Here is a 144,179-nt window from a genome sequence, read left to right as displayed (position 1 = left end):
TACCTTGATATACTCAAGGCTTTATCTAGGAAGGCAAGAAACAATTAAATTTGATGTCAACACATATTATCAGCAAAAATCTATAGTTTCTGGTAAAATTTCAAAATAATAATCCAATGAAATTATAATCGTTTTGTTCAGTATAACGATTCAAAGGTTTAAAAATAAGAAAATATTAGAATTTCCTTTTTAAGTCATGATACTTCAGAAACCAACTCTGATAAAGAGCACAAAGGTAAGAAACTTATTTTTGAGCAGAAGATATTTTTACATTTTACTAAATTAATACCATTTATGTAATTTTGATAAGGAATATGGCAGGCATTTTTCTATATATACTAATGCATCATTTACCTAACGTTTTTTTGGCCAAACCCGACATCCACTCTGAAGTCCAGAACCTAGGATTGTTTTAAAAGTGTCCAAAAGAAAAAAAGAGAAGAGAAAGGACAAAATCCTTGTACTAAGATAATACCTCTTTCAATCAGTAGAAAGCGTCTCTGAAATTTTACGTAGAGTTGACTGTTTGCTGAATTGGTAAACAATTACAATACATCAGGTCCTATGACTTTCCCAGACCACTCAAAACAGAGGGTCATCAAATGAGAAAGAGAATGGGAGATGGTTAGAGAATAAGCACAATCAACAACAGAAATGACACCTAACATTTCAAGAAAGGGCAAAAAGTTCTTCCCAGACCTGAGTCATCCCCTGTGGAATTACAGTTCAATAAAATCCAGGCGGGGCCCCATTTTAATACCACAGAAAGACACATTTTCTTGAGCCCTAAAACATATTTTCCCTTTCAAAAGATTTAAATGATGATCAGGTGCTAAGGTCAGCCCAAAAAATGTGCTAAGACATTAGAATATCATTACAGTATCAAAAGCCAGCCATAATAATGTTGTTATAGGAAAATGCATCTATGGAGAGCAAACAGAAAATCATAGGTGTTCCTTTAACTTCACATAATGCTCAGGAACCAGTGAGCTTCCCTGTCCCCTGTCCCCCAACCCCACAGGCAGGGGCAAGTGGGAGGAGGGATAGGCTCACCAATTGCTTAATATTTATGTTTCTTCTGAAAGGAAGGGTTTAAAAATTGTAGTTTTTCTGTTGCAAATATATTATCTTGCTCACAGAGTTCTTTACTAAGAAGATTAGAGTATTTTACAAAGTTAACTTCCATGTCAAACATTTTTGTGTTCAAATTAGTAACCTAAAGGAAACAAATAAAAAATCTGGACTCCTGGATCCTGATCGAGCTTGTAAGGAGCTTGGAAGTTTTCACTCCCATCTACGTAACAAGAAAAAAGCTGAAGAAACTGAAAGTCAAAAACTCTTTGTAGATCTGTCAGAGAACTGATGTCACAGGGGCAACTGTTGCCTGCAGAATTAGGGAAAGAGACTGGCTGGTGTGGTGATTATAATCACCACTTGTTGGACCAGAAGCTGAAGGTCATAAATCTCTGTAGGAACCAGAACAACACAGTAGGAAAATTAAACTGAATTGATAAATTCTTGGAAGCCCAGTGTCAATAGAAACTTGCAACACAGAAATACAAAGAAAAAAATTAAAAATACAGCACATAAAATTCAAGACCAGTGGGACAATTACAAAAGGTGTAACATACATATAAATGGGAATATCAGTAGAAGAAAGGAAAGGAGGAAATATGTGAAGTGATAATGAGTGAGAATTTTCGAAAATTAATGATAGCCACCAAAACACAGGACCAGGAAGCTCAAGGAATTCCAAGCAGAGTAAATACAAAAAGAAAATCTACACCTAGACACATACTATTTAAACTACAGAAAAACAAAGACAAAAAATTTTGGAAGAAGCCAGGGGCAGAGCGGGGGTGTATAACACCTTACCCATAGAGCAGCAAAGGTAAGAAACACACCAGACTTCTCTTCAGAAACTGTGCAATCAACAAGAAAGTAGAATGAAATATTTAAAGTGTTGAAAGAAAAGAACCATCAACCTAGAATTCTGTAGCCAGTGAAATTACTCTTCAAAACAACATTGCAGAGTAAGGGAAACTATTCAGGGATAATGAAAGGTGTTACTCTAATGGTAAAGGGGTCAATTCTCCAAGAAGACATAAAATCCCTAATGTGTATGTATTAACAACAGAGTGTCAAGTACATGAGGCAAAAAATAGAATTTATAGGAGAAGTAGATGAATCCATTATTATAACTGGAGACTTCAAGACCGTCTGTCAGTCATTGACAGATCCAACATGCCGAAGTTCAATAAGAATACAGTTTAAGTGAACAGCATCTTCAATTGACTGGATCTATTGATGTCTGTAGAAGACTTCTTCTAAAAACAGAATACTCATTCTTCTCAAGCTCACATAGAACATTCACTCAGATACACCATATTCAGGGCCACAAAATACATCTTAACAAATTTAACATAATAGAAATAATAGAAACTATGTTCTCAGACCACAATGGATTTGAACTAGAAATCAGTAACAGAAAGATAGCTGGAAAACTATAGAAAATTTAGAGACTAAACAACACACTTTTAAGGAACACATGGACAAAGAAGACGTCTCAACAGAAATTTAAAAATAATTCAATCTAATTGATAATGAAATAGGACCTATTAAAATTTGTGGGATTCAGCAAAGCAGTGCTTATAGAGAAATTTATAGTACTGAATGCAAATAAAAGATCCCGTGACTATCAAAATTCCTACTTATTTCTGATTAAAAGTATATCCATACTTTAGTAAACTCACAGCAAGGATAGTTCTCCAGAGGAAAATGAAAAATGCAAAAATTCCCAAGGTGACAGTAATAATGATCAACTTCTACAGAATTCCAAAAACATCAATCCCAAGATGGAAATGGTCAGATAGAATAAAGACTAACTGTAATAATATTGGAGATAATGAAGAACGTTAAAGACATTTACAATATTTCTGTCACAAAGAGTCATCTTTAGAAACCCTAAACCAGCCTCCAGGAGGGAACCACACCTCTCAAATATCTCCTCTTGGAGGAGAGGGAGGACAGATGGTTTAAAAAAGAGCAAGAGGAAACTTTGGGGAGTGATGAGTGTGTTTACTATCTTAATGTGGTGATGGTTTCATTGCTGCATACGTATGTCAAATATCAACAAATTGCATTCATTAAAATCTGCTATTATTATACATAAATTATACCACACTTAAGCTGTGTGTGATACACAACTTTTAGAGTTTTCTTTTGCTGACAAACACATTGAAAATATTTTTTAAATAGTTAAAAGAACTTATGAATTTATAAGCCAATTTATAATTGAAAAATAAGTAAAATCAATCTTATAGTGGATTGGAAGCCTAGGTCTTCTATTGTATATTTATGAAGTACTTGGATAAAATTCTTTGGAACATCTTTGAAAAGATGCCCAAATATATGGAAGAATGGGCAAAAATAAGTCAAAAATGTTTGTTAAAGATACAAATGAGAATAATATAGAGAGAGAGGTTTATAGATAGGGACGTAACTGAGAGAGATGGGCAGCTGCTGTTATAGTAATACTGGGACTATTATTCCAACAAAAGTTAAGTATAGATTATTGTTTCATCCAAGTTTCTAAAACCATTGAGGTTTTCTTTCAATATTCTCTTTGATTCTGAACCAGAGCACAGTTTCAGATTCCTGAAGTACATAAAGATTTGCATAATAGTGTGACCTTCTATGATTAAAACTACGAGAACTGAAGTTGGTTAAAAACACAATTCCACATAGCTAATAAAAAGAATTCACATTCATATTTCATAGTATTGCACTTAAATCAATCAATAGCAAACATGAAATTAACTTGTAAGAGAATACAAAATTTCTGGAATGTATGTTCACCAAAACAAATGGCAACATAAAAAGGCAAACATTGTTTTACAAAAGCTAGATGTACAAGGATTTTAGGAGAAAACAAACGTACAATGTAATTCATGCTAATCCACATACCAAACTTCAGTTTTGTGCAAATAAAACTTCTCTAGAAAGTGGCCTCTGAAATCTATAACGTTTTCATCTTCAGCCCTCACAGCTGGGGTCAGTAAAATGTGTGCCCATGGGAAACATGCACTGTCTTTTTTGAATCACCACTGACTGAGAGAGCAGTAGCTCAGCACAACGGTTAAACATGTGGATCAAATGCACATAAAAGGCAAAGACCGTCTGGTCACTACCTGGTAAAACATCCCCAGTCATGGGCACTCTTGTTACATCTGTCAGCTGTCGGGAGCTGATATCAGTAGTTCACTCCCACCTAGATTCGATCCAATGGGGCCAATAAAGCTGAGGTTCTGATACTCAATGACCACGAGCAAGGGTGGATGTGGGAAATGCAAGACAAGTGAGTTTATCCAGGTGCTCAAAGATGAGGTAGGAAAGAGAGCTTAACTCCTCTATGAGAATGCAGCCTAAGTACAAGGGGAGAAGTTCCAATAAAGACTATCAAGAAATTTCCTCCTTCATAGATACAAAAGAAAGTGAATAGATTCTTCTTTGATTGGAAATATTCATGTGGGGTGATTCTGCCTCAATGCAAGGGTTGTTCCTGACCACTAGACCTTTCCAGATCCCTCTCTAAGAATCTGGTGCCTGCCAATCAAAACAAATCTAGTTAACTCTATGGGGTATTTTCAGTCTCTCTCTCTCTCTCTCTCTCTCTCTCTCTCTCTCTCTCTCTCTCTCTCTCTCTGTCTGTCTCTTTCTCTCTCCTGGAGGTAGAGGTGTTTTTAATGAGAGAGTGAAACCTTTCACAGTAGGAATCTGGAATTTCTTTATATTTGGACAGTCCTGAGGACATTAAGGACCCTTTTTGCCTTGAGTAGATCAACACTCTGGACATGAACACTTTACTGAAGAAAGGACAACTCATTCACCTCCTGGGCATGTCACTCCTAATGATTTCCCCATTATAAACATCCCAGCAGGATGCAGCCGCTTATTTTCTGACGGACTTCTCAGGGCTCCTATCAACCTGGTTGGACACAGAGTCCCTGGGGGCAGCTTCCAAGAGCAGAAAGGAAGGGACGACTCAGAAGTTGCTAAAAGTCAACAAGCCAGAAAGCACAGAGCACAAGTGACATTCCACTTTTTAACAGACTAGCACCAACACCAATGCTTAGACACCACTGTTCCCAGGGCTGCCAACCTTCACATATATGAATCATATACTTATAAGAAATAAAACTACACGTGAGATGGACTCGACACTTACATAACTTGAAGCAGGATCTTGACCAGGCTTCCAGGAGCCAGTCTAACTCCCATGACTCCTATTAAATAAGAGTTCATGTTTTTAAAAATGATTTTATTGAGATATGATTCACACATCATACAATTCTCACATTGAAGGCATACAACTCAATGACTTTCAGTATATTCACAAATCCTTCCTTCTAGACACTATAAAGTTACTATTTTCAGGTTTCCGTCCTGTCAGTCCTGCTATGTTTGGTCCAAGCAATGCTGACAGGACCCAGAACTTGATGTGGACAGCTGTGGCCAGAACCCATTCAGGCTGGTCAAGAAACCTGCCTTGAGGTCTTCAGTCTTCAGGAATGTCTGAGTTCCCAACAAGGATTCCATGAAAAAGCTGTTATTTAACCACCATGAAAAACAGCCCAATAAAAAGGAAGCTATCACTGATGTCTGATATTTATTCACATTTACATTAGGATAACTAGGAGACCCGAGCAGGAGGAGCCAGTAGACCATCCTCCGCACCCCCATGCCCTGGTTCTCTCAAGGGCCCTGAGGTTGCCAGGAAGGCGATTGGGAGGCAGGAATGTGGAGGGGGTCAGTAGAGGGGTGGGGAGAGGGTCCAGGGAGGAGTTGGAATTTGGGATGGATTATGGAGTGGATGTGTCAGGAAGAGGGATGTTTGGCACCTGGGAGGAGAAGAAGGGGGTCAAGGAAAGTACTGGGTCAGGTCAAGTCCTAGAAGGGAGGAAGGAGGGTTCAGACAGGTCAGTAGGTCAGTAGGTCAGCAGGACACAAGAAGCAGGTGAAGTGAACTCTCAGGAGCAGTTGGAGGGGATGAGGACTTCGTCTTCCTCTGAGGCTTCTCCTGTGTGGGTGCTGCCTTAGCAATCCCTATGCTTTGCACTCCCTTTTGACCAATCCCCTGCCTTCACCCCTGGGTCATCACAGTGCACACCTTGCATGACCTCATTTTTAGAATGCCCCTCTCCCAGCTGGTGCCTCATGAGGAGCCATCCCAATGACAGGTCCTCTCTGGAACCTTCGCAGACCATCTGGTTTCTGGTCCTTCCCAACCCAAGTCCCCTGTCCCCTACTTCTGGGTGCTCCCTCCTTCCTTTCCAACCTCCCAAGATTTCCCATGGGCATTTGCTTAAAAACATGTAAAGCAAATGATGACAGAAGTGAAAGAAGAGTCAAATACACAAGTAGAGTGGGAGGTTCTCAGCAACTCTTACAAGAAGGAGACAGAACATCTGTAAGAGGCAAAAGATCTTAATAGCAAATTGTCCTAATCATATAGATGTATCCATATATCTAACTATACTCATATAACAACTGTTGAGGACACATTAAATTTTATTTATTTATTTTTTCTTTTTCTGAGGAAGATTGGCCCTGAACTAACATCTGTGCCAATCTTCCTCTATTTTTGTATGTGGGTCGCCACCACAGCATGGCCACCAAAAAGTGGTGTAGGTCTGTGCTTGGGAATCGAACTTGGGCCACCAAAGCAGAGCATGCTGAACTTAACCACTAGGCCACGGGGCCACCCTGAGGAGACATTAATTTTTAGCACATATGATACATTTACAAAATTAACCCTATTTATTTCGGCTATAAAGCAAATTTCAATATGTTTTGGAGGAATGAAATCACATGGAGCATGTTTCTACTAATGTAATTGTGCTACAAGTCATTGATAGAAGCTAACAAGATATTTCCATGTGCTTGGAAATTTTATAATATTTATAAATATGATAAATAAAATATGACTGTAGGAAGAAATCCCAAAGGAAAAGAGGCTATATTTGAACTGAATGATATGATTATGATTAAGTGGTAATAAAATATGTCTCCGTATGGTCTGGATATTCCACTTTGTGCGACAAGATCATACGGTCTCAAAATCATTCGTAATTAACCAGATATTTTATCACCCAAAACAGCAGTGGATATGTCTCTTATCTATGTCACCCTGCTACCTGTTAGCATGAGCTTTACATTATGAACCTCACTGGGGAAAATCCAAGCTGACTCTCTCATGATTGATTTCCCAGGATCTCCAGGAAAGTGAGCATTTTAAGAGAGAAAGTTCATCATCATCTCTCCTGGGCCACATGGGGACAACACCAAGAGAGCTTGGCAACACCAGGCGTGATGGGCGGGGAGAGTCAAGCAGGTGGGCAGGGGCCCAGGGACCCAGGTGACTGGGACAAACCCCACTGGTGATCATCTCTCCTGGGCCCTGTCCTGAGCTTCCCAACGTGCTGTTCTGCATGACTGCACACAGTGTTTCCCCAACTCATTCAGGCCCACGGCAGCTTAAAGTCATTGCTTTAAACCCCACCATTTTTTATTATTACATTTAGTAAATTTACATGTATAGTAAACAGGAAACATTCCATCACTGTTATAGAGGAAAATCAGTGTCTTTTACCATAAATATAGGGAAACTGTAAAAACCAAGCAAAACAAAAACAAAACAAGGACAACAAAACAATGGTGCATATTAAATTCTGTTTAGATGCTGTTGCCTGCCTAAAACTCCCCAGAGGGGATCTGTCCTGGTTATACAAGGAGAGACCAGTACAGGAGGGGTGGAAGTCAGACTAGCCCAGCAGTGAATGGGAGAGAGGCCCAGCCTGTCAGGGACTGGAGACTTCCATGAAGGGTGCCAGGGTCACCCAGATCATAGCTCCAGCAGGGAGGAGGGAAAGAAGGAGAAGTGACAGAGGTTAGGTGCCTGGAACAGGTGAGATCTTTCCTTCAGCCAAGAAACCAATTGTTCCCCAAAGCCAAAGCCTCCCATGCAGGGGAGCCCTTTATGACCCCTGGAGGCCAGGCCAGGAGCTTTGGGCTTGAGACCCAACTATGCTGCTTACCAGCGGTGTGACTCTGAGCAAGTTTCCTTCATTAAAATGGGAGTGTCCATGCCAGCGTCCAAAGACTGTCATAAGGACAAGAAGCATCCAAGTGCTGAGCCCCTCTGCACATTAGCATCATCATCTCCCAGGGGCATCTGTCCTCCTAGAACTGGTGCCTTAGAAGGTACGCAGCCATTAAAGGCAATAATGATACAATCAAAGGCCCCTCCTGTTACGGGCCTGTGCTAAGCATTGCACTGTGCAGGCATCATCTCACGGCATCCCGAGGTCGGTACCATCTCTATCCCCCTTGCACAGATGGGGAATCAGGTTCAGAGTGGTCAGGAAGAGGGCTGTACCCAGGCTGAGAAAAAGGTCAGAGGTGACGGGTCTGGGAGGGGATTTTAGGGGAGGGGGAGGCTGAGGCGTGGAGACTCCAGAGGGAGAAGGGGCTAGAGAGAAGCTTTGCCCAGGGCCCAACTTTGCTTGGGGTCTGCCCTGCTCAGAAGATGAGGACAATCCAGCCAGCCATGGTCACACCCCAGCTCCTCAACCTGGGACTGATGGTCAGTCATTGCTGTGGTGATGATATTATTCTCATATAATAGTCCTGATGATGGCATTATTGTTATTGTTGTCATTGTGGGAGAGGGTGAAGCCCACTCTGACACATGGCAGGGTCCTGGGGATGCTCACCTCTCTCTCTCTCTTGACCTCGGGATCTGCTAAGCGGGCCAGGATCCCTACTCTGGGCCCCTGTCCCCAGAGCCACCCTTCACTGGTCACTCTCTGGTACCTCAGGACCCAGACACAGGCTTCCAGAAGGCCCTGGCATGGGGCAGATGCCTAGCATTCAATTTGGAACCAGGGAAACACCCACTTCCGTGACAGCTTAGGTGGGGCGGGTCATGCCAGGGTCTATTCATCCCGTCTGCCTGCGGTGGCCTCCACTGATTGCCAGTGTTACTGAACCAAAGTGAGTTCACTTCCTGGAGAGTTAAAAATCAGACTCTCCACCAGAAGTAGTTGTCTCACAGACTATGGTATATTAGCAGGAAATAGGAGACCATGCAGAGTCATTTCCAAAGTCATGGCTCTCCCTGAACAAAGAGAAGCAGGTCCTTTTATTTCAGGTGGGGAGTGAATATTTAAAAGGGAAGTTGTGTCATCACATGTAGAGGTGGGTAATTGCGGGTGCAGGTGCAGTCTGAAAACATGTTCTCCCAGACATCGTGTGGTATGCCAATAAAGCCTAGGCCCCTCCCAGGGCGGAGATTCTAGTATTAAGATGAGGAAAAGGGCATTTTCTGGTCATCTTCAGGTCGTCTGTGCTGGCGCTGCCCTTGCAGTGGGGCTCAACCTGGTTCGGGCCAGTTGACGCTGGTATCTCTTCCTGACAGTTCTGAAAAACAACCTCAAGGGAGTGTTAAGCACCTTTCAACTTCCTTCAAGCTGCTTAGAGAAGGAACTGTGACAAAAATCCCTCCTCTAGTTTTTTTATCCTGCTTCTCAGTCTTGAGGGGCGTGGGCTGGAGATCCATCTTTTGTAACTGCTTCCTGCTGGGTATGCGCCTTGTCGTTGTAGGGACGAGTAGAGGAGCTGAATTTTTGCCTACCTAATCTAAGATGTGTTTGTGGGTCCCCAGGCATTGCCCTGAGCTGCTCATATCCCTGCGTAACCAGCATTTGTCATTTTATTTTTTTAATGCTCTTTATCACAAACTGCACCAGACAATTAGGTATACGAGGTCCAAAGAGCAAGAGAAGAAGCGTAGCTGTTAGGGGGCCCAAAAGTGGGAGGAACCAAGCTAAGCTGGGGAGGGTTTGTTTGACCCCACTCCAGATTTGTTCTGTGAGATCTGGTTGACTCTTTTCTGTTAGCCAAGTAGCTGTTTCCAGCCACCTGGTTGCACTTTCTTCTGTGGTTCCACTAGCATTAACATAGAAACAGCAAGACATGTCTGCTAAGGCACAGACTCCTCCTGGTCTGCCAAAAGATAATCTAAGGAATTCTACGATCAAGAACCATTTTGGCTAAAGAGTCAATGGACTTTTGTAACATCTTAAAGTCTAGGCCTGATTCGCTGGCCTCCATGGCCACTGTGGCAGTGACTTCCTTAGTAGTGACTGCATTATAAATGGTACCTCCCACCAATGCCACCAGTGGCCCAATTAGGGCAATTACTCCTGCCACCACTAGGCCACAACTCGTTTTGTATGTCTATGGTGAGTTTCTTGTGTGTGTGTTTTATTTGTGAGAACTTTAATCTCATCTGTAGGTGGAGTTACATACCCTATCGTCCATGTACCTCTCATTTGGGTGGTATCTAGACATCTGACCTCCCATCCCTGGCTTGTTTGGCCCCCAAGGAACATGAGTCCCAAGGGTGAACAGACAAGGCTGAGTTCAGGAGGGGTAGTCTTATTTGGTAAGAGAGTTACAGTGGACTGTAACCACTCTTTGAGACCAGGCATCCTGAGTGGATCACACCTAGAGTAATGACTTTGGAGTTTGGGGCTAATCTCACCATCACCTTTAATCCTGTTTACCCACGTACTCTGTTTGGTCCCCGTATTTTGGCACTCCGGTGGCCAGCTTACAGTCACCCATTTTCCCCCTACCCTGGCATCTATGACGGAGTCGTTGCAAGTGTCAGAGATTCTAGTCCCATTTAAATAGGTTACTTGAAATCGCTCTGGGATTATATACAGTCAAAGGCTTTGTTTTGGTGTGTTCCCCACTCGGTTGCATATGTTATGCTTGGGTCCCCCGAACATTTAGGTTTTCTTGTAAGATTGAAATTAGGGTCGATGTTAGTCCATGTTAGAATCACTGATGGAATACACCAAGGTGTATGGGAACCCACAGGTGGTTTAGGATTTATCCAGATTATTGGTTTGAGGTATGATAGATTCTCTTGAGTAGGTTTTTGCCTACAAATATTCCTGGGAGAGACCAGTATCCCTTGCAAGAGAGGATGGGCCCCATCTACTGTGCGCTGGTGGTGACAGAGCCAACAGTCAGAAAGGTCATTTCCTTGAAGGATATCTCGTGTTAGCCTGACCAGAGAGTATTGTTTTCCCATCTCCATCCTAAAACCAAGGGGGTCCCCAAAGTCAGGGTTACTATTATTGGCCAATAAGAGAAATTCCTTTTTGGGGTTAGGGATGCATTCTATTGACAAAGCCTAAGCTCTCGGTTATAGGTGTCCCAGGCGGAGCACAGGTAAGTGTGAGGGTTAAAGCTATTAGCATAAATATAGCAAATGTAATCCCTAGTACTTCTGCCAACGTAATTTGGCAGGCCCTTGGGATTTACTTACCTTTTTGATGTCCTGGAAGAAGAGTTTCAAATCAGAGAGCAGTTTGCAGGAAAACTCAGAGTCATCAGTTGTCTGCAACAACCTCTATTGATATTTTAGGCGTGGGCACCCTTTTTACTTGTGTGTGATGAACCCAAAGGGTGACTCCTTCTAATTTTAGGGGAGAGTGTATGGTTAGTAACACCAAGCAAGCCCTACCCAAATAGGATTTAACTGATCTTGGGGTGAACCACTTCTCCAAGTTTTAAGATAGACCCAATCTCCAGGTCTATAAGGGTGGAGTTTGACCTCTGTGGGCTTGGGAGGACAGAAGTTTCCATATTTATTGAGGGCACCTACCACCTGTTTCAGATTGATTATGTGTTTGATTGCCATGGAAACCTCTGGGTCTGGGTTTATGAGTGAATCTGAGTCCTTAGGGAACGGCCTCCTATAGGTCATTTCAAAGGGGCTGAGCTTCAGCTTGCCTTTTGGAGATGCCCTAATTCGAGTGAGGGCTATGCAGTAGTTTTAGCCAATTTTCCCATGTCTCTTGGCACAGTTTAGCCAAGGTTTTCTTCAGAGTTTGATTGGCCTGCTCAGTTTTTCCAGACGATTGTGGTCTCCAGGCAGCATGTAGCCTCCATTTAATTCTTAAAACTCTAGCCTCTTCAGAGGTTATCTTTGACATAAGGGCTGGCCCACTGTCACTCTGAATTGATCTGGGCAACCCAAGATAGGGAATTATCTCTTTTAACAACAACTTTGTTACCTCATTGCCCCTTTCTGATCTACAAAGAAATCCACCCAGTAAATGTATCCATAAACACTAAAAAGTATTTATATCCCGAGGGCCATGGGCATAACAGTAAAATCAACTTGCCAATCTTACCCTGATAAAGTTCCCTGGATCTGAGTTGCTCTGGGCAGTGTGGGTACGGGAGGTCTAGTGTGCACATTGCTTTTTTGGCAATGAACACATTGGTCAGTTATTTTGTCAATAAGTTCCTTCATACCTGGAGTGCTTATGACTTGCATTAGCCACAGGTATAAGGTCTCTTTTCTGTAATGTGTAGAATCATGAGCACTCTTAAGGAGCCCCCAAGTTGTTTGTGGACCCAAATCTTCCCTTGTTGGTTTATCATCCAGCCTTTGATTATTCGGGACCATTGGTAACCCTTTGTGGTGGTTTCCCTCGCTTCATCAGAGGAATACACTGGCATAAACTCATAGAAGGGTAGAGTGGGAATAAATGGGAACTAGAGAAGCTCTCCGGATATGACCACTTTTCTCACAGCTGCATCTCCCAAGTTATTTCCTCCTATGGCCTCTGATTCTCCTTTTTGGTGGCCTTTGCAGTGGACCACAGCTACTATCTCTGGGCCCTGTACTGCTTCTAGCAGTATAAGGATCTTTGGCCTGTGTTTAATTTCTTTACTGCTGTTGTTAGGAAGTCCTCTTTCTTTCTAAATGGTCCTGTGGGCGTGAATTATAGAAAAAGAATATTTAGAGCCTATATATTTCTTTATTATTTTTCCTCTTCCCAATTCCAAGGTTCTAGTTGATGCAATTATTTCTGCTTTTTGAACCAAGGTGCTTGGTGTTAGCCCCGTGGCTCCTATGGTTGCATGCAGGGACACTACTGCATAACCTGCTCTTCTTTGTCCATTATGCAGGAAGCTGCTCTCATCTACAAACCATCCTTTCTCTGCATTAGGCAATGGTTCACTCTGGAGATCTTTGCAGTTAGAGTAAACCTGGGCAGGCATGGGTAATAGGCCCATTGGAATCAGGGAGTAGGGTAGCTGGGTTTCGGTTTTAAAGAAATCTGAGGAGAATATAGCAGCATAGCCTAATACTGTAGTACTCTATTTTGAGATAGCCAAAGATGTCCCCTAGTCTCTAGTGGGCTAGAGACTTTATGGGGGATCCACACCATTGTAGCTTGGCCCATCATCAATTTTTCTGCCTCCTTGATTAATAGGCGGGTGGCAGCTACAGCTCTCAAATATAGGGGCCATCCTTTTACCACAGTGTCTAGTTGTTTTGAGAAATAGGATACCACTCTTTTCAAAGGTCCCAACATTTGGGTTAACAATTCTATAGCTATTCCCTGTCTTTCATGAACATATAGGTTGAATGTCTTGCTCAGGTCTGGTAAGGCCAGTGCAGACACTTCCATTAGCAAGTTTTTATGTTTATTGAAAGCTTGGTCACACAACTTGTCCCATTCAAAGGGGTCCATTTCTGGCCCCTGTAGTTTATCATAGAGAGGCTTAGCAATCAAAGTTAGGGATCCAAATGTGTCAAAAGCCAGCCATCCCTATGAATCCTCATAGCTGTCTATGAGTCTTTGGTGGAGCAAGTTGACATATTACCATTTTTCTCTCTTGAGAAAGGCTACGTTTCCCCCTTGAAAGGGTAAAGCCCGAATGCTTTACACTTTCCTTAAAGATTTGTGCCTTCCCTTTAGACGCTTTATATCCCTTACTGGCTAAGAAGTTTAACATTGCTACAGAGTTTTCATCAAAGATTTCCCTAGTAGGGCAGGCTATTAGGATATCATCTACATACTGCAACACAGTACTCTGTTTTAATTTTAATTCCCTTAAATCTCAGCCCAGAATTTCCCCAAAGATAGTAGGTGAGGCTTTAAACCCTTGGGGTAAGACAGTCCAGCAGTACTGTTGCTTTTGGTGGGAGTCTGGGTCCTCCCATGCAAAGGCAAATATTTCCTGGGACTCAGGATCCAATGGAATACAGAGAAAAGCATCCAGCACTGTGTAGAATCTGCTATTCCCAGGGATATTAGCTAGCAGGGTGTAAGGATTAGGTACTATAGCATTTACGTCTCAGACTGCTTCATTGATAGCCCTAAGGTCTTGAGCAAATCTATATTCTCCTTTTCCTGGCTTTTTAATGGGTAAAATGGGAGTGTTCCAGGGGGATCTCCATGACCTGATAAATCCTTGTTCTAAGAGTCCGTTAATTACAGGAAGGATTCTTCTTATGGCCTTGGGTAAGTACCCATATTTCCGAGTCAACTCAGCTTAAAACATTTAGGAGAATTTCTTCCTTCTCAGGTGCTGGTGTATCTTGCAACAGGGCCATGAGCTCAACTCCCAGACTTTCAGGGACTTGGATCTCTATTCTACCTTGTTCCCAGCTTATTGAGGCCTCTAGCTTGGATAATATGTCCCTCTCTAAAAGGGGAACAGGGCATTCTGGTATGTATAGAAAAGAATGCTTTAACATCTTAGGTCCTATTTCACAGGTCTAAGGCTCCAGAAACCTTTTCGTTTCTCCTCTTCCTGACACTCCTTTTATATCACACTTTTTCTTGGAAAGGTTTCCCTTCTGGGTGTTCAACACTGCGAATATGGCTCCAGTGTCTAGCAAGAATTCAACTCGTTCTGCTCCCACTGCTGAGGTTACCTGGGGCTCCTCAGGAGAGATAAGGATTTGGTTGCCTGGAACAAACCGGGGAGCCCCACAGCCCTCTCACATCTCGTCTGTAGTCAAGGGAAGTTGGCATAACTCAGTCCTGTTCAATCCCCTCCCTCTCTGGGGATGGTTCTGACAGTCCCACTGCCAATGCCCTTCCTGCCAGCAGTATGCACATTGATTAGCCCCCAACTTGGTTGGTAGCCTTCTGGTCCCTCAGTGGGGGCTGAGGTTGCTCACAAACAGTGTCTTCTTCCTCCCTCTAGGGCTCAAGGTAACCTGAGGGCTACCGTGAGTAAAGCTGCCTGTCTCTGCATCTTTTTATCATCCTTTCTTTCCTCACCTTCATCCTAGTTGTTGAACACCCTGAAATCAGCCTCTACTAGATGTGCAGGATTAGTATCAGGACCCATAGCCAATTTTTGGAGCTTCCTGCAGATATCTGGAGCACTATGAGATATAACACAGGTATTAAGAACCACTGGATTGCCTTGGGCCTCGGGGTCCCAATTGGTATACTGCCGGAGGCAGTCCTGCAGCCTCTGTAGAAAGGCGGAGGGGTTTCCTCAGGACCTTGCTGGATCTCCCTCAGCTTAGACCAGTTAACGGGTGGCTGACTCACCATTCTCACAGCTCTCAAAAGCAGACCCTGAAAATGCTCTAGGTTTTCCTGGTCATCTGGGTCATTGGGATTCCATCCAGGGTCCATCCCTGGTAGTGCCTGTTAATTAGGGATATCTGACCCTGGGTCATATTTATTGTATGCTTGCTCCCTTGCCTTTAACAGAACAGCTGACTTTTCTTCAGCCATGAGGAGTATAGTTAACAGGCTTTGGATGTCCGCCCACCATTGGATTATGGGTGGAGAAGATTCCCTTTGTCAAGTTGATGAATTCCTCTGGGTCTGCCCTCAATCCTTTAGTGTGTGCCTTCCAATTATACAAATCAGAGATGGGAAAGGGGATGTGCCCATTAATAAGTCCCCCATCACCGTTAGGCACCTGTCTTAGGGGGTAGATCCCAGGCTTGTAACTAGTTCCCAATCTAGTTGTACTATCTGGAAGAGGAGGGTAAAGAGTCTTGCATTACTGGAGAGTCAGATTCCCTGTAGGGGAATTACCCAGCAGGGACAATAACGGATTTGGTCCCGAATCCACAGAGGTGAGGGACTTTGGGGTTACAACTTCTGGATGGAGCAGAAGTGAGCTCTGAGTATCAGGAGAATATGGTGGAGGCCTCACTGGGGGCCCCAGTGAACCTGATGATGGGGCTGAAGCTGGGGTCAGAGAGCGAGGTGGACTCTGAGGTGGGCTTTCCTTGACCCCAAGTTTCCTGACTTGGAGGAGAAAGTCCTCTCCATCAGAAGGATCCTGTAATATGGGCAATATTTTTGAAGCTGTTGGTTCAACCTTTAATTTGTAAATTTTACATTTTTGGGTAACCCTTCATTTTGATAAAGTGCCATAAAGCACTGGACATAGGGGATTGCTTCCCATTTCTTGGTTCTTTTGCAAAATAGATCTAATTATAGTATGGTGTTGAAATTTAGGATTCCATTTTCGGGCCACTTTTCCTCATCTTCCAGTGAATATCGTGGCCAGGCCGTATTGTAGAAAAAGATTAACTGCTTTCAGGTCAATGAGGAATGCCTGAAAACCTTCCAGTTCTGGAGGATGGAGCCTAGTGGGCTCTCCTCTGGGGTAGAGTTTGCCCCTGCCCCATATTCTGGAGTCTTTTCTTATGGTCTGTTTCCAACTTCCTAGGGGCAGTCTATAGTAATTAGTGGTGACACAGATGCCTCAAGATCTTGCCCAGATGATATGTTGGACTCTGTTGGCCTGGAACCAAACACACACTGACCAAGGGTGACAATCTGGGTGCCCGAGTGGGTCTGGACAATTTAGTTGGGGGTGCTGAGTAGGCAGGGTACTGTAGGATTCACTAATCCCTTCAAAGGCTAGACAGTCCCACAGGAGGTGGCTGGCTAGGGGCTCTAGATAGCCCCAGCTGAGGTGTAGAAGTTCAGATTGAATTTCCTATTTTAAGAAAAAAAAGAAGATTAATAGCAAGAAACACCTGCGGGTTGGTCAGAGCGTCCAAAAGAAGGTCCTCTGTGTTGGTGATCAAATCACACAACAGGATGATACGACAGACCAGTTCACCCCACTGAGATCTAAGGATGTGGTCTGGGAGGGAAAGGGAGACCTGCAGGAATTCCTTAGCAGAGAAAAAAAGAGAAAGCAGACAGGTTGGACACTGGGTCGTCCCTAGACATCATTGACAGAGGAGACGGGAAAAGAAAAAGGGATTTTGGAGTCCAGAATGTCAGAAAGGCAGAGGAAGTAAGATCAGTGCTGGGCGTCCCCGGTCACACAAACACAGACACAACACAAACACACAAGAGGCTCAAATTCAGTGACCTCTGGAGGGAACTCCAACCCACACCTTATCAGCTCTGATACAACTAGGCAACAGAAGGATGGCTCCCATGCCCTGGGCCTTGCAATCCCGGACCTGACTAGTCAACAGACTTCGAGAGACAACTTAAAGAAATAGCTCTTATAGCTATGCCATGGGCTTGGTGCTACTTGCCTCTGTTGGGAGATCCTCCGAGCAAGGCACTCTGCGTGGCTGCTGGGTCTCCCGATGGGGCAGCAACAGCAAGCCTGCGGCACAAGCGCCAGGAAGGGAGCCCCCTAGTGAGGCCCAATCCCCGTCCCCCAGTAGCGTGAACGGGTTAGTGGGGGTGAGCTGCCACTGCCCACTGCTCCATCCATTGGAGACCAGGGTGGCTGGAGGACCAAGACCTCAGAGGGACAGGGGTCCCCTCTGGGTTGCCAGGTTTGTTACTGAACTAAAATGAGTTCATTTCCTGGTGAGTTAAAATCAGACTCTCAACCAGAAGTAGTTGTCTCACAAAGTAAAGTATATTCGCAGCAAATAGGAGACCACGCAGAATCATTTCCAAAGTCGTGGCGCTCCCCGAACAAAGGGAAGCAGGTCCTTTTATTTCAGGTGGGGAATGCACATCTAAAAGGGAAGTTTTGTCATCATATGTAGAGGTGGGTATTAGCTGGGGGAGGCGTTATCTGAAAACCTGCTCTCCCAGACATCGCGTGGTATGCTAATAAGGCCTAGGCCCCTCCCAGGGCGGAGATTCTAGTATTAAGATGAGGAAAAGGGCATTTTCTGGTCATTTTCAGGTCGTCTGTGCTGGCGCTGCCCTTGCAGTGGGGCTCACTCTGGTTCAGGCTGGTTGACGCTGGTATCTCTTCCGGATGTAACTCTGAAAAACAGCCTTAAGGGAGCGTTAAGCACCTTTAAACTTCCTTCGAGCTGCTTAGGGAATGCACTGGTGATACCAGGGCTGTCTGTTAGTCTTGTGGGATGGGGTGGGGAGTGAGGGTCTGAGAGTGTGTGTGTGTGTGTGTGTGTGTGTGTGTGTTTGGGTGTGTAAATCTGCATTATGGACCTGAGGGTCTGAGTTTCTGTGGGTGAGTATATTGATTGTGGATGTGAGTTTTCCACCATATGGCACTCTCTGTAGGCATTTGTGTGTGTGTGTCCGTATCTCTAAATGCGTGGATGTTGGTTGTGCAGATCTCTGTGTGTGTCTCTGGGCACGTGTGTCCCTGCTGGAGCATGTGCATGTGTCTGTGTTTTATATCTCTGTGTATGTTGGTTGTGTGTGTGAATTCCCTGCCCCTTTGTGTGTTCCTGATTGTATCTGTGCATGTGTGTGTGTCTGTGTTCTCTGTGTGTTCTCAGGGGTCGCTGCCTGTGTCTGCAGTGTGGGTCTGTGTGTGAGCCTGTCCATGAGCCCTATGCCTGAGTTCCCAGGTGAGGATGGGGGTCTTTTTGTGCCTGTGTTTCTTTGTGCTTGTGGTGTCTTATTTCCCTGTGAGTGTGTGTGTCTGTGCACCCAGAAATGGGCAGCTGCAGAAGGGATCTCTCCAAGGCTGACCCTAATGGTGGGTGAGAAAGAGAGAATATGTGCTTCTCCCACCCCTAGGCTCAGCCCCTCTGCCCCTGCTCCTCCCAGCCTCTGGTTTTCCCCACAGTGGTCCCATCTCAGGCCAAGGATAGATGGAGTAAAGGATCAGTTCACAGGACCCCAGACCAGGTGGTCCGGAGGGCTCCAGATAGCAGGAGCAGATTATAAAGTGTGGGGGAGGGGTGTGTGGGGAGGACACTAGACCCCTGGGAAAGGGCTGGGGGAGTCTTGGGCCCTGGGAAGAGATGAGCGGGTGGGAGCATATGGGGGAAAGCTGAGGTGTGAAAGCCCCTGGGTATGAATGAGGGACTGGGTACCTCTGGAGAGGTCTGGAAGAGTCCTACGGGACTCCTGGGTTCCCAGAGAGCATGTCCTTCACTAACCCATGCGGACCTAGGCTGGGACCTAGGAGAAGCTAGTGCTTGGGGCTGCTCAGAGCATCTCTCCTGGACCTCTGTGTCCTGGCCATCTACTGGGTGCATAGGGCCACCCAGGAAGTTGAGGCCAGCAGAGAGAATCAGGCCCCAGGCTCTCTCCGATGGAGATTGGGGAGAATTACAGAGGGACTGCACTTAGCACAGGTTCATCCACAGAATTAATGCACAACACAGGCACACCATTGATGTTCATATTCATATTTTATGACCTCCAGCCTCAATCTGTGTGCTCATCTGGGCAATCCAGAAGGAACAGGAGACTTGGAGGAAGAAGACTGACTGATATTAATTTGAAAGAAATAAAAATGCTGAAATTTTGGCATTCCTGATATTCTTCCAAATCAACTCGCTCAACTCCCCCATCCTCACCCTCACCATATGGGGAAACTGAGATGGCCAGGGATTTGCCCAAAGTCACACAGTGGTTTCTGAGTTTATTGACAATCACAGCCGACCCAACTCCTTTTTCCGAAGTTCACTCCTTTTACTCTTGCCAGTGACGGTTTTGGGCAGCTCTGGGACAAACTCCACCTGGTTGAGCAGAAAGCAAATCCATCCTGACTTAGTCCCCCCGTCACTTCCTACCAGTCCCCCTCCCCTCCTTTGCCCCTGCACAGTCCCCCAGACAGGCTGGCACCATGTGGTGGCCTTAAGGGGGCCCACCAAGGATGCCAGGTTCTCCTCCTGACCCCCTGTAGTTGGGTGCAGCCCTGGGACAGGCTTTGACCAGTGAAATGTGAGTGGGAGTGAAGCGTGCCACCTCTAACAGAAGAGCTGGGAACCAGTGAGCCTGGCCGCCAGCTCTGTCCATCTCTTATAGCACCTGGCAGATACCTGTATGGTGGCTGCTCCGTTATCCTGGTCCCGAGATGAGGGGGTGTGGAGCAGAGGCCCCAGGAGAGCCTGGACATGGTGAACATGTAACATGAGCAAGGAAGATACCTTCCTTGTTATAAGCCACTAAGACTTTGGGGGGTCTTTGTTACCCACAGTAACATCTAGCCCATCCTGCCTGCTACGTGCCCTCTGTTCCCCTCTCTGTGAGGCCGCAGAGCCTGATGTTAGAAGCAGGAACTCTGTTGTCAGATACACACGTGTTTGAGTTCCAGCTCTGCTTTTTATTAACTCTAATCTCAGGCAATTTACTGTGAGTCTCTGAGCTTGAGTTTCCTCTCTGTGAAGCAGAATGGTGAGACCATCTCAGGCTGTGGGGACGATGAAATGAAATAGTAACGCGTGTGCTGCACTGAGTCCAGGGCCCGGCCCACATGGTGCATGTTCACTAGACGTGAGCTCTACAGCTTTCTATCTGCACTCAGAGAATGGAGCAAAGTACTATCAAAAAGAAGGAAATGGGGACTATCGGCACATGTATCCATTCAAACTCTGCATTTAAACTAGTAGGGTAATATCACGTATATTCTCTCATTGCCTGCTTTTTTCTCTTAATAATACATTATTGCAATTTTTGTGTGTGTCTGTGTGAGGGAGATCAGCCCTGAGCTAACATCCATGCCAATCCTCCTCTTTTTTTTTTCCCTTTTTCTCCCCAAAGCCCCAGTAGATAGTTGTATGTTATAGTTGCACATCCTGCTAGTTGCTGTATGTGGGACACTGCCTCAGCATGACTCAATAAGTGGTGGGTAGATGCGCGCCCGGGATCCGAACCCGAGCCACCAGTAGCAGAACGCGCGCCCTTAACCGCTAAGCCACGGGGCCGGCCCCTGCAATATTTTAGTGTTAAAAATAAAAGTCCTGCAATATCATTTTAAGTTACAGGATAATATTAAATTTCATGAATAACAATCATTTCTCTATTTTTGGACAGTTATGTAGTTTGCACACAGCATTGAAAACAGATGAAGTAGTAGTAAAAAATATCACAATGTATTGCATGTTGTAAGGATAAATATCATTCTATTAATTTTTGTTCGTTATGCATGTGTATATATTGAGTTGCAATATAGAATGTATTTCTTAGCATGACTTATGTTTAAAAAGTTTGGAAGCTGCTGATTTGGATTTCTTTCTCAACTTTTGAAAGATTTTAAATACCCTTCTTGGATATCTTTGGGCACGTGTCTGATTTTTTTTCTTTAGGTTAACATGCCAGCAATGGATTCCTTTTGGGTTTCTGCCACAGGTTCCTTCTGAGTAAGTTGGCTCCACCCCACCCCTACGCCAGTTGTTTCTTCCGAAGAGAAAAGTGCTAATTCTACTGGCTGTTGAAGCTTCAGCCCAGCCACCCCAGGAGACTCGGGCAGCGGAGCGCCAGGACGGCTCAGGGGGACCAGCCCCGTCCACCCGCCTCACTCACCTTCCTCGGGTACTTGTACGGGGCCGTCACTGACTTCACGTGCTGCTGCAGCTCCTTGGTGAGCTGGTCCCTGTCCCGGGACAGGAACTGTGGGGCCAGGACAATAAAGGCCTTCACCACCTGCCGTGCAGAACCAGAGCGGAGGATCAGGGTGAGCGCCAGTGAATTGTCTAGTTTACAAAGTGAATATGTATTTAATGAGCGAAAAAAAACAAGCTTGACACTTGAGCTTTTGGAAAAGGACAGACCAGGTTCTAGTCCCAATACTCCAGTCTCCACTCTATGATTGGAAAGTTACTCAACCTCTCTCACCCTCAATTTCCTTCCCTGCGAAATGGGGACAGTACGGGTTCATTCCTCACTGGGTTTATGTCAAGATTGCATGAGATAATAGATGTAAAACACGAAGTTAGTTTAAGTTTATTATTTTTTCTATCAGTATTATCATCCTCATCATTTTTACTATTGTTGTATGTATACTTTGTGCCGAGAACTTTGTGGGTATTTAATAATTGTTGGTAATTTATTATTCTTAGGTTATTATTTATGTCCCCACTTAATTGCACAGGGCCTTGCACATAGTAGGTGCCCAGTAAACACCTGTTGAATCAATGAATGTACGTTCTGGAGCCAGATTGCTTAGATTCCCGTTCTGGCTCCCCCACTGTGTCATCTGGGCAACTTAATAACTTCTTTAGGCCCATGTTTCCTTATCTATAAAAGGGTATAATGAGAGTCCTGAACTCTTTAGGTTACTGGGGGGATAAATGAGCAGGCACATAATAAGAGCTCATTAAATGTTAGATGTCAGCAGCAGCATTTTCAGTCACAGAAGAGGCCACAGTGCCCCCTGGTGACCACATAGTGTAAGTGCACACACACACCAACTGCGCCCTCTCTCCACGCTAGGTCCTGGGTAGACATGGCCTGGAAGTTTCCCCTGCACCTGCCTCCCCAGTGCCCACACACAGACACGATGACCCCCGTGTTCTCTTCCTCACCTCCCCTCGAATCGGGTCCGGGCTGCTCACCACAGCTGACTCAGCCACTGCTGGATGCTCGGCCAGGGCATTCTCCATCTCTGTCGGCCCGATGCGATACCTGCAGGATCAAAGTTCCTTCTCTGATTCTGAGCAGATGCCAGGGCTGGGGTGACCAAGCCCTCAGATCTCATGTTCTGGAGGATCGTATCTTCCCTTGGCACAGAGGGAAACTGTCACAGGGGGTCAGAGGCCTGTGACAGGCTGTGTAGTGGGACCACTGCAGGAAGACCTGGATGCTCCATGCTAAGAAATACAAGGCACAGATGCTCTCTTCTCACTCACTGCCTCTGGTAGGAGGAGAGGGAGAGCTCCGTCCTCCCAGAGCTCTGCGGCCTGGCTTCAGGAGCTTCCTCCAGCATGGAACCTCTTGGAAGCCTCAAACTTGATTTTAAACATTCATGAAAATTCTCCACCCTCTTCCCCACTATGTCAGCATTTGTTTTAGAAATTACAAAATAAAACAAACTCAATTTCTCCAAAATAACCAAGAGAACTTGTTACTTGTGTCATTTTTTCCCTTAAATCATGTAAGAGTTAGAGACAACAGATTGGGAGCCAGACCACATTGGTTCGAATCTGGGCTGCAACCTGTATTGTCTTTGAAACTTTAGGAAACTTACTTCACTGGTCAGTGACTCAGTTTTCTCCTGTGTAAAATGGGCATGATGATAACATTTACTGGGTTATAGAAAACACTGAGGAGAGTGCTTTCACCTAGTAAGCACTCCATAAAGGTTAGCTATTATCATTATTATTATTATTATTTTCTGTGACATGTTGTGCCCCATCAGAGGAGCACAGAGAATAATTTCCTCCCACCAATAGGGGTCAAAGCAAGGTCTCCCTTCCCATCCCATCCCTCCTCTTAAAATGGTGTCTTATTATGGTTGTTCTTCCAGACCTTCCTGAACTTCATTTTGACTATTTCTTCCGGATGCAGGGGTTGGGGGAGGTGCACAGACATCCCCGGGCCAGGGCCCTGTAGACATGGCTCTGTTCAGAATTAGGCTGAGGGTCCCATGACCAATACATGGAGGAACGTCTGGGCCAGCTAGATCCCACCAGGCGTGTGAGGGTGACACCTCCTGGCTCAGGGTCAGCCACACCTACCCAGAGGCATTGATGACATCATCGCCCCTCCCCAGGAACCAGATGTGGCCCTCTGCATCCATGGTTGCTCTGTCCCCAGTGCTGTAAAATTCCCCACGCTCCACTTCGGCTGTCCTCACCAGGTCATCCTGTAAAGAGAACAGCACCCCTCTGTGGAGAAGGCAGCGAGTCTAGAGACGAAGAGCCACAACCTGGGGCTCGGATCTGGGTCTGAATCCTCCTTGTCACTCCAGCTGGCACCTGGGCAAGTTTTGTCATCTCGCAGAGTCTATTTTCTTTACATGCAAACACTCAATGCACTCTACTGCTGAGTTAGTGGGCAATGTTACGCCAATTTTAAGGATAATTTTTTAAAATAACACCTCGCTTTTGTGTGGCTCTCCAGCAGAATACGATTTCCTAGACCACGAACTCCGTGTATTTGATTCACTGTGAGAAGCTCAGCGTTCACACAGTAACTGGACAGACGGGAGGTGTCAATCAACATTTGCTGAATGAATTTTCTTCCCCAAACACTACCTCACTTGATCCTCACAGAAAGCCTGTGAGGCTGGTATTACTTTAATTACACTTTGATTTTAGGATAATGGTAGATTTGCATGCAAGTTGTAAGAAATGATACAGAGAGATCCCGTGTGCCCTTTACCCAGTTTCTCCCGATGGTAACATCTCATCTTCCAACACTGCGTAGTTCAACATCACAACCAGGATACTGACATTGATGCAATCCACCAATCTTACTCAGATTTCCCCAGTTTTTCACTTGTACTCATTTGTGTGTGTGTGTGTGTGTGTGAGTGCATTTAGTACAGTGCAATTTTATCACACGTGTAGGTTTGTGTATCCACCGCCACAGTCAAGAGACAGAACAGTCCCGTCATCACCAGGAGCTCTCATGTTGCTTTTATACCCACGTCCACCTCCCTCCTCCTCCTTCTCCGCCTCCCTCTCCATCCCTAACCCCTTGGCAATGCCTAATCTATTCTCCATTTTTATAATTTTGCCATTTTAAGAAAGTTACATAAGTGAAATCATATAGTATGTAACCTTTGGGAATGGCTCTTTTTTATTATCTCATTCAGTGTACCTCTCTGGAGATTCATCCAGGTTGGTGTGTTCATCAATAGTTCAATGCTGTTATTGCTGAACAGTATTTCATGTTATGAATGAACCACAGTTTGTTTACCCATTCACCCAGTGAAGGGCATCTGGGTTGTTTCCAGTTTTTAGAGATTATGAATAAAGCCACTATGAACATTTGTGTACAGGTTTTATGTGAGGCTGGCATTTTTTATAGCCCATGTTACAGAAGAAGAAACTGATGCTCAGAGAGGCACAAGAGGCACAATCACTTGCTCGAAGTCACTCAGCTGGTCAGTGGAAGCACTGGTATTTGAATTTAATTCTTGCTCTACAGCCTATGCACTTGACCGCTTACCAATGTGTTGGGATCTTCCCTGTTGTGGGACTTGACATAATTTTAAGAGGTTCCAGAAAAAAAACATATAAAAAATGTTGAATCACATCCCTTTTTAGACTCTCTTCCAATTGTTCTGATTTGGCTCCGACATGTTTTAAAAAGCTCTGGAACTACCGGTAAGTTTCAAGATCAGAGCATTTAGCAGGAACAGGATGAAGTTAAAATTTGAGCAAATGTTTTGTTTGTATTATAGTTATGGTTATAATTGCCTTCTGCTTTTGGCAAGTGATACGGTTTTCCACTTGTGATACCAGATCAACTTTTTTGTGTGTGTGTGTGAGGAGATCAGCCCTGAGCTAACATCCGCCAATTCTCCTCTTTTTTTTGCTGAGGAAGACGGCCCTGGCTAACATCTGTGCCTATCTTCCTCCACTTTATATGGGACGCCGCCACAGCATGGCCTACCAAGCAGTGCGTCGGTGCGCGCCCGGGATCCGAACCAGCGAACCCCGGGCCGCCGCAGCGGAGCGCGCGCACTTAACCGCTTGCGCCACCGGGCCGGCCCCCCAGATCAACTTTTTTTTTTAAACAAATGTTTTAAAGTAAAATAATAAGTGAATTTAGAGAGAAAAATTAAGTAAGTGATAATATAGATGGTGCACAGATAAGGTAAAAAATAGTGGATGTGGACACAGATGACTGAAATTTAGGAAACACTGCGCAAGGGGTACAGCAAAGTCACACCCCCATTCATGCACCACTTGAACTGCTGTCCAGTTCAGTGTGCTGGGTGTTGATACAGTTGGCCTGACACACCCCTGTGGACACAACTTCCAGGAGGAAATGAACTTTCTTGATGCCAATCATCTGAGGTAGGGTCAGAGACTGGAGCCTGGACGATGGGACTCACACATCCAGGGAAGGAATCATGCTCCCAGGGCCAAAGAAAAGCTCCTGAATGGTAGGGGCACAGTATCCCATCTACCACACAGACGTGGGAGAGTCCACACAGAAAGCCAAGTGGGTCCTTAACCTTGGCTGCTTTTAAAAACTGCTATGGGGGTTCTGGCCCTGTGGCATAGTGGTTAAGTTCGCATGCTCCACTTCGGCGGCCCAGGTTCCTGGGTTCGGATCCTGAGCACGGACCTACACCACTCCTAAAGCCATGCTGTGGTGGTGACCCACATACAAATTAGAGGAATACTGGCACAGATGTTAGCTCAGGGCCAATCTTCTTCACCAAAGAAAAAAAAAGCTATTGGGGAGTGATGTAAAGAAAACGGCCTACTAGGAAGCTGTGAGCTCTTGTTCCCCTACAAAACATCAAAAACAATCAAGCAAGCAAACAAACTACCAGGAGCTGTCTGAACTGTCTTTGTAGGAGCTCTGGAAGAGTCAAAGGTTTGCAACAACCTTGGAAATACCCAATCAAGAAAAGCCACCTTCAAAATGGTAGGGAAGTTTCATGCCATTTTCACTCACCCTTGCCCCACCTTTCCCCAGCATGGCAGATTTGGTCTTGAGTAGACAGCAGCCAGGTTCCCAGTGCCCCTGCTCCCACCAGAGGGAGCAGAGCAGATCTTATTTGCAAATTATTGTGTAATCTGTTCTAAGCTGTCTGGGGACACCTGAAGGGCTGATGCAAGACCCTCATTTCACACGACTCAGAATGCAGACGGGAAGAGCAGCAGGCACTGCTCATAAAAGCTACACGGTGGACTACAACTAAAGACGCCTGAGATGAGAGACTGTGGGGGAGATATACAGTAGACCATCAAGGTCTGGGGGAGAAGCTAGGGTAGACTTTCCAGGAAATTGAGATATTCAAGACAGCTGTGAACATGCGGGATTTAGAAAGCCATCACACGCCCAGGCAAGACGCATGCTCAGAACGTCCTGAGAAGACCTGAAGCTTCCACCTCAGGCTGATCCCCAGGCTCAGAGCAAGGCTGGCCAAGTTGTGGGGAGTTCCTCACACACAGCCGGTCTGCACAGTGGTCATTCTCGTTGTTGTTGATGTTTGTGCTTGTTTGTTTGAGCTCCTGGCACTCAAGGAAATCTCTGTCAAAAGATTAGCTGAAGGCATTGCTGGGAAGATGGCAGCATAGGAAGGCTCTGAACTCACCTCGTCCCACCGATGCAACAAATTTACAACTACCTGTGGAACCTCTGAGAGAGAACTGGAAACTGGATAAAAAGAACCCCCACAACAAGGGACAACACTGACAGAGGTGGAAGAGGCAGAAATACCTTTCTGCTGAGGAAAAAACCCTATTCTAGCTGCAGCACTTCACGGCTGGGAACAATCTTAAGGTATGAAGCTTTTCCTGGAGGAACAGTAGGTCTGAGCAGGAGAGCTATGCCACAATAACCAGCCTTTGAATTCAGCACAACAGAGATGATTGTCATAATACCTGGCTTTGCTTGCTATTAAAACCCATGGGGAATACCTCCAGAAGAGGTATGGAACATAAGAGAAAGAAAAGCTTTCTCTTAAAGGCCCCACGCACAAATTCACCATTCCAGAAACCAACAAAAAATCACCAGAAAGAAAGGTGCATAGTTCTTTGGTAACAGAGACTCACTTGATAAGCTCTGAGTATGTCTAAGAGAGGCAGAAGGCAGCTGGGCCACATCCCCAGGGACTAAGTCACTGGTGGCAGCCATCGCTGTGACCTACTACAGGCATGCCGACACAGATGCTGGCAGATGCCATTGGAGTTCTTCCCCTGGTGTGTTAGCCCAAGGGTTTGCCCTGCCCACTAGAGCACTGATTTAATCCAGCTAAGCCAGGGTAGGCAGCCTGCCCTAGGGACTGGCCCCACCCGCCAGCAAGCCCAGGGAACTTGTGGACCTGCATAGGCGGCGTGTGTGGGACCTCTGCAGTGGGGTGAATGGGTCTACCTCTGCAGGGCAGGGCATCCATGAGGAGTGGGCCTTCATTTGTGGAGTGTGTGGGACCTCTTCAGTGGGGTGAGTGTGTCTGCTTCAGTGGGGTAGGGTGTATGCACAGGGCAGGACTGCACTGGCTGGGTGTGTGGGCCTGCAAGTGGTGGGGCTTGTCAGCTGCAGCAGACTTGTGCCACTGGCCTCCTTAAACAGCCACCCAGGAAATCTGTCCCACTTTCCAATGCCTGAAATGATTGTGTGTTGCCATGCCTAGGGCCAGCCCCACCCAGCTGCACTCCTGAGAGAGCTGACAACAGCATCACGTCCTAGAGGCCTGTGGCAATTGTGAGCCCCAGAGCCTAGCAACCAGCCACCCTGGGGGCTCACTTAACAGCAAAACAGCAGCAGATGTGTGCTATTAGACCTTGCAGCCAGTTGTGCTGGGGTTCTCCTTCCCCATAAAGTGACTAAAGTGACTGTAGCAGCTGCATACAGCTGAGCCTTACAACCAGCTGGCCTTGGGGTCAGCCTAGCCTACCCATGCACCTGCAGCAAGAGCAACCCCACCACAACAGAAAGGCACATGTAGCCCATGCAGGGGACACTCCTGGAACACTTGGAACTGGTGAGGAGAGGGAAGCACATTGCTGGGCCCCATAAGGTACCCTTATATAAGGCCACATCTCCAAGATTGGGAGATATAGCTAATCTACCTAATACTTAGATATAAGCATAAAGAAGTAGGCAAAATGAGGAGACAAAGGAAGAGGTTCCAATTAAGGGAACAGGACAAATCCTCAGAAAAAGAACTAAACAAAACAGAGATAAATAATCTACCTGAAAAAGAGTTCAAACAAAATGTCATAAGGATGCTCACTGATCTTGGAAGAAGAATAGATGAACACAGTGAGAACTTCAACAGAGAATTGGAAAATATAAAAAAAAAATCAGAACTGAAGAATACAATAATAGAAATGAGAAAATCACTAGAGGGAATCAAGAGCAGAGTAGATGACACAGAAAAATGGATCAGTGTGCTGGAGGAAAGAGTAGAGGAAATCACCCAAGCTGAACAGAAAAAAGAATTAAAAACAGTGAGGACAGTCTAAGGGACATCTGGGACAACATCAAGCATACTCACATCCATATTATAGGTGTCCCAGATGGAGAAGAGAGAGACAAAAGGGCAGAGAACTCTTTTGAAGAAATGGTAGCTGAAAACTTCCCTAACCTAAGGAAGGAAACAGACATCCAGGTACAGGAAGCACAGAGACCACCAAACAAGATAACCCAAAGAGGCCCACACCAAGACACATTTTAATTAAAATGTCAAGAATTAAAGATAAAGAGAGAATCCTAAAAGCTGCAAGAGAAAGGAAACAAGTTACATACAAGGAAACCCTATAAGGCTATCAGCTGACTTCTCAGCAGAAACCTTACAGGCTAGAAGGGAGTGGCACGACATATTCAAAGTGCTGAAAGGGAAAAACCTACAGCCAAGAATACTCTACGCAGTAAGGTTATCATTCAGAATGGAAGGAGAGATAAAGAGTTTTCCAGACAAGAAAAACTGAAGTAGTTTATCACCAATAAACTGGCCTTACAAGAATGTTAAAGGGGCTTATTTAAGTGGAACAGAAAAGACCACAAATAAGAATAAAATAATTATCAAAGAAAAACAATCACCGGTAAAGACAAATATACAGTAAATGTATCAGATCATACAAAGCTAATATGAAGGTCAAAAGACAAAAGTACTACAATTATCTATTTCCATGATAAGAGGTTAAGAGATAGACACACGCAAAAAAGAGGTTAAATATGATATCAAAAACATAAAATGTGGGGGAGGGAGTAAAAGTGTAGGGCTTTTAGTAAGAAGTCAAATTTAAGAGACCATCAACTTAATATAGATTGCTGTTTACATAGGTTATGATACATGAATGCCATGGTAATCACAAAAGAGAAACCTATAATAAACACACAAAAAATTAAGAGAAAGAAACCCAAACATAACACTAAAGAGAGCCAACAAATCACAAGGGAAGAGAGCAACAGAAGAAAGGAACAGAGAAAAACACCCAGAAAAAAGTAACAAAACAGCAATAAGTACATACTTATCAACAACGACTTTAAATGTCAATGAACTAAATGCTCCAATCAAAAGACAGAGGGTGGCTGAATGGATAAAAAAACAAGACCCATATATATGCTGCATATAAGAGACACACTTCAGACCTACAGACACTCACAAACTGAAAGTGAAGGGATGGGAAGAGATGTTCCATGCAAATGGCAATGAAGAGAAAGTTGGGGTAGCATACTTATATCAGAAAAAATAGACTTTAAAACAAAAACTGTAACAAGAGACAAAGAAGGGCACTACGTAGTAATAAAGGAAACAATCCAACAAGAGGATATAACACCTGTAAATATCCATGCACTCAACATAGGAGCACCTAAATATATAAAGCAATTATTAACAGACATAAAAGGAGAAATAGACAGTAGCACAATAATAGTAGGGGACTTTAACATTCAACTCACATCAATGAATAGATCATCCAAACAGAAGATCAATAAGGAAACAGTGGCCTTAAATGACACATCAGACCAGATGGACTTAGTAGATACATACAGAACATTCCATCCAAAAACCAGAGAATACACGTTCTTTTGAAATGCACATGGAACATTCTCCAGGATAGATCACATATTAGGCCACAAAACCAGTCTCAACAAATTTAACAAGACTGAAATTATACCAAGCATCTTTTCTGACCACAATGATATGAAACTAGAAATCAACTACAAGAAGAAACTAGAAAAGCCACAAACATGCGGATATTAAACAAAATGCTACTGAACAACAATTGGGTCAATGAAGAAATCAAAGGAGAAATCAAAAAACACCTGGAGAGAAATGAAATGAAAATATGACATACCAAAATTTATGGGATATGGCAAAAGCAGTACTAAGAGGGAAGTTTATAGCAATACAGGCCTACCTCAAAAAACAAGCAAAATCTCAAATAAACAATCTAACAGTGCACCTAAAGGACTAGAAAAAGAAGAAGAAACAAGGCCCAAAATCAGTAGGAGGAAGGAAATAATAAAAATCAGAGTGGAAATAAATGAAATAGAGACAAAAAATAGAAAAAATCAATGAAACTAAGAGCTGGTTCTTGGAAAAGATAAACAAAATTGACAAACCTTTAGCTAGACTCATCAAGAAAAAAAGAGAGAAGGCTGAAATAAAATCAGAAATGAAAGAGGAGAAATTACAGCAGACATCTCAGAAATATAAAGGATTATAAGAGAATACTATGAAAAGCTGTACGCCAACAAATTGGATAATCTAGAAGAAATGGATGAATTCTTAGAATCATACAACCTACCAAAACTGAACCAAGAAGAAATAGAATTTGAACAGACCAATCATCAGTAAGGAGATCGAAACAGCAATCAAAAACCTCCCAAAAGATAAAAGCCCAGGACCAGAGGGCTTCTCTGGTGAAATCTACCAAATATTCAGAGAATACTTAATACATATCCTTCTCAAACTCTTTCAAAAAATTGAAGAAGAGGGAAAGTTTCCTAACTCACTCTATGAGGCCAACGTTACCCTAATACCAAAAGCAGACAAGGACAACACAAAAAAAAGAAAATTACAGGCCAATATCGCTGATGAACATAGATGCAAAAATCCTCAACAAAATACTAGCATATCAAATGCAACAATACATTAAAAAGATCATACACTATTATGAAGTGGGATTTATTCCAGGGATGCAGGGATGGTTCAACGTCCACAAATCAATCGACATGATACATCACATTAACAAAATGAAGAATAAAAATCACCATGAGCTCTCAATAGATGCAGAGAAAGCATTTGACGAGATCCAGCATCCATTTATGATAAAAACTCTGAATAAAATGAGTATAGAAGGAAAGCACCTCAACATAATAAAAGCCATGTATGACAAACCCACAACTAATATCATCCTCAATGGTGAAAAACTGAAAGCTATCCCTCTAAGAACAGGAACCAGACAAGGATGCCCACTTTCACCACTCCTGTTTAACATAGTATTGGAAGTTCTTACCAGAGCAATCAGAAATAAAAATCAGAAAGAAAAAGAAATAAAAGGGATTCAAATTGGAAAGGAAGAGGTAAAACTGTCCCTATTTGCAGGTGACATGATTTTATATATAGAAAACCCTAAAGGATCCACCAAAAAACTATTAGAAACAATAAATGAATACAGTCAAGTTGCAGGATACAAAATCAACATAGAAAAATCAGTTGCATTTCTACACACTAACAACAAAATAGCAGAAATAGAAATTAAGAACACAATCCCATTTACAATCACAGCAAAAAGAATAAAATAACTGGGAACAAATTTAACCGAAGAGGTGAAAGACCTATACACTGAAAACTAGAAAACATTGTTGAAAGAAATCAAAGACACTATGAAACGGAAAGCTATTCCTTGTTCTTGGATTGGAAGAATTAAAATAGTTAAAATGTCCATACTTCCTAAAGCATTCTACAGACTCAATGCAACCCCTATCAAAGTCCCAATGACATTTTTCACAGAAATAGAACAAAGAATCCTAAAATTTATATGGAACAATAAAAGACTCCATGAAACCAAAGGAATCCTGAGAAAAAGGACAAAGCTGGAGGCATCACACTCCTTGATTTCAAAATATACTACAAAAGTATGGTAATCAAAGCAGCATGGTACTGGCACAAAATCAAACACACAGAACAGTGGAACAGAATCAAGAGCCCAGGAATAAACCCACACATCTATGGGCAGATAATTTTCTATGAAGGAGCCAAAAACATACAATGGAGAAAGGAAAGTCTCTTCAATAAATGGTGTTGAGTAAACTGGGCAGTCACATGCAAAAGAATGAAAGTAGACCATTGTCTTAAACCACACAAAAATTAACTTACAATGGATGAAAGACTTGAATGCAAGACCTCTGAAACCATAAAACTTCTAGAAGAAAACATAAGCAGTACGCTCTTCAACATTGATCTTAGCAGCATCTTTTCAAATACCATGTCTACTCAGGCAAGGGAAACAATAGAAAAAATAAACAAATGGGACTACATCAGACTAAAAAGCTTCTGCATAGCAAAGGAAATCATCAACAAAATGAAAAGACAACATAACAATTGGGAGAAGATATTTGCAAACCATACATCTGATGAGGGGTAATATCCAAAATATATAAAGAACTCATACATCTCAACAACAAAGAAACAAACAACCCAATTAAAAAATGGGCAAAAGATCTGAACAGACATTTTTCCAAAGAAGATATATAGACGGCCAATAGGCATACAAAAAGATGTTCAACATCACTAATTATTAGGGAAATGGAAATCAAAACTACAATGAGATATCACCTCTTGCATGTCAGAATGGCTATAATTAACAAGACAAGGAATAACAAGTGTTGGAGAGGATGTGAGGAAAAGGGAACATTCAGACACTGCTGGTGGGAATGTAAACTGGTGCAGCCACTATGGAAAACACTATGGAGATGCCTCAAAAAATAAGAATAGAACTACCATATGATCCAGATATTCCACTTCTGGGTATTTATCCAAAGAACATGAAAACACAAATGCGTAAAGACATATGCACCACTATGTTAATTGCAGCATTATTCGCAATAGCCAAGAATTGGAAACAACCTAAGTGCCCATCAACAGATGAATGGCTAAAGAAGATGTGGTACATATACATAGCAGAATACTACCCAGCTATAAAAAAAGTGAAATCTTACCATTTGTGGCAACATGCATGGACCTTGAGGGTATTATGCTAAGTGAAATAAGTCATATGGAAAAGTCAAATACCATATGATTTTATTCATAAGTAGAAGATAAACACAATAACAACAACAACAAAAAAACACATAGATACAGAGATTAAATTGGTGTTTACCAGAGGGGAGGCGGGGAGGAGGAGGGCAAATGGAGTGGTAGATCACATGTGTATGATGATGGATGGTAGTTAGTCTTTGGGTGGTGAACAGGATGTAGTCTACACAGAAACTGAAATATAATGATGTACACCTGAAATTTATGTAATGTTATAAGCCAGTGTTACCTCAATAAAAAAAAACGAAATAAAGTGAATAGATATGAAGAAAAAAGAAGCTACTTTGAGCATTGCTTTGAGCAGTGTTCTTTTTTTGAATGCCAGCGATAACCATCTTATAATACATGTAGTGTAGTGTTTACCAAGACTGGTAATAGCAATGTTTCTAACAAGCTACTTAAGAGCTGCATTCAGGAAAGTGTTCTTTCAGTGAATGAAAGTGCTACCCATTCTGTACTGCACATAGGGAAGGGTTTAACAAGACTTCTACTAAAGACGTTTCTAACAAAGGTGTACTTGCAAACTGAGTACAGGACACTTTTTTCCATAAATGGAGATGATACCGATTCTTGTAATGCATGTAGTGAAGTGATTAAGACTTGTAATAAAGATGTTTCTAAAAAACTGAAAACAAAACAAAAAACAGAAAAAACATTAGCTGGATATGACCTAAAGGAACAGAAACTTCAGTGATCACACATGACAAACAATAGTCTTTGCAAAAAGAACCTAGAAAAATCTCAAAACAAAGAACTACTATAGGCTTCAACAGTCAGAAAAAAAAATCAGCTACTTCAACCCCTGGAGAAGTGGGGGAATCTGATTTCCAGAGTTACCACATTATAATGGTGAAAGGCTCAATTTTCAACTAAAAAATCACGAGGTGTACAAAGAAAGAGGAAATGCAGCTCATTCAAAAGAATGAAATTGATTGACAGAAACCATTCCTGAGAAAGCCCAGACATCAGACCTAGCAGGCAAATAATTTAAATCAAATGTAAATATGCTCAAATAGCTCATAAAAAAAATGGACAAAACTAAAGGAAGTAAGGAAAATGATATATGGACAAGATGAGAATATCAACAAAGAGAAAGAAATTATAAAAAGGAACCAAATAAAAATTCTGGAGCTGAAAAGTACAATAACTGAAATAAAAAATTCACTAGTGGGTTGCAACAACATATTTGTACTGGTATGAGAAAGAATCAGAGAGTTGAAGATAGAACAATTTGTTTCTTTCCTGTTAATCTGTCTCATGTCAATTTAATTCTTAGACCAGCCAGAAGAACCTACAGTACTTACACAAACCTAGATGGTATAGCCTACTATACCAGATGGTATAGCCTACAATACCTAGGCTATAAGGTATTCATCATATGGGACCAGTGCCGTGTATGTGGTCCATCGTTGACCAAAATGTCATCATGTGGTGCGTGACTGTAAAGAGCTCCTATAACTCAACAACAAAAAAACCCAACAATCCAATTAAAAAATGAGCAAAAAACCTGAATAGACAATTCTCCAGAGAAGATATACAAATGGCCAACAAGAACATGAGAAAGATGCTCAACATCACTAGCTATTAGGGAAACGCAAATTAAAGCCACATTGAAATACCACTTCACACCCATTAGGATGGCTATTAACAAAAAATCAGAAAATCACAAGTCTTGGCAAGGATATGGAGAAATTGGAACCCTTGTCCACTGCTGATGGGAACATAAAATGGTGCAGCCCCTGTGGCAAATGGTTCCTCAAAAAGTTAAACATAGAATTACCATATGATCATAAACAGTAGAAATAACCCAAATGTCCATCAAGAGATTACTGAATATACCAAATGTGCTATATACATACAATGTAATATTATTCAGCCTTAAAAAAGAATGACATTTTGTTACATGTTACAACATGGATGAAACTTGAAAACATTGTGCTAAGTGAAATAAGCCAGACACAAAAGGACAAATATTGTTTGATTCCTCTTATATGGGGTACATAAAATAGGCAAATTCACAAAGACAAAAAGTAGATTAAAGGTTTCCAGGTGCTGGAGAGAGAAGGAGAGGGAAATTATTGTTTAATGGGATCAGAGTTTCTGGTTGGGAGGGTGAAAATTTTATGCACATGCATAGTGCTGATGCTTGCACAATATTGTGAATTTACTCAACGCCACTGAATTGTATGCTCAAAACGGTGAAAATGGTAAATTTTATGTTATATACATTTTACCTCAAAAAAAAGAAAACAAAAAGCAAACAAATCTCAATGGAAGAGTGACAGCGTCTCATTGTCATGAGAGCATGCGAAATGGGAGACATAGATGTGGGCATATGTGAGGACATCTTTGCAAAATAAAATATGTCACGTCCAATTAAAAAAAAAATGTCATTGCTCTGGACCACCCCGTTCAATTTAACCAGCATCTCTGTGGTTGGAGCCAAGCACTAATATATTTTTTAAAAATCTCCTCAAGTGATTCTAACATGCAGGTATGGTTGGGAACCACTGATCTAGCCACATGTAACTCTGCGTTTATTTTCTCTTTTATCCAAACTTAAAGTTGTGCTGCTGAGAATTAAGGCTAGGGCCTGCATGCTTCCTTTTGAGCAATAGTATCACAAGAGGCCCCACGGAAGCCATCGTGTGAGGACAACAGTAGCACCAAGAGACCTCCAGTGTCTGTGACTTTGCAGAAAGGAGATGGAGTCTGAGATGAATTTCAGGGTCTCTCCACCCTTCCATGGCCAATCTTGGGAGCTAAGAATTTCCTCTTACTGGCTACTACTAACCTGGGAAGGCTAGGGTTTGTCAAATTAAGAGTTTCAGCAGGTTACCTTATAGCCTATCACAGTTTTCTATAACCCCTCATTTCTCATTTAGAGTTTGGGGCCAAAACCCCTATTCATTGGTTTGAATCTTAGACCTGCCATATTGACATGGGGAAGACACCTCTTCCAATCTGTAGTTTCTTTCTCTGTAAAGTGGGGATAATGGTGCCTCCTGGAGGCTCAGCAAGGTTAACAGATTTGTTCTCACCCTGTTGGTAAGTGGGATGACAGGATTTGAACCCAGTCAAAGCCTGCATCCTTAACCACAGGAGATCACTGGACCACAAGTCTGGTGGTTCTGAAGCCAGGCTTCTTTCTATCCCATCAGTCAGCCCATAAGTGCCAGATGGGTTAGGACAGGAAGGAATGTGAGAACACACAGTGAGCTTGAGACTAATTAGAATAGGTTTCACTGAGCTGGAGGGAATAAAGAGATGTGAAGTCTCAGGGTGCAGAGTTGAGCCCACTCCCTTATCACCTCCACAGCCCCCTGCAGGGACTCTTGGGGCCTGGCTGAGGGCAGACGGGGTGCCCTTACCTGGTAGTACATGAAGAGGCCTATGGGCCTGGTGGGCTTGATCCTGATGCCAATGTTTCCTTCAGTGTTGGGCGGTAGGACACTGCCCTTGTCATCAATGATCTAGAGCAAAAGCCCTGTGAATACCGAGCTACAGGGCTCCCCCAACACTCCTGCCCCGTCCCAGCACTGCTAGCGTATTCATGTGACACCAGCGGGGATACCTGGGGGAGGAGCCCTGTCAGAAAATAGAATAAAGTGTCAAAAGTCTTTGAAATCAGCAAATGGTGAAACCCAAGTCACGGGTCTATTTGTTTCATGGATATATAGACATGGCAAACGTGCCTTCAGGTTAGAAAACATGGGTCAGGAGAATCTGAAAGCACCAGCTGGTGGAGAGAGCTGCCAGGGCTACCTCCAGGGCCTCTTTTCCCATCCACTCTGGGGGCCTCTAGCTGTCAGGGTGAACTGCATCCATGCTCGGAATACTACAGTTCTCAAATGAAACCTCCACAGGAAACTGGAGGAAAAACGGGAGGAGAGGAGGAAGGACAACTGGTGGGCACCGCTGGTGTCACACAATGGTCCACACTGAGTCCTAACTGCTCCCTGCCACTGCCTTTAGGATCAGACCTGGATGTCGAAGGGTGGGATGGCCTTCCCCATGGAACCCGGCTTGATCGTCACTCCCCGGAGGTTGCCACAAGTTATTCCCTGTTCAAAAAAGAAAGAGAATTGGGGCTGACCAAAGAATCCAGGCTGATCACAGAGTAGCAAGAATCACACACAGCATCCCTGCTCATGATGTCATTTGATGATGCTCAAAGAGCCCTTGTGGGGAAGCTAGAAGGTCTGGATGCTAGGCTCAAGGCAATGACCCAACTCTATTCAGCAGACATTCACTGCGCCTGTCATGGACTGGGCCCGTGTCAGCTGCTGGGGCTGCAGGGTCCAGTGGGGGAGGCCGAGAGAGAAGCAAAGGGGTGTGCCTGGGGCTGTGGGCATGTGATGTGGGGTCTGGAAGGCATGCTGTTTGCCAGGCATGTGTCCACTTGCCAGGGGAAGGCCATGAGTCTGCTTAACAAACATTTCCTCAGGGCTGTTGAACAGCGATAGGAACGTTGCCTCAACTACTTCTCAGAGCTGTGTTGAGATTATTCAGATTGGTCATGGTGTCCCCTCTGCCACCACTGCCCCACCCCCATTTATCCTCCTGATGAACCTTACTCCTCCTTTATGGTTCTCTGAAATATTCTTTCTAAAGCTAACTGCTTTACAATCAGGCCAGGGCTTGAATTTTGACTCCTCTACTCACTAGCTGTGTGCCAATCAATCCCCCTGGATCTCCTCCTCTGTAATTATCACAGGGGGTAATTATCACACTGACCTCTCAGAGTCCATGTGAGTGTATGGGAAACCCCTTCACACAGTACTGGGCACACACCAAGTTAGCTCAATAAACGACTACTACTAGCTATTACTCAGGCCCCAGAAAAGTCATGGGGAGATTCTCCTTCTGTAGTATTTTCTGCCACGCATCTATTGTAGCCAACCGGGCATTACAGTTACTCTTGCTTGTCTGTTCCCTCAGTGGATAGCGAGCATTCTGAGACTAGAGATTGCCCCGTTCATCTCTGCACTCCCAGCATCTAGCACAGCACCTACCTACAAACAGCAAGGAAAACAGTAGCTGCAATGTGAACACGTCTGGGGTTGGACAGTGGCCAGCACTTTATATACTTCCTTTCAGTGACTTGATCACAGCCCGGCAAGACAGGCATTGCGGTTTCCATTTTGGAGATGGGGAGGCTGGGACTCTGGAAAGTTCAATGATATGCTAAGTCTTGAAGCCTGTAATTGGCAAGGCTGAGACTTGAACTGGGGTCTGAGCTCCTGGGAGAGGAAGCTCTTGCCCCTCTGCTGTGTCGCTGCTCAACTACAGGCACATGGAAAATGTTGCACAGATGAGTGAGTAGGTGTGACAGTGCTTGGAGAAATAAAACATGAGCCAGGTGTAAGGGAGTATTCTGTTGTTGCAAATAGTTAATGCAAAGGGACTGGGGCCATGAGTGTCGTGTCGTTCATGGGTGAGTGCAGTTCTCACCTCACCCTCCTCCTTGTCCAAATATAAACTGAGCCATGCAAGGACAGCCAGAGTCTTAATATTTCTCAGGCCTGGAAGCAGAACAATTAACTCATTATTTAAAATTATTTTGCAAAAAATTTACAGACAAGTATGTGAATTGAGACCAGAACGCCATTTTGCTACAGGTCCTGAGATGGCAGTCATCCTTCCGTCAGCCACAGGGATGATGGAGAGTGGGGGGAGGGGCTCTGTCCAGCCTCAGAAGTGGGTGGAGAATGTGTTGGAAGAGAGATACCCGCCCACACTGTCACTGATAAAGTCCTTGAGGTTCAAGACGGGCATGATTCTCTGGACGCACTGCCCACCTGGCTGCTGCTCAGTGATGCCCTGTGGGATCACACTCGGTGTGTGTGTTTGCACACATGCACACACAGAAGGTCTCTGCTCCCTCCTCCACTCCTGCTAGTGTCCCACAATCAAACCTGTGTGCTGTCCTCATAAACACCCAGAAATGAGCTTCTGGGGCCAGCTCTGCCTTCCCCTGTGGTTGCTGCCTTAGGATGGGATGGTGAAGAGGGCAGGACATGTGGGTGGTGGCTTCCACGTTACTGGAGAGACCCTCCTATCCTCTAGCCCCTCCTGGACTCCCCTGAGCTAATAATCACAGGGACAGTGGCACCACGTCCCTAGACCCCTTTTTAAGTTTTTGTCCAATAGTTTTCAGCACACCGGTCTCTTGACAAATCAAGGAGCTGTGAATTGTCTTTCTGCAAATCAACTTGAGGTAAATTAGCCTAGAACCTGGAGCCTCCCATTGGCTTCCATCAACGCTGGGGGGCCTCCACACACACTCATGGCATAATTCAGCTCATCTGCTGGGCTCAGTGGCTGAGCACATCCTGCCTGGCCCAGAAGGGACCATCCACCTACCGTCTCTGACTGTCCGTAGACCTGGTGGAGCAGAACCCCTGTCTGTCTTCTCCACTGCTCTTGCTCTTCGGGCAGCAGGGCCTCCCCCCCAGCACAGCTGTGCTCCAGGGTGGGGAACCTGAGACTTAGGGGAAGGCAAGGTGTCAACAGAGCCTCGGGTCAGGCCTTGGACCCTTTGCCCCACGCCCAGGGCGTTAAGAGCTCACAGCGTTGTCATCCGGATCCTTCACCCTCCTGCTTCCTCACTTTCTTACTTGCCTTCTGGGCAACTTACTGATGGTCAAGGCCATCAGGTGAGTGGAAGTCACTCACTTCCTGTCAGTCCCTGTTAACTCTTCTGGCAGAGGGTGGGTGGTGGTGATGAGGCTAATTGGTTAAATAAGGGAGGTTAGGATTAAATTTTGATATTGATGTAACAAGAGGGTGAAAAATGTGTTTATCAGACCTTGTCTTAAGAAGCATTCTATGCGGCTAAGAGGGATATTTTCATAAACCATAAAGAGGTGAGGGATAAGGCCCCAGGGACATGCTAGGATGGCAATAGAACTGTACTGCCCTCTATGGAGAGTGGGGTTATGTGAACTGAAGGGCTTTTGTGTTCCTGAGGGGAGAATGCAAGTTAGGGGTTGGAAATGAATTGCTCAGGACATCAAGGAAGGTTGGGCTGAGTGTAGGAAGAGGGAGGAGGAGGGACATAGGTAACAGCCCTGAGGGAAGGAATTTCAGAGAGAACAGAAGAGTCTGCTGTGAACATTTGTAGCAGTTTGCTAGGTACCTTATGTGATGTAAATCCTCTCCTGCGTTTTCCCATGAAATTTTCTATAAATAACACAAAAACAATCACAAAATAATGATGGAGTCCCTGAAGGAAATGAGAGAAGTGATTGAGGTCTGACTAGTGCTGGCACGGGGCTGAGCCATGCCAGCTCTTGGGGATGAAGGAGGTGGCAGACATCTGGTTCACCTTTCCACCCTTGTCACCCTCTCCTGGTACATAGAGTCAGGAGTGACGGACAGGAGGGCTGGTCTCATTGAGGGTGTCTTCCTCATTCTTCTGGATCTTTATCTAAGCAGATAAAGTGGGCAGAGTCTCCAATGGAGTCGTTAGTTATGCCCTGGGTGGATTTTTACTGGGTTTGGACAAAGGTCATCATCTGAGGAATGTTGCAAAAAGTAACTGTAATATGAGCTTTGAAATACAGATGGAAACAGAATCCAGCCAGAATGAGGCTTCATGAATAAAATCAAGCTGTCTTTCAGAGTTAGCTTTGTAAGGGTAGTCATTGAACTCCTTAGTATTTTAACTCTTATGTCTAAAACATGCTAGGTCTGATTTTTGAAGTAGCCATTTCAATTTCACAGTCTCTAAAAGATGCATAAATGCCCATAAGTTTCAAAGAGCAGATTTCAGTTTAGCTAAAAATTAATCTACAAACGCAGTGAAATGCAAAAATAAAACTACACATCCATCAGATTGGCAAAAATTAAAAACTCTGACAATAACAAATATTGCCAAGGATGTGGAACAATGGCCATTTTCCTACCCTGCTGGTGGGAGCATAAATTGGTTCAATACTTTGGAAAATAGGGTGGTAGGGTGCGGTGTCAGTGTGACCCAGCAATTCCTCTCCCGGAAAAGCCCTACAGAAATGTGTGCTTAGATGCCCCAGGGTGCACGTGCAAGAATTCAGTGCAGCATCAATCACCGATAGTCCAAACTGTAAACTACCCAGATGTCCATTAATGGTAGAACTGATAAAAAATGGGGAATATTCATAAAATGGAATATTATACAGCAATGGAAATTAATTACAGCAATATGCAGCAACATGGACACATCTTAGAAACAGAATGTTGAAAAAAGAAGCCAGGTGTTACAGAATGATGTGATTACATAAAATTCAAAAGCAAGTAAAATAGAATAATTTGTTTAGGGTTAGTTCCTTACGAAGTTAACTATAAGGGAGGGGAAGGAAGGAAACACCATAAAAACCAAGACATTGGATTCCTTTAGGGAAGATGGAGAGGTGAGAGGAGGTCTTTGGGATCCTGGCAATGCTCTATTTTTATGATGTGGGTGATTGTTTATACAGGTGTTTTATTTTCAATACTTAATTATTCTGTAAATTTATGTCATGTGTTTGTTTTTTCACAATAAAAATGTTTAAAAAAGAATAAACCCACAATGATGCAAACCTCACTGAATGTTTCACTTACATATCTGAGTCCTGATTTAATGAACTAATTAGACTGATAATCCTGATAATTATAAACACCACTTACCACATGCACACACACACATGTGCACACACGCCCCCACACACACTACCCTCAAAGAATCAGAGTTAAAAACAGTCAGATCATGGTGCATTGGATTCCTTAAAATCCTACCCAAAGATGGTTATTACCAGCCACAGCCATTTCTGCCATACCTGGTTAAATTCTGCTGCAGAATCATTCGAAATACAGATGTGCAGCAAGGCACTGGGTGATGGGGTATTTGAAGAGCGTCTAGAAAGTGAAGAGAGAAGGAATTTTATTTTTATAGTTAATATTAAAAATATCAGCCAATTATTAGCATTTTAATTCTGATCCCTCCTCTTCGGAAGCCCATTTATTCATTTGTTAAGTCTTTCAATATACATACATTAAGCATGAATTTTGTACGTGGCATTTGTCAGGTACTGTTGGGGAACACAAGAAGAGTAAGATAAAGTCCAAATCTGGTGGAGAGTGGGTACTAATAGAGGAGATGAAACAGGACTCAAACGATAAGGCAGAAGTTGGGAGATGTCATAAGAGAGATTTGAAGAAAGTTCTGAGAGAACATAGCAGAGGGAAACATTCCTTCTGAAGAGCTGGTCCAGGAGCATCAATGGAACAGGTGGCATTTAGTTGGGGCATTTAAAAAATGGATACAGTGTCTACAGGCAAGGAATGGGGGAGGGTCTTGAAGATAGAAGGAATAGTTTCAGGAGCTGAAGAAACATTGAAGCAAAGTTAAATAATATGATTTATTTAGACATATGGGAGAGGAAAAAGAAGTAAATTTAAGAAGACTGGGATTAGTTGGAGCCAGATTATTTAGGGTCTAAAATGTCTGTTTTTCAACATTGTTTAGCTAGAGGTGGGAGTCCTTCAGAATTTTGGATCTGGGTGGAGATATGCTGGGAGAGCCAGGAACACTAAAGGGAAGAGAATGTGGGTTTGGGGGCCTGCCTGGCCTGAATTCAAATCCTGTTACTTCACTTCTCCTCAACTCTGTTTCCTCATCTGTAAAGTGGGAATATCCATATCTTCCGTATAGAACCACAATGGGCACTTAGGGGAGGTCTGCCTCCACCCTCTGTCCCTCTCGTTCTGAGTCTAAATCTCTGGCTTTTACTTCTGCAACATCTCACATTCATATTCTCTTTGAAAAAATTTTTTTAGTTCTATTATTACTTCCCAGTCTCACTAAAGAATACCTCTCCATGCCCTGGTTCTACCCCACTCCAGCCACGTTGGTGTCTGTAACCCCGACCCAGGCATAGAGCATTGGATCTGTGACCTGGTGACAGACAACTGACTTAAACTGGGCCACTCAGCTTCTAGTTGGTCTGCCCTGGTCATCTGGAAAGGGAGAATATCAACCTGGGAAAGCTGTGGCCGCCATGTTTGGTTCAGCGCATGTCCAGAAGCAAAAGTATGTCAGCAGATAGAAAGAAGGGAGCAGATAGAGAAAAGCAGGGAGGAGACGCAGAAGCTGCCTCGATTCCCGGTGTCTTTCTGGTTCCTGTTCCAGACCCTTGTCAGGCTCAGCCTCTACTCCTCTCTTCCAGCATCATGGCATGTCCCAATGTCCTCCCTCCATATGTTCCTTTTGCCATTAAGCTACTTTGAAGTGAGTTTCTGGTACTTGCACCCATGGGAGTGTTGCTTCGTACATAAGGATCAGAGATAGTGGGTGTTAGGGGTCTTGCCCAGCGCCTGGTGCTTACTAAGTCCTCACCAAAACTTGGCTCTGGTTGTTATTGTCTAAGTTGTAATTTATAACTCATCTTGGTGCTTTGCAGCTTTTGGTAGGGGTGTGGAATGGGGAACAGGGGCTCTTGCAACAGATGTGGCAAGAAAGTCCAAGTTGAGGGGCTGGGCAGAGAGAAAATACAGGAGAAGTTTTGTTTTGTGAATTTAAATAGTAAATTTTTAATTTAACGTTTTTTGTTTTAGTCAATATTTCCCATCTTTCATAAGAGGGACTCAGTAAATTAAAGTTAATTTAAACTAAATCAAAATTTTATTATTAAAAATTCACAAAAGTAATAAGTGGAAATAAATCAAAATAACTAAACTTTCAAACACTAGGGGTTTTTTTGGTCAGTTTGTAGAATTAACACTTTGAAATAATTTAAGATTAAAACACACTAGCACTTCTGGGACACCCCGTGTAGTGGAGGGAGAATTAGACCTGGAAGGGTGGGAGGCAGGGAGGTGGGTTCAGTGTTGTTTGTGCAGCTTTAAGCCTCAGGGACTGGCAGAATGTGGGCAGTAAATAATGACGGAGAGGCAGGTATTGATATGGGGGCAGGAAGGAGAAATTGGAAGTGCAGTTTGAGGTGCTGCAGGGACGATCAGATGGACTCGACCCACCAGATCAACATGGGAGAATTTGCGTGGAGAGAGAAGACTAGACCCAAGGTGCCGTTTTGAGAGCCACCTGAATTGATGTGCTTGCTGGAGAAATGGACGTGGAGGAGATTGCTTAGAAGGGAGAGGAATGGTGAAGGCAGACCCTCAGAGGACTGCAATGTTTTGGAGTAAGCTGGGTGAAGAGGAAGTGGCTGCAGCAAATGGAGAATGTTCTATGGAGAAGTTGAATATTAAGGGAGAAAAGATGGGTTGGTCCCACATGTACCAGGGTGAAGGGAAGGTATTTTTAGGATGGGAAACTTTGAACATGTTTATGGACTGAGGGAGTAGAGTTAATGGAAAGTGAGAGATTAAAAATATAGGAGAAAAGATTTAATAGATTAAAGACTAATAGAGAGGGCCTCCTAACAGAAGGGCAGGGAAAAGAACAGAGTCCCCAGTGGTTGTGGGGAGGGGGGTGGACTTTGAGAGGTGGAGGGGCATGTCTGCCTCTAAGCAAGGGCGCGAGTGGAGAGGCAAAGAGAATTTTCAGGTGAAGGGAAGTACATTGAAAAAGTTCATGCAGGTGACCTCAAATATCATCACGGCGTTTGCACAGCAATAACAGCGACTGCTACTGCTTATTGAGTGTTTTCTATGTGCCAGCCTCAGGACTAAGCACTTTATACACTTTGCCTGTATCATCTCATTAATATTCCCAACAATTTTATGAGGTAGTAACTATTAACCAAAACTCCCATTTTACAGATAAGGAAACTGAAGCTCAGAGTGACAAGTAAACCACTAATCAATGTCAAACATGGGATAAGAAACTAGATTGTGATATTCCAAGGGCTCTGTTCTTAAACACTTCATTAAATTGAGTAACTACACACACACACACACACACACAGACCCACACCCACACACACACACACACCAGCTACCTGGCTCTGGTGGAGCCAGGATCCAAGATCCAGGAGACCTGAGCTGGTTCTGGTTGCTTTAATTTCTCAAAATGCATATTCTGGGTCCCAAGTCCACAACATTTGATCCACAGGTCTGGGGAAGGACTAGGAAATGTGTGTTTTCTTTATGGTTACATCCTGATGTGATTCTGATACAATGATTGATTCAGTGCTTCACACTTTGAGAAACCCAGAACCAGGGTTATATTATGCTCATTGGCTTCTTTGCTAAATAAAATATTTCTCAGCAAGGTCTAGCTTTTGAGCTTGAAACTGAGTTTCTTCTGGGAATTTGTTGATTCTGGACGATTTGTCTTCTTACCTGGACAATGACGTTGGGGTCAAACTGAGGCAGATGATGGACAAAGACTGTAGACCCTGCTGTCCGTGGTTCAAGCAGGGACCCCAAGATAGCCGTAATCCAGCCTGGGTCCGACAGGCACCAGAAGACATCAGACATCTTCAGCTGCTGCAATTTCCTGCTAACTCCAAAATACAGTTGCCTCAGCTATGTGATCATGGGGGGATGTGATCAAGGGATGGGGACTCTGGTTTTCAGGGGCAACCCATCTGTGTCTCTCAGACACCTCCCCCTGAGCTGATCCTAATCTCTCCTGCCCCCCTTGGACTAATTCTCTCTCCTCCAGTGTTTTCTGTATCTCAGTGAATGTCATTACTGTCCATGAAACTGTCTAAGCTCAAAATCTGGGAATCAACCTTGACTTCCTACCTCTTATCTCCCACATCTAGTGAAAAGATCCTGTCTATTCTATCTCCTAAGTCTCAAATGTATTAACTTCTTTCATGTCTCTGGCACCTTGTCCAAGCCACTGCCATCCTGGATTATTCGAAGACCCTCTTACTGGTCTTTCTAACTCCATTTTAACTTTTTCCAATCCATTCTCCATCTTGCAGGCACAGTGAATCTTCTCAAAATACAGATCTGATCAGGTCTCTCACTTACTAAAAGTCTTTCAATACCTCCCCCTTGTTTTCCTAATAAACTCCAAACTCTACACCAAGGCCCACAAGACCCTGCGTGATCCAGGCCCCGCTCACTTTCCCAAATCCTTCCACCTGTCCCTCACCCGACACCCTGAGCACCAGCTATTCCCAAGTCTCTGTGGTTCCATGAATGCTACTTTTTGTATCTTTGTGCCTTTGCGCTTATTTCTCAGGTTGCACAGAATACTCCCCTTCTTTCCACCCCCATTCCTCCAGGGTTTTGCTACTCAATTGTTATCATTAGTGCAGATACCTAATGTCCACAAGAAGCCTTCTCTGCCCCTGGTCTGGTTAATAAGTTAGCAAATATATAGAACTTGGTTTAGTCTAATTATTACTAGCTGGGGGAGGGGCAGGGCAGAGAAGATGTTTGGTTTAAAATTAATTAAATGATTAACCCAAGGCTACAGCTTCAGCCTCTATGATTGTTTGTTCTAGGTTAGGGGCAGGGGCTTGGTGTGGCTTGGTTCCAGGTGGGATTTTCCCTAAGAGCTCATGATTGAAAAACTCCAAGTCTGATTTGTCCATAATGGGAGAAAAGAGAGGACCCATCACCTCAGGTCACATTGCTAGAACATTCTGTCTTTTCCCACCAAACCCTGGAACCACTGACAGGGACACAATGGCTTGTCATTTGTGTGGTTTGCAGAGTGCCTGCTGCCTCCACCCTCATTTCCTCCACACCTCCTGTGAAGGTACTCAGGCAGGACCCAAATGTGCCTCATGTGTCATCCAGAGGCCTCTGTCAGCAAACACTTAGGATTCCCAGCCTTCACCCTGTAGGCCCTCGGGGGTCTGAACCGAAGAGAGTAGAAGGGAGAAACAGGATGGAGTCAATTCTACTCAGAGCTCCTTTCCCAACACGCACACACACAGACACTCACACCACCCCAGATCTGTGGCCCAGCCTCTAAGTCGGTGCCCTCTTTCCTACCATGCAGGGAAGCAGGATCGTAAGGCAAGTCCATGACTGTGTTTTGCCATCTTGGGCAAGCCCGTGGTCCCACTGGTGAAGAAGACGACCATTGGGTCCATTGTCTTTGACTTAATACAGGTGTGATCTGGGGATGCTGATCTGCAAAGGGATTCAAAAAAACAGAGAGAAGTCATGTTTCCTGCATCCTCTAGGGAAGCAAAAGTAACAATATGAGGCTTGAGGTTGAAAACCAGGGGTTTGTAACACTAGAAGAAAGACTGGTTCTCCCAGTATAAGGCATCAAACGGAGTTTATGAGTGCCGTGGAAAAGAGGACTGACATTTCCTCATTTAAAAAATGGGGACAATAGAGTGGATTATTTTTTAACTGAACGAACACTGAAATGCCACTGACTATTTTTCAGACAATGCTCTAAATGATTTACAAATAAGAGCCCATTCAGTCTTCAGAGCAACCCTGAGAGAGGAGTACTCCTCTTATCAAGCCCATTTTGCTGATGAGGAAATGGAGGCTCAGAGAGGGTAGGTAACTTACCTGAAGACATACAGCCAGCAAGTGGCACAGCCAGGGTTCAAACCCAGATAGTCTGATCGATGGACTGTGCTCTTTATCACACCACTAAGCTTGTTTTTCATACAAGCTAGCTTTATAGGAATTTAACTCCATAACTGGTGATGAGGGGTGGGGAAGAGAAAGTCAGGGAGAGTGAGAGTGAAAGAAACACATTCGTGCATCTGCCCTGGCGTGAGCTTGAGATGTCAGATAGAACCTGAACTTCCCTCAGTCAGCCTGGAGTCCTGGGTGCTTCTCTTAGACCGGGAGTCTCTTGGGGCGTCTATGATGGTAAACGCCAGCTTTCTATGGTGTTCAGTCAAAGAACTGCAAATCATCCCAGTACTGGAGGAAACAACAGCTCCACTATTCTTGCTGACAAATGGTACCATACTGACTCTGGGCAATTTAAGGGATTTTTAAAAAGTATTCTTTATTTAACTATTTCATTTAATTCTCTGAGTTCAGACTCTGGAATACGATGTGAATTCACCATCATGTTTGCCTTTTGGGGTTGAAGTAAAGAGCTTTAAAAACTGAAGGGTTGCCTCAAGAAAGCAGACCGAGTGTGGTTTGTGTGTGTGATATGAGAAGTGCCTGAAGGCTCACAGATTCAGAGTTTTGGTCTCGGAAGTGGTCTTCCTAACCTCCAACACTTCCCTAACTTGTCCTGCAATGTCCCTAAGGGCACCCAGCCCCAGGGAGATGGAAAGTGTTTGCTCACAAAGCTTCCTGCCAGCCACTGCCTCAATTTTCCTTGCAGTTTCCAGTTTCACCTTAAAAATTCATTTTAATCTTTCATCCAACTCCTTCATATATTTACCTCTTATATAAAAATAATATTTTAGATTTCCCACCTACAAGGAAGATGTAACACAATAACCATCCGACCTTAGACATCTCCTTTGCACAGTCCCAGGGTGATGATACTTTAGTGAGAGAAGCACAGAAGTTCAATTTCCTTATATTACAGATACAGCAACCACAGGCAAGAGAGGAGAAGGAACCAGCCCAGGGTCACACAGCAAGGCAGTGGCATAGCCGGGAAGAGAAGTTTTCTGGCCTTAGACCTGGTGAGCTTCCTACCACTGGCTGCTCGTCTACCAGCACTTGGGAGTGGAGGGCCTTCTCCCGCCATTCCTCAGAAAGCACATTCATCAGACCAGAAACTCACTCAATCGGTGATCGGAAGTCCAGCCACCCTTTACGGCTGTGGTCAGACACCAGCAACTTGATTTTCAGGGTGGGACACTCAGAAGCCACAGAGTCCACCTCTGGGTCAAGGGTATCAGTGGTTACGATGCCCTTGGCTTTAGACACTTGTAGTCGGTAGAGAATGTCCTTGGCCTTCAGTAGGGTGGTCCCTGGCATGAAGACAATCCCTGGGGATGAGAAAGGAACAGTTTGTTTCAGTTTCTCTTTCACAACCATGGTTCAGGCCTGGCTTATCTGCATAGAAATCCCCTAACCACTTGCTTGCAAAGTATGGTCTGCAGACCAGCAGCATCAGCACCAACCGATACACAGAATCTCACACCCCACCTCAAACCTACTGAATCAGAATCTGCATTTTAACAAGATGCCCAAGTGATTCCCATGCACGTTAAAGTGTGAAAATGCTGCCCTCACCTTTCCTACACTAGATGGATCCAGCTGGTAGACAGATGGACCCTACTTTACACAATTTCACATGGGATCTGGGAATACAGGTGCAAGTAGGACAGTGTCCCTGACATCAGGACTAGCACATCCCTACCCCCGTCTTTCTCCTCTCACTTCCCTCTCTGTCATTTCCCTGTTGTCATCTTGAATCTCTTCTCTTTCCTTCATTCCTCATATCCAGATTTAACCTCATTGGCCTTTGAACTTTCCTCCCTTCCTTTCCATCTTCCATCACCAACAATTAGGTCAAGCCTTTGTGTGCTTCTATTGGACTCCAATCTCTCCACCAGAGGCCCTGCCCTGAATCTTCCAGCCACCCATCTTTCATATTATTACCTGCTTAAGTTCCACGGAGCACTGACTTTTCCCCACCACACTTCTCTGCACTAACACCTGTGCCCTCTCTCCAGGAAAGCACCACACTCTCCATCCTGACATTGAAGGTGCTGCCCACTCTCCACCTTTCTCTCCCACAACTCTAATCTCTATTTCAAAATGGCCATTCTCACCTAGGCTACGCCTGACTCTAAGGCTTTGCATGTGCCATGTCCATTCATGGAATTCCCTGCCTTTGCTTCTACTCCTCTGGAATTCTGCTCATCCCAGGGGGCTCTGCTCATGTCTTGGATTTCCCATGGGCCTCCTCTTAGATCTACAGATGACACAGTTTCTCTATGCTCCCTCTGTTGTTGCTGTTAGTTCTTGATTCCACATGACCTTGATAGATGAACCAACTATTTATTTGTGAGAGAATATGAGTGAGACAGAGAGAGAGAGAGAGAAGTATAAGCAGGAGTATGATGGATTGTTATATAAGCATGCATAGAAGAACTGAAGTGATTTTAAAAATCCATGAGTCCCAGACTGATTCTAAATTATATAGCTAAATAGATAGGTATTTAAAAGGGGTAGGGAAATCTCTGCAGAAAAATACTAACTAACAAATGTAGAGGGAATGATATAAATAGAAAATCTTCACATAAAACCACCATAATAATAGTCAATTCAGTCAAGAGTCATCAAATGGATACTCAAACCATAGGGTGAAGGACTGTTGGGGAAAAAGATATTCACACAGTCTCATAAATATTACACCACAGATTACTTATTAATTACAAGGGGAAAAGGTGCCTTTACAAAGGTGGATACCACCTCACTAGAGCGATAAAACAATATCACTGGTGATGGGAGAAATCAACTTATATGCCCCCTGATGTGATGCACTGAGAAAGACACAACATCGCTGGTCTACTACTCCTGCTAAAAATGTTTAACCTGAATATAATCATAAATCAAGAGTCAGAAGCACAAATTCTGAGAGACACTCTGTAAAACAACTAGCTTCTGTAAAAGAAAAACAAAAACGTCATTGTCATTCAGAAAAGGCTAGGAAATCATTCTAGATTATAGACTGAGGAGACATGATAACTAAATGCAGTGCATGATCCTTGATTAGATTTCAGATTTAAAGAAAAAAAAAGGCTATAAAGGACATTATTGGGACAACTGAGGAATTTTGACTATGGATGTATGTCAGGTAACTATATTGTATCAATGTTAGACTTCTTGTGTGGTAACTCTATTGTGGTTCTGTGAGGGGAATGTCTTGGATCTTAGCAGATGAATACTCCAGTATTGATGGGTATTTATCTTGTATTTATGGGTGTCACAATGTCTGTAACTGATTCTCAAATGACTCAGTGGGGCAGGGGCCTTAAATATGGTAAAATGCTAACAATTGATGAATCTTTACAAAAAGTAATAGCGTCTGGACTGTGCAAGTGTGTGTGTGTGTGAATGGGAGAGAATTACGATATTGTGTTTGAGAGTGGATGAGTGTGAGGGAGAGAATGAGTGACAAAGGATAAAAGAATACATGAGGGAGTCTGAGCAAGAGAAAGACTGTGAAGAAGAAAGAAGGTAGGGGAAGAGAAAGCACCTAATATTGCAGGACCAATTGACTCTAGGCCACCCCTAAGGTCTATTGGGGTCTCTCTGAGTCACTGACCTGTTCGGATGCAGCCCACAGTCACCAGCCACCACTCAGGAACTCGAGGCAGAATCAAGGCTAGACGGTCTCCCTGCTGCAGGCCACAGGTCTGCGTGAAGACGTTGGCTGCACGGCGCGTTAAGTTGTCATCTCTCTGAAACTCCACTTCAGTTCATCCCCTTGGTTATTCACCCACCACAGGGCTGGGTTTGGACTTCTCTTGCCCTCCTGGTCAAGATCATACACCATGTGTTACTTCCTGCTTCAAAGGAAGAGGGCACTTATTTGGCCAATCCACTGCCATAGTCATATTCCAGTGTGAGCAGAGCTCAGGCACTGAGACACCATGTTAAAGCAATTAAAGAGCCAAGAGAAGTTAGCAGTGGGTGTGATGCAGCCGAGTTCTTCTGGCCTACCGTAGCCACCTCCTCTCAAGTCACATAAAACCATGAATAGCCTTCATGTCTCCTATTGAAGACTTAAAGCTCCATTCCCCCATGTGTCTGTCTTAGTTCCATATAGACAGTGGATTCCCCTCTATGCCTCAGTTTTCTCATCTATGAAATCGCAACACTAACACCGCCTAGAAGGTAGTGAAGTTTAAATGAGTTATTTAAATTAATAAAGTGTATATAACAGTGCCTGGCCCAAGTAGGTGCTCAATGAATATTACTACTGTTATTATTGCTACACAATGAAATAAAAGAGCCTAATTTAGTTCCTGAATATTTGGGGGGAATTTATTTTTAAATAAATTACTTCTAGAGGTGAAATCAGCAAGAAGGCAGACTAGGAAGCTCCAGGCCCTTGTTCCTTCAGAGAAACACCCAGTAAACAAGAGACCAAAATGGTTTTGTGGGAGCTCTTGAAATAGTCAAGGATCTGCAGCAACCCACAAACGCCCAAACAATAAAAACCATACTCAAAATGGTAGGACATTTTGTGATGTTTTTGCTCACTCTTGCACCACCCCCTCTGTGATGTGGTGTAGCACGGTCAGGAGGAAGCCACCCAATTCCCAGCCCATCCTTGGGACAGAAGGAAAAGAGTGGAACTTGTTTACGACATTCTGGCTTGTCTGGGGGCTGCCTGAGGGACTGGTTTCTGTCTCGTCTGACTTGGTGCTCAGATGGGAAGGGTGGCATGGTTTGAACATCAGGTTGAAAGTCTCTGAAAGCAGTGGCAGATGCCAGGGTGTGTGAAGACTGTAGACCTGTAGCCACTTAGAGCCAAGAAACTACAGACAGAGGAATACAGTAGAACATCTAAGGCCCCAAGAAGAAGCAAAGATGATACTTTTATGGAAATTAAGGTATATAAGATCAGCCATGTGCATGGGAAAATTGGAAAAAAGAACATGCACAGGCCCAGGAAAGAAACATGCCAAAAAAGACCTGAGAAGGCCTTAAGTTTTGACACTGAGAAAATTACTGAAGGTCTTCCCCTGCATGGAGCCAATCTGCACAGACTGAGAGAGGTGGCTGCTGTTTTCAAATGTCCAGTTTTCAACAAAAGATCACAAGGCCTATATAGAAATAGGAAAATATAGCCCATTCGAAGGAGCAGAATAAATCTCTAGAAATTGACCCTAAAGACACCTAGGCTCCAGTTACTAGACAAAGACTTTTAAATGACTGTCTTAAATATGCTGAAAGACCTAAAGGGAAACACGAAAAAAGAACTAAAGCAGATCAGGAAACTGATATATGAACAAAATGAGATGATGAACAAAGAGATGGAATTTACAAAAAAGAACCAAATAGAAATTCTGGAGCTGAAAAATACAATAACTAAATTTAAAACCTTACTAGAGGGGTTCTATATCTGACTCAAATAGGCAGAAGAATCAGTAAACTTGAAAACAAGTCATTTGAAATTATTGAGTCTGAGGGGCAGAAAGAAAAAAAAATGAATAAAAGTGAATAGAGCCTAAGGGACTTACAGAATAATACCAAGTAGAAAAATATACATGTTTTGGGAGTCCTAGAAGAAGAGAGAGAAAAAAAGGGACATAGAGATTATTTGAAGAAATAATGGCTGAAAACTTCCCACATTCCAGTAGAGACATGGATATACACATACAAGAGGCTCAATGAACTCTAAACAGGAAAACCCAAAGAGAGCCACACAGAGACACATTATAATCAAACAACAAAAGCTAAAGACAAAGAGAGACTCCTGAAAGCAGAAATAGAAAAGTGACTCATCATGTATAAGAAATGCTTAATAAGGTTATTAGTGGATTGCAGGCCATAAGGTGGTGGGATGATATATTTAAAGTGCTGAGGGGGGGGAAAACTGTTAACGAAGAATTCTACATCCAGCAAAATTATCCTTCAAAAATGAGGGAAAAATTAGGATATTCCCAGACAAACAAGTTGAGGGAGTTCACTTCCACTAGACTTTCCCTATAAGAAATGCTAATAGGAGTCCTCAGGTTGAAATGAAAGGACAATATAGAGTAACTCAAATATGAAAATATGATGAAAGGAAATGAGAAGAGCATTAAAACATATCACTACAAAAAAATCAACCAAGCACACAGGAAGGCAGTCAAAGAGGGAATAAGGGACAAAAAAAAAGCTATGACATCAAGAAAACAATTAACAATATGGCAATAGTAAATCCTTCCTTATCAGTAACTACTTTAAATGTATGTGGACTAAATTTCCCAATCAGAAGACAAATATTGGCAGAATAGATAAAAACAACAGGATCAAACTGTGTGCTGTCTACAAAATGATAGAATATGATAAAAGCAATAAAAAAACTCTCAGAGGTTTTCTTGCAATAAAAAGCTCACAATATAATATCAATTTTAAAAAGCGAAACCATACTTACTTTGTAATCCAAATTTATGTTAGTGATATTAATTAATTCATTCAATATTACCTAATTCTCATTATTTCTAAGGCTAAATGTTTTTAGATGCCATTATGTTCTTAGACCAAAAAGATACAACGGTGAACAAGACACACATATAGAAACATACGTAAACAGTTTTAAATATTTATGGCCAATTTTTGTTTTCTTGTTTAAATCAACTTTCTTATTTTCCCCACATTTTCTATAATGAGCATGCTTTTTTTAAAGATTTCATTTTTTTATTCCCGAAACAAAACATGTTCAGAGTAAAAAATCAGGCAATGCAGAAGCTTATGAACAGAAAAGTTTCTTATAAACAGAAAAATGTCTTCAAATTTCTAAATCACATATTCACTCCCTGAATGTTAACACTGATAATTTTTGGTGTATATTCTTCCAGGGATTTTTTTCCATATATGTGCAAACATGATCCTACTACCTTTGACTCAGATGATTGGAACAAAAGAGTGTGTTTCATGTATTCATATCTGTGAAAAAATCAGTGCTATGAAAAAATCTTTGCCCAACAGATTAAAGAATCTTAACAAGTGTACATGACTGGTGTGCACTGCCCATATAAGGGGAACAGAGCATGGAATGTTCCTGCAGGAGTTTAAAAAATGATGGAAGAGCCGGCGTATCAAGGTAGAAAACAAGTGTTGTTGCTCAGAATTCAGACAGTATTTTAGCCCTTAACTTTCACAGCTCGAAGAAGATATTGCTTAAGCAGTTATGCATTTTTGTGCTAAGGATTAATCTGATAACATGATATTAAGAGAAGGGTGGAAGAAAAAATACAACCCTTAAATGGGATTTGGATTTTAAAGTTTTATGCAGCGAGGTTTGAAATTGAGGGAAATTGAGAAATCATTTTAAAAGATAAAATGTTGAGTAAGCAACTCAGCAATAAAAAGAAACAACCAACTAATACACAAAGCAACATGGATGAATCTCAAAAACATCATGCTGAGTTGCTGAGTAAAAGAAACCAGACACAAAAGGCTGTATCCCGTATTATTTCATTTCCGTGAAACACTAGGAGAAAGAAATATAATTTCTAGTGACAGCAGATCAGTGGTTGCCTGGGGCTCAGGGTGGAGATGGGTGAGCATTGACTGGGAAAGGACAAAAGGAAACTTTTGAGGTGATATAAATGTTCTAAAACTCATTAAACTTTACATTTAAAATGTGTGCATTTTATTCTATGTAAGTTATACATCAATATAGTTGATTTAAATAAACAAAAACCTACATAGCTACTCCCTGCTAATCTCTAACTAAAATATACTTTGAAGAAGGAAAATTGGAAAGGCTTATCCAATCACTTAGGTGATTCATGAGTGAGAAGATTCTTTCTGAATATTAAAACACATAAGAATTTTTTGCCTATAGAAAGGGTTTGCCTTAATATTAATTAAAATGAAATGCAAGTTGAAATTTAGTGATTTCTGTAAATTAATGATAGAATATGATAGACTGAGAGAATTTAAATCCTAATTGACATAGATAAAACACTTTCCTCACAGTGATATAATTCACATTATTTTCCATTGCATTTGGAACACTTACCAACCTCAAGAAATTGCAAAAGTTTAAAATAGAGTATATTTTCTGACCCTAATGGAATTAAGCTTGAAATCAGTAACAACAAGACGATGAGAAACCCACCCAACCCACCCCAACTATCTGGAAACTAATCAATACACTTCTATGTAATCTATGGGTCAGAGAAGACTCAAAAAGGCAAATAGAAAATATGTTGAACTGAATGATAATAAAATATGACATATCAAAATTTGTGTAATGCACTTAACAGGAGTGTTTAGTGGGAAATTTACATTTTTAAATGCATGTACTAGAAAAGAAGGAAGGCTGAAGGGTAAGCATGTAAGCTTCCATCTCCTGACGCTCAAAAAAGGCCAGCAAATCAAATCAAAGGAAAGTGGAAGAAAAGAAATAGTAAAGATAGGAGCATGCATCAATGAAATGGAAAACAAATACCAATAGAGAACATCAGTAAAGCAAAGCTTGTTTTGAAAAGATAATAAAATTGGTAAACTCTTAGATAGACTTATCAAGAAAAAAAGAGGAAGTAAACATATTAACAATATCAGGAACAAAAAGCGTACATTATTACAATTCTTACAGACATTAAAACAGCAATACGAGAAAATTATAAGTAACTTTTTGTCAATAAATCTGACAATTTGGATGAAATGGACAAATCGCTAGAGAAAAAAAAAATACAGCTTGCCAAAGCTGATAGAATCATAATCTTAATAACCTTGTATCCGTTAAAGAAATTAAGCTTTCCTACAATGAAAACATACTAGTATGTTAAGAGTTTGACTTGAAAAACTGATGCTTTTTGTTTTTTTCTAAGAAAATAGTGATAGTTATATGTCAATTACATCTCAATAAAACAACAACAACAAAAGAAAATAGTAATAAACTTTTAAATTCTATCTGAAATGTTTCAGAAGAGCACCTAGAACATTGTAAATGTTCAGTAAATATTTGTTGAATGAATAAATAAAAACAACTCTGGGATATAAATAATGAATGATAAGGACCTTCAGGGTTAAATTAAATCTAAAGATGGGATCAGGCTTTTATTTCTCTGGACAAAGGGAATGATTTGTTTTTCTAAATTGGGCAGTGATCAAATTTTCTGGATGTAGATTATTACCCAAGTTTCATTTTAAATATGGCTACATATAAGAATGATTGTAATTTAACTTACAAAGAAAGTGGTCTAAATGTAATTTAAAATGATAAATGGCATGCTATTTCTTTGTAGATTGTCATTGATGAAAAATGGATGAACTCCTTACAGTCTCACCAAATGACCAATATGTAGTCTGGTATGTCAAACTGAGGCACAGTCATAGAGAATCAATTCACATGGATGAACCAGTAATTGATGGACACCCAGACTTTAAAACAATTTACCAAGGAAGATTACGCTAAAGGTATGGAAGTCAAAATTTTTTGCATTATGTTTAATTGGGAAATAATATGTATTATGCCATTAATATTTAGATAAGTTGGGATAATCTTGTTTTTATACCAGAGGTTGCAAACTCAGAGCCTACAGGGACCAGGAAAGTAAGCCGGGTTACTGGGGCAAGGTTGTGAGAGAGAAGCCTGCCAGGTTCCTCCGGGGCAAACTGGAGAGCCATGCACGTCCCAACGGGGCAGCAACCATTTAGCTCCACCGATTGCTGCCACATGGGAATGAATGTTTAGTTATTTTGAGATGTGATTTCTACATAAGAAGCCCCAAAGCCCAATTCTGGTTCCTGAACTCTATTGCCTTCTCTGCATGAGGGCTGCCTGTGCCAAAGCTTCCCGTATTTCTCTGTGCATGTTTATAATACATCTGTGAGAAAGTAAACAGCCCTTTGCTAAAATAGAACCAAGTCACAGCCAGGCACCAATGTTGTTTATCTTGTGCTGGTTGTGTTGCTGTTCAGGGTGCTGCATGCATTTAGATTCATTCAACAAATAGTTAATGTGCCAGGCATGTTCTACACTCTGGGGATATAACAGTGAACAAAACAGGAAAAAATTCCACAGCCTCATGCAACTTGGATTCCAGTGCCAATGACACTACGTGTGTAAGAATTACAAAAGATTTAGACTCTCTGTGAATACCACGGAGGAGTCTTTTATGGGATGCTGGGACAAAGTCTAATAGTTTCAGAGGAACATGAAGACCCTTTTAAATTGTATAGGTCCTAGGACCGTTACTAATTATTTATGTAAAATTATGGAATTAAATTCAGGAGCCACAAAACACATCCACTGGCTCAAAGAATCCCAGGCAGACCTGACTACTGGATATTAAGGAATTTGGAATGTTTGGCAGCATATAAATTAATTTCCTTCAGCAAACATTATGGGACAAAGAGCCAGACATTATGTATCAATGATATTCAGCTGGGAGTTTTTTTAAATCTTTGTGGTTAATATATTTTTGACTATATTTCTTGAGCAATGTTTAATGTTAAATTGCATCGAGATTGGTAGGAAGAATTTGCTCATGTCATGATTTTTTGGCAAAACTAACAGAAGTTAACATCCCAAATGCTGTACTCAGCTCTTCTAAGACATAAAGTGGGGAATCACATCATCTAAAGAGGAAAAATGAAGAGTTGTATGTTTTGTTTACTTTTCTATTTCTATTATCTAGAATAATGTTTGGCATATGTGAGGTGCTCACCAAGTCTTAGCTGAATGAATGCAGTATTAAGGAGACAGAATGAATGAATTTGGACATGAATGTGACCTCTCCTGTACAGATTTGGGAGGTTGCTCCAGGAATCAATTGAAGTTGAGTGTAATATCCTAGGAGCCTAGAGTAACATAGGGTTTAATTTCCAAGGACAGTCAGGGGTTATAAGTTGGTGGCCTGAACAAGCAACTGTATTCCACCCATGGACCTATATTGTCTAGCTTATAAGGCATTTTCTTTTGTTTTATAATGAATTCTTTGTCAACACTAAAAAAATAATCAGAAGAGTTCACATAAAATGGTTGGATTTCTAACTTACATTTTATAGGTAAAATGTGTTGAAAAGTGAGTCAAAATAAATTCTGTCAATCTGTTAAGTTTTGGGCTGTGTTGTTGGTTAGCCATGGATCAGCTTCTGGGTGATGCTTGTTAAGTTGTAACGGGAGGTCCAGGAAGCCAGAGTGGACTGTGGTGGCATGCCCTCTGGAGGGTCTTTCATAGCAGCAGCAATAAAACCTGTGGTGCTTATAATGCAAGTTTCAAAATTAATTTATTCCACAAATGTTTATCAAAGGACTGCTAGGTGTCAGGCACCATGCATCACCAGAAAGACACTGACCATCATCAAGGCAATTGGAAAAGTGGAAACAGACAAATCAGAAGTGTTGTAAGAATGAAAATTAATGGGATGGGGATTCTGGGGTAGGAGAAATTTGGATATATGGAGGAATTGACCATGACTGATAACAATGACACAAAACGCAACAAAGACTGGCATTCTTTGGGGGAATTTACTTGGTGGTTATCTCCATGGGTTGATGCATGAACTAACTAATAAGGACTTTATGAAGAGACATGAGGGAAAAGTGATTGCATCACTTCCTCCTCTCTACCTGCTCCCTCTCCAGCCCATCTCATGATTCAAAAGGTCTTAACCAGATTTCTGGTCTAGACAGTGATGAAAGTCAGTTTATAGTTTGAAGGCAGAGATGTTTTTGCATCATCAGATTGTGAGATGTACATTCATGCATTGCTTAACCATGAGTATACTGTTCTGAGTTCTGAGAAATGCATCGTTTGGTGATTTCATCATTGTGCAAACATCGTAGAGTATACTTAAACAAGCCTAGATGGTATAGCCTACTATACCCTTGGCTATATGGTACTAGTCTTATGGGACCACTGTCGTATATGCGGTCTGTCATTGACCAAAACATCAGTATGTGGTGCACGACAGTAACGGATTATAGAATCAGACAGCCTGGACCGAAGTTCTGCTCTTTCACTTATTAGGTATGTGATTTTCATAAGTTATTTGAACTCTGGAATCTCAGTTTCCTCATGTGGAAACTGAGGATAATAAAAGTGCTCATCTAATCAGAGTAGTAGATGTAAAGTGTTGACATGGCACATAAAAAATGCTCTCCATAACTGAGGGCTCTATTTTCCTTGGGGTCATCATGGAAATTCAGAGGAAGGAAAAAGGAAAAAGTGAGGGGGAAGCCCCCATGAAAGGCTTATAAATGTTGAATACTAACATATGAATACATGTTCATAGGAAACTTAAAAATTATATCAACTCTGTGACTCATCTCAGGTGAATCCTCTCTTCTGTACAGAGAGAATGTTGGGTGAGTTTTCACACTGTGCACATCACCAGCTGGAACTTAGTACCCGGAACGCCACCCATCGTCTACCCCAAGTCCTAGTGTCACCACTGCTGCTCTCCCAGTCTGTCTCTGGGGCAAAGGCAAACCAAGACCTTGGGTTTTTCTGCAGAGATATGTAACCTCTAGAGGCCACAGGGACTGGTTTCTCTGGCCATACCCCAAAGCTATGTTCCCATAGGTAGTTGATAGGGAGGATGCCAGTTGGACATGCCATCCTCATAGGAAGATGGATGACATGACTTACCTACATGTGTCAGATGCTCATGTGCACAATGAGGTGGTCTGTCCCCTCCCTCTGAGTGTAGCCTGAAGTTAAGCCCAAGTTTGATGAGATGAATTCCAGTTAGACTCACAATCCCATTCGTTGAAGACTAAGAGACTCAGACTAACATTAACTTGTGCGCTTTGTGATTAGAACTTTGTACTTGTTCACGGTTATGGAACACTGACTGTGTACCTGCCGTCTTTTTTCTTAAATGAGATTATCCTCATTTCACAGATGAAACCACTGAGGTTCAGAGACGTGAGACAGTGGCTAGGCTGATAATTGAACCCCAAAACATAAGTTTTTTCCATGACACTGGTAAGCTGAGGCAGAAGCTGTTCTTGGTTCTGTGCCCTTCAGCTACTAGGAGCAAGACAAGGCCAGTGAGGTCACTCCTGTTCTCACCCCCTCATCACAGATGCCTCCTCACCTTCTCCATTTGAGTCCAGTAGTCCAGTATATCGCTTGCAAAGTTAAATTCCTCGGGTGTATCATGGTCATTCCATCTCGGGGCTTCAGCTCCTGATAAAGGCAGGGAGTGCAGGTGCTAAGGGGCCGGGAGGAAGCCATGGCAGGATTTGCGGACACCCCAGAGGACCCGGAACCTCATCAGCCACTGCATGGTGGGCAGTCCTCAGGAAGCAGCCACAGAATTCTCCAGTCACCACCTGCCTTGGGAAGAGATGGCTAATAGATTGGTCATGGAGCAGGAATTTCCTCCACAAAATGGAGGCACGTTCCTGGTTAATTGCTATAGTTATAGCTTTGTTTCAGCTCACTGGAATTTGGAAGGCACAACTTATTGATTTAGATGTGGATGTCTCTTCCCAGCTGAGGAATGACGGGGCAGAAAATGACAGGGAGTAACTCAAGATACTAGATGAGGTTGGTACCTGTTTCTAAGGGTCTTCTCCTTCTCCTTTACCCCCTGAGATTTAAGCTCAGGGTGGCAGCCATGTGGACATCCCCTTTGTGGTAGAAACTCACAAATTCCTTGATATCCTTCCTCTGGAGACCTGTCTTCCCACTGAGTCCAAATGTATGGTTCTCATGGAAGCTGTCATATTTTTAGATGATTCCACCTCCTGTCTAAAGTTGATTGGTCCAGGGTTGAGCAGTCATTCGCCATGATATTTAAATCCAAACTGGGCTAATCATAATCCCTCTCCAAAATTTTTGTGTATGTGCTTGTTACCAAAGAATATATAAGGCAGTATCTCTCTGGTGGAAGCCATAAAATGCACATTTTGGGAAGTGACTGTGGTTATTATTTCTGTCATGTGGAGGTATCCGCTCTACATGACAGAAGACAACTGATGTGCAGTGACGTGGAGATGGGGGGCAGAGAGTATCTCAGAGGAGTTCAAGTCACTGGTTCATATTGTTCCTGAGGCCCATCTACATCTCTACTCCTCTCTTGTTAATATCCTGTCCTGAATTCTATGAGCCAACCATTTTTCCTGCTTGATATTAGGTTTCGGTCTCTTGAGACTATAAGGATGTTGACAAATATATACCACCACGCTCAGGAATGCCAGGTTAATATCACAGCACTTCTCTACTGGACTGGGATCTGGCTTCAGGGTCTTCCCCAGGACAGCTTCCGGGCAGCTATTACCAACCATTAGAGTTGACACATGAGATGAAACTTCTGTGCCACTCCAGATCCCAACAAATGCCCCTAACATGGGAACAGAACCCTCATTTATTAGGGTGCTTTTTGAAGTTTGATTGCGAAAATTGGCTTAAGCTAGAACCATCTTTCCATGAGAATGTCGCCTGAAGAAAGCCACTTGGCAAACAGCTTTGACATTCAAGCACTTTATCACCGCAAACAATTAAGCCCCCTCCTCCTCAGTTTCAGCAACAAGATAATCCTGTTTGACAATAGACCCATAGAATGGGTCAACAAAACTCGACTCAATTTATTTTTAGGCTGTAAAGACCCATAATAACCTAACCCTAATTAGTTTGGATGCTGTCCCCAGAACTCCACTACGTATTTCTAGTGGAGGAGGCAATGCTAAACATGCAATTGGGTTACTGTCTGCAGAAAAGAGGATAGATCTATGAAACGTTCATCCCTTAGAGTTTGCTTGTCAGCCTGGATCCTTGGGCCACATGAACTGAGGTATGCCCTCTTCTCTTTTAGTGCCTGTCAATCAATCAACAGTACCATCTTCGGTTTTGTCAGCACTTTGGGGCAAGAAGACCCTAAGATATCACCTGGCCCTTGGACGTATTCCTTTTGACCCTCAGTCTTTGGAAATAAAACTTGAACTGCCAACATTTAAAATTTGGGAGATTTCATTTAAAAGTCTTGAATGAAGGTTTCTCTTGTAAACTTAGGAGGTCTAGCAACACAGCGCATTTATTTCAAGCTAGCACCAACTGGTTGGTGCTAAAATTAATTAATACTTTATTAGGGGGTGAATTACATACCGTCAAAATTCATATGTTGAAGTCCTAACTCCCCATTACCTTGGAATGTGACTGTATTTGGAGATAGGATCTTTAAAGAGGTATTTAAGTTAAAGTGAGATCATTAGATGGATCCTAATCCAATTTAACAGATGTCCTTAAAAGAGAAGATTAGGACACAGACACACCCAGAGGGAGAATGCCATGTTAACATGAAGACAGCTATCCACAAGCCAAGGAGCGAGGCCTCAGAAGAAACCAGCCCTGCTGACACCTTGATCTCAGACTTCTCACCTACAGAACTGTGAGAAAATAAATTTCTGTTGTTTAAGCCTCTCAGTCTGTGGCATTTTGTTACAGCAGCCCTAGCAATACACCCCTCTTTTTTTAAATTTATTTTGTTGAGATCACGTTGGTTTAATCAAATAAAAAAGAAATGACTTTGACATCATCTTACAAACATGTTTGCAATTCTAATTTAATCTTCATCACATGAGAGGGCCAAACACAGTGCCCCGCTGAGCACTGTGGTAGCTGAGAGCCTGCCCTTGGGAGTCACACAGCACAGGTCCCAGTTCCAGCCCCTTCACTCACCACCTACGTAACTTTGGGCAATTTTCTTAACATCTTTCTGAAATATGAACATACTGGCAGCACCTATTTCCTAGAGCTGTGGTGATGAATGAATGACATCCTGTATAAAGCATTTGGCACAGACAGCACAGATAAGTGCTCCAGAAATGGGAGCCACTGTCAGTTAGCACTCTCTCTGAGGAAACTGCCATTGAACAACTAGGCCTCACAAAAAGAAATGGCTGCTTAACCCTTGGAATTAGAGTTTAAAGAGAAGGATCAGGGATAAATTCCCAAACATGGACACTGCAGGATCCAGCTTCTGCACTAATAAGTAAGAACCTAATCTCACAGTGTGTTAAGAGGACTAAAAGTCAGAGATATCTATGTCTATATGTCTATCCTATAGGTACATCTATCTATAGAACTATATCTATTTCTATATCTATATCTATAATTATGCCAATATCTATAGCTATATCAATACCTGTCACTATCTAATCTATAACTACATCTACATCTATATTTGTGTTTATATTTATAACTATACCAATATCTGTATGTCTATCACTGTATATAACTATATTGATATTTATAACTACGTCTGTATCTATATCTATATCTATTCCACACAATACCTGACACATGATAGGTACTCAACCAAATGTTAGATTCTTCCATTTTTGTTGTAATTCAGAAAATGAGAAGATGAAAGTTGGGGAGAGAAAAGCCAGTGTGCCTGCAGAATGTGAGAATTATAGAAAAATATATTTTTCATTTATCAGCTATTTATTGAGGATCTGGTATACAGCATGTATGGTTTTAGATAATCAGAGATTAATTAGACTACAAGAGTTTCTACCCTTTTGGAGTTTATAGTTTAAGGACACCCTATGAAATAGTTTTAAAGAACAATCTTTTGAAGTGCTTTAAGGTGCATTTTGTAATCAATTTGGCATTGTGGCTTTGAGAGGTGGCTAGGTTCACCACTCTATGCCCAGGTACACAGCGGCTTTAAGAATTCCTGCAACAGAGCTTTGATTTCACAAGAATTCGCACTGAAAAGAACATTTGTTTTATGAGGCAACATACCTAGTGTGCTTTGGAGGATCTGAGAGTTACAGAGCGAGGTTAGGCTCCACTGCCTACCAGCTCGGTGATCTTGGCCACTGTTTATGTCCCTGAACCTGAGGGCACAGGAATAATACCCACCACCCAGCTTTCCACAAGGATTAGTGAGATAATCTACATAAACCACTTTGCTGGCCCTGTGTCTAATCCACAGTAAGGGCTCAATAACTGTTGAGGTGCTCTCTACTCCCGGAAAATTCTGAAGCCAAATCCCCCAGTGAGATATTAAAAAAAAATTTTTTTTTAATGAAAGACATTCACTTTATATAATGTGAACCAACTTCTGCATAATGGAGTTTCTTTCACCTTCTGGGTCTCTTTTGCTCCCCGCTGTACCCTCCTCCCACAGCCCACCACATTCAGAGTTGCCTAAAATGAAATCAGTCATCTTCTATGTGCCAGCCACTGTCCTGGGCATATCACATATATATTCACATTTGCCCCTCTCCCTCATTATCACCATCCTCACTTTGCTATTGAGGAAATGAAGTGTCAGAGAAGTTAAGAGACTTGCCAAATGTCAGCCAACCTGTAAGCAGCATTGCCAGAACTTGAAACAGGGTCTTCAGATTTTAAGTTCAGCACTCTTTACTGCCCTGTGGCAGATACACATGCATACACACACACCTACACACACACCTCAAAGAAGCTGTCACTTACCTCCCTCTTACCTGGTAGTTCTAGGAAACTGTTGGGTTAGGTCTTGGATTGGTCTAGAAAAGGGGATTTTGCATGTCAGTTCTCTCTGATCAGAAGTTCCCAGGAATGTGCACACAACAGAACTTGTCTCCTGGCACCAGCTGGGGTGGAGAACTTGGCAGGAAGTGGATGATCCAGAAGGGGGAGGAAACACTCAAGTACGAGAGGGCAGAAAGCAATCACAGGCCTCCATGAAGAGACAACTGGTTAGAAAAAACTACATGAAGTCACCTCCAATTCTTGTCGGATGACTTACAGTGTGAAGGAACAAAGTCAAATGTAGCACTTTCACTAGTTCCCTGTGGCTAATCTGCTCACTTTTCCCAGCCCTGTATCTCCAATGTTTTCATTTAAATGACAGCCAAGTGGCAGTGTGGCTTAGTAGTTAGAGCCTGTGCTCTAGAGGCAGAAAGATTTGGGTTTAAGCCTCAGGTCTGCCACTTACCATCTCTTTGACCTTCATTGACCTCCTTTCTCTATGCTTCAGTTTCTTTATTTGCAAAATGAGAATGATAATAGCGACACCTATATCCTTGGCTATTTTGCTGTTGTTGTTGTTGCTGTTAGGATTAGATGAAACAATTCATGAAAAGCATATAGCATAGTGCTTGGCACAATCAATGTTGGCTGTTTATTAATTGGGATTCTAAGAGAAACATTTTGGCGTACTAGCAAAATGCAGGGTCTTTGGAATCCTAAAGTCTTGAGTTTATCCTGGCTCAGCCACTTACAAGATGGCCCAAGGGCAAGCCATTTACCTCTTCTAACCTTGGTCTCCTCATCTGAAAAATGGAGGAGTGGGGGGTTGTTAATAAGATTTGTCCCATGGGATCTTTGAAAGGATTGCATAATATAAAGTCTGTAAAGTACCTGGTCCAGGCATGTAGACGCTGGTTGATATTGATGTTGCATTGGATAAGCCCAGATTGTCATAGATAGTGGCTTCTACTGGTAGTTTTCCCCTAGAGCCATTATGGGCGTATTTGTTGGGTGATGTGGAATCTCTAATGTGCTGGCCCAACTTTCCCAGCACTTTTTCCCTCCCAACCTCCACAGAACCAGGGAGAAAAATACCTCTGCTCAAAGTCACCACCAGACATTGCTGGAGATACATAGAACATCCCTGTCAGGACCGAGGGACAAGCCTGGCTTCTGAGAAGTGGGTCTTGCTCTTCCTGGCCGATTCATTCGTGATAAACTTTCAGCTCAGGATAGGCTTTAATATTATGGAACGGAGTGAGTGAGGGCTAGTTGGCTGGCCTCAGTAAGCTAAAGATTAAACACCAAAAGTCTCAAAGTACAAACCCCTCTCCTTTTTTTTTTTTGTGAGGAAGATTAGCCCTGAGCTAACATCTGTTGCCAATCCCCCTCTTTTTGCTGAGGAAGATTGGCCCTGGGCTAACATCCGTGCCCATCTTCCTCTACTTTATATGGGATGCCGCCACAGGATGGCTTGACAAGCAGTGTGTCGGTGCACGCCCGGGATTTGAACCTGTAAACCCTGGGCCGCTGCAGCAGAGCGTGAACGCTTAACCACGACGCCACGGGGCTGGCCCCAAAAACTCTTTTACTCAAACAGAAGAGGCAGTCACTTTGAGATGAGAATAGGGACAGGAGGAAGAGTCCACGAGACACTCTCTGGATCTCAGTAGATCTCTTGCGTGAAGCTGTACAACCAGTGTTGTGGTCAAGAAGATAGGCTCTGAGGCCGGGCAGCCTGGGTTCAGTCTAGCTTTCACCAGGTACCAGCTCTGTGACATTGAGCAGGTTTCTTATCCCATTGTGCCTCAGTGTTCTCGTCTCTAGTAGGACTCTCTGAAGATTCCACGCACACTTCTCTTTCATTTCCAAGCCTCTCTTGTAGTAGGGTGAGACTGTTGAATTCCAGTTCTGGACAATGAACTCCAGGTGCAAGTGACACAAGTCACTTCTGGTCTAGGGCGTTTAAGAGCAGGTATGAGTTCTCTCTCTTCCTCTGACTCAGTAGTCCTGGAAACCATGTGTGGAGATAGTAAATCAAAATATGGCAGGGATTCTCTCAGCCTAGTTCACTGAGTGACTTTGTGTAGCCAAGTATCCTGTCAATTTGAGTATTTTACACCCATTATCCTCCTTAATCTTATAACAAACACATAGTACACTCATTCATTCAATAGATATTTAATGAGCACCCTCTAGGTGTGAATATAGCTTTCTTCATGTCAGACAAGGTTACTGCTCTCAAGGAGTTTACATTCGCCTGATAGGGAAGCAAAAGACAACATGAAAAAAATAAATTAAACAAGAGGATAAAACATTATGTGGAAGGTACTATTATTACCACCACTTTACTAATGAGAATATTAATGCTCAGAGATTCTAAGCTACTTCCCAATGTCACACAGCCAGGAATGACAGAAATAGCATTTGAACCTAGATCCACCTGGCTCTAAATCTTTGACCCTTACTCACCATGTTCATTCACCAGTGCATGTCGATCCTGGGGATAACTTCTAACTGAAAGAACACAGAGTTCTTTGCTTTGTTTTGATTTTTCGAGTTAACCTGTTCTTGATTCCAGGTGCAAATACCCTGAGAACAAAGCTTAGCTTGAAGCATCATGTATACTGATTACAATCCAAAATGTTCTCCCACGCTGTTCTGGAAACTCCTAATGCATATTATCATAAAATAGCATTTTGTGGGTTAATGTTTTTAATTGAATTAAAATGTACACACTCACAATGAGTGTGGGTGGGAGGCGGAGATTAATCAAATCATTCACAACTAGGAACATAATTACAGATTTTTCATTTCAAGTATAGCGTAGTATACCATAAGACCAACTTTCTGACAGATACCAACCATAAACCCTGGACAAAATATAAAAAACAATGCCAAAATGTACTAGAGAGCAACCAAAAGCAGTCAGAAAACAGAGAGAGGAGATTGGAGGAAATGAATGGCAGTGGGCGAGTTTCCTATTTTTATGGGGAAAATTCCAGAAAAAGAGAACAAGAAGAGGAGATTCCCCGATTCTGTGTATACATTTTGCCCAAATTTCTGGCTGATCCCTGAACTACACAGAATCCTTTCAGTCTCAGGCTAAAAGAACTGAACAGAGTTTTCAGTTGCTCGGCACTGCAGGGGGGACAGAGTCCAGAGTTTGAGTACTGCCAAGTTAACTGCCTGCTAAAACAAAGAAACAAACAAAACAATCACTCTTCAGAAAAATAAAACAAAGTCCAGAATCTCTACAACATATTATAGGCAGTGTTCAGCATAAAATCCAAAATTACGAGACAAGCAAAGAAATAGGAAAACATGACCCATTCTCAAGAGAAAAAGGGCATCAGTAGAGAAAACTGATAACCCTGTTGTTGGAATTAGTAGACAAGGATTTTAATAATTATACTATAGCTATAATAGCTATGCTCAAGGATTAAAGTAAAATATACTCATAATGAATAAAAAATTTAACAAAGAAATAGAAATTATTTTTTAAAATTGAAAATCGTTAACTGAAAAATACATTACTTTAAATTAAAAATTCACTGAATGGCCTTTAACACAGAATGGAGATCACTGAAAACAGTCAGTGAACTAAAGTTAGATCAAAAGAAATGATTGAGAGAAGAATATTGAAAAAGAATGAACAGAGCCTCAGTGAACTGTGGAAATATATATATATTTCCACATACATCTTTTAATATATATAATATATTATATATAGCATATATAATACATATTATATTATATGTAAATTAATATAATTAGATGTACACACACACACACACACACACAGCTCCACCTTGGCTGAATGCCTTTTTTATTGGGGTTTCCCTATCCAAACTCTGACCTGAAATCCAAGTTCCCCTAAAAAGCAGACAAGTTTTTTTCAACTTCTGAGCTCCCTGAACTGGAATTTTACTGCTGAAAACTTAATATAACACAGTGGGTTAATAGGCATTCCAAATGCTGGAACATCCCAGGTCTCGCCTGCAAGAGCACATCTAGCTTTTGGTGACAACCCAGTTGTTCGAGTAAATATCAGACTGAGCCAGAGAAGCTTACCCTGGAGTGAGAAGGAAGGAAGGCAGGAACCAACATCAGTGGTAACCTAGAACAGTTTCCTCAACTTTGGCATTATTGACATTTTGGACTTGGTAATTCTTTGTGGGGGGGGGTGCTGTCTTGTGCATTGTAGGATGTTTAGCAGCATCCCTGTCCTCCATCTACTAAACTCCAGTAGCAGCTCCCCAGTCGTGACAATTAAGAATGTCTCCAGACATTGCCAATGTCCCCTAGAGGGCAAAATCACCCCTGGTTTAGTACCACTAACCTAGAGTCTAGGTACAGACACTTCTTCCCTTCAGCACCTGCAATTCCTTCCCGTAGCTACAGCTGAATCCAGGCTGCCCTCTTCCCAGCACTTGCAGATGCAGCTTCAAGTCATGCCTCAACTAGGAGACACTAGCACAGCTGGCCTGTGCCTGTCCTCAGAAGTCTCGGCCGGCCCACAGGGCCCCTCCCCCGAGCTCAGAGACACCAGCCCAGCTGAGCAGTGCCCCTCCTTGGAGTTCTGAGTTCACACCTCCGCCACCAATGGGCTTCCTCCTCTGATTTTCTAAGTTTTCTCCCTTGTTTCTTCAGCTATAGGAGTGGTAGCTGCTTCTTGCAACTGCTACCTTCATGATGCCTTAGAGTTCCTTTTAATCTCTCAGTCACTTAGTTAATGATTTTGTAACTAAACACTTTTTTATGTTAAAATAACTGATTTCTGGGCCGGCCTGGTGGCATAATGGTTAAGTTTACACTCTCCACTTCAGCGGCCTGGGATTCACAAGTTCGGATCCCTGGCGCAGACCTGTGTACTGTTCATCAAGCCATGCTGTGGCAGTGTCCCATATAAAGTAGAAGATTGGCACAGATGTTGGCTCACGGCCAATCTTCCTCAAGCAAAAAGAGGAAATTTGGCGATGGATGTTAGCTCAGGGCCAATCTTCCTCACCAAGAAAAATAATAATAATAATAACTGACTCCTGACTGGACTGACTGATGCAGTGTTCTTTTTCCCTCCCCCTCCCTTCTCTTCTTTTCCCTTCCCTTCTTTTCTTCTTCTCCACCTGCTAAACTTCTACTCCCTTTTAGAGACCTGACAAATACCATCCTTTTCTGGAGCTTTCTTGGACTCTGCTAGGCAGAGCCAGCCACCCTCCTCTGGTCCCCTGGCACTTGGTACAGTGCTTCTCACCTGTGGTAGAGCCCTGTGTGTATATCTCTGTCTCTCCTACTAGACTGTAAACTCCTGAAGGTAGGAACCACATAACATCATTTCTGCATTCCTGGCAGAGTGCTGTGCACATATTCAGGCTTGGTAAATGTCTGTCAAATGAAGGAATGAAGGAAGGAATGAATGAATGAAGAACTGCATGCCACAGGACTTCTGTTTCAAGCCCAGTCTGGTGCTGTGTTTTCCCCCTCCTAACCTTCTGCCTAGATTGTAGTCTCAGTGAACATTGGGATGGACTCTCTTGCTTTCCTTCCAATGCTGGCCCATTGCTTTGCAATGACACCATTACAGCACCCTCACTGTGTTGAGTTTCTGTTAGCTGGGTCTCTTGCTCAGTAAATATGAAGCTCCTTGTGTATGATAGCGTTTGTTGGGCATAAAGGCGATTCTTACTAAATATTTTATTGAATGAATTGCTGAAGGGATCTAGGGGAGATTTCAGGGAAAGCCCGTGAAGGATGGGGATGGTGTTTATAAGTGGAGCCTTCATCCCTGGTAGTGGTGATGGAGCGGGAATGGTGTGGGGAAATACAGAGAAATTGTTTAAGGAATCATTGACTGTTCTGGTCTGGTAGAATGCAGGGCACATGGAGAGGAAATCTGGGAGACAAGGCTGCACAGCTGAGTAAGATACAGATTTGGGGTACTGAGAACCAGGTTAAGAAATGTGTGTAGTATTTTGGGGGAAAGACCAGGGGTCCTGGTGTAAGGGACTGGCATCTCCAGACCTCCATTTTTGGGAAAAGCCCACAGAGTGCTAGAGGAGAGACTAGTGGAGGAGGCCATTCAGGCAAAGCTGTGTGCTGTAAAACCCAACAAGAGGGTTAACACGGAGAGCAAGGCTCCCACAACCCTGACAGTTCTATTTTGTAGGAAGTGAATTCTCTTTGTGGAGGAAGATGAATGAACACTCCATGCTATAGACAATGGAGACTAAAAGGAGGTGAGAAAGGGAAAGAATCAGAATGTAATAATTATCCCAGGTGAATGGTTCAGCTTCAGGGTTTTTTTTTTTTTTTTTTTTGGTCTAATTATCACAGAGTTTTTCAGAATCTGATGTATTTTGTAAGATATGAAAGATAAAAAAAAGTGTCTATCTTGGCTTTAAAGCAGATGCGTGTGGCTGGGCAACAGCAGTGTGTGGAATTCAGCTGGGTTCTGCTGCAGCAGGGAATATGAGTTCATTTTAATTCTTAAAGAAAACAACGTCAGTTTGGGTGTGACCTGCACATCATCATCTGTTAAATGCAGTTAATGATAACAGCTTTCCTTTATATTCCGGGGCTTTTTGGAAAATTAAATAAGATGAAGGGTGTAGAAGTACTTTGTAAATCATTAAGTGCCTACAAACTCCATCCATTCATCCAGCAAACATGTATTGAGCCTGTCCGATCTGACAGGAATGGTGACAGGTCCGTAGGGGTGCAGGCATGAATAAGACCTGGTCTCTGTCCTTCACATGTCTACATGAACCGATGAGCTTTGACAAAGACATTCGCCATGCCACAGTAGAAGGTTAACATACTTTACAAGGGATTGTTACTAATACTACATTCAGTAAGGTGGGCTTTGTTGCTAACGGGTGGCAAGTTGACATGTTCAGTTTTCCTAGAAGAGTACTCAGAGGCAATAATGCCATGTGGTTAGAAGGAATTGGGCTTTGGAGACAAAGGATGAGCTGCAAGCTTATCCTCTGCCACTTGATGGCAAGTCACTTGTTTCCTCACCTGTGTCACTGACATAACTCCTTCTATCTAACTCGGAAGGTTAGCGAGATCACTGTATCGGCCACCTTAGAATCTCTTGTTCTCATCCGTTTATTCATAAAACTTGCAACTGCAGGTGCTTCCTACCTGCTGACCAGAGAGACACAGAGAATAAATAAGGAGACAAATAGGCAAGGTAGTTTTAGTTGGTGAGAAGTGCTATGAAGAAGATGAAAGAGCTGACGTAATGGGGAGTGACGGGGCGGGGGCTGCTACTATCGTAGGGTGATCAGGCAAGAACTGTTTGTGGAAGGGACATTTGAGCCCAGACCTAGATGACAAGAAGCAGCAGCCGGGTGAAGAAGTGGGGGAGGAGCACGCCAAGCAGTGGAGCACCTGGCACCCTGAGACAGGAGAAGGTCCGTTTGATGATCGGAGGAAGGTTAGTGGTCTAGTGTCAAGCAGAAGGGAGAAAGAGGCAGCACAAGGAGTCAGAGAGGCAGGTAGAGACCAAATCACACAGGACCTTGAAGGCCACGGAGAAGAGTTCGGAATTTATTTTAAGAGAGCAGAAGCCGTTGGCAGGTGGAAGCAGGGGAATAGCATCAGTTGATACATGTTTTGAGAGGATCAGCCTGGCTGCCGCATGGGGAATACTCTGTGGAGGTGAGAGAGTGGGAAAGGAGAGCAGGTAGGAGACGGACAGTCGTCCTGGTGACAGGCAGTTGCCAGCTGGGCTAAGGGGTGTGTGGCTAGTGATGGCGATGGGGGTTGCAGATGGTAGGTTCACCCTAGAATCAGGAGTCCAACCTGTGCTGGTGAGGCCATTTCATTGATATGATGACTCCGTAACACTTTCCCTGGCTTCTTGAACTTTGAACTCTGCTTGTCATTGGGAGCAACAGTAGTGGTGGCTTGCTTTCTTCAGCACTTTAGACTTGGCTTTTCTGTCTCTGGCTCCACTGGTTCTTAGTGAAAGATCACGGGCTTTGGAGTGAGACAGACCTGGATTGGGATCCTTGCCCCAACACTTACTAGACGGCTGACTGGGTAGCTTTTTAATTTGATATCTGCAATCTTCAGTTTCTTCAGCAGCAAGAAGAACTTAATAATAATGCTTGCTTCTTTCGGGCTTATGCTGAAGCATCAAATGAGATAATATTTGTGAAACTATCCAGCATACGGTAGGTTCTCAATGAAAACTACTTGGCTTTCACTCTGAATTATCTCCTTCAACCCTCTGCCTTCCTAGACTGGGATGGGAGGCCAGATGTTTCTGCTGAAACTCCAGCACATGCCTGGTGGCTAAGACAAATTTCAACCTCAGGAGAACAACAAATTCCCACTTGACAAGCAAGGTCCCTGCTAGCCCTTAAGGCGCCCTGGTGAGAATTTTTAAAAAGTGACTCTCTGGGAGGGTGCACTTCTGCTGGGCGTGACCTGTGCAACCTTGGGCGACAGCCTCAATGAGGAGAACTGTGGGCAGATCAAAAAAAGAAGAAAACTGCCAATGTGATTATTAATTGTGAATGTCAAGTCCCTTCTGGATCATTACCGGTGGGTTTGGGCAAAAATAAAGGAAACCAGATAGTAAGCCTGACAGAAACACCCCTTTCCATAAGTCAGTGTGGGCGGACAAGGAATGAGCCCCTTTCTGCGCCTCTCAGTGACCCTGCATGACATCCCAGTGGCCCACTCAACGGTCTGCAAGGAGATAGGAGTGGTGATGGAATTTTGTTGTAAGTCGTCAGAAACAAAAATTCTGCCAGAAGTATATGCTTCTCTTTACTTCACTCCAGATATTTTCTATCCATAAAAATAGAAGAAAAATGCTCTGATTCTTACCTGCTTAACTTTCTCCATACCAATCACCACCACACATCCTAATCCATATTTTGCTTTTTTATCTTAATTATTGTCTGCTTCTCCCTTCCCCTTCCCACAACAACTAGAATGTGAATTCCACGAGGGAGGGGACTTTCGTTTTAAAGCTGTACCCTCCCTGGGTAGGACAATATCAGCACTAGTAATCACTTACTGGCTATTTGTTGAGTAAATGAATGCAAGGCTTTGAGAGCCACCTGGTAGAGAGACCAGCTGTTATCCACACGCAACTGAGCTCTTCTTGTTTTTCTTTTGCATGCTTCTTGGTTTGGTGTGCTGGGAATCTTGGGGGATGGTGGCGGTAAGAACTAGGCCACACCCTTGCCCTGACGACTGAGCCGCACTTATCAGGTCTGGCTCTGCCCAAGCAGCTCAGTCTCACTGGTGCCATCCCAGAAGGAAATGCAGAACTTGGAAATCAGCTAGTCTGATGCAAACAAGAAGCCCTATAGCAACAGGGAACTCACTACCCCCTAAGGCTACCTGCCTTCATGCCATGTACCCTCCCTATTCCTAGATAGGTCCTGGAGCCACATAGAACCAGCTTGCTGTCCAGGCTCTTCTTTATTTTTTCCCCAAAAGCCCCAGTAGATAGTTGTACGTCATAGCTGCACATCCTTCTAGTTGCTGTATGTGGGATGCTGCCTCAGAATGGCTGGAGAAGCGGTGCGTCGGTGCGCGCCCAGGATCCCAACCCAGGCCGCCAGCAGCGGAGCGCGTGCACTTAACTGCTAAGCCACGGGGCCGGCCCGTGTCCAGGCTCTCCTGAACCCTTCTAGGCTCCTTGAGAAGGGAATGCCCCTGGGCCTTTGCCCTCCTGAGTGACCATGCCCAGGCAGGAGGACCAGCCCCTGAACACCAGCACAGCATCTGGCTTCTAGGGTAATGTTGGCTGAAATGCTGACCCACGTGCACAAGGCAGGACCACGGTGATGGAGGTGCCTGGGGCTTTTCCTGTTCCACCCACACTGCTGGGGAGATGAAGAAAGGATCTGAGAGAGAGTGAGTTCTCTCTTGTAGGGGGAGGCCAGAGGGAACTGCAATGGGGTGCAAATCACAGCACGATCTGAGTGAAGAGGGAGAAAACCAACTAAACTTCTACCATTTGGCTCCCTCCAAATCTCCCCCCAGATACCATTGGAAGGATTCACAAAAAATGGGCATCATTTACCTCTGGGTAAGAAAACTGTGATGGCCGGGGGTGGGGGTGGTTTTTATTGGATACCTTTTAACAGCTTTCAGAATATCTTTCAGGTATTACCTGAACATTAAATGATAACATTAAAATGATAGAAGAAAACAACAAAGGTTCTTTCAGGATGGTGCTGCCACCTCTGTAGGGCTCTTTCTGCAGGACAGGTTTCAGATATCACATTCTCTCATCTTCTGCGGGGCTTGCTGGGGTGTCTGGACCTCCCAAACCATTGCAGGATGGGCTCTTTATCCAGCTCACAGCCCCAGGGATGTGTTTGTCTTATCCCAGCACTTTCTTCTTTTTAGAGCACCCAGACCCTGGAAGGACCAAAAAAACTCATGACTCCATCAAAACACTGGATCTTCGTTTCCATCAATACCCTGCTCTTCCGACCAAATGCTCTTTCTCTGCTCACTCGTCCCCCTCTCTCTGCCTCTGTGGGAAGACTGGCTCTCTTGGTGGACTGAGGGTTTAGTTAAAGGTTTAGTTAAGGGGCCGGCCCCATGGCTTGGCTCCACTACTGGCGGCCCAGGTTCGGACCTGGGCGCGCACGGACCCACCGCTTGTCCGGCCATGCTGAGGCCCTGTCCCACATACAGCAACTAGAAGGATGTGCAGCTATGACGTACAACTATCTACTGGGGCTTTGGGGAGAAAAAGGGAAAAAAAGGAGGAGGATTGGCAATAGATGTTAGCTCGGGGCTGATCTTCCTCACCAAAAAAAAAAAAAAGAAAAAAACGTTTAGTTAAAATTAAATAAGAGGTTACCTCTGATCAGAGTTCATGCAGCTGGGCTGCTGAGCCCAGCCTGACTGTACCCTTGCTTGCTGAGGCAGCACTCATTCTCTGGGCCCCCGTCTCTGCCCCTCACACCTGCACCTCTCAAACATTAATCCCTGCCCGGTGGTTTACCTGAACCCTGTGAGATGCTTCCTCAGGCATGATCTCCATGGATCTCTACTGCATCCTTGTGGTGATGTTGGATCCCTCCCATTCTTCAGATGAGGAGACCGAGGCTGAGAGTGGACAGGGCATTCCTCTAACAGAACTAGAACTCAAACTCACAACCTTTTTCTGTGAAAAAATGTTGTTGGAACTTTGATAGGGATTGCATTGAATCTATAGATGGCTTTAGGAAGTATGGACATCTTAACTATGTTAATTCTTCCAATCCAAGAGCACGGAATATCTTTCCATTTCTTTGTGTCTTCTTCAATTTCTTTCAGAAATGTTTTATAGCTTTCAGTGTACAGATCTTTCACCTCTTTGGTTAAGTTTATTCCTAGGTATTTTATTCTTTTTGTTGCAATTGTAAATGGGATGGTACTCTTAATTTCTCTTTCTGCTACTTCGTTGTTAGTGTACAGAAATGCAACTGATTTTTGTATGTTGATTTTGTATCCTGCAACTTTACCATATTCGTTTATTACTTCTAAAAGTTTTCTGGTGGATTCTTTAGGGTTTTCTATATATAAAATCATGTCATCTGCAAATAGTGACAGTTTCACTTCTTCCTTTCCAATTTGGATCCCTTTTATTTCTTTCTCTTGCCTGATTGCTCTGGCTAGGACTTCCAATACTATGTTAAATAGGAGTGGTGACAGTGGGCATCCTTGTCTGGTTCCTGTTCTTAGAGGGATAGCTTTCAGTTTTTCACCATTGAGGATGATATTAGCTGTGGGTTTCTCATATATGGTCTTTATTATGTTGAGGTACTTTCCTTCTATACCCATTTTATTCAGAGTTTTTATCATAAATGGATGCTGTATCTTGTCAAATGCTTTCTCTGCATCTATTGAGATGATCATGTGATTTTTGTTCTTCATTTTATTAATGTGGTGTATTACGTTGATTGATTTGCGAATGTTAAACCATCCCTGCATACCTGGAATAAATCCCACTTGATCATGGTGTATAATCTTTTTAATGTATTGTTGTATGCGATTTGCTAGTATTTTGTTGAGGATTTTCGCATCGATGTTCATCGGTGATATTGGCCTGTAATTTTCTTTTTTTGTGTTGTCCTTGTCTGGTTTTGGTATCAGGGTAATGTCAGCTTCGTAGAATGAGTTAGGGAGCTTCCCACCCCCCTCAATTTTTTGGAAGAGTTTGAGAAGGATAGGTATTAAGTCTTCTTTGAACGTTTGGTAGAATTCACCAGGGAAGCCGTCTGGTCCTGGACTTTTATTTTTGGGGAGGTTTTTGATTACTGTTTCGATCTCCTTACTGGTGATTGGTTTATTCAAATTCTCTACTTCTTCTTGATCCAGTTTTGGAAGGTTGTATGATTCTAAGTAGACCCTTACCTTACACCATGCACAAAAATTAACTCCAAATGGATTAAAGACTTGAATGTAAGACCTGAAACTATGAAACTTCTAGAAGAAAACATAGGCAGTACGCTCTTCCACATCGGTCTTAGCAACATCTTTTCAAACACCACATCTGACCGGGCAAGAGAAACAATAGAAAAAATAAACAAATGGGACTACATCAAACTAAAAAGCTTCTGCACAGCAAAGGAAACCATCAACAAAACGAAAAGACAACCTAACAATTGGGAGAAGATATTTGCAAACCATACATCTGATAAGGGCTTAATCTCCAAAATATATAAAGAACTCACGTATCTCAACAAAAAAAAAACTACCAACCCAATTAAAAAATGGGCAAAAGACCTGAACAGACATTTCTCCAAAGAAGATATACAGATGGCCAACAGACACATGAAAAGATGTTCAAAATCACTAACTATCAGGGAAATGCAAATCAAAACTACAATGAGATATCACCTCACGCCCGTCAGAATGGCTATAATTAACAAGACAGGAAACAATATGTGTTGGAGAGGATGTGGAGAAAAGGGAACTCTCATACACTGCTGGTGGGAGTGCAAACTGGTGCAGCCACCATGGAAAACAGTATGGAGATTCCTCAAAAAATCAAGGATAGAACTACCATATGATCCAGCTATTCCACTGTTGGGTATTTATCCAAAGAACTTGAAAACACCAATTTGCAAAGGTACATGCACCCCTGTGTTCATTGCAGCATTATTCACAATAGCCAAGACTTGGAAGCAACCTAAGTGCCCATCAAGGGACAAATGGATAAAGAAGATGTGGTATATATACACAATGGAATACTACTCAGCCATAAGAAAAGATGAAATCCAGGCATTTGTGACAACATGGATGGACATTGAGGGTATAATGCAAAGTGAAATAAGTCAGAGGGAGAAGGTCAAATACCGTATGATTTCCTTCATTAAGTAGTAGATAATAACAACAATAAACAAACACATAGAGACAGAGATTGGATTGGTGGTTACCAGAGGGGAAGGGGGGAGGGAGGAGGGTGAAAGGGATAATTTGGTACATGTGTGTGGTGATGGGTTGTAATTAGTATTTTGGTGGTGAACATGATGTAGTCCATGCAAAAATAGAAGTACAATGATGTACACCTGAAATTTTTACAATGTTATAAACCAATAAAAAAAAAAAGAGTAAAAAAAAAATCTATGAATTCCAGTAAAAAAAAAAAACTCACAACCTTCAACTCTAAAAGTCGGCTACATTCCCCACTCATCCTTGGCTACTTCCTTTTAGGAAAGATGACACTACTTGCACTTCCTTTTGAGTTTTCCTTTTGGTCCCATTCGTTCTCTTCTCCTCTGTAATCCTGGCCCATTCTTACTCGAATGTTTCTTACACTTCAGTCATTCATGCCTCACCTGCATTGTCTTTTTTGCTATAACCATGCACTATTAGCTCTAGTCTTATTTACTCAATATTTTCCTTTACATTGATTCTCTTCAAAAATTAAATAAAAAAACAAAAAACATACCAATCCAAATGAAACTCTGTACCACTACTATCATTAAGAAATTAATTTTACTTGCCACAATGGAAGAAGCTAAAAATGAATACAATGAAAGCACACATTGTTATTGTTATTAAATCCCATTGGGATATAGTCACCTGCCAAATATTTGAGACTAGTCTGTTCTCTTTCTGTTAAAAAGGAGAATTAAGGTTTTATCAGTTATTTATTGCTATGATAATATTGCCTAACAAACAGTCATCAAGTCTCTATGATTTACAGCAACACACAGTTATTTCTCACAAGCCTGCAGGTGGTCTGGGAGGCTCAGCTTCAGCTGTGGGTTTGGGTTATGTCTGCCCCATGAGGCTTTCATTTCTGAGACCAGTGGCTCTCCAGGGCCTGCTCTTCTCATGGCAGATGACAGATGCACCAAAAACCAAGGCCAACCATGTAAGCACACTCGAAACTTCTGCGTGCCTCAAGCCTGCTAGTATTCCATTGGCCAAGGCAAGCCACACCACCAAGCTCAACCTCATGGAACAGAGAACTGTGTTCCTCCCTTGAGTAGGGATGGAGAGGGATGAGCAGAGAGTGAATATTTGCTAAGTCACAAATAAACTCCACCACAAAGTAGTGGAGACACAGAAGGAGCAAACTGATACTATCTAATTGACTTAATTGAAGAGAACTGGAAAAGGACTGGCTTAATCCAATCATAATTCATGTGGTAGTGGTAAGCTCACTCTGATTCCACACAAAATCTGGGTTCTTTTAGCGAGGAAGAGGTGGTGTGGAGATGGTGGTGGGGAATGGCCATTGGGCAGGTGTATTTGTCTCCTAAGGCTGCTGTAACACAATACTGCACACCAGTGGCTTAAACAACAGAAATTTATTTTCTCGCAGTTCTGGAGGCTGGAAGTCCAAGATCAAGGTGCTGGCAGGGTTGGTTTCCCTCTTGGCTTGCAAATGGCCATCCTCTTGCTGCCTCTTACTATGATTGCCCCTCTGTGCACACACCTCTGCTGTCTCTCTGTGTGTTCTAATCTCTTCTTATAAGGACACCATCAGATTGGATTAGGGCCCACCCTAATGGCCTCATTTTAACTTAATCACCTCTTTAAAGGCCCTATCTTCAAATACAGTCACATTGTGAGGTGCTAGGAGTTAGGGATTCAACATATGAAATTTGGGGGACACAATTTAGTCCATGACAGTAGGAGACAAGCAATGTTTGCCACACTTGTTCAAGTCCCTCCCTCCTCCAAAAGTTGCTTCCTTGATTTCGTATCTTTCCTTTTGTTCCTTCCCCTTTCAATTAATGTTTATTAAAAAGAGTAGACTACATTAGCTATTTCCATCTCTTTCCATCCCTCACTGGATGGAGTGATAACACACAGCCCTCAGTTTTCTACTCTTAATTACTCTATCGATTTTTTGGAAACAAGTTCTCTAAGGTTCTTGCTGCCAAATGCAATGGATCCTTTTCAGTTCCGACTCTTGGCCATTCTTGGCAATGATAATCAACTTTTGAATTGCTCTCTTTCATCTTTCTGTTATCATACCCTGCCTTTTCTGAGTCTTCTTTCTCAACATTGTCCATGGAATTCTCTTCCTCTTCCTTCTCTTTAAATATTATTGTTCTCCAAGAACTCATCCTCAGCCAACAATTCCTCTCATTCCACACACACTCTGCCCATCTCTCTCTCTTTTTCTCTTGATAGTTTCCTAAACCACATTTAAAAGCTTGACCTCTCCCCTGAGTTCAAACTTAAATGCCCAGCTGATTGCTAAATATATGCTAATCTTGATATTCCACAGATAACATAGATAAATTAACATGACCACAACTTAATTCAATATTCTTGCCTCCAAATTTGTTCCTCTCAGAAAGTTTTATAACCACCTACCCCAGTTTACCTAATCAAAAACCGAGACCTCATCATTCAGTGCCTCCTTTCCCTTAATCCCATCTGCCTTATTTAGTCACTAAGTCATCAAGTTCCAAGGAGAAGGAATTCTTCTAAGAATTTCTCAAACTCTCCTTTAATACATTCACCACTCAGCTACCAAGGTAATCATTTAGAAATGCATTTCTAAATGTTGACTGAGTTCATTACTCTCCAGATGAAGTCCCAACTCTTTAACATGTGATATAATGGCCACCCCTTCTGTCATTTCACAACTGGAACCTGATGTAGAAATAATATTGAACGTTAACTGAAATGACTCCCCTTCTCCAGGGTAAGTTCCTCTTTCTATCTACAGATAATTGCAGCCAGCCTAGGACTTTTACTAGACTAAAAAGGCTTTTACTAGATGAGGACAGGAGGGATGAGGTGGTCTATCTTTGTCTCATCCTGAAAAAGACAAGAGGTGGTGATTTCATTGTAGTCGTAGTAAGCCAATCTTTCAGCCAATCTGAAAAACACTGGCTGAATATTGTGACTGCTTTATACAAACCATTTGGAGAAGGGGATGGAGCAGAGAGAGGAGAGCAAGATCTTATTCTTCAGGTAGGTCATAGACTTCCCCTAAAGGTATGGGTTCCCATCATCAATCATTCCTGCGCCTGGAGAAGGTGAGGAGAGTGTGGACTGGGCACTGAGTAAAGGGATGTGACCAGAAACATTCTTGCTATAAAATAAAGATAGCAGTGCAAGTGTTAAGATGAGCAATCTGCTAGATTTTAAATTCTTGGAAGCTCCCATAAGAGGACCAGCTCTGCTTAAATCCTGAAATGAATCCTACAGAGACTCTGCTGTCCAAAGGAGCAGTCCCTAAACGTGGCCTCCTCTGAAAGGCTGGAAGCCCTTGCCACGACTCCACTGTCCTTCCCCACATTTGCAAGTTCTTCCACTTCACAGCCCTGCCATGAGCCTTCTCAGGAGTTCTGCCAGGGGACCCCTTAGCCATAGAAGGATATAAGGTAAAAGAGTGGAGAGGAGGAGGCAAGAAGTCCTGAGAGTCCTGAGAAGAAGCACTGGGAAAGGAGTTGGGGGGAAGGATTCCCCAGGTAGTTTGGGTAAGCGGTATAGTGTAGAGCAATGTGAATCCACATCGTGCTCACAGGGCCCCAAGAGTTCCAAGAAGGTCTCTCAGTGGGTGAGGTGGGGTGCTGGCGGGTTCCTCTCCCCACCCCTCAATTCAATCTGAGCAGCTTAGTACAGTGCCTGCATGTTCGATAAACTCAGGTCTCTGGGGAAACATTACCCCATTACAGGAGACTTTCCTGACCACCATACCTGAAACACCAGCCCCTCATCCCTCCTCACCTCATCTCACCTGCTTGACTTCTCTCCACAGAACTTCTCACCATCTGCCATGTCATACATTTATTAGTTTATGTCTCTCTCCCGACTCCCACTAGAATGTCATCTCCGTGAGAGCAGGAACTTTGCCTGTTTTGTTTCTGCTGAATTGTCAACACCTATCCCAAGGTAGGTGCTCAATAAATATTCACTGAATAAGTGCATGATAAATGGTGGCTCATGTTTTTATTATCAAAGAGCCTTTCGAAGCCCATTCACCAGCCCATGGTTCTAGGAGCAGGGACCATTTCTGTCTGGCCATAGGATTCTCAGATGTCCAGTCCTGCCTGGGCCCTCGAGCTCTCCAGAGTGGCTGGAAGGAGAATCTCCCCTCCGCCGAAGCAGTTCTGTAGATGTGGGAACTTGTACCTGAAAACAGAAGAGAGGTAAGTGTTCCCCCTGAGCTTCCCTGGAACCAAACTCTGCCTAGGCCTAGAGCTGGATTCCAGGTGCTTTGACGATGAAGTTAGCTTCATGGGGCTAACCATGCTCGGAGTGCCAGATAGAAAGCATGTGTGTACGTGGGGGAGGCAGGAGGAGGCACCAATAGACCAGAGGCTCTTTCCAACCCCCAAAGCCCCATCACCTGGAAAGATCCTGTTGAACCAACATCCAGTAAATGATGGGGGCTCCTACCACATTGTTGACTGGGTAGCTGGACAGGGCCTGGAGGGAGAGAGCCAGCTGACACTGCCCATCAGGTCAGATGATGAACTAACTGGTAGGCACAGTGGTTATGAGAAAGAGCTATGGAGGTGGGCTCTGGATTTAAATCCTAGCTTCTTTGCTGTGTCTATTTCAGGCCACATGAGCCCCAGTTCTCATTCACCCTCAAGCCAAAAATGATAGAGAAATGACCACCTATCATTATAGAGAAAAGGTCCAGGACTAATTTGAAACATTTTTGTCAGATCCTGGCTGCCAATTTAATGACTTGCCCCTGGAAGTCACCTCTAGACACACCTCTAGAATTATGTAAACCCCCAGTCACCAAGGGAAACAGATCACCCGTTGTCACAAACCGACTGTGTCATCTTGGTTAAGTCCCTTAACCTCCTGGGACTAGCTTTATAATAGATTAATTCCAGCCCTATTATCCTAAAAATATTTTTGGGACATAATTCAGGTAGAAAACTGCTTTGAAAAGTTAAAATCGCATATAGACAATTCAGAAGAAGTGCTACTAAAAAACAGCCAGTACTGAATACTTGCCAGGCCCTGTGCTATCTCATTGAATTCTCACAATAACCTCACAGCTCCTTATCACTCCCATCTTAAAGAGGGGAAACTGTGATTCAGAGAGTTGAGTAACTTGCACAACCAGCAAGTAGTGGAACCAGTATTTGCATCCTGTACTCTTAACTGTTACGTAACACCAGCCCCATCCCATGCTCTGCTTTGTGCAGAATTTATTACAAAGAATGGTTTAGGCAAAAATGTCTAGAAAAAATGATTAACATTAGTGCATGATGTAATTATTTCCTCTGGGTGCTCTCGATGAACTGGTACAAGCTATGAAAGTCATCCCATTTCCCTTATTGCCTTGCCTTACAGAAAAATCAACATAGAATTACCTACTTATTTGTTGTACTTCTTACTTTCCTTAGTCTCCCCCTCCCACTTCTCCTGTATTTTCCTAACAGAGCTTATAATTTTACATCTGTTTTCATGTTGGTGTTTTTTTCTATTTTGGGGGCTTAACAAAAGCCACTTCAAATCCATTTTGGAGGGAGGCAGAGTAAGAATATGTTTAAAACAGAGAATGACGAATCATCTGAAGAGAATCTCCTAAGAGAACCCAGACCATGCCTGATCTTTTGACCTTTAAGGATGTCATCCATGCCTCAGTTTGCTCCTGGGGTCTCGGTTGCCAGCCAAACAGAAGTCTGGGTGGGCCATCAACTGCTACAGAGACCTGGAGGCCCCAGGATGTCAGTGACCCAACTTCCTATCATAAATAGAGTCCAACGTAGGGCATGACTTTGCAGGCAAAATGAGCCCATTTCCATTGCTTTCTTGCCCCAGGGTAATGTAGTTTATAGATTTCATTTAATGGCTACCCCATCAAGTTCCGCTAGAAAAACTCCTATTTATTCTTCAAAAGTTCTCATGGATAATAGCCCCAAACTGGAAATAACACTGATGTCCATCAACAATAGGACGGAAAAAGAAATTGTGATAGATCCACAGAATGGAACACTATACAGTAACTGAAGAGAACAAACTTCTAACACATGCAACAATATGGACAGTATTCACAGAGAATATGTCTAGTGAAAGAAGCCAGACACAAAAGATTACATATTGTATGATTCCAATTATATGAAGCTTAAGAAGAGGCTAAATTAATCTGGTGGTAGAGGTCAAAAGAGTGATTAACTTATGAAGAGGTGTGGACAATGGCCTGAGGGGGGATGAGCACTGTCTACCGTGGTGGGAATGTCTCATGTCTTGATCTGGTGGGGGTTACATGGGTGTCTTCTATGGACTGAATGTCGTGTTCCCCGCAATTGATGTTGAAGTCCAACTCCCCATGTGATGATGTTTGGAGGTGGGGCCTTTGGGAGATAATTAGGTTTAGATGAGGTCATGAGAGTGGGGCTTCCATGAAGGGATTAGTGTCTTGATAAGAAGAGGAAAAGACACCAGAGTTCACTCACTCCACCGTGTGGGGACACAGGGAAAAGGCAGCTTTCTGTAAGCCAAGAAGAGAGTTGTCACCAGGAACCCAACCATGCTGGCACCCTGATCTCAGACTCTCAGCCTCCAGAACTATGAGAAATAAATGTCTGTTGTTTAAGCCACTCAGTCTATGGCATTTCAGCAGTTTGAGCTGACTAATAAAGTGTCTATCACGCATAAATTATTTTCAATCTATACACTTAAGATGACTGCACTCTATGCACACACACACATACAAACACACATACACATACAGATGGCACCACCTCCAATATTCCATTCCTCTCTTTTACACTTGATTCACCACCATCTATCTGATACTTGACACCAGGGCAAGAGCCCATTGAATACGTGTTGAGTGAATGAACGACCCATGATGCCTGTCTCCTGAATATATTCCTTTTATCTGTAAATGGATCTGTCTCTTTCCCTGGACCATGAGCTCTATGAGGGCAGGGACCATTTCCATCTCACTTAGTGAACACTGTCCATCTGTGTGACAAGGGTTAGTCAAAATTAGATGAATTGAAAGAAACTGTAATAAATTGGAATGTGCAAACCTTGGCCTCACTCTGACCATCTTTTGCAAATTGGATCCTCTCTTACCTTTAGAATGACCAGTGGGTCAAACTTTGGTAAGAGATGGATAAATGTGCATGCTCCTGACGTCCAGGGTTCCAGAAATGAGGCCAAGAGGTTCACTATCCAAGCTGTGTCTGAGATGGTCCATATTATGTCAGAGGCTTTCAGGTCTATCCACACGCTGAGAACAAAAAGGAAACACATGTACATATATGTGAGTGCAAGCTGGGGTGAGTGGAACATGAGTGTGTGCGTACGTGTGGGGAGGGGTAGGAGTATGTGAACAGGTCCGTGTGGACCTGAGTGTGTTTGTGTATGTTTGTAGGAGTGTGTGTAAGTGTGAGCAGGCAGGGAGAAGGAGAGGTTTTCTATCCACACATCCTGTATCAAGAAGGGGCAAGTATTCACAAGGTGTGACCCCAGCTCCCATGACTTAGGTAATTGGGTCTCACTCATTTTATCCCCAGAACGTAGTACAGTTTTGGCATGTGGTAACCACCCAGGAAACATCTACTAATGGAAGATATCTAAGTGAATATTCTAACAAGAGGTCTTGCTAAGTTCAAGTTTGGCTGGGTAGATCTTTGGTTCTCTTTTCTTGAAGAATAATGATGCCATAGCACCGACCTCCAAGGTGTGACAACCCACAATGTCTCCAGACATTGCCCAACATCCCCCTGGGGCACAATTGCCCCCAGTTGGGAATCGCTGACATAAACTAATGCTTGATAACGGAGGAAGTTAGGGTTACAAAAGAGAATGCATATATCTCAAAACATGACAGTAATATAACTAACAAAAATCAAGGATCTAAGAGAAGGGAGAAAGGAGAAATAGAATGTATCAATAGATTAATTTCTAAAAGTGGATATTGATCAATAAAGTTTAAATAGAAAAATGTAGTTTTAAAAATGGCTTCAGTCACTTAAGCTTTTCCTTAACTTTGGTGGGATCTTTTAGGAACCAATGATGTTTCCGGTGAAGAAATATCTACCTGGACTTTGACAATTCTTCAGTTTCATTTCAATTATATTTCTGTCAGTTAAAGTGTAATTTAATATCATTTTACTTAAAATATTATGCATATCTTGGGCCCATTTTTAATCAGCTTATCCACCTATCTTCCAACTGTAAATATGCATGAAGTAATATTTAAAATGATGTGTGCCCAGAGTTAGTAACAGTTGCTTCTTCATGGTGAAATTTTAAATGGCTTTTTACCTTCTTCTTTATATTTTTATATTCTATGTTGCTTGAATTTTAAAATGAACAGGAATTATTTATATATAAAAATAATTATTCTTCATTGTTTTCCTCTGGGTTTTTTTTTTTCAAGTATATCATTTTCATAGATGTGGCTTCTTCACTCACTCATTTAACAGATATTTACTGAATGCCTATAATGTGTTGGGCCCTGTTCTAGCTATTTGGAATTGAGTGATGAGCAAGACAGCTAAAGTACTTGCATTCTAGCTAGTCTGGAATGGGCTGACAAGAGCCTTTAGTATAACAATAACTAAGAGTCATGACATTGCCTTATTCTGATTAAATGTAATGTATCTAACATTTCACCATTAAATGTTTCTCATGTTTCAATATTGAAAGAAGTTGTTGGTAGATATCCTTTATCACCTTAAGGAAATTCCCTTCTATTCATATTTCACTTTTTGGGGCAATGGGGCTTGTCATGAATGAGGGCTGAAATTCATTAACTACTTTTTCTGTATTCATTGAAATGCTCATATGGTTTTTCTCTGTTTACCTTTTCTTGGGATAAACTCAAACTGGTCATAATGGATTTCTTGTTTTTGTACATTGCTGGTTTCCTTTTGTTAATAATTTATTTTGGGCTTTTAGTTTATGCTGAAAGTTTGTCAGAGTTTGCCTATGATTTTCTTTCTAGCAGAGTTCTAGTCTTGTTTTACTGTTAATACTATTCTAATCTCAAAAAATGAAATGGGAGGACTTCTACTCTGGGAAGATCGAACAGACGTACTTTTCCCTATTTCTCCTGCTAAGCACAACTAAAATCCCTGGACATTATATATAAAGCAAACATAAGAAGACTCTGAAAGGTGTAGAGAAGAAGGCAGACTGGCTATAGACTTTGGGACCAAGGAATGACGCAGTGGTCAGTTCCCTGGGTTTCTTTATTTGTCTCATACCTCCTACACTTGAGTTGAAGAAGCCAGCAATCAGAAACACCAGTCCGTATGGACAATAAAAACTCCTACAAAAACCTGCTCTCTTTTACCAAAGGTCCAGGAAAGGAGCAGCATAGCAAGACAAAAAACTTTTAAACAATATTGCTCTATTCCAGCCAAATACCACAGAAAAGAATCATGGCTCCACCCATCCTCATGTATGCCAGCAAAGGCAGAGTGGGAAGCCTAGACTTCTACCCTCAAGGCCTCCCAATACCCCTTGCTGGGATGGTATCAGAAAAGGCCAAGTAGGGAGCTGGCTGGTGTCCATAGAGAGCCCCTGGGGAGTTGGAACTCTCATCCCCATCCAGCAATAACAAGGAGCTCCTACCCCGACTCCAGTGTCATTGGAGGCTGAGTGGAGAACCTGAACTTCTATATTCACCTGGCAATAATGAAGTGGTATTCTCCTGCTTCCCCTGCCTGAGCAGTGTCAGACAAAGTCAGCTAAAACAGGAGGTTTAGCTAAGGTCCAGAGTCTCATTACATAACACAAAACATCCAGGTTTCAATTGAAAAATCACTCATCATAGCAAGAACAAGGAAGATCTCAAACTGAATGAAAAAAGATAATCAATACGTGCCAACTCAAGACGACAGAGATTTTAGAAGTATCTGAAACATATTTTGAGGCAGCCATGATAAAAATGCTTCAGTGAGCAATTACAGATATTCTTGAAACAAATGAAAAAACAAAGCTTCAGCAAAGAAAGAGAAGATATCAAGAAGAACCAAATGGAAATTTTAGAACTAAAAAATACAATAAGGAAATAAAAAGCTAATTTGATGGGCTCAACAGCAGAATGAAAGGAACAGAAGAAAGAAATCAGTGAACTGGAAGATGTAACAATAGAAATTACCCAATCTTAACAACAGAGAAAAACCAGATTGAAAAAAAGAACAGAGCCTCAGAGACCTCTGGGACTTTGACAACAGAGCTAATGATTCTGTCATCAGAATCCCAAAAGGGGAGCAAGAGAGGGTGGAGCTGAAAAATTAATCCAAGAAATAATGGCTGAAAAATTCTCAAATTTGACAAGAAACAAAACCATAGACTTCAGTAATATATGAAAAGAATTATACACCAGGACCAAGTAGGGTTTATTCTAGGGAAGTAAGGCTGGTTCAATATTTGAAAATCAATCAATGTAATCCACCTCATTGACTGGCTAAAGAAGAAAAATCACATGACAATATTAATCGATGCAGAAACGGCATTTCCCAAAATTCACGATAAAAACTCTCAGAAGAGTTAGAATAGAGGAGAATTTCCTCAACTTGATAAAAAGTATCTGCAAAAAACCTACAGTTGACGTTATCCTTAAGCATGAAAGACTGAATACTTTCCCCCTAACATTCGGAACAAGGCAAGGATGTCTGCTCTCACCACTCTTATTTAACATAGTGCTAGAAATTCTAGCCAGTGTAATAAGGCAAGAAAAGCAAATAAAAAGCGTGTAGCCCTGGAAGGAAGAGGTAAAACTGTCTCTCTTTGCAGAAGAAGTGACTATCTACATAGAAAATCCCAAGGAATCAACAGCAATGAAACTCCTAGAACTAACAAGTGGCCAATATATTCCTCATTCTGAATAAGTGAATTTGAGTTGGCTTTTTGTCACATGTAACTGAAAGAGTCATTTACTCTTTTCCCCATCAAATATTATTGAATGCCTAAATTTTCCAGCAACTGTTTTAGGCAATAGTGATACATCAGTGAAGAAAACAAAGTTATAATTCTCAAGGGTGATGGTAAGAGACATAAAACTTTCAAATAGGTTAAAGAGAAAAAAATGAGGGGTGCTATTTTACAAAATGTGGTAAAGGAAGACCTCTTTTGTAGGACTCCTCATAAAATGAGGAACTTGACCCAGGGGATATCTGAGGGAAGAGTGTTCTAGGCAGTGGGAACTGTAAGTTCAAAGAGCCCAAGCCTGGAACAAGCTGGTATGTTCCAGAAAAAGCAAGGGGGCAAATATGGCTGCAGTAGAGCCAAGGAGAGGAGGAGGTGGGTCAGAGAGGCCCCTGTGCCAGATCATGGAAGTAGTAGTAGTCCCTGGAAGGACTTGAGATTTTACCTGGAGTGAGCTAGGAAGCACTGAAGGATTTAAGCAGAGGAGCTACCTGGTAGCATTTATGTTTATTCTTGACAAGTTCAACAGATAAACACAGCAACCTGTTTATGGAGACCTAAAGCAACCCATACTCGCCCTGCAACTTCTTTCCTTTCCATTTCAAAACCCCTCTGTCATCTTCCACCCTTTTTTCTTTCCTCTTTCTCAGAGAAAACTGCCTCTATCCCTTCACAGGACTCCAGCAGCTCCTTGGACACTTACCTTCCTGTGAATACATTACTTTCCCAGACCCCCAAAAGCTTGCAGAGTTTGTAAATCATAACTGTAATAGGGACAACCGCCTGCAGGGAATTGTATAAACTTTCAGTGTAAACTTAGCCCAGAACTCCTGCTCCTCCTTCCGCAATGTCTCCACCAATCAAGGAAAGGCACTCTGGGCACGTCTTGCTTCTTCCGAGGGTCAGACTACTTCTCTCTCTCCCTTTGGCTGCTACCAGTACTGAAGAGATGTGAGAGCTCATGCTGCTCTTCTAGGAGAAAGGTCTGCCATCATCTCCAGCTGTGTCGGAATCTGGCACTTGAGTGAGTACCTTATCTGTCTCCTACGTAAGGTTTGCTGGTCTGGCACAGGCACTTTTGAGCCAAGATAACAAACAATCAAACAAAACCAACAAATCAAAAATGTTCTCACTGAAGTCTTGGGCAGTCAAGGTGTTTCTATGAGAATTTCTCAGTTGTTGTGGAATATTCTTTAGGAAGTGACCAAGAGTATGTACACACAAAAGGGTGGAAACACAGCAGCTGGGTTTTTCATTCTAAGCCTTTTGGTGCTATTTAATTTTTTAAAAACTATGTGCATGTGTTAACTTGATAAAATGTTTTGGAAAAAAATGTAATTGAGTCTGAGCAACAGCTAGATTTTTCACTGTACTGTCTACTTAGCTCCCCACTCAGCTCAGTGGCAGATAGGAATCATCTTCTGCATCACCCAGAAAGTATGCAAACTACCTCGAGGAAACTTCTGGAAACACGAACATGCAAACCCAAGGAAATCACCTGGGGGCAGCCACTTTTCTCCATTAGGTAGTCAAGGGCAGCTCCAAAAATCCTGTAGAGAGTTTAAGGAAGCGTCTTGTTAGGGTTGGGGAGAACAGTAGGGCCTCCACCTTGCTTTGAGGCTGTATGTGCCAAGGCACTGTTATTACTTGGTTTCCTTGGTGGGGGAGGTACTTATGGAGATGTGGGAGGCTAGGGCCCCCTTGGCACTGCTGTTTATATGCATGTAGAGCTTGCATTTCAGATTAGACCTTCAATATTTTCAAAAGCCCATCTGACCAGCAGTGGTACCGTCTTCCTTAGAAGAGTTTTCTGTGGCTCAGTATAAAAACCTGGACTCACACTGGTAAAGTTATCTCAGCTTTTTCACTGGCAAGAATATTGGAGACCTATAAAATGGACGTTGTGCAATGCTGAGATCAGTGAAAAGACAGGAACATAACTTTGTTGAGGAGAAGGCAACCTCACGGTTTGATGAGGAGGGTGTTGATATTTTGCTTTTGGTGGAACAGAATTGTTAGGCTCATTTTAAGCTCCAAATGACTGGTCAGTTTTCCTTGCAACATATATTTGAAAGATTTCAAATATGGTGAAGAAAACAGCTTCAAAATTTCATCTAAATTGCAAAATCATGGAAACAACTCACAGGATGATCGATAGGGGACTGGAATGCCATGTAGCTGTTTAAAAACAAACAAAAGCAGAATAAGGAAGATCTCTGTGTACTGATATGGAAAAACCTCCAAAATTTCATTGTAAAAATTTTTTCAACAGAGAGAATAGCGTGTCTTCTAGGCTACCTGTTGTGTAAAATTGGTGGAGAAATAAGAATCTACAGTCATATTTGCTTGAATACACATAAAGAAACTCCGAAAAGACACATGGAAATAATAATAGTGGTTCGCTGAGGGAGTACGGGTGAGATGAAACTGGGCAGCTGTGAGACTGGGGGTGGGAAGCAGATTTTTCACTGTGTACCTTTTATGTTTCTTGACCCATTTGAAGACATTCCAGAAAAATTTAAAAACAGAGAGAAAAATTACAACACTAAAAACTTAGTGTTGACTACTTACCTTCTTCCTTCAGTGGAAGGAAACCTGATGCTAATTCTGTGAGAAGGGAGATGGCTGCCAAGTGTGAGGGCTGTAACTTGCCAGCAAACAGCAGAGCAGTGTGGTTCCCTCTCTCCTCAACCCCACTGCCAAACAGGATGTTTGAGGACTTAGGGGTTTATTTCTGTTGTCAGGAGCAGCCTCTTCTCCTAGAGCCTGAGAGAACTGCTAAGAGATTTCTGTTAACACTTTCCCTCCCACAGCCCTTAGGCAAGACAACAGTGATGGGCAACCCTTGACTAACCCTGAACCCTTAGAAAAATCTTACCTTGGGAACCCTTCCCCTCAATTTTCCTGTATTTTAATGCTCCATACCACTCTAGTTCTGAACTATTATAAATATAGATCAGCACTGTCCAAAAGAATTTTCTGCAATGATAGATATGTTGTGGGCCTGCACTGACCCATATACAGTAGCCACCAGCCACATGTGAGTATTAAGCACTAGAATGTAGCTAGTGTGATTGAAGAACTGATTCTTATGTAGTACTTAAATTAATTTAAACTTAAATAGCCACATGTGAGCAGTGCAAGTATCACATAAATCTGGTTAAAGCTGTAGAGGCACTTCTCAGGTCTATTATAACCCTGAGTTATTGGAATAAACCATGTGTAAAAGTTCTCCCTTCTGGAAAAGTGTTTTATTCATTCAACAAATATTTATTAAGAACCTATTATAGGCCAAATGCTGTTACAATTCCCAGGGATAGTATCATGAACATAACACACGAGACCCCTACCCTCATAGAACTCACATTCTAGTGCAAAGATAGCAAACTACAGCCTATGGGCTAAATCCGGCCCTCTACCTGTTTTTGTATAGCCTGTGAACCAAGAATGGTTTCTACATTTTTAAATATTTGAAAAAATCAAAAGAGGAATAATTCATGTCATATAACAATTACCTGAAATTCAAGTTTCAGTATCCACAAATAGGGTTTTTTTTGGAACACAGTCATGCCTATTTATTTACGTATTGTCAATGGCTGCTGTCCCAACCAGAGTTGAGTTGAGCAGTTGCAACAGAGACCACATGGCCTGCAAAGCCTAAAATACTTACTATCTGGCCCTTTACAGAAAAAGTTTGCCCAACACTTTGCCTGCATTATCTTATTTAATCTTTGGGACAACACTCTGATGGAGGTTCTATTAGCCTCTCCATTGGTAAAATGTGAAACTGAGGCCTGATAATCTGCATTTCTAACAAGCTTCCTGGTGGTGCTGATGCTGCTGTTTCACAGATCACAGCCTCTAGATCAGCGATTCTCAACCTTGTTTGCACATTAGCATACTCCGAGGAAACTTTTAAGAATATGATGCCCAGGCCCCACCCCCAGAGATTCTGATTTAATTGATCCAAGACCCAGGCATGAGTATTTTTATAAAGCTTTCCTGGTGATTCAAATATACAGCCAGGGTGAGAATCACTGCTGTATTGAAATACTATTGAACTGCAGTGAAGGGAACATTCAAATAGGAATACAAAGTCAGGAGTTCTAGTCCTGACTCTGATACAACACGTTGAAGCAAGTTGCTTCCCCTCTCTGGGGCTCCATTTTCTTTGCAGGTGAAAAGTGGGGAATTGACCTCAGAGGGCTCAATCTCACTGACTGGTCAGGTCCTCACACAACAGCTGGGAGAGTCAGAAGAAGTATCCACGCCTTTCTATGTGTTGGGTGGTACAACACGATGTCCAAACACCAGGTCCATTTAGGGTAAAACTTGTGGCTGACATCCATTATTAATTATTGTTTGGCAATTGATCAATACAGAAATGCTTCCACATAGCCACACTGCCTTACACACCACACAGCTAGAATTGCAGTTAAAAATGGTGATTTAATGATTGTGAGGGTAGTGTTTTATTGTAGGAAATTGGGAAGATTATGGAAAGTCTAAAGAAGAGAACCCTATAATGCCTAGAACTGTGTTTCTAACAGCCTCCTTTATGAGACCTCAGCCAAGTCAATGACGTTGTGATCAAAGATTTCCCACAGGAGCAGGGAGGGCTGAGTGGCCCAGAGGGGCCTCCCCACAAAACTCCTCGAGGTTAAAGCCCTATTATTACATCTCCGGTAAATGCAGCTCCAGGCCTGGACTCCAAGATAGCATGGGCTCCTCTGGGGAGCGTGGGAACTGCAACCTATAAGCTGGAGGATCCCTGACAGCGCTTTCATGCCCGATTGGTACCGGGTTCCTCTCAATTTCTTCATCTATGAATTATCCACCATGGAAAATTCTCCTAAACATTCCTGCACTACTTTTGAAATCTGCAGGTGAAAGCTATTAAATAAAAAGGCTTAGCCCTTTGCTTTCACTGAGAGTAACTAGTGACAGCTTTTCTTTAGAAATGCATATGGGAGGCAACAGCACGTAGTAGTCAGGAGAAGAGGCTGGGACCAGACAGTTCTGGGTTCAAATTCAACCAGTGCCTCTGTTACAGACTGAATGTTTGGGTCCCCCCGAATTCATATGTTGAAGCCCTAACCCCCCAAATGTGATGGTATTTGGAGGCGGGGTCTTTGGGAGGTAATTAGGTTTAGATGAGGCCATGATGGTGAGGCCCTCATGATGGGACTAGTATCCTTATAAGAAGAGGAAGAGAGACCGGAGCTCTCTCTTTCTCTCTACCATGTGAGGACACAGAGAGAAGGCGACTATCTGCAAGCCAGGGGCAGGCCCTCACCAGGGGACCTGAATCAGCCAGCACCTTGATCGTGGACTTCTCAGCCTCCAGAACTGTAAGAAACAAATACCTGTGTTTAAGCACCAGGTCAAGGGTATTTTTGTCATGGCAGCCAGAGCTGACTACGACAGCCTCTTACTAGTTGTATTCTCCACCTATAAACAGAGATGATAATAGTATCCACTTCACAGGGTTACTCTGAAGATTTAATGATAAATTGTATATAAGTAAACCACCGAGCACAGTGTTTGGAACATAGTGAGTGCTCAGAAAATGGTACTGATACCGAGCAATGGGCTCTCTCTGCTTGCCACATTCTGAGCCAATTAATCACAGTGAGTTAGGGATCTAGAAAGGAAGTTTTAATTCCCAGCATAACTAGGAAGATGGCAGACTAATGTCTCAAAAAAAACAATCTTCAAGAATTACAGAATCTTGAGGTAGTTATACAGGGAAAATGGGCAGTAAGGAGGGGATTTAGAAATGTCAGGCTTCAGGCATGATGGACTCCTGGATCTTTCATTGTTCCTTTCTTCTGTCAATGATGTTGAATAGCAAGTAGGTGTGTTTTCCGCCTGTGGTCAGCCTGTTCCTGGAGAGAAACTCCTAGAACAAAGTTTTAATTTGTCAAGCTGTAGGGCAGTACACACATAAGCAGAAGCTATAAATCAGGAGAGCATGTGAATTTTTTTAGAGTATGTGCAGAGTAGCAAGTAGTCACATAGAGGAGGGGCTGGGACCATTTAGTAGAACAAGATGGCCTCACTTATGTTCTCTTACAGTACTATTATGCTGATTAATAATAAAACTTAGCTGCTTTGGGGTATGGCTACCTTTAGGACAGAAACAAATTCTTGTCCTTGTGCTTGTCTTTTAGATGGATTGGTCTCTGTGGAAATCCTGAGTGCTAAAACATCCAACAAGACTGATTCTGGTTCTCGTCACCATGGAGATATTACTTCTTGCCAAGCATTTTCAGCGCCTACAATTCCTGGTTCTGTGAGACCATTGCCTAAAGATTACAGACTAGTGACCCCTCAGAATTTCTCCAACTATGAATCCATAAAACAGGACTTCAAACTGGAGATTCCTGAGTATTTCAACTTTGCTAAAGACGTCCTGGACCAATGGACCAATACGGAAAACGTATGGAGCAAGGGCCGCTCAGACTACAGTTTCTCAAGTGGGAGTGACTTTGCCCCCAGGGGACATTTGCAATGTCTGGAGACAACTTTGAGCCATGACTTGGGGGAGAGTGGGTGCTAATGGGTAGAGGCCAGAGATGCTGCTAAGTATCCTATAATGCACAGCACAGTCCCCCACAGCAAAGAATTATGTGACTCAACATGTTAACAGTTCCCTAGTTAAGAAAGCCTGGGTTACCAAAATGTACGATTACAGCTTAATTTTTTTAAAAACAAAAAGGGGTAGAGTGAAAAGTGATTCCAAGAGTCAGAAATGGTAGGAAATGAGGTTTAGATACAGCATTAAGAGAAATATCAAGGGATGCAAGAATTCTAGCCTTTTTGGAAAGAAAAATGATCAGGGTCAATGAGAAATGACATGTGTCAGAAGAAATGACATAGCTCTCAACATCTAGAAATAAGGACCTAGAGTTATTTCCAAATATTCTATGTATGTCCTAATGACCTGTGAATTTTCTTCAGAGGAAATATTTCATTAAGTCACTTGAAATAGAATTTAGCTGCATAACCACCTTTAAATCCATGACTGGTTCGTCTTTCCTCAGGCTGGAAAAGCTTTCTGGTGGATAAGTGGAAATGGAAAAGAATTGAGATGGAGTTTTGAGGAACTGGGATCTTTGTCCAGGAAATTCGCCAACATATTTACAGAAGCCTCTGCTCTGCAAAGGGGAGAACAAGTAATTGTAATTCTGCCCAGCATCCCAGAATGGTGGCTCTCAAATGTAGCCTGTCTGCGAACAGGTTAGTTTGCAATCTGATTCTATTTAAACTAGGATGGGTGGGAGATTTTCCAAAACACCTAAGTAATCGGGAAACATTTATTTGGGTAAATTATTTGAGGAACTGTACGCAATATAGTATTATTCTCAGGAACCTTATAAATGTGTTGGAAACATGCCGTATCTTTGGACCTAAACTAGGCGTTGTGTTTCTCAAAATGAAATGGCATTAAGTGAATGCCGATCAACAGTTGCATATCCTCATATCTACTGCTCTTCTCCTCCTATAGGACCCATGGTCATCTGAAACTCAAAGCAGCCACAAACTCAAAGAACCCATCCCAGTTCTTGTTTCATGCCTTCATTCCTCTCATGGTTAATTACCATTTGTCTGGTGCCCTAAGCAAGACTTCTGGACTCCTCCATCCTAATCATCTTGTAAATTTGACCTCCTACATGCCTCCAGAGTCCCTCTTCTCCAATCCCATTGCCATTGCCTGACTTTACCATCTACATCTTTACCTTCTGCATCTTTACATTTCCCCAAAAGTATGTTTAATTCAGGTCTTGCGTATGCCCACACCCCACTCCAATCCACTTCATCCTCCATAGCCAATGTTCTTTCTAGAACACACATTTTATCCTGTCATTTTGCTACCTCACATTATTTAATAACTCCCCGTTGCCTACCAGATAAAGTCTGAGCTTACTTATGTGTGTCATGGAAGGCTCTAGCTATCTTCCCTTCATTGTTCTCATTTCCCCACCCTCTTACTCTGTGCTCCAGCCATATCCAATGGTTTCTTATAAGATTTGTGATCTCTCTCATCTCCTGCCTTTTGTGCACACAGTTTCCTACGCTTGGAAAGTCTTTCCTTCACACCAACCACCTGGACAACTCCTATTAGACTTTCAAGTCTCAGCTCTAATGTCACTTCTCAGGCAACCCCACCCTGATGTCCCAATCCAGGTGCTTTCTATTTGGGCTCCCCAAAGAAACATGTATGTATTTCTGTTTTAACCTGTACTATATTGTCTGGGTGTACTGTTTGCTCATACATCTGTCATTCCCATATGACTATGTAAGCTCCTAAAAGGCAATGACAGGTCATTTCTGCACCTCCAATGACTGGCATGTAGTAAATGCTCAGTGAAATATTTGTTGAATAAATTGGTATCCCTGTTGTCATAATAAATCATTATATTAAGTAACATTCTTAATTTATTATAATCATTACTTTCATTTGAGGAGAGTTATATGCTCCAATCTCATGTGTACATATAAATTATATACTAGAGTTGCACAGTCAACTTTTATACAGTTTTTTTTTTTTTAACAAAATGATTGCTTTCTTGAATGCTACTTAAGCTCACTGTCTTAGTAAGAGACTGATTGATTGCCAGGACCAGAAATCCATTCATATTAGTTCAATAAGGAAGGAGAATTATTGAACATCTACTGGAGAATCTCAGAGGAAAAAAAAAAGTACAGAAAGAACAACAGGCCTCTGCAGGGGCACAGGGTCTTCAGCAGGCAGCTTCTATCTTTATTTCTTTTGCTCTGAGGCCACAAGGAACAGGTATATCAGGGTACAGTTTAATCTTGCTACTCTGTGAGTCCTTGTGTCTGGTTATACTGACTTTGCATATCTCTGTTCTGATCTATTTTATGTTGACTTTATAGTTTAGCTCTTGGAAGGCAATCTATTACCCTTATTTCCAAGCTCTCAGAGGGATCTTCTCTCTAGCCCCCAGTGCCAACAACAAACTCTTATATCACATTTTCATTTTCAAACTCTTTTGTGTGTATTATTGGCCAAATCCTATTACAACAGAAATCTCAGTATATAATTATTAAAAAATATTAATTTCCAATGAGTTGGTCCCTTACTTTAAGTAATATCTACCACAAAACACTAGTATAACATCCAATCTCAGTCCACATGTCTTTAGGAAGTTTCTAGGTGGATGTAGTCCCTTTAGTACTATAATAAACATTTGCACATTTTGTCTTTGCAACAGCCTTATGATTATGAAGGGAAAGCCTTGTTTTATAAACAGGGAAGCCAAAACTTTCATAGATAAGGGAAAAAGGAACATTGACTCACCTGCCCAAAGTCACTCAGCAAGTCAGTACTAGAGCCCAATGCACTCGCCAGCATTTCCTAGAATTTTCATAAGATTTCAGAATAGAAACAGTTCTTAAAATCATCTAGTTCATTCTTCTCGTATGAATCACTTGGGGATCTTGGTAAATGCAGATTCTGATCCAATAAGCCTGGGTGGGACCTGAGGGCCTGCATTTCTAACAAGCTCCAGGTGACGTCGATGCTGCTGGCCCATGAGCCACCCTTTGAGTGACAGGGAACTAGTCCTTCCATAAATTTACAGGTGAGGAAAGCAAGGTCCAAACCCAGCAACTTGGCCAAGGTCACACCTTGATTAGAGGAACAGGGAAAACAAGGACCTTGGATCCCAGATGTCCAGCCCAGAGCTCTTTCTAATACTGCACGGGGCTTTCTTTACACGTTTCCCTATCCAGTGTCAGTAGCGTGGATCAATCCCTATGCCCTTATGCAAAACAACAACTGTGAAGCAGAAATGGACATTTTATTTCTGGAAGTTTTTATCTTTTTTTTTTTTATGAAACAAATTTAAATAGAAATCTTCCTCAGAGAGGTCAACCCTGGCCACCCTATCTGAAACAGTGCCCCCCCCCGCCAAAAGTGGTCATTTTCTATCCTTTTAAATAGCACTTATCATCACCTGATATTGTATACGTGCTTAATGTCTGTCTAGAACGTAAGATCCATGAAGGCAGCGACCTCTGTCCATCGCATTCTCTGCAGTATCCTTAGCACTTAGAAGAGTGTCTGCCACATGGTAGGCTCTCAATATATATTTTTAAATGAATGAGTGAATAAACAAATCCATTGTGTTTTTTATATTCAACTAGGACATCAGTCCAGAGCAATACTGGAAGATTTTATTTTTGTATTTAAAGTAACAGTTTTCTCCCTGGCAAGAAACTATGTAATGCTTCCCAGAATGATTAATCTCGACAGGAAATAGTTTTAATAGGTAAGAGTGATCACTGTTAATAGATTATTTTAAAGATATGACATGAATTATCTATTGGCAGAAATTAATTTTCTAAGGGTAATGTCTTTAAATAAAGTGCTTCTTCTGGGCATGAAATACTGGCAGTGGGCTTATTGCTAGAGAGTGCCTTTAAATTATGGAAAAGTGTTACGCCATGGTAGGTTAATTACTTATCCCTTGGTGGAACAATAAGGAGTATCCGTGGAGTTAAAGTCTCATACAAATTGCTACATTGCCCTGTTTAGAAAAGGAAGATATTCCAAAGAATTGTATTTTCTCCCTGGTTTTCTGTTTCCTGAAGAACTCCACTGAAGGGGCTTGACCTTTCCAAAATAAAGATGAGTCAGTGCCAAGAGTCTAGGAATGACCAGGCAGAACCTGAGACTCACGGAGGTGAAGTGACTTGTCCAAGGCCAAGCTGTAAGAGTATCTGGCTCCAGGACACACTCTTAACCATTCTACTACACCCTACGGTGGGAATTTACAGCAGGTCGGAGTAGCAGCACAGAAAAGATGAATGCCTCAATCCTTCCCTTTGGAGAGAAACCATAAGACAGTCATGGCCATTATAAGAGACACTGGATGGAAGTGGTTAAGTGTGCAGTTCTAGGGTCAGGTTGCAGGGTTCAGTCCCTACACTGCCACTTCCTGGTGGTGATCTTGGGCAAGTTATTCATACCTTTTGTGTTTGGGGCTTTTGGGTGGGGGTTAAATGAGTTAAAATATGCAGAACACTTAGAATAGGGCCTGGCACTCAAGTACTCAATAAACATTGGTAATATTACTTTTCAATCAAAACCCTCTTCAAGCTGAACACCACGAATGGTCTTCAGATAGAAGGTAATCATCCAGCATTTAACACCCTTTCATGTTAGGTCAAAAGGGTCGTAAATTTGAGATCCCAAGAAAGGCAAACGCAGAATAATGGGAGGAAGACAAGTAGATCCCTTGCCTGGTACATTGACTAACTCATTCTGAGAAATGCAGAATGTACATGAGCTATCTACACTACCCTAACTAACATGATGAAAGAAATCCTTCCTTCTAAACATTGTTTCTTTTCTGCTCCTTTAGGGACAGTTTTAATTCCAGGAACAACTCAGCTGACCCAGAAAGACATCCTCTACAGACTACAATCTTCAAAAGCAAAGTGCATTATTACCAATGAAGTTTTAGCCCCGGCAGTAGATGCTGTTGCATCTAAATGTGAAAATCTGCACTCCAGGCTAATTGTGTCTCAGAACCCCAGAGAAGAGTGGGGGAACCTCAAGGAGATGACGAAATGAGTAGCCATAGTTGTTGTAGAAGAGCTTCCTCAAAACAATGCAAGTTGAAAAGTCATTCAACCCACAAGTGATCAGAAAAATGAAAATTAAAACAATAGGCAAAGGGAACAATTGATGATTATTGCTGCACTAACAGTGCAAAGCTCTGAGGCATGAAGGAGCTTGGAGTGTTTTCGTAGGTTGGGATTTCCAGGAAGCAGTTGCTGAGAGAGATTAGCTGTGCAAGAAGTGTGTTAAGGAGTTCTCTTGGGATCAACACCTGTGAAGGAGGGGGAAAGATGTGGAATTGGGAAGAAGAAGAAATTTATCTGCCATGTACTCCCCCCAAAACCCTCAGCCAACCCACTGGGACCTGTGGAGTTTGGATAGCCCCTCAAAGTTGTTCCCAGCTAAAGTAAGAGGTCCTGGCGTTTATATGCCCATACTGACCAGTAATTGTTGTGGGCTGTCCCTAGAAGCAGGTGTGACCTTGAACAAGGCAGCTCTCTCCAGCCAAGGCAATCTTTAAAGAGGGCTCTCAGGGGCCGGCCCCATGGCTTAGCGGTTAACTGCGTGTGCTCCGCTACTGGCGGCCTGGGTTCGCATCCCGGGCGCGCACCGACGCACCGCTTCTCCAGCCATGCTGAGGCCGTGTCCCACATACAGCAACTAGCAGTATGTGCAACTATGACATACAACTATCTACTGGGGCTTTGGGAAAAAAAAAATGAGGAGGATTGGCAACAGATGTTAGCTCAGAGCCGGTCTCCCTCAGTAAAAAAAAATGAGGAGGATTAGCACGGATGTTAGCTCAGGGCTGATCTTCCTCACAAAAAAAATAAATTAAAAAAAAAATAAAAAAAGAGAGAGCTCTCAGCACTTGTGGGGATAAGTCCTTCATTCCTGCAGCGGGATCTAGGGGGTGCCTCACAGCATCAACCACAAAGCTGTTATCATTTCCCAGGGAAATTGACTGCTATCAATCCTTCTGTGTAGGCTATATAATTCCCTTGCTGGCAGCAACACTTCTATCAGGTTAAACTAAGAGGAACACTTAATGTTAATGGATGCAAGTACAGAACTGATGTGTACTGATGTTCACACTCTGCTATGGGGTGCTTCCAGGGTCACTTGGAACTCTTGCCAGGCATTGGTTATATCTTAGCTTAAGGTTGACAGCAAATTCGCTCTCTAGAATGAGCATGCTTTGCTCAAGGATTTAGGAGCATGCTTGGAACTCTGAACTTATTCCCACCTTCTCTGAAATAGCTGACATTTATCAAGTTCTTATCAAAGGCCAGGTACTGTTCTAATACAAGCAATGCTATAATTGCAAGAGGAGCTAACATTTACATGGCACTGGTTGTGTGCCAAAAACTGTTCCAAGCACTTCAGATATATTAACTCATTTAAATCTTAGGTATTATAATTATACAGATGAATAAGGTCAAATGCTAGGATCTGGCAGTGTTGGGTTCCAAACCCAGGCAGTCTGGCTTCTGAGCTCGCACTCCTACCTGCTATGTTACTGCTTCCAGTAGTGAAATGTTAGTATAATAACCCTGTCTTAGGTTTCCAAAGCAACCATACCTATGATAGAAGTCATAGGTACAGAGCTATAGGTACTGACTATTTTTAAGGAAGATAATTGAGGAATCATAGACTAAACACTTGGTCTAGCTTTGTTAGTCTTTGAAAACAGCTTTTCTATATTTCTCATGGCCTGGATGTTTCTGATTCATCCAGTCTCAGCCCAGTACTTCCAGATAAACTCTGTGTGCCTCTTAGACACTGGATGTGCAGAGTTGACGCCCTCTCAGCTGTCCTAATGTATGACTGATACAGCAGCCCAGTTATCCTTTGGATCTAAACGTTCTCTTTCTCTTTCACTGCGGCCCTTCCTTCCCTGATGGATGCTGAGATCCTCTTCAGTCTTACTGTTCACTGTATTCAGAACCACGTAGACTCTCTTGTGGGAAATAGAAAAACCATCCTTTCAGGAGTCAGGAAACATTTTCTATAAAAGGGGTCCATAGCAAGTATTTTAGGCTTTGCAGTCTCTGTCACAACTACTCACCACTGCTGTTGTAGCATGAAAACAGCCATAGACAGTATGCAAATGAGTGGGCATGGCTGTGTTCCTTTATTTAGGAAAACAGGAGGCAGGCCAGATTTGGCCCGTGGACTGTAGTTTGCCGACTCCTGCTTTATACCATTACCCAGGACTTCGGTTAACAGACCCATTTAAAAAAAATCACATTTTACGGCATCTACAGTGAAGGGGAAGGGCAGTTCTTCACATATCCATGATTACAAGATCAGAGAATCCTCATTCTGCTGGCAGTATGATAAAATTCTTGAGTTTTTAAAATGCTTCAACCCTTCTTTATCATACAGTAAAAAGCTATGAAACAGCTGTTATAAATGGGCTGTTGATGGCACAGTTTAGTTTGATTCCAGAAAGCACCTAAAAAGATGGAGAGAGAGATGGCTTTTTCCTTGGAATTCAACCTGAGTCACTGGGGCCTGATCCATGAGATGAAGAGGTCCGAGTAGATGGTTTCTCGAATACTTTTCTGTGGTAACGGTCTATGATGCTGTGTTTAACGTGCAGAATCATTGTAGTTTTCCTTCGTAGACATGCCAGTGATAACTACACCTGTGTGAAGACAACACATGATGAGATGATGGCCATTTACTTCACCAGTGGAACAAGTGGACCTCCTAAAATGACCGGACACACCCATAGCAGGTTTGGCTTAGGATTATCTGTAAACGGAAGGTACTTTCACAGAACAGCAGCTTGAAGTGTCAAAACTGCCAAGGTGATGATCCATTTATGGGTCTTTTAAATTTGTTTTCCTGTATATTTCAGGGCTATTCTTTGTTTCCCCAGGTTCTGGCTGGATTTGACACATTCAGATGTGATGTGGAATATCTCAGACACAGGTTGCGCAAAGTCTGCATGGAGTAGTGTTTTTTTCTCCATGGATCCAGGGAGCATGTGTATTTGCACATTATCTGCTGGGTTTTGAGCCAACTTCCATCTTGGAAGTAAGGCAGAGCACAAGAGATCAACATTTAGAAATGCATTAGCAGTGTCACTGACAGGACTGGTGAATAAAGTAACTTGCACAAGTCAGCATAGACAACATGATTTAAGATATGTCACATCCAGAAAGTCAATTATCCTGAAAAGATACACAGAGGAAAGGTGTGAGTGCATTTATGTTAGAATAAACAGGGTTGAAGTGATGTTGTGCCTACCATAGACGTTTAGGTACTTGTTAAAGTTGTCATAAGACTGAGAGTTTACCTCTAAATTGCAGACACTTTCTAAGTTTCCCATCACAGTCTTCTGTTCATCGCCAACTGCATACCCAATGCTTGTACAGAGTGATATGAACAGGTAAGAAAGCTTGGTAAATAGGCACCTAGTGGGGGAGGGGAGAGGAAGAGGAAGCTATAAAGTAAAAGGTCTTTCTGCCTAAAACATAGCTCCAAACTGGTAGGTATGGGATTAAACAATCTCTCCTCCTCTTTCTCCTTCTTGCTTACATTCTGTAAATGATAACCACTACATCCAGGGCAGGCTCCCCCAAGCAAAGAGAGGAAAGGGAGGGTTCAGCCCTGTGTATACCTCTGAGCCCAGTGGTTTTGGGTAAGAAAGTGTTTAATCTTTTGGATGATGACTATTACCTGAGCTGAGAAAGTAGAGAAATTGCCCCTATTTGGAACCTATCCCAGCAACTAGGAAAAAGGATGAATGTCTTTTGTTCTATTACTGGTTCCATTTGAAAGGGTGGATTGGTAAATATTTTTAAATTGATTTTTTAAAATTTTTGAATAGGAAGTAGTTCATATGATATAAATTTCAATAGCTATATAAGAATATATAGTGAAAAGTCTTCCTCCAAACCTTTCCTCAGTCTCTATTCTCCCTCTCCCTGAAATCTACGCACACAAAAGCCAATATGCTTATATTCTCCCCTGCTCTCTTATAAACATAAATGGAAATACTATATGCTGTGTTTCCTTCATCCACAGATGAAGAACTGTGTGTTCTTCATCTTCCTTTTTTTGCCTAAATATACACCCTGGAACTGTGCTGTCCCATATGGTAATAACTAGCCACATGCAGTTATTTAAATTTAAGTTTTAATTAAAGTTAAAATTCAGTTCCTCAGTGGCAGTAGCCATGTTTCAAGTGCTCAATAGCCACACAGGACTATAAGATATTGTAGTGGATAGTGCAGATTATAGAACACTTCTGTTGTTGCAGAAAGTTCTGTTGGACAGCAGGGTCCAGGAGCTTCCTCATTCTTTTTTATAGCTGTATAGTATTCCACTGCATGAATATTCCATAGTTTATCCAGACAATTGGTAAACTTTTAATTGCTGATTTAAAATGTTATTATGTGATAACTTCCCTAAGGATGGCATGGCTGTTTTTTGCAACAAGTCATGCTCCCCACCCCTCCAAGAAAACTAAAGTCAGAAAAGAAAAAGAAAAACTGGTGTTTGGGGAGTCATTTTATGATGTTAGAATGATTCATTTGGGCCGGCCCTGTGGCTTAGTGGTTAGGTGCACGCGCTCCGCTGCTGGCGGCCTGGGTTCGGATCCTGGGTGCGCACCGACGCACCGCTTCTCCGGCCGTGCTGAGGCCGCGTCCCACGTACAGCAACTAGAAGGATGTGCAGCTATGACCTACAACTATCTACTGGAGCTTTGGGGGGGAAAAATAAATAAAATAAAATCTAAAAAAAAAAAAAAGAATGATTCATTTATTTTGTGTTGGAGAGGGGAGTAAGGAAGAAACTGCAACACATTTTATATTGAAATTTCATTAGCAATCATCCTAACTTCCATTTCTCTCCATTTTTCCTCCTAAATTTAACTTGTTATCTGTTTCTGAGACGCTATAAGTTCATAAGCTTAAAGCACTGTGTGAGTGGCGGGGAACCAATCAACTCTAAGTGACTGAACAATGGAGAAACAGGACAGGTCTGGATATCTACGAAGGATATGGACAGACTGAAACGGTACATGGACCTCACTGAACAGACAGGGCTGGCCTTGATTTAGTTGGATGAATAAAACCAAAGTGTTTATTATGACCTTATGATTGTTTGAGGGATAGGGAGGAAGTGGAGTGGTTAGAAGAATAATTTAAAAAAAAAGATGGAGGGAAGCTGATTACAAAAAAGCTCTGTAACAGTTGTTTAAAGTTGTTTAAATACCCATTCATTGAGGAAAACCACTATATAACTGATTGGGATGAGGGCACTAAAATATATTTTAAGTGAAAACATGCTAGATCTACAGAAAGAGTGATTTCCCCTTCTGTAATAGGGAACTTTCTTAGTCAGGGCTGCCTCAAAAATGGAAAATGTTGAATTCTTTGTTACTTGAAATATTATGAATTTGCTGGACAACTCTTTGGTAAGCATACTCTTAAAAGAGTTATTTAAAGAGCTCATAGAAATGAGAAGAATTTCTAGAGGTAATGAATGAAATAATAACAAAAGTGGTTATTTTGTAAGGAAAGAGAGGGGTGAGATGGAGCAGATAAGGGAAAAATGAAAGAAATTTTTCGCGGTGTGTCTTTTTGTAATGCTTCAATTTATAAACCATGAGAATGTAGCACCTGGTCAAAAATTAAAATATGAAAAATAAAATAAAACCAAAAATTGACATACGTATTAAGTAGAAATTGCATATCATGCCAATATGAATAAAAATGTTTTCATAAATATGGTATTTTAGTAATTATAAATTTACTAAGTATTATAAGTTTATTATATATATTTGCTTAGTGTCTATCTCTACACTCCATGAGAGCAGAGAATTTGTTTTACTTTGAGCCTGGTTCATAGTAAGTTCTCAGTAAATATTTGTTGAATGAATGCAGAGTGATGAATGAATGAATTTTAAGTTACTTGTAATGTTACTCCACTCTTTCTTCTTCTTAACTAGGTGCTAATCTGTGGAAATTTTAAGGGAATGAAAATGAAGCCTGGTTCAATGGGAAAGCCTTCTCCTGCTTTTGATGTTAAGCTTTGCACATTCCCTTCCAGGAGAATATTTAACAACCCAATCTGTTTACCTACCCCACTTCTACCCTCCCCATACTCTTAGTTTTGGTGATGATTTCATGTTACTTCCATGGTATCTTAACTTCCATGTAAAGATGGAAATATGTTAGAAACGTTAGTTTATTGGTCTCCATTTTTTTGCAAAGCAGTTGCTTGTGCAAAGCAGTTCTAGGCATTTTGCAAATATTAATCCATTTAATTCCCAGATGGAACCTATGAGATACATAGTAATATAAGAACCATTTCACAGATGAGGCACAGAGAGGTAAGGACTTCACCAGAGGTCACACAGCTAGTAGCTTCTAGCATTAGGATTCAATTCCAAGCAATCTGGTTCCAGTATCCCCACTCTTAACCACAACACCACCCTGCCACTTCTGTTGAGGGAGGTCAAGACCTCCTGAAGTGGTCAAGTAGGCCAAAAGAGGCTAAACGTGCAGTGGCTGCAGCATTCTCCCTCTCTTTCCTCAGCCTCACCTGGCCATTTCCTGGCTCTCCATAACCACTGCCATTACCACCACCTGATCCCTAGGGGGCATCCTATCATCCCATCCGCAAGCTTTGTACAGGGTTAGAATTGTTCTCAGATCAACCCAGCCAGAGCTAGGTATAAACAAAGGAACTTGCACTAACAGTGAGAGAAAACCATAGCAACAAAAACACAAAATGGATGAGTTTACGGAATGAAGAGCTCAGAACCAAACTTAAATGCGAATTAGTTGTAGATTAGATCAATGTTTCCCAAGCTTATCTGATCATAAAAATCACATGGCCTCTTGTTAAAAATACTGACTCGCAGCCCGTTCTCTAGAGAGTCTGATTCAACAGATTTGGGGTGGGACCCTGAAATCTATGTTTTAGACAAGCACTTTAGGTAATTCTTATGATTAGATAAGTTTGAGAAAGTTTAGATGAGAATGACTGCTGATGTCACTGTTTATTGAATAAACCAGATCTGGGCTCTTGTCCTAACTTTAACTTTGCTATGAGAACCTGTCTAAAGAGAGGATTGCCGAGTGGTTCAGGCCTGGCTCTGCTCTTCACTAGCTGAGTGTCTTTGGGTAAGTTGTTGAAGCCTCAGTTTCCTGATTTGTAAAATGGGGGCTAGGGTGACCAACTTTCCCCAGTTTGCCTGGGACTTACCTGGTTTTAGCACTGAAAGTCACACATCCCAGAGGCACTCTCCTGCCTCAGTCCTGGACAAACTGAGAAGGTTGGTAATCCTAACAACAGAACTGATTTTATAGGTTTCTTGTGAGGATTAAATGAGGTAACATCTCTAAAGAGCATAGCAAAGTGCTTGGTGTACAATAAAAGTCTGAAAGATAGGTGCCGTTATTATTATTCACCTCTCCCTCTCACTCCCTGCCTTTGAAAACCTCTTCTAAGAAGAGATGGTAGGGAAGCCCTGGTTACAGTCTGTTAATAGACTTAACAATAGTTCACTGGTTTACAGGCTGCCTTAGGTTGGAGACAGATATATTGATAATTAAGCATTATCATGTCTGCATTACAAGCAATCAAGTTGGCCTTTCACACAGCTGTGTTCCTTTCTTCCCTCTTAGTGACAGCTCCCAACATGCATTGCTGTGACGGTCTCACAGGTGCAGCTGTACTCACAGTGATCCCAACCGCGATGTACCACCGGTTCCCTGCTAATTCGAGCCCAGTGGTTTTCCAGAGCAATTATAATTCAATGCGAAGGGGTGTGGCCAAGAGGAAAACAGTGCTCTGCCATACATCCCCAATCAGCATCACTACCTTCATTTCTTTTCCCAATTTTTTTATTGTGGTAAAATACACATAACATAAAATTTACCATCTTGACCACTTTCTTTTTGCCGAGGAAGATTTGCCCTGAGCTAACATCTGTTGCCAATCTTCCTCTTTTTTGCTTGAGGAAGATTCGCCCTGAGCTAAGATCTGTGTCAATCTTCCTCTATTTTGTATTTTGTGGGTCACCACCACAGCATGGCTGCCAATGAGTGTTGTAGGTTCTGCGTCTGGGAACCAAACCCTGGCCACTGAAGTGGAGCACGCTGAACTTAACCACTAGGCCGTGGGGCCGGCCCCCCATCTTGACCATTTTTAAGTGCACAAATAAGTGGTATTAAATACATTCATAATGTTGTGCAACCATCTCCAGTATCTATATCCATAACTCTTATCATTTTGAAAAATTGAAACTCTGTATCCCTTAAACAATAACTCCCAATTCCCCAATCCTCCCAGCCCTGGCAACCACCATTCTACTTTCTGTCTCTGTGATTTTGACTGTTCTAAATACCTACTATAAGTGGAATCATACAGTATTTGTCTTTTTGTGACTGGCTTATTACACTTAGCATAATGTCCTCATGGTTCATCCATGTTGTTGCATGTGTCAGAATTTCTCTCCTTTTTAAGGCTGAATAATATTCCATTGTATGGATATAACACATTTTGCTTATCCACTCATCTGTTGATGGAGGCTTGGGTTTCTTCCACAGTTTAGCTATTGTGAATGATGCTGTGATGAACTTGGGTGTACAAATATCTCTTGGAGACCATACTTTTAATTCTTTGGGGTATATACCCAAAAGTGGAATTGCTGGATCATATGGTAATTCTATTTTTAATCTTCTGAGGAACTGCCAAACTGTTTTCCACAGTGGCTAGACCATTTTACATTCCCACCAACAGTGCACAAGGGTTCCAGTTTCTTCACGTCCCCGCCAATACTTATTTTCTATTTTTTTCATGGTAGCCATCCTCATGGGTGTGAGGTGGTATCTCACTGTAGTTTTGATTTGCATTTCCCTAATGCAGCTACCTTCATTTTTAACTCTTCCCCAAGGGCTCTTGTTACTGGGCCTCTTGTTACCTGGCTAACAGCATCTGCAATGATATTCTGGCATCTGGGAATGTGCTCCTACCAGCTCGATTTCAGATTTTGCAACTTCAAAGCCCAAAGCTCATAATTTTCATGTTTAAACGTTTTAAGATCCCTTGAACAATGAGGAACATGATTCTCTCCAAAGATAGGACATTTTATCTTTTTCCCATCTATTGAAGAATAGTCTGTGATAAGTATTTGGAGCTCTTAAAATAGCTCCTTTCCATCAATAATTCCTTGATACTGGAGCCACATATTTCTTTAGATGACTGGGCAGGTATTTATATTTTTTATTTGCAAGAATTGAAAATTAAGGTTTTACATTTAGAATTCCTTTGCCTTTCAAGTTTATCATTAAGGACATAAGCCCTTTTACCTCTGGAAAGTGGCCGATAAGTATTATACCCTTATTTTCCACAGAAGTCACGTCTCAGGTTTGAAGGTTCTTGGTGGATGTATATAAAAGCAGAGTAGAGTGTTCATATTTAGAAAGAGCTAAGAGTTATTTAGAGTAAAATATGGTATGTAACATAAACAATCAACCTGAGAAATGTAATTTGGATTTTTAAAAATTGAATTGAACTCCTGGAGAGATTCCAGAGAGAAGTGTAATGATGAAAAGTATAGGATCTGGAGTATGACTGCTGAGATTTGAATTCCTGCTCAATCATGTACTGTCTCACTTAAACTCTCTGCACCTCAGTTTCCTCATATGGAAAATGAGCCTAATAATAGTTCTAACCAGATAGCACTGTTGTAAGGACTAAAGAAGGTGTGAAGTACTTAGAGCTGTAGCATTTATTACTTGGAATGCAGTAAGTGTCTAATAAATGCTAGCTACTATTAGGCACTTCAGGGAACCATGAGGATTGGGAGAGGGTGAGAGAGCAAGGCTTTGGCTTACCCACCACTGTCTCAGCCAGAGAACATTCCCCTTTTCCTGCTGACTTCTGTTTGGCTTCCCAAGTGAGGTTTTGTTTGTTCCACAGTAAAAGTTAGAAAAATACTAATGAAATATTGATTTGAGAGGAAAAGACAATCAAGATATATTGCTAAATGATAAAAGCAGGTTGTAAAACAGTATGTTATAAAGTGATCCCATTTTTTCCTATGTCTATATTGTCTCAAAAGATGTCACCAAAATGTGATTATTGCTAAATGGTAGAATTACAGAAAATTTTTATTTTCTTTCACATTTTGCTAACCTGCATTTTATATTTTACAGTAAGAATTTAAATAAATACATTTGTCTTAGGAATTTAAAGTATACTAAAAATTTTTTGACGTCTGCATTCCTGAAGGGCAACAGAACAAAATAAAACATGCAAAGTAAAGATTTAAGATTTGGCATTACATAAAAATTCTCTTAAATAAATTGTTCTGTTTTATCCTAGATTTTAGATGTAAATGGCAATGTTCTACCTCCTGGACAAGAAGGAGATATTGGCATTCAATTCTACCTACCCGACCATTTGGCCTTTTTACTCATTATGTAGTAAGAGACTTATGAAACAACCTCTTACCTTCTATTTCTCTCTCAAAAGTGCTTGGTAACTATCCCTACTTGCCACAAAACACACCTGGGTACTTGGCCTTTTCTGAGAGATTCATTGTCCTGCCTAGTAATCCCTCAGACAGGGAATTGAAGAAACCCCCAAATGCTTACTAGAGAAGGGCACGCTGGTCCCCGAGGCTAGATCACAGCTCCAGGCCCAAGAAGGCAAGAGGAAAGGAGCCCTAGAAAGAAGACAGCCCTCTTAATATCCATTGATCCTCTCCACTATAAAACAGGATCCAATCATTTTCCTGAAATCTGATTAGGAGTCTCCCTTCTTGGGAGGAGTGAGAGGGAGAGAGAATGGGGCAGTGAGATGAAGTAAATTTCTTTCTCTAGAGGCCTTCCAAGCTCTTTACTGTTTGCAAACATATTTTCATCTCTAACCATAGCATAGAAATCAGAGCAAATTTTACATCAATATAATCAATAGTCCAGGTTTTACTTGCCAGCGAATTTTACATAATGTAACAATGCTTCATTTTTCTCCCTGCCAAAGTGACAGGACCAATTCTCTGTATTTGTGTAAAACAAAGCAAAATACAAAAAGAAAAAAAGCTATTCATTGAATGATTAAGTGTTGGTGCTTTCTTTTGACTCTGAGTATTGACTTCTCTCTTTTCCTACCAGTGTTAGATATTGACCAATTAGCAAAAGACTTATTTAGCCTACTCCTCTGAGCTGTGAGCTCCAGCAATATTTATTTTGTGATCCATCTAAGAAAATCCTCAGGATGGAAGCATGCCTAGTCTTTGGAACTGTAGTTTACCTTTCTTATATTGGGCTGGCTCAGTGCTGGAATTTCATCCTCATTTCACACACTGGCTCCCCTTCAGTCTACGGCTTCTCAAAGGAACCAAACTTTTCTTTTTCCTTGAACATTTAAAAATCCAACAGAAGAGTCACATTCACAGTAATCTTAACAAAATGCTATTTGTTTCACAGGATAATCCTACAAAAACAGCTTCAACTCTACGAGGCAATTTCTATATCACTGGGGACAGGGGCTATATGGATGAAGATGGGTATTTCTGGTTTGTGGCAAGATCGGATGATATCATATTATCCTCTGGGTAATTTTCTTTTTCGTCTGTGCATATGTCTATGTTAACTGATCATCATTTTCCTGGAGTGAACCTGCTGCTCCTGTTTATAAATTCCTGCCATATGTTTCATTTCCCAGCTACCGAATTGGACCATTTGAAGTAGAAAGTGCCCTGGCTGAGCATCCTGCGGTAGCAGAGTCAGCTGTTGTCAGCAGCCCAGACCCCATCAGAGGAGAGGTAAAAAGAATGGATTCACCTCCACTTTATAACTTGTTGGCATTCTAACACACACTTCTAAGCAATAGTTCATTGAAACAGAATTACCCAAATGATTCATTCACTAACTATGCAAGTCAGATAGAGAGTTATTAATAAATATGCAAGTCAGATAGAAATATGCTAGTCAGAAAGAAGTGCTATAGAATAAGTCTAAAAAATGTAGCTATAAAGAATTTGAGGGGCCAGCCCTGTGGCCTAGTAGTTAAGTTCCGCGTGCTCTGCTTCGGCAGCCTGGGTTCAGTTCCTGGGTACAGACCTACACCACTTGTCGGCAGCCATGCTGTGGCGGCGACCCACATACAAAATAGAGGAAGATTGGCACAGATGTTAGCTCTAGGAGAATCTTCCTCAGCGAAAAATAAGGAAACTAAAGAATGAATGAATTTGCATCCTTTCCGTGGAGAGCTGGGGGAAAGATGGTGTGAATGCCAACAACCCAGGATCACACCAGGAGAGGGTGCCAGAGATTAGCTAGATAGGATCAAGTTCTTACCCAGAAAGTCTGGAAACCCACATGGTCCTGGTGTAGCTGAGGAGGATAGGCTGGCATCAGAAAACAGGGGTGTGAGCCCGGGCAGAGACAGGAACTGAGGCAACCAGAAGCAGGATGGGTGGGTAGATAAGTAGAGGATTAAGGAAATAAAATTAGCCATGAATAAGACAGGAGTCCTGAAATCTCTTCCTGTTGTGGCTGCTCACATGGTAGTTTGGGTTTAAAGTTTCCATGCCACTGTTTAGGCCCCCTTTGCCAGGCAGGGCCTCCAATATTCCAGGTAGACGAGAGCAGGGAACAGATTCAGTGATTATTGAAGTTTGTCCCTTTACTCTGAACTCCACTAGTAGGGTTTCATGAGTCTCAGCTCCTCCTGCACCTCTCCCCTAGCATCAGGCATCCTTAGATTTATCCACCTAGACAGGTGCTTACTTGCTGGCTGAGCTTTTATGACCAGGGTTGGCTTGGCAGTCACCTGATACCCAGAGTATAATACATAATGGGTTATGGTCCCCCAACAGCTCTGGGGTCTTGGTGTAGGGCTTGGATTAGCCAAGTGAGGCGAAAAGTTTGACCAGTTCAGTTCCCCAACTTTAGTGAGCTGCAACATTTCCTGGCAGATGTGGGTGGGTGTCCCCAGTGAGGTATCCATGCACAAAGTGGCCATGTGCTCCACACCACAGGCAGCTCCTCTCTTTCTGGGAGCAGGCCTATCCCAGCTGGGTTGGGTCTTTCTTCAGGCTAGGTCCTGCCAGGCCTATGATTGAGCAGCAAGTTCCAGGAGAATTGATCAAAAACAGATAAAATGAAGACTTTAGGACAATATCCAAAACAGGGGTCATTTTTATCTACTTACCATTGTTTTGCAACTTATTTCATGCATTTTCACACTATTGCCTGTTTTGCAATGTTTTAGCTTTAAAACTTCCTAACACTATTAGCTAATCATAACTACTTTGAGATTTTTCATGAATATTTATTTTTTTTCTCAGGTACACTGTTCAAAACTAAGGGGTTTAAAATGAGTATTTCCCTAATTCAATTTCTGTATTGATCATTTTTGTGTCCTCTCACTTGGTTTTCACATTTTAATATTTTTTAGGAATTTCACATAGCTACTTTCCTTTAAAAACTTATTTTCAGCCAATGACTAAATATACCTAGTTAGCTATATTTTCACAATTTTTAAAAACATGTGCTTGCTACAAGCCTTCTTTAAAAGACAAAACTTCCAATAAGGATAAAGGAATGGATGACTTTTGTTGTTGTTGTTGTTACTTCTGACAAGAACATTTAGATTTTAAATACTATTTTAACACTGGAATGTGAAATAAAGGGCTGAGAATATTTGTCTAGGTCACTGGGTTCCTAAATTTTTTGGATCACACAGTTCTTTGGAATTTGAAGGCCATCAGGCACTACCGGACTTATGCAATGATGGAAATGTTCTGTATTTGCATTGTCCAATACAGCAGCCACAGTGTCTATCAAGCACTTGAGATGTGGCTAGTGCAACTGAGGAAATCTTATTTTATTTCATTTTAGTTCATTTAAATTTAAATAGCCACATGTGACTTGTGACTACCATATTGAATAGCACAACCATAGACTCTTCTCATAAAAATGCAAAATTTTGCATAGAATTTCAGAGAAACTTTGAAGCCCACTTGGGGATTTTAGGTTAAAAAAATCTTGTGCTTACACTACTACTACAATAATACCTAAAGTTTTTGATGGCTTAGTATGTTCCAGGTGTTGGTGTAAGCTCTATGCCTCCCTTAACTTGTTTCATCCCTACAACCTCTTTTTAAAGAGAAGGAAACTGAGGCACAGAGAGGTGTCCTAATTTACTCAAGATTATACAATAAAGTGTGACTCGAACCCAGGTTGTCTGACTTCAGAGTTCATGCTCTTAATCATGTTCGCTTATTCCTTGTTAATTTATCACTTTCTGTAATGGTTTATAAAGATCTTCATAACAATAAAGTAGACTTTATCCAAGGTGTAGAAATCATACCTCAATATGCAAACCAGTAATTACAAACATTAGTTCTTAAAATAATTCGCCTTTGAATGATTCATTATATCAAGGATAAAATTTTTAAAAATTCACAAAAATGTTGATAAAACAGTAGAGCAGGTGAAAATACAAATAAATTTTATAAAATGTCAAAAAATGGATAGGATTAAATCTGTACATGCATATAAATACACACACACACACACCAGGTTGCACAACTGCCCTATGGTACATGTAAATTAGAAAGGTTCAAGGGGGCTGGTAAAGACAAAAATTAACAATTGCTCATAAAATGTTATAAAACTGCTCACTGGTAAACAATGATCAATATGTGAAAAATTTATCACTGTAAGTCTTCATTTCTCACTGACTGGTTGTTCTGAGTGATTTATTGTTTCAAACAATTCATTTTCAATCAAATATTTATTCCCAGACCAAGGTGGATAAGTAATGTCGCCAGCTTATCTTCATGCTGAATACATGAATCCATGAATTCAATAAGATCTCAGCCTCTTAAGTGCAGAGTATTTCATCATAAAAGTTGCAGGAGATGTCCTGGAACTGCCTACAAGGAAGCGTCATTCCATGGCAAACCCTGGGCTCGTAATCTGGATTTGGTGGTGCATACTAGTTGACTCACCTAGAGTGCTGCCTCTAGAAGAGGCAATGAATGGCAGTGTTGGCAGTGCCCCAGGAGAGAACATTCATAATTCCAATATACTCCTGAAGGGGGCGACACATGAGGGATGTCCTTCTGTTTTCTCCATTAAAGGTCCAAAAACTCTAGCAGGATTTTCCAAAACATTTCAAGGAAGGGTAAACTTGGGGGAAGAGGATTTGTGAGCATAAAGTGATAAAGTGATGGCTGTCTCCTGCCAGTTAGAGAGCAAGAGCTGCCACCACCTCTGCTCTTGTTCCTCAGAGCCAGGTAAGTGGGTCAGAGCAATAGCAAAGTGGCTGTTGGAATCTTCACAGCCTTGCATCAACAGAAGTGTCTCTGGAATAGAGCACAGAGCCTCAATGAATGGTTCTCATCAACAAGGATATGGCAAACCCAGTATAAATACTGTTTATAAGGGCCACACTGACAGTAGGACCTACAAGCTAGGCTGGATCAGCCTGGGTTGTTACACAAGAGACTGTGCTTAGTGTACTGCCAAGTTTCCAAAAGGACACTTTTCTGAAGGAGATAAAAGATGAGGCAAGAAGTCAAGAACAGAGATATTCAGACATAGGTCAGAAAGTAGAGCTCAAGATGTAGTTAGATGAGAAGGTTCAAGTGTAGATCATAAACGAAGCAGTGGTCAGAAGCTCTCTTGTATTAGACACAGAACAGGAGGTATGTGAGTTAACTGGCTGGTTCAAGAGCACAGAGGTGGGATCAAACCCTATTAAGCCTTCTGGCCCACCTACCAGGCACTTAGATTCCCAGTTAAAGAAATCAAACAAGACACGGTAAAACATAAAAATACACAACTCATCTTTCTGGTGTTTCAAATATTTATTTTAGATAGTAAAGGCTTTTATTGTTCTGAACCCCGACTACAAGTCACGTGATCAAGAACAACTGCAAAAAGAGATTCAGGAGCATGTAAAAAAAAACTACAGCACCCTACAAATATCCCCGAAAGGTAGGTATTCTAATTCTGCTGAACATTTGCTTAGTGTTCTGAAAATTCCAGCTGGTTATTTTTTCCATTTTAATGAACATTCTTCTCAAACATGCTACACCAAATGTTCCAAACTGAACTAAGCACATGGATAAGAATCAGAATCTTTGGGGCCAGCCCTGTGGCATAGCGGTTAAGTGCGTGCGCTCCGCTGCTGGTGGCCCGGGTTCGGATCCCAGGCGTGAACCGACGCACCACTTGTCAGGCCATGCTGTGGCGGCGTCCCACATAAAGAGGAGAAAGATCGGCGGGATGTTAGCTCAGGGCTAGTCTTCCTCAGCAAAAAGAGGAGGATTAGCATGGATGTTAGCTCAGAGCTGATCTTCCTCAAAAAAACAAAAAAAAAAGGATTCAGAATTTTTGAGATTAAAATGAAACTCTTAATCTGTCGGGTCATTGGCTCACCAGGCTTGTCGTAAATACTAAATATCAAGAAAAGTCTCCTCAACAATACCCCTCTGCCTTTTTGGTTGTTACTAAAAACCCATTCCAATGGGTGTCCTCATCTTTCATCTAGAGTTCATAATGGAACTGCTATATAATTGACTTTATCGACCCCGAATAGCTAAAGGAATCCTGAGAAAAAAAGAACAAAGCTGGAGGTATCACACTCCCTGATTTCAAAATATACTACAAAGCTATAGTAACCAAAACAGCATGGTACTGGCACAAAAACAGACACATAGATCAATGGAATAGAATCGAAAGCCCAGAAATAAACCCACACATCTATGGACAGCTAATCTTTGACAAAGGAGCCAAGAACATACAATGAGGAAAAGAAAGTCTCTTCAACAAATGGTGTTGGGAAAACTGGATAGCCACATGCAAAAAAATGAAAGTAGACCCTTACCTTACACCATGCACAAAAATTAACTCCAAATGGATTAAAGACTTGAATGTAAGACCTGAAACTATGAAACTTCTAGAAGAAAACATAGGCAGTTCGCTCTTCCACATCGGTCTTAGCAACATCTTTTCAAACACCATGTCTGACCGGGCAAGAGAAACAATAGAAAAAATAAACAAATGGGACTACATCAAACTAAAAAGCTTCTGCACAGCAAAGGAAACCGTCAACAAAACGAAAAGACAACCTAACAATTGGGAGAAGATATTTGCAAACCATACATCTGATAAGGGCTTAATCTCCAAAATATATAAAGAACTCATGCATCTCAACAACAAAAAAACTACCAACCCAATTAAAAAATGGGCAAAAGACCTGAACAGACATTTCTCCAAAGAAGATATACAGATGGCCAACAGACACATGAAAAGATGTTCAAAATCACTAACTATCAGGGAAATGCAAATCAAAACTACAATGAGATATCACCTCACGCCCGTCAGAATGGCTATAATTAACAAGACAGGAAACAATATGTGTTGGAGAGGATGTGGAGAAAAGGGAACTCTCACACACTGCTGGTGGGAGTGCAAACTGGTGCAGCCACTATGGAAAACAGTATGGAGACTCCTCAAAAAATCAAGGATAGGTCTACCATATGATCCAGCTATTCCACTGCTGGGTATTTATCCAAAGAACTTGAAAACACCAATTTGCAAAGGTACATGCACCCCTGTGTTCATTGCAGCATTATTCACAATAGCCAAGACTTGGAAGCAACCTAAGTGCCCATCAAGGGACGAATGGATAAAGAAGCTGTGGTATATATACACAATGGAATACTACTCAGCCATAAGAAACGATGAAATCCAGCCATTTGTGACAACATGGATGGACATTGAGGGTATAATGCAAAGTGAAATAAGTCAGAGGGAGAAGGTCAAATACCGTATGATTTCCTTCATTAAGTAGTAGATAATAACAACAATAAACAAACACATAGAGACAGAGATTGGATTGGTGGTTACCAGAGGGGAAGGGGGGAGGGAGGAGGGTGAAAGGGATAATTCGGCACATGTGTGTGGTGATGGGTTGTAATTAGTATTTTGGTGGTGAACATGATGTAGTCCATGCAGAAATAGAAGTACAATGATGTACACCTGAAATTTTTACAATGTTATAAACCAATGTTACTGCAATAAACAAAAAATTAAAAAAAAATAATTGACTTTATCTAAAGATAAAAACTTCTGGGCTAATTTTCTTCCCTTGATCCCAACAGGTAGAATTTATTCAATTCTGCCAAAGACTATCAGTGGGAAGATAAAAAGAAATGAACTGAGAAAGCAAGAATGGGAAACAATTTAAATCCATTCCATTAATTATCACATCTATAAAACAAACTCTGTAGAAACCATAACATTATGGAATTGTGATAAAAAATGTGATAGTATGCTTATAAACTATTGATTTAAAATATCTTCTGGTTATAATGTCAGAGGCTGAATTTTGAAAGAAAATATTTAATCAGTTCCTCTGCTTTAGCGTCAATTTTCCTATAATTTGGTAATATAAAAAGAATATCATCAACTGCTGAGGAATTTTTAAACATATAGTATAGAAGCAATTTATGAACCAAATCTATTGGTTTTCAAATCTTAGTTGAATAATTCTTCTGATATGTTGATATAGAAATCAGAACCAATCTTCAAGCATTGAAATAAAACTAAACAAGTGATAAAATATTTTAGAAAAATAAAAGATGTCAGAAGATTATCCTAATTCTCAAATTACAAGTATCTACTTGAAAATAGGCTAGGGATTTTTGTTAATCACATTTCTATTCAAATAACTTAAAAATAGTTTAAAATTTGTTTCAAAGTCTAATTGTAAAAGAAGCGTATCATATACTATTGTTGGTTATTATATTTAATCTAATATAGTTTACAGAATATTTCATTTGTGGTTCTTCAAAAAAGTACAATAAATTTGGCAAATGGTAATATATGAAATATAAATAAAATAGTCTCAGACATGATCAGAATACTCATAATGTTTGGGAATTCAAGGAACAATCAAGAATCAAACATGAACAGAAGACAAATGTTAGATAACTGGTGAATGAAATTGGAAGCCTGTGAAATTTGTTTTTTCTCTGTTTTCAGTGAGTGTGTGTGTGTGTATGTGTTTAATAGCCTCAGTGTCATCTACAGACTATGCTAAATCCTCATAACTTGTAGCCCTATACGCTTTTTTCTCTTTACTGCACTGAAAGTCACATTAAAGTAAAAATATAGTTTAGATGTAAAGAAAATTTTTCAGTTCCTCATTGAAGGTCTGAGTCTCAACGAATTTTCCGTACAAAAATTTACATTTCTGTCACAAATAGGGCTTGTTTCTGGAAAACCAAAACTGAGTCCCTCTGGGGAATGAGAGAGAACTATGCTATTGGCTCTTTCCTTTTGAAGTGTTTGTCCTCATTTGGAATAACCAGAGCATTTTCTGTTTTCTTGATATTTCCCACTAGGGCAACAGGAGAAGACTTTTCCGTGTTTTGGTCCATTATTAGAAACAACAAGTCTCTTAGATCTTCGGCCACATTTGCATAAAGGAGGTGTCATTCTCCCACTCTTCCAAGGCCTTTGTAGGTTAACTGTAGAAGTTAAGATAGAGTGGAGAACCTTCTGGGAAGAACTTCTCCCTGGGGAGTCAGCAGATGATGTAGGCTTTTCTTCACGAATAGTGAAGGTCTGTTTTTTTTGCTGGTGGGAAAGCTAGGGGAATAGATGGACTCCTTTTAGTATCACGTGAAAGAAGAGGATGTTTCCCGAAAACTGAAGGATGAAACATATTGGCATTAACACTGCTGAAGTTGCTTGATTTGCATTCAGGTACTTTAAAGTCAAAAAAATCTGAACCCGGATCTTTGGCTTCTTTTACATTATAAATAGTAGTATGTGGACTCATACACAGTAGACTCAGAGGTCTCAGAATTTTGAGGAGTTTCTTCTGTGCTTCCAAAGTTTTCATGACTTAGCATTTCAGATTCTTTTAAAACCATTATTCTTTCTCCAGAATTAAATGAAGTATCTAAGTTTGAGTCACTGATGGCAGATATGAAATCTATATTTTGCTCAGGCTGAGATGCTGGCAGTAAAGCTACATCCTCCCAATCGGCCAAAATAGGTAAACAGTCAAGAGCAGAACTCATTTCTGTATCAGAAACACAATTAACAGATGAAATGGTAGTTGAAACAATTGTTGAATACTTAGATTTGGTATTAAATGCAAGATGTTGCTTTTTATTTGCTTCTGCATAGGTGTATTCAAGCTGGGAGACTGCAACTGCCCCAGAGAAGTGGCGGACTTAGTATTAAAAAGAGGTAAACCCCTTTTGACACTGTGAAGACTCACTTTTGTACTGCTCTTTAGCTGTAACTGATCTTGCTGTACCTTTTTAGGAGAATTCACACCAATTGACGTCATTTTAACTTTTTCGTGAGAAGTTTTTGTATTTTTACGACCACTATCAAATATGCTGGAACGCTGAATGCTACTGTTGCAGGCCGATGTTTCTTCAACTTATTTGTATTCAAATTTCTGGCCAAAATGTTGGGATTCTTCTTAGTGGGAACCTATGATTCTACAGACAAATCCAACAGCTTTAGAAACTGTGCATTCATAATTTCTTTAATGTACATTATATGATATGAAAAGAAAGAAAAATATCATCATTGATTTATAAATGATTGCACACGTGCTATCTAAAATTCGATGAACCTATGATTAAATCTGGAGTTTGAGATGACAGAATAAAGAGGCAAGACACCACTAACCTTGTTCAAGGACCTTTTAATTTTCATTAAGCAACCATTCCTGATCATTTTCCAAGCAAGAAGGGCAGTACTGAGAATCATCCAACCCTGAGGAAATAGATATCAAACACTGAATTTAGTGGTACCAGTGTAAAGAAATATAGCAAACAAACAAACAAACAAAAAAACACACCACTACTTAAATAGAAATTGGAAAATACTGTTAGTTTTATGATCATCTACTAATTTTCATCATGATAAATTGGTCTCATGGAAAGCTGTGGCAACCGGACCAAAGAAAGACAAGATCTCCCCAATTCACAGAGGAGGAAGTGAAAATTTGTTAGATAGTTCACAAAAATGTAGGGAACATTCTGTAGGGACCATGTTTCATGAGTAATCTAATAGTCTTGTTAGTTTTTTCACTAGTCCACTGTATTATTTGAGTATTTGTTTAATCTTCATTTGATTTAGCTAATTCTTTTCATTCTTTTTAGCAACTGGAAAGCCACTAGATGACAGTCTTTACAATACTTTATGAAAGTTATAATTTGAAAGTCTTAGAAACAATTTGAATTGTGTAGATCAGGAGCTTTTTTTTTTTAATTTTTTGTTTATTGCAGTAACATTGGTTTATAACATTGTATAAATTTCAGGTGTACATCATTATACTTCTATTTCTGCATAGATGACATCATGTTCACCACCAAAATACTAATTACAACCCATCACCACACACATGTGCTGAATTATCCCTTTCGCCCTCCTCCCTCCCCCCTTCCCCTCTGGTAACCACCAATCCAATCTCTGTCTCTATGTGTTTGTTTATTGTTGTTATTATCTACTACTTAATGAAGGAAATCATACGGTATTTGACCTTCTCCCTCTGACTTATTTCACTTTGCATAATACCCTCAATGTCCATCCATGTTGTCACAAATGGCTGGATTTCGTCGTTTCTTATGGCTGAGTAGTATTCCACTGTGTATATAGACCACAGCTTCTTTATCCATTCGTCCCTTGATGGGCACTTAGGTTGCTTCCAAGTCTTGGCTATTGTGAATAATGCTGCAATGAACACAGGGGTGCATGTATCTTTACCCATTGGTGTTTCCAAGTTCTTTGGATAAATACCCAGCAGTGGAATATCTGGATCATATGGTAGACCTATCCTTGATTTTTTGAGAAATCTCCATACTGTTTTCCATAGTGGCTGCACCAGTTTGCACTCCCACCAGCAGTATATGAGAGTTCCCTTCTCTCCACATCCTCTCCAACATATGTTGTTTCCTGTCTTGTTAATTCTAGCCATTCTGACAGGTGTGAGGTGATATCTCATTGTAGTTTTGATTTGCATTTCTCTGATAGTTAATGATTTTGAACATCTTTTCATGTGCCTGTTGGACATCTGTATATCTTCTTTGGAGAAATGTCTGTTCAGGTCTTTTGCCCATTTTTTAATTGGGTTGGTAGTTTTTTTGTTGTTGAGATGCATGAGTTCTTTATATATTTTGGAGATTAAGCCCTTATCAGATGTATGGTTTGCAAATATCTTCTCCCAATTGTTAGGTTGTCTTTTCGTTTTGTTGACGGTTTCCTTTGCTGTGCAGAAGCTTTTTAGTTTGATGTAGTCCCATTTGTTTATTTTTTCTATTGTTTCTCTTGCCCGGTCAGACATGGTGTTTGAAAAGATGTTGCTAAGACCGATGTCGCAGAGCATACTGCCTATGTTTTCTTCTAGAAGTTTCATAGTTTCAGGTCTTACATTCAAGTCTTTAATCCATTTGGAGTTAATTTTTGTGTATGGTGTAAGGTAAGGGGCTACTTTCATTTTTTTGCATGTAGCTATCCAGTTTTCCCAACACCATTTGTTGAAGAGACTTTCTTTTCTCCATTGTATGTTCTTGGCTCCTTTGTCAAAGATTAGCTGTCCATAGATGTGTGGGTTCATTTCTGGGCTTTCGATTCTATTCCATTGATCTGTGTGTCGGTTTTTGTGCCAGTACCATGCTGTTTCGGTTACTATAGCTTTGTAGTATATTTTGAAATCAGGGAGTGTGATACCTCCAGCTTTGTTCTTTTTTCTCAAGATTCTTTTAGCTATTCGGGGTCTTTTGTTGTTCCATATAAATTTTAGGATTCTTTGCTCTATTTCTGTGAAAAATGTTGTTGGAACTTTGATAGGGATGCATTGAATCTATAGATTGCTTTAGGAAGTATGGACATCTTAACTATGTTAATTCTTCCAATCCAAGAGCACGGAATATCTTTCCATTTCTTTGTGTCTTCTTCAATTTGTTTCAGCAATGTTTTATAGTTTTCCGTGTACAGCTCTTTCACCTCTTTGGTTGAGTTTATTCCTAGGTATTTTATTCTTTTTGTTGCAATTGTAAATGGGATGGTATTCTTAATTTCTCTTTCTGCTACTTCGTTGTTAGCGTATAGAAATGAAACTGATTTTTGTATGCTGATTTTGTATCCTGCAACTTTACCATATTCGTTTATTACTTCTAAAAGTTTTCTGGTGGATTCTTTAGGGTTTTCTATATATAAAATCATGTCATCTGCAAATAGTGACAGTTTCACTTCTTCCTTTCCAATTTGGATCCTTTTTATTTCTTTCCCTTTCCTGATTGCTCTGGCTAGGACTTCCAGTACTATGTTAAATAGGAGTGGTGAGAGTGGTCATCCTTGTCTGATTCCTGTTCTTAGAGGGATAGCTATCAGTTTTTCACCATTGAAGATGATATTAGCTGGGGGTTTCTCATATATGGGCCTTATTATGTTGAGGTACTTTCCTTCTATCCCCATTTTATTCAGAGTTTTTATCATAAATGGATGCTGTATCTTGTCAAATGCTTTCTCTGCATCTATTGAGATGATCATGTGATTTTTATTCTTCATTTTATTAATGTGGTGTATCACGTTGATTGATTTGCGAATGTTGAACCATCCCTGCATACCTGGAATAAATCCCACTTGATCATGGTGTATAATCTTTTTAACGTATTGTATGCGATTTGCTAGTATTTTGTTGAGGATTTTTGCATCGATGTTCCTCAGTGATATTGGCCTGTAATTTTCTTTTTTTTTGTGTTGTCCTTGTCTGGTTTTGGTATCAGGGTAATGTCAGCTTTGTAGAATGAGTTAGGGAGCTTCCCCCGCTCCTCAATTTTCTGGAAGATTTTGAGAAGGATAGGTATTAAGTCTTCTTTGAATGTTTGGTAGAATTCACCAGGGAAACCGTCCGGTCCTGAACTTTTATTTTGGGGGAGTTTTTTTTTTTTTTAATTTTTTGTTTATTGCAATAACATTGGTTTATAACATTGTAAAAATTTCAGGTGTACATCATTATACTTCTATTTCTGCATAGATTACATCATATTCACCACCAAAATACTAATTACAACCCATCACCACACACATGTACCGAATTATCCCTTTCACCCTCCTCCCTCCCCCCTTCCCCCCTGGTAACCACCAATCCAATCTGTCTCTATGTGTTTGTTTATTGTTGTTATTATCTACTACTTAATGAAGGAAATCATGTGGTATTTGACCTTCTCCCTCTGACTTATTTCACTTTGCATTATACCCTCAATGTTGGGGAGGTTTTTGATTACTGTTTCGATCTCCTTACTGGTGATTGGTCTATTCAAATTCTCTACTTCTTCTTGATCCAGTTTTGGAAGGTTGTATGGTCTAAGAATTTATCCATTTCTTCCAGATTGTCGAATTGGTTGGCATATAGCTTTTCATAGTATTCTCTTATAATCTTTTATATTTCTGAGGTGTCTGTTGTAATTTCTCCTCTTTCATTTCTGATTTTACTTATTTGTGCCTTTTCTCTTTTTTTCTTGGTGAGTCTAGCTAAAGGTTTGTCAATTTTGTTTATCTTTTCAAAGAACCAGCTCTTGGTTTTATTAATTTTTTCTATTGTTTTTTTGGTCTCTATTTCATTATTTCTGCTCTGATTTTTATTATTTCCCTTCTTCTACTGATTTTGTGCTTTGTTTGTTCTTCTTTTTCCAGTTCCTTTAGGTGCATTGTTAGATTGTTTATTTGAGATTTTTCTTGTTTGTTGATATAGGCCTGTATTGCTGTAAACTTCCCACTTAGAACCGCTTTTGCTGTATCCCATAAATTCTGGCATGTCGTATTTTCATTTTCATTTGTCTCCAGGTATTTTTTGATTTCTTCCTTGGTTTCTTCATTGACCCAGTCGTTGTTCAGTAGCATTTTGTTTAATCTCCATGTATTTGTGGCTTTTCTGATTTTCTTCCTATAATTGATTTCTAGTTTCATACCGTTGTGGTCAGAAAAGATGCTTGGTATTATTTCAATCTTCTTAAGTTTATGGAGACTTGTTTTGTGGCCTAATATGTGATCAATCCTGGAGAATGTTCCATGTGCATTTGAAAAGAACGTGTATTCTTCGGTTTTTGGATGGAATGCTCTGTATATATCTACTAGGTCCATCTGTTCTAGTGTGTCATTTAAGGCCAATGTTTCCTTATTGATCTTCTGTTTGGATGATCTATCCGTTGGTGTAAGTGGAGTGTTAAAGTCCCCTACTATTATTGTGTTACTGTCTATTTCTGTTTTTATGTCTGTTAATAATTGCTTTATATATTTAGGTGCACCTACATTGGGTGCATAGATATTTACAAGTGTTATATCCTCTTGTTGGATTGTTCCCTTGATCATTATGTAATGCCCTTCTTTGTCTCTTTTTACAGTTTTCGTTTTAAAGTCTATTTTGTCTGATATGAGTACTGCTACCCCAGCTTTCTTTTCATTGCCATTTGCGTGGAGTATCTTTTTCCATCCCTTCACTTTCAGTTTGTGAGTGTCTTTAGGTCTGAAGTGTGTCTCTTGTATGCAGCATATATATGGGTCTTGTTTTTTTATCCAGTCAGCCACCCTATGCCTTTTAATTGGAGCATTTAGTCCATTGACGTTTAAAGTAGCTATTGATAAGTACGTACTTACTGCCATTTTTTAACTTTTTTTTTCTCAGTGTTTTAGTAGTCCTTCTCTGTTCCTTTCTTCTTCTATACAGAATTGATGGTCTCTTTAGTTTGACCTCTGTCTGAAAGCTCTACTCTTTAACTCCCCTCCTCCCTCCTTTTATGTTTTTGATATCATATCTAACCTCTTTTTTGTGCATTTGTATCCATTACCCTCTTTTCATGGAAATAGATAATTTTTCCTATTTGTGGTCTTCTCTTTTCCCCTTAAATCAGTCCCTTTAACATTTCTTGTAGCACTGGTTTCTTGGTGACAAACTCCTTTAATTTTTGCTTGTCTGGAAAATTTTTGATCTCTCCTTCCATTTTGAATGATAACCTTGCTGGGTAGAGTATTCTTGGCTGTAAGTTTTTTCCTTTTAGCACTTTAAATATATTGTGCCACTCTCTTCTAGCCTGTAAGGTTTCTGCTGAGAAGTCAGCTGATAGCCTTATGGGGTTTCCTTTGTATGTAACTTGATTTTCTCTTACGGCTTTTATGATTCTCTCTTTATCTTTAATTCTGGACATTTTGATGATGATGTGTCTTGGTGTGGGCCTTTTTGGGTTTATCTTGTTTGGGGCTCTGTGTGCTTCCTGTACCTGGATGTCTGTTTCCTTCCTTAGGTTAGGGACGTTTTCATCTATTATTTCTTGAAATAGATTCTCTGCCCCTTTGTCTCGCTCTTCTCTTTCTGGGACACCTATAACACGGATGTTAGTGCACTTGATGTTGTCCCAGAGGTCCCTTAGACTGTCCTCACTCTTTTTAATTCTTTTCTCTTTTACCTGTTCAGCTTGGGTAATTTCTTCTAGCTTTTGTCCAGCTCCCAGATCCATTCTTCTGTATCCTCTACTCTGCTTTTGCGTCCCTCTAGTGAATTTTTCATTTCCAGTATTGTATTCTTCATTTCTGATTGGTTCTTTTTTATATCTTCCATTTCTTTGTTGATGTTCTCACTGAGTTCATCTATTCTTCTCCCCAGATCAGTGAGCATCCTTCACACTCTTTGTTTGAACTCTCTGTCGGGTAGGTTGCTCATTTCTGTTTCACTTAGCTCCTTTTCTGGGGTTTTGTCCTGTTCCCTTACTTGGAATGTATTCCTTTGCCTCCTCATTTTGCCTCTTTCCCTGTGCTTGTGTCTACGTATTATGTAGGTCAGCTACGTCTCCTGCTCTTGGATAGGTGACCTTATATAAGTGATGCCTTAGGAGGCCTGTTGTGTCCTTCTCTCAGTTCTCAATGTTCCAGGGGTGACCCCTATGTGGGCTACGTGTGTCCTTCTGTTGTGGCCTGTTTGCTCTCCCTGTAGGCGCCCAGGGAGGCCGAGTTATGCTCCTGGCCAGCTGTTGTAATGCTCAGCTGCTTGTAGTTGTTGTGGGCCCTTCAGTCTCTTTATCAGGTGTGGGGATCCCCAGCACAGTTGGCTGCAGGTTCTAATAGCACATTTGTGTTGCAGTATTTCTTTTAAGTGAGTAGGCCCACAGCGTGGCAGGTTGTTAGGCTCAGGGCCTTACAATTGCTATAAGCCTCCAGCCTTTAGGTCTCTTGTCAGCTCTCTGAGGATTGCAGCTGGGTGGGGCTGGCCTCAGGCATAGGAGCACCCAATTATTTCAGGCTTTGGAAGGTGGGGCAAACCCCCTATGTGAGTCTTTGAGAAGCACAAGTCTTCTGCAGCTGACAAGCCCTGCTGCCCACAGGTCCACACACACAGTCAACACAGTCCGATCAGGAGCTTTTTTTAGGCTGAAGTATATTCCTTATTAATGACATCACAAAAAAGGGAGATTCAAATGAAAGACTTTATAAAAGTAAAATAACTTACATAATAAAATGATTTTCAATTTATACTAAGCAGAATGTTCTCATCCCAAGAATTCTGTTCCCACTTCCTGCTGGGGACCTCTTAGTCCTCTCAGTTGTCTCTTATAGAAAATCAAATCAAATCAAAGAAGACATATATAAAAAAAGGATTACTATTTGAAAGGCTTTGTATTAACCACTTACTTTTCATAATTTTTCCTTCTATTCGATTTGGATAGTGCATATTATTGTTGTGTTGTTTTTACATACTTTAACAAATGTATTTATGGGAACATTTCAAAAGAAAGTATTTTATTTGTAGAAACCCATGCCCACATGTGGGATAAAGTTTAATCATTTTTCAAGAGAAGGAAAGTGAACATGCCCCCATCTTTGACCTTTGCCTTGTAAGTTACTCTGAGATCAATACAAGAATTTAAGACCATAGGTTTTAACAGATGTTTTCTTTTAAACTCATACTCCAGGAAAGCCCCCAAGTCCCAGTCTGCATGAAGTATATTAAAATAGAATAAAGTCAACAATACCAGCAGTTTTTACTTATGCTATCATCATTTATAAATAAATTGCTAAAAGACGATATAAAACAGAATAGTAAGATATAAAATAATATAATATGTACTAGTAAACTATAATGCTATACTATACTATATACTATATATATAATAATATAATAAATCATATAAAATAAAATAGATTTAATGGCTCTGGTAATATCTAACAATTATTCACTTTATATAACTTTCTATTAAGAAATTAGGTTGGGGGCCAGCCCGGTGGTGTAGTGGTTGAATTCATGTGCTCCACTTTGGTGGCCTGAGCTTCACAGATTTGGATCCCGGGTGTGGACCCATACCACTCATCAAGCCATGCTGTGGCAGCGACCCACATACAAAATAGAGGAGGATTGGCATGGACATTAGCTCAGGGACAATATTCCTGAAGGAAAAAGAGGAAGATTGGCAACAGATGTTAGCTCAGGGCCAATCTTCCTCACTGAAAAAGAAAAGAAAGAAATTAGGTTGGGCTAGCCCCAGGAGCCTAGTGGTTAAGTTCAGCACACTCTGCTTTGGTGCCCAGGCATGGACCTACATTGCTCTGTAATGTTTTTAAGTTCAGTGTGCTCTGCTTCAGCAGCCCAGGTTCAGTTAACAGGCATGGACTACGCCACTCTATTAGTGGCCATGCTGTCCTGGCAGCTCACATACTAAAAAATAAAGGAAGACTGGCACAGACGTTAGCTCAGGGAGAATCTTCCTCAGGAAAGGAAGGAAGGAAGGAAGGAAGGAAGGAAGGAAGGAAGGAAGGAAGGAAGGAAGGGGGAAAGGAAGGAAGGAAGAAGGAAAGAAATAAATTAGGTTGGTAACTGACTTTCAAAGTTTCTTAAAGACCCTATAAAACACACTGAATATTTCAGAAAGAAGAGTAAGGTGTTAAATTACAAAGGCTATATGAAGAAGGTTATATGCTTTCCACATTCTAGGAAAATATTAATGTAATTGAGAAACCAATCATCTTATAGCAACCTGAAACCAAATATGCCTATCAGTGCTATGCTATTGTTGATGCAAAAAATCCATAACCAATCTATAAATCAAAATTGGGGTGAGTTTATTATGAGCCAAATTTCAGGACCATGTAGCCCGGGAGAGTCCTTTCACAAAGGAATGGAGCACGCCAAAGAAGTGGGAGTGTACAGAGTGGTTATACACTGTCAAAGAGCATGTATCACATGATTGCAATGTCCCTTTTACAATAGTCATGAGATTGCCCTGTCAGCACAGTGATTGATGGGCACAGTGGGTATCAGGTCTGCTGTCTCGAGTTGAGTGGTCACAGGATGAGTGCAGCAATTAAGTCCTACCCTAGGGAGAAATGCTTATCCGTAAGGAAATGCCAATGTGGGGGAAGTTGCGTCCTTATCTTAAGGGCATTTGTTCTTGTCTTTGGGACATGGTAAATGCTTAAAGCAGATATACAATGCGTGTTCAAAGGCCACAGCCCCTTTTGGGGAAAAAAGGTCAGGCTGAATTAGTTTTACACCAAATGGCTTCCTCATATGCTCCAATATATCCTATTGCTTGCCAGTTATTTATCACTATCAATGGCACAGCATCGCTATCAATGATATTAATGACAATGCTATATCATTGGCATATGAAAGACCTTAAATGGCCCATTTTTTTTCCTTGATGTCTACCTTAGTAAGTATGAAAGTATAAAAGCAAAGGATGTGAGTTGAATGAGAACTATTTTTATTCAAGGTTGTTGTCTTGACATGAGTGCGGCCATGTTTGGCCGCTCCATTGACCTACAGCCACCAGCACAAAAAGAAATACAAAGCTGCTTTCTGTGTGGTGGGAACTGGCCTTTCTCCCACGGAGAGAGTTGCAAGTTGTAACATTTCAAGGCTCTTGGAGCGTCGTAGCCCGGGATGGACTGGCCATCTGTGCCGGGCTGGGACGATAACCAAAGAGAACAATGCACGTACACAACTACTGGGCCGGGATGTTAGCCAGGGGGCTCAGTGCACGTACGCCACTGATAACCATTTTGTACATGGGAACACTAAATGCTTGCTCTGCAAACTCTGTAATTGCTTACTCTGAAAATTACTGATGGTATAAAAACTGCTGGAAACTGAGACCCGGTGAGAGTTCCACCTGTGGAAGGGACACCTTGCCCAGGACGTGTGATCCTTGCCCAGCCGCGTCGATTGACAGAGCTCTCCCGGCAGTGGGGCGTGGATGTTGTGAGTAACTGATCTGATGTGAAGTAATTGATTTGATATGAAGTAATTGATTTGATGTGTTCTCTTTTCGGTCAACCTGGTGTTTCTCTTTCTGGTTGATTTGTGTCATTTTCTCTTCAGCCGATGTGGGTGTTTTCCCTTTCCAGTCGGGCTGATGTTTTTTCCCTTCTAATACTTGACCTATCTAGATCTGTTTGCAGACTGTCACCTTTACTATCCTCTATATAATAAAATATACCTTCAGTCCATTTGTTTGGAGTGGAAAGTGTCTTTTACATCTCTGATCGAATCCCCGAACCTCTCATAACATAATTGGCGCTGTGAGCAGGATTCGATTAAGGAGATGCCTTTCCTATTCAAACAAAAGGTAACTAAAGCCAAGGTGGAAGAAATTCCAGGATGGGAGGACCCTCCCTCTTGCACTCTGGCTGGGGAGTGGACTCACAGGTCAGGATTATGTGAAACTTGGGATGTTCGTCTGCGAGATATGAACCATTGGATATGACCAAAGCTTTGCAGACAGTAGGAAAAAAGAGATAATGTTTCTTTTCTGGCACGGCGATGTTAATGTTTATTGACTGCTTATCGTCGGGCTATAGAAGATAGGGATAAAATACAAGGGAGAATGTACTCTTGAAAAAAGAAGTTTCAAATTTACAGTCCCGGCTGATGTCACCCAAAATAGAAACTCTTTCCTTGCCGTGAGCCTGGCATTCTAGTTTTATTTGGCCCCTCTTAAGTGACAAATAGTGAGCCTAAATGTGTATCCAATAATAATTTGGCGAGCCAGCCGGGAGGCTCTTTGTCCGTGGCTCGGTGGGCCCGGGCCGGGTGGGATGTCCTGGGAAACAGTCCAGCAGCTGCCTAGGTGATTTGCCCTAGGGACTGCTCCCAGTGCTTTCCATCTGACCTGGCACCGCTGACCCTGGGCACATTTTTCTTATGACAGGGAAACAGGCTCTAGAATTATTTGTTTGTTTGCCTATTTGTTTGTTTTTGCTTACACCAAGAACTCCCTTCCCCTCCATCTGGAGTCCTGTCTCTTTAAGAGGCAGGGCTATCCCTACTGGAATGGGAATAATTGTAGGACTTTTACCCAAAATCTGTTAGATGCATCTATCTGTTCTGTTTGGGATCCCATTTAACTGTCTGTTCTGTGTGTTTGTAATTTTGAAGGGGGGAAGTTCCATCTGTCCCCAAGGAGAGCCTCTGGGCCACCTCTTGGCTAAATGGGCTATATTCAGCTAAGAGCCCATATCCAAGAAGAAGATAGTTTTTTTCTTGTAACACCACATTGCCACAATATTCCATAGACTCCAGAGAGAAAAAGTGACCAAAATGGGGCAATTTCAATTTACCAAAACTGATGTATTTGCTTATGAAATTGGAAAAAGCCAACTAAAAAGTTAAACCACTAGTGGGAAGCCTATTTTAATCTTTTGAGGTTTTTAAACAAAATCAAAAATACTGTATTGCCTCTTTAAGAGAAAATAATTAAGCAATTAAACATGCCAGTAGCCTAAGCTGAATCTGCTGCTCCCCTCCCCTCTCTTGCTGAGCTTCCCCACTTCAACTCCCCCGGAATTCCTAATCTGAAATTAAACAAGTGAAAATAAATAAACTTTTGAAATAATTTGAAATTGGGATGGCTATTCTGGAGAATCTGATGAGTTCACCTTAAGGGTCGCCCTTAAAAGAGAGGATTCAAAACCTCTCACGATGAAATACAATCTTTAATTAATACACAGAGACTTCTAAAAGACAAAGTTATTTCAAAAACAGCTTCCAAAATCTTTTTGGTAACTTGAAGCTTTAGAGTTTTGCTAAATTAAGTTGATAAAAATTTATTGAGTCTCTGGGTCGTTTCCACATAAGATAAAACATTAAAAATTGGTTACTAAGCATAGAATTGTCTGCCTTTGGTTTCTTAGAGAAACTGACAAATACTTACATTTATTGATAAACATGTTCTATGCATGTTGAAAAATTTTCTATGAGAAAGTACACATTTCTGGAAAGTCTGTATACAAAAAAAGCAAAAAGTATGTTGTCCATAAAGAAGGTATAAAAAATAGAGATATTTATGTTTGTTTTGTTAAAAAAAATAAATTTGTCCTAAAGTACTAAAAAAAGAAAAAAGGCATAAGACAAATTCTAAATATAAAAAATAAGTGACAGAAGGTTTGTAAAAGTAAAGCCCTGAGGAGTTTTGCACATGATCAAGTTGGCTAAAGTAAGCTGATAAAAGATTAAAATTTGGCTTTCTCTCTTATAAAGGTAATTTTCTTAAACTTTTAGTCTGCTCTTTATATAGAAATTAAAAGGTGTTCTTTTGCGTAAGTCTATGTAAAAGACAAAACACCTATGTTTTGTTAAAATAATTTCCTATGTTCAAAAGGACTGAAGTCTCTCCCTTAAGGTTTTTGTTTTTGTTTTTTGACTGTTTTAACTCTCTGTTTGCCTTTAACTGTTTCTGTTGTCAACTTGATTAAATAAATAACTAGGCATTGTTTCCTATTTGACCAAGTGTTTTAAAATCTTTTGATATTTTTGATAAACTTCTGCCAAAATTAAAGTTTTTTTAACTTAAAAAGAAATTACAAAAAGACATATGATTATGATGCTAAAATACAATACTGTATTTCATGTTGATGCTCACAGTTCTTTAATTTCTACAGAACAAAAGTATAACTCTTATGCTGATCAGCTGGTGCAAAGTCATGCAACACACAACCCAGGCTTAGCACAATGAATCCACAAAAAGAGTGGACACTTGGGAAAATAAACTTCATACAGGTGGGCACAACAAAGGGGAATCCTTGTCACCCATGATGATATTGCCACTGCAGTACAACAATGTCAGTTATGCCAACAGTTAAATAAACGGGGAGTTCCACACCCCTACCAAGGTCATATCCAAAAGGGATTATTTCCCGCCCATACATGACAAATAGATTCTATTGGACCATTGCCAAATTCTTGTAGATATACTTATGCCTGCACTGCTGTTGATACATATTCTAGTTATGTATTGGCTATACCAACTAAAGTGGCCACTCAACAGAGTGCCATAAAATTATTAGATATAATCAAGTTATATTATGGAACACCAAGGCAAATTCAGAGTGACAACGGTTCCCACTTTACAGGTAAGTTGATTCAAACCTATACCAAGGAAAATTATATAGAATGGATTTATCATATACCTTATTACCCCCAAGCTGCAGGCCTCATAGAACGAATGAACGGATTGCTTAAACAACAATTGAGGAAACTTGGTCATGGCTCATTAAAGGGGTGGCACAACCATCTAAGTACTGCTCTAAATGTGTTAAATAACAGGCCACTAGGCCCTAATGAGACTCCTCTGTCAAGGTTGTTACCAGCAAAGATTACAAAAGTGGCAGCCGCCACCCATGAGCTTATGACCTTAACCTATTGGCCCCTGACTCAGTCTGCTAAACCGCCTTTTCGTGCCACGGCCGAAGCGGCTGGATTAGATTTATCTACTGTTCATTCTATTCAATTGCCCCCTAAGAAGCAGTCTATAGTCCCTACTGGGATAGGGATACAATTTCCCAAATATACCTTTGGTTTGTTAAAAGGACGCTCTGGACTGGCAGCAAAAGGTATTGATGTACTGGGAGGAGTTATTGATCCAGATTACCAGGGAGAAATAAAATTTATATTATATAATGGTAGTGACACAGTACTAACTGTAGAGTCTGGGGAACAAATGGGACAATTATTGGTGCTTCCCCTCTTGACTCCAAATGTGTCACAAGGACAACCTCCAAATAAATTAACTAAAAGAAAAATGCAAAGATTTGGATCTACAGATGGATGGAAACCTAGAGCAAAAGTGTGGGTGACACATCCACCCAATGCGGCTCCGCGTGCCGCAGAAGTAGTGGCCCAAGGGCCCACTACAACACTCATAGTAATGTATCCAGGAAATGAATAATTATATCATGTTCCTAAAAATTCTGTTTCTTTGCGTAAATAGATATTCCTGCTGTGTTTACTATGCTGTGCTACATTTCCATGTCTGCTGCAAACCTACGCACCAACTAATGCCTCTGTAGGACAACCTTTGACCCTCTACAGTTAGACCAACTGCTCTACACCAGTGGGACCTATAACCTGGACTATGAATGGCCAAGAAATTTGGTCTCAGAAACAACAAACAACTTCGCAATATAAGATAATTTCTCTATTACCCTGCCTTCTGCTACCCTCTGTGATGGGGGCTGATCTGGACTTCTGCAAGCTAATTTGTTATGCCTAAGTGTTACCTTATCTAATGTTATCTTTGATGCTGTGCATGATTTGCAAGATCAAGTTAATAACATTTCATATTCTAAGGGGTTATTTGATTGGTTACCTTGGGGTTTGGGTCCTTTATTGCGAGATAGTTTTATAATTATTGTAGTCATTAGATTTTGGATTATTGGATGTGCCTTATGTACTTGTGTACGAAGTTCATTGTCTGTGCGTATGGTGTCTTATGGTTAATGGAGACGGCCACGGCCGAATATGTCTTGACATGAGTGCGGCCATGTTTGGCCGCTCCATTGACCTACAGCCACCAGCACAAAAAGAAATACAAAGCTGCTTTCTGTGTGGTGGGAACTGGCCTTTCTCCCACGGAGAGAGTTGCAAGTTGTAACATTTCAAGGCTCTTGGAGCGTCGTAGCCCGGGATGGACTGGCCATCTGTGCCGGGCTGGGACGATAACCAAAGAGAACAATGCACGTACACAACTACTGGGCCGGGATGTTAGCCAGGGGGCTCAGTGCACGTACGCCACTGATAACCATTTTGTACATGGGAACACTAAATGCTTGCTCTGCAAACTCTGTAATTGCTTACTCTGAAAATTACTGATGGTATAAAAACTGCTGGAAACTGAGACCCGGTGAGAGTTCCACCTGTGGAAGGGACACCTTGCCCAGGACGTGTGATCCTTGCCCAGCCGCGTCGATTGACAGAGCTCTCCCGGCAGTGGGGCGTGGATGTTGTGAGTAACTGATCTGATGTGAAGTAATTGATTTGATATGAAGTAATTGATTTGATGTGTTCTCTTTTCGGTCAACCTGGTGTTTCTCTTTCTGGTTGATTTGTGTCATTTTCTCTTCAGCCGATGTGGGTGTTTTCCCTTTCCAGTCGGGCTGATGTTTTTTCCCTTCTAATACTTGACCTATCTAGATCTGTTTGCAGACTGTCACCTTTACTATCCTCTATATAATAAAATATACCTTCAGTCCATTTGTTTGGAGTGGAAAGTGTCTTTTACATCTCTGATCGAATCCCCGAACCTCTCATAACAGTTGTAGAAAATAGCATGAGAAGACCTGTCACTAAATCATTGTTACCTGGATTCAGAAGAACAGAGAGGAACAATCCAGAAAGATTCTTCAAGTTAAGGCTTAAAATTTTAAGGTATCCCAGAATGATAATTTAAAAAATATGACTAAATTTACTATTCTTGTTTAACATCTGCTAGGCATTTGGATTTCTTTTCCTGGCCCAGGAGGTTAAGTATAATCCTTACTAGAGATGTAGAATTATATAATGGTAATGCATTGATAATTGATAGATATAACTTATTTTTTCACCTGACCAAGTAACAACTGCACATAATTTTACTTCAGAACTAGGAAGATCTACAACCCCAGTAGCAAAAATAATTTTATTCTATTGCTGAGTCTTCTGAATCCATTTACAGAAGTGAGATAAGCAAATCTTCAGAGGGACTCCTTCATCAGCTTGAGACTAAACAGTCACAAAATATGAATTCAACAATTGAATTCTATAATTATTGAGCACATCATTAGGCACTGTGGGGGGATATAACAAAGAAGAAGAGGTTCTGACAAAGAGTTTACCTAGTGAAAAGATGTGAAAACACATGAGAAAGAGATAATATAATGATCAGAACTCTGCAAGATAAAAATTAGGTTGAGCAATCTAAAATCACACAAATATAATAAATCCAGACTGACAGAAATTTGATGTCATTTAATTTCCTCAAAATAAATTTGATATTTATTTTTACAACACTATTATTCCTTATTTTTAAAGATTCCAATGGCCTTCTGGAGGGGACATTATTTCTCTTAACACTGAATAAATCAAATTCCAACTGGTATGTACATAGCTTTTACTTTATTTTTGAAACTGATTTCTGAATTTTAGTATTTCCATCATACTTCCTTGTTTTTTGGTTGGGGGCAGGTGAGAAGAGAGGTGGTGAAAAGAGAAGGGCATACCTACTTTATGGCTGTCAGTTCCATGCAAAATTCAGAAAAAACTGGATGTTCCTGAGGCTGAACATAAGCTTGGAACTCAGATTCAATCTCTCCAGTTGACGTGTTCAGCAATACTGCTGGACATTCAACTACATGAAAGAATCAATTGACACTTGAATATAGAATTGTGAAATCAATGCTGTAATCACTCTAAATTAAACCTAGATTACCATCATCTAGCATTATTAAACAATCCCTGTTTCAGTAAAGGCATATTAAAATTACCAAAGCAGTCTGATGTAACGATTATAATAAAGTTATGCCAAAGAATAACTCAAAATATTAAGTTATAAGTATATCTACTTAAAAGTCTTGAATATATTTCCACAATTAAATATGAAGACCATAAGGAAGTTGAAATGTACTCGCTTTTGCAGAGGTGTTTTTTTTTCACTTCTATGCAATTGAGATTTTGTATGTAATCCTAAAATGATTATTTTGTATGATGACACATATAGGTATTCAGGTTTTTCTTCTTTTTTTGTGTCAAATCAGGTTTTATAGAACTACCAATTCATAGACTATTTTGTTTTCTTAAACTAACTGTTGAATGATTTCTGTCTAGAAACCTTCAAGTTACTCATCTAGCGCTAGTCTTGGCCATTGGCAGTCCAGACTTACTTATTTTCTGGCTCTGGTGGCGTTTCCCATCGTTCCAGCATGTCGACTCAAAATCCATGGCAATTAAGTAGTCAAACAACTGCTTTGCAAAAGATCTGGGTGTCCTTAGGCTTTACCAGTGTTAAAGGTGCAAAGCTACAAAATGTAAAGAAACTAAGCACACTGCTTACTGGATTTGCTTCTTCCTAGATTTCCATTTGCTGGTGCAATTGACTTTCTCCTAATTAATCCAAGCTGCCTAAAAGTGTAAAACAACCCCATATGTTCAACAAACTCATTCACACTCCTGTTTAAATAGGCTAACAAACTAAGGATATAACCCTCATTATTAATGTATTAATGTATTGTGATTGAGAGGAGACTGAACTAGACTTGGAGGGCAAAAGACCTTGATTTTTGTACTAACTGCCACCCTGTCTTTTGATTTGAGTAGTCATTTTACCTGCATGGGCCTCAAAGCACATATTGCAAGCTTAGACTAAGTCTTTCGACTCCCTCCCCCTTAGTTTTCAGTGATAGCACAGAAGTGATCATAGAAGTAAAGATGCATTGAAAAGCTTAAGTTACTCTTCCCTTTGCAGTTTTCAAGCCCTTGCTATGTGTACAGCACAGTTCTGAGGAGACAGGGCAGGTCCAGTCTTCTAGGAGCTTAAAATATCTGAGAAAAAAACTAGACATCCATGCTAAGCTACTATAAGGTAATATATGATAAAGGATATCCAATGACACTGAGTCCACAGAGAAGGAAGAGCTGACTGAGACAGCGAGACAAACTACTTGGATGAGTAGGTAGAGTTTAACCAGGCAGACGCCTCCTGTTCTAGTTTTTTTGTTTATGGGGTGTGATGGGGTATTGAGAATGAGAGTTAACGTCTATTGATTGCTTACTACATAGCAGGCACTGAACTAAGATGGTGACCTCATTTAATCCTCAACCACTGTACAAGGTGGTCACTTTTGCTACCTTGTATGAGTAACGAATGAGAAAACGAATTCGCTAATTTGCCAAAAAACACATATTTGGTACGTGAACTCTCATACCAAATGCATTCTTTATTACACCAATTCTAGAAATCACAAATGTGCACAGCGTGTCCAGGAAGCAGGGAGAAGGCCACAACCATTCACATTGTGCATTAAATGGATCCCTAGGACGTAGTAGGATGAACAGCTTCATGGGTGCGGTGCGGGCTGCCTGAGACCTCCGAACGCTGTCACGTCCAATCGTTTCCCCGAGGCCTAGAGTGGGCCGACACCGGCTCTAGGCCACACAGTCAAGGACCCTGGTCCTTCCAACCACGCGAACAGGGCGTCCTGAGGCTGCAGGCTGAGGCCTTTCAGCCCGGGCCACAGAGCGCAGGTGGGAGACCCGCGGCTGCCCCTGCCCAGCCTGCGCGGACGGCAGCACCGGACCCGGAGCGAACTCTGCCCGGAACACCCCAGCCTCTTGGCCGCCTTTCCCGACACACCTTTCGCTTCACAGCCCAACCGCCGGAAGTCGGCCGAATCCATTTCCGGTCCGTTTTAACGCCCCACGCGGCTGAGGGGGCTCCGGGCTTCGGGACGTGGGGACTGGTTCTGGTCGAGGGGAGCCGCTTGGCAGCGCCCCCTTTCTTCTTGTCCGAGGGGCAGAGGCGCGTTTGCGCCGTTGGGGAACCGTTTGGAATCCAGCCTCCGGTGCGGACGGTAAAACCGTTTGGTTTGGGGCAGGCGGTCGGCGCCCTGGCTTTTCGGGGCGGGCGGGGAGCGCTGTGTAAAGGGAATTGAGGAGAGGACCTGAGGGAGGTGGGAGCTGTCGACGCCCCTGCCGCTCCCCACTCAGGACGCACGGCCCGGGAAGCTGGGCGTCGGGGTTTCCTCAGCTCCAGCCGATCTTTCTGCACAGCCTCATGGAGCCGGAGAGGGCGAGGACCGGGGGGCTCCCCAAGAAGGGCAGGAAGAGGAGGCGGGCCCCCAACAAGCTGGTCGGGGCGGCCGAGGCGATGAGAGCCGGCTGGGAACTTGAGGAGAGGCGGCCCGGGGCCAAGGTGAGCAGCGCCGGGGTGGGCGGCCGAGGCGGGTTGGGGCTCCCAGAGCCTCGCCCCAGCCGCCGGCAGGGCCCCGTCCGCCCTGGACGCTGGGCAGGCGCCCCCACCGCTGGCCTCTCGGAACCTGCTTCCCCAACTGTAAAATGCGTGTGATGAGGTAACACCACCCACCTCCGGCGAGATGCTGGCGGGTTAAAACCGTGCGGTGCCTGGCGCACAGGAGGATGTTCATTCAACAAACATTTATTGAGGTGTTTCGTGTGCCAGGAACTGTTCTAGGTTCTGGGGATCTCCTGGTGCAAGATAACAGAAAATTTCCTGTCCTCCTGCAATTTACGTTCCAATAGGGGAATCATAAGGCTGCTGATCCTCCCTACCATTTATCGAGAGCTAAATATAGGTCATTCGTCCCTTCAGTCATCAGATTTCTGTTGTCTGCCCTCTGCTGGGCACTGCCCTGAGCCCTTGGGGTCCATCAGGGAATAAAAGACCACTCCTTACGTTCTAGTGGAGAGAGGCAGATCAACAAAAGATGTGATAAGTGTTGTGCAGTATGTTGGAAGGGAATTAGTGCTATGAAAACATTTTTTATTGAAGTGGGATTCCTTTTTTTTGTTGCCTATCAGATTGGCAAAGCAATTTTTTAAAGGTTAATGTGATAAGAAGTGTAAGGAAATTGACAATCTCATCCCTTTTTTATTTTGAAATAATCTCAAACTTACAGAAATGTTGGGAGAACAGTACCCAAAACTCTCACCAGCCAACATATGAAAGTAGTTGCTAATGCAATGCTCTATCACCCCCACCCCAATATTTAGTGCGTATTTCCTACAAACAATCCTACGTAACCACAATGCAACCATCAAAATCAGGAAATAACATGGATGTATTGCTACCGGCTAATCCTCAGATCTCATTCAAGTTTCTCCAGTTGTCCCAGTAATGTCCTTTATAAGCAATAAGATCCAGGCTAGAAGGTGTGTTACATTTAGTTGTCGTGTGTCCATCAGTCCAGACAATTCCTCAGTCTTTTCCTTGACATTCATGATCTTACTACTTTTGAGGGATCCTGGGCCAGTTATTTTTCTTGAATGTCCCTCAAGATAGGTTTCTCTGTTTCCTCATTGATTAGATTCAGGTTACACATCTTTAGCAGGAGTATCACAGAAGTCATATTCTTTTCTCATGTATTTTATCAGATTGTACACAATTTTGATTTGTTCTATTACTGGTGACGTTAGCCTTGATTACTTGATTAGGATAGTGTATGCTAAACTTCTCTAAAGTTACTGTTTTCCCCTGTAATTTTGTAGGGAGATGCTTCTTCAGTAAACTTACCATTTATTCACTTTTTTAAAAATCAGTATAAACTCATTGATACTTATTTTATTCAGTGAGCTATAATCCATTACTATATTTATATTGATGCTGAAAATATCCCAGATTTGGCCATGAAGCTAGCTTCTGTGTCCTTTGGACATGACCCCCATCTTTCTTTGATCCTTTCCTTACTTTCTGACACAAAAACATGTTATTTCAGACTCTTCTGTGGGTTCCCTTTCCCAGCCCTGGTCAGGCATTTTTCCTAGGATATTTGGTTCTTTTTAGTGGAGAATGACATTTAGAAACTCAAGATTTGGGCGCTAGCCGTGCTGATTGCTATCGGCATGTCAGTATTCCCGAGAGAGCTAGGAAATATGTGTGTATGTGGATATACACATATACCAAACACACATACACATGTTTACATTTCAATATTTCTCTATATCCATACATGTTGAAAAGCCATGAATTGATACCAGTATCTCTACTTCTAGTCCAATTCCACAGGGTTCATTCCAGTTTTCTCCCTTTTCGTATTTATAACTTCTTTCTCTAACATTGAGAAACCTGACTCCCATTATCTTCAATATATATGATTAGTCCCCCATTGCTGCCACTGACCCACATCCCCATCCTGCTTGAACTCTGTCACCCTGACCTTGTACTAGGTCACCCTCATGTGTGAATGCCCATATCCATCTCATAAGGACACCCTGACCCTGTTCAGGCTCTGAATTCTGTGAAAGGCTACTATTGTCCCTCAGCATCAACCCCCTCTTTTACCCTAAACAGTTTCTGACATCTGAGGTGAGGCTTCACTGCTCTCTACTTCCCACAGCATGGATGTCCTCCTGGTATCGCTCAGGCTTTGACAACCCACACCGGGCCACACTCCTGGATGTATGTCCTGGGTTCCTACCCCTAGTCCTGGGCTGTCTGCCCTGTAGGATGCCCTCCTCACCCTACTCGGGCTCTGACTTCACATGCTCAGCAACCATGATTACTCGCCACCATATAGACCCCCACCTCACTCAGTCCCACATTATCAGTTTTATACATTTCTGGTTGGTAAAGGTAAATTGGTACATTCTTTCAAGAGTTAGCAATATTTGTAAGAATGTAAAATATACATGTTTATTTTGACCAGGAATTTATCCTGAGAAAATAGACGGGTGTACAAGGATGTCTACACAAGAATGCTCCTCATAATATTGTTTATACTTTAAAAAAAAAAACAAAAGAGCAGTGTCATCAACAAGGAATTTTTTTCAAGTAAATAATAAGTTTTTAGGTAAATTCAGACACTGGAGTGTTATTAAAATTGACGTTTCTTTTTTTTTTTTTTGTAGAGTTAAACCTTTATTTCACATGAATAGTTAGATGAAAAACTTAAAGTTTTTTTTAATAGTGCCTGGTTGAAATTGTTAACATGAGTATCAGTGATTTTTTTTCCTCAGACGTTTAAAAAAATCATTTTTATTATTTTACTCTGCGACCTAGTATCATAAGTCCAAGAATACCATTTTTTAAACTTCTAAATACCATTTATACATATGTTTTATGAGCAAGGTTGAACATCAAACTCCACACTTATGACTCGTGTACTTTAAAGAAAGTCTTCTTAAAATGAAAAATGTTGAGATGTGTTTACCAGAATGCCCATTCTTCTGCATTTTAAAGGAACCAAACTTAATAACATTAGTTCAACCTTGACGTTTCTTATATTTAACTGATATCAAAAAATACAGATTTTTTTTGGTGGGGGGAGTTTGTTACAAAACAGAATGTATACTGTAATCCCTTGGGGGTGGTATACTATAGAGATGAAGAGAGTTTTGGCTTTGGA

At 41.6% G+C, this 144,179-nt stretch overlaps 3 pseudogenes; 1 reads left to right on the top strand and 2 right to left on the bottom strand.

Moving 5' to 3' along the window:
* Positions 1–19,699: 19,699 nt before the first annotated feature.
* LOC131422962 (acyl-coenzyme A synthetase ACSM1, mitochondrial-like) lies at positions 19,700–61,692 on the bottom strand (annotated as a pseudogene).
* Positions 61,693–96,412: 34,720 nt separating this feature from the next.
* On the top strand, positions 96,413–120,021 carry LOC131422587 (acyl-coenzyme A synthetase ACSM3, mitochondrial-like; annotated as a pseudogene).
* A 950-nt stretch (positions 120,022–120,971) lies between these two features.
* On the bottom strand, positions 120,972–139,420 carry LOC131422016 (ERI1 exoribonuclease 2-like; annotated as a pseudogene).
* Between the last annotated feature and the right edge of the window lie 4,759 nt (positions 139,421–144,179).

This window comes from Diceros bicornis, chromosome 26 (genome assembly GCF_020826845.1).
Source record: "Diceros bicornis minor isolate mBicDic1 chromosome 26, mDicBic1.mat.cur, whole genome shotgun sequence".
Lineage (NCBI taxonomy): Eukaryota > Metazoa > Chordata > Mammalia > Perissodactyla > Rhinocerotidae > Diceros > Diceros bicornis.
The sequence above is the reverse complement of the archived record's forward strand: the minus strand, read 5'-3'. Positions and strand labels throughout refer to the sequence as shown.